This window comes from Emydura macquarii, unplaced genomic scaffold (assembly GCF_026122565.2).
Source record: "Emydura macquarii macquarii isolate MOO-44397 ecotype Brisbane River unplaced genomic scaffold, CSIRO-AGI_Emac_v2 contig_1027, whole genome shotgun sequence".
NCBI lineage: Eukaryota > Metazoa > Chordata > Testudines > Chelidae > Emydura > Emydura macquarii.
In genome coordinates, this window is record NW_027131164.1 from 7,899,574 (window position 1) to 8,043,752 (window position 144,179).

Sequence of the window (144,179 nt, forward strand, 5' to 3'; positions counted from 1 at the left end):
TCTGCATTATTCTTTTCATAACCATGTGTGATGGGGTATACAAATTGCACACTGGTGAAGCAAAGATTAAAGAGTTGCTCTAGACACAGGAAACCACACTCCACCACCTCCGCTTGGCATGGTCACAGTGGAGGCAGAACTCAAAAGGGAGCAGTTCAGCTCAGTCTAGGTGAACAAAGCAGGACAGCAGTTGGGCATTGCAGCCTTCTGCAGAGAAGCTGCTGAGGCTCCCAAAAGCCAGGACCAGGCCGTACAGTCAAGCTGCCGCAAACCCTTCAGCCACGGGGGCGGAGTTCTACACTGCAGATAGACGGATATCCTCTGGGGAGTGGCCTGAGAGAGCTCCAATGGGGACCCCAAGACAGACTGGTGGCACCAGCAGAGGATCTGAAGCTGGGGTAGGAAGTGGCCCAAGGAGCAGATGTAAGGGCACCCACCTCCTAGGCCATGCAATTTGAATGATTGTTTCATTGGACCCTGGGTTGGAATCCAATGGAGCAGGGAGGGCCCAGGTTCCCCTACCCCAGGCCACTGACTCGTGCCACTGGGCAACACAGCCACTGAACCCCACTGCTAGGCAAGGAAGTGCTGACTCTTGCCACTGAACGTTACCACAAGGCAAGGGGGCCACTGGCTCTTGCCATTGGGTGACACAGACACTGCATCCTGCCCCTAGGCAAGGCAACCACTGACTCTTGCCACAGTGTGACACAGTCCTGAGTAACACCACTAGGTGGTACTGCCGGCTTTAGACTCCACTCCTCTTCATACATACCCTTTATAGCATGGCCCCTAATTACGGTCAAGTGTTTATGGCTGCTGGCTGAAGCCACTCATATCCTCTGTGAATTGGTACATAAGAGGACCTATCACTCACACACACACACACACACACACCCACCAGTGAGTTATATTTAAAATTACTAAGAAGTAGATGATTTAAATAGCCCTAGTATTGGCACAATCTCAAATGAAGTCTCTAACCATAGAATCATAGAATCATAGAATATTAGAGTTGGAAGGGACCTCAGGTCGTCATCTAGTCCAACCCCCTGCTCAAAGCAGGACTAACCTCAGCTATATCATCCCAACCAGGACTTTGTCAAGCCTCAGCTTAAAAACCTCTAAGGATGGAGATTCCACCACCTCCCTAGGTAACCCATTCCAGTGCTTCACCACCGTCCTAGTAAAAAACTTTTTCCTAATGTCCAACCTAGACCTCCCGCCCTGCAACTTGAGACCGTTGCTCCTTGTTCTGTCATCTGCCACCACCGAGAACAGCCTAGCCCCATCCTCCCTGGAACCCCCTTTCAGGTAGTTAAAGGCCGCTATCAAATCCCCCCTCACTCTTCTCTTTTGCAGACTAAACAAGCCCAGTTCCCTCAGCCTCTCCTCATAAGTCCTGTGCTCCAGCCCCCTAATCATTTTGGTTGCCCTCCGCTGCACTCTCTCTAACTTGTCCACATCCTTTTTGTTGTAACCATGTTTTTATGTTATACTTTAATTTTCTATTAATCTTTGATTAAAAAAGGAAAAGATACTTTATTTTGAAGGTGTAAAATTTCTGGCTTTCAGGACATTTCCAGATAAAAAAGTCATTCATAGAAAAGTGTCTTCTCATATATCATCATGAGACTAAAACCATGTAAGGTGGAGTTAAACTTGTGTATCCTACTTGCTGTCAAATAAAATTGGAAAACAAAACATTTAGAGCTTGATTCTTCACTGCTTTGCACCTTGTGAAAAATGGGCATAAAGTGCTACTGAATCAGAACAGTAGCGGCTAACACCCATTCTGCACTCATTTTGCACAGACGGAGGGCCTTGATTCAGCAAAGCACTTTAGGACATGTGTGATGGACTCACAGCACTCACCGCCAGACTGGCACCTCCTGCTGGTGACCTGGGTAATAGCTTAAGGAGCCACTCTGTCCGTGGCCTGTGCTCCATCACTCTTCTCCGGTAGTCCTTCTAGCAGCCATCAGGACACACAGCATATTCTTGACTCAGCCCTCTGGCCGAGCCACAACCCGTGTTTCTCCCCTTCTGGAGGATTCAACAGTCCTGGCTCCGCCACTTACTTCAGTGGCTGCCGCAGTCCAACATCACTCCATTGGTGGTCTCGGGGAGTCAGGGAGGGACCTGGCCCACCCACTTCTCCAGGCCCCAGCCGAGGGGCCCTGTGTACAGCGACCTTGCACCATCTCTTCCCCCAATTCCTTAACAGACTTCCCTGTACCTCCCCACAGTCCCAGTACCTCTTCTGCACTTGTATCAGGGCCTCCAGCTCACACAGAGCCCCAGCAGTCAGCCACTGCTTTTTCCCAGGTGCTGACCTCCTTCCGCCTGCAGGGCAGCCAGCCTTTCCTCCCTGAGCTCCTGGGATTGACTGTCACTGTTCTGCTTGGCAGCTCCCTTTTATACTGGGCTCCCAAGCACTGATTGACTATCCTACAATTCCTTCCCACTGGCTGCTTCTCCAAGGGTCCTCTTAACCCCTTCTTGGCCAGTGCAGGGCAGATGCCCCACTACAATATGTTGAAGTCCCATGTTAAAGTAAAGCACGTGCTTTAAGTGTTTTGCTGAACAGGGGATCTAAATAACTACAGTGGGGGTAAGGAAGTGGAGAATCAATTCTCCATTTCTCAAGCCCTACTACCTTTTTAATAGTTTTAGAGAGTACAGTCCTGATCCTGCAAAGGTTGCTATCCCGTACATTACCCCCTATTTCTATGCAGGACTAGGACTTAAAATATTTTATTCCATACAGAACTACTCTCTTGTACTCTAGTAAACTCACCATTTCTATAGGCATCTTTTGTCATTCTATTCTTTAGAATGCATTATGTGGGTGTTTGCATTGTATACATAAAAACTACATCAAGAACTTTGCGAAGTCAAGCGCTAAAAACTACATGAAGATTGCAAAGTCAAGCATTCCAAAGTTAGGAAATGCTAGAAAGTAGGATGCCCATGCAACCTTAATTTTGTCTAGTGGGGCCTCCATCCTGTGCACTGAATGGAGTTCTATGGAAAAAACAGCATGCCATGTGATTTAAGCCCTTTTTCATAATGCGTCTACACATGTAGGGTCTAAATTCTGGTATTTCATAACTGTCAAGTGTGCAAACAAAATGTTAGTTTTCACTGCACACAAACAGAGAAGTTAGATAAAATCATGAAATATTCTTGCTGAAACATTGCAATGTAACACTTTATTTCTTATAATTTAGAACTCAAAATCAGAGAGAAGCAAAACAGGCTACTCCCTAAAACAGAGAGGCACAATTCACGTCATTTAGAGTGGCTATCAACAGACTGACTCTTGCTAGGCCCAGATTGCATGCTTCCCTACAGAGCCCCCTAGCTAGGAAGAATTTCAGGAAAACCCTCTGAAATTTTGAACACAACATTCAACACTAAAATCATTATTCTAATGCAGTTTTTTTATATAAATTGCATAGACTTTTTAAAAAAGGTAAAAACAAATTATTATGTATAAGTGTAACAACCTTCACATCGCCAGCAGGATTTGAACTGCAGTACAGACTTCAGCTACTTGAGATACAAGACTAACTGGCAGAATAAGACAGTTATCTAGAGTATGCTGGGTCTGGAGGGACCATTAGTGGGAGGCTGGCCCAGCTCTCTTCCCCTCCCAACATTGTTGATGCTTTGGCATCAGAATGTATGGGCCTGGATCTTTAGAACGTTCATATTTAATTATTATTCCATCATACTGCTGTAATTTTCATGCAGAAGACAAGCAAGAAAAGGAAATAGCAATTTTCATAAATCTATAAATCATTCAAACCTAACTAGAGCTCATGGAAAGTACATCTACCCAGAGATGTTCAAAAGCCTGCTGCAAACAATGAAGGCATTCAAGCATTTTTTTTTTTTTTTTTTTTAAATAATGTTTCAATAATCTTTCAAAATGGAAAATGTTAAGTCAACCAAAATATAGAAGTTTCTACCAATTCCCTGTATATAACATTTATAAAATATACACACAGAAACAAACTGGCAGGATATTTGCTGATAAAATTAGCCCTGGATGAAATTCATATCCAAATAATAGATTAAAAAAGGCCTATGTATCACTTAAGGCCTGTGATGTAGCAGAGACCGATTGAGTTAGTGTTTATAACTGGAGAGAGCAGGCACAGTGGGACTAATACATTTCCTTTCTAGCAATTGGGCAAGATAGCAATGCAGAGAGATGGGAAATGGGTAGAGCTTTAGCTCTGTCCCTCACCTCCAAAGTGCTGCCCAGCTAAGCTGTAACTGTGGTGTGGGGAAACGTACTGCACAATGGTCAGGGCTACAAATAAATTATTTCCCATCCCACGGAGCAAGGGAATGCAGAGGAGTAACTGTGACTTTGGTCACAGTTCCTTCTCAGGACACTACCAAGATGGCACATCTATGCAACACACAGGGCTGAGTGTAAATTCTCAATCAAGAATCAAGCCTTCGGTTTTTAGTGAGTAGGCATGTTGAGGAAAATGTATAATATACCTTTCTTTTAGAGTCCATAGATAGCTCTGAGCTATATAAGTCAGCCATTTTGAATGCTCATTACTCTAGCAGTAGCAGATTATTTGCATAAAATGAAAAGGCTAAATTGTTAGGAATCTAAAAATATACTGTTGCCGGGATACATCTTGCTAGATGCAAATGTAACTGTGTTTGTGCAGACCAGCTAAAAATAGTTTGGTACTTAGAAAAATTCTTATTAACATTATTAGTGTTAAGTGAAATGTTACATACCCAATGAGCTACTAAAATTCTGGCTATTCATTCTGAGGAATATGAAAAATAACTTTTGCATTAGTAACATTATTCAAGCAAAATGGAACTTTTTTTGTACAAGGTCATTATAATTCCATTAATAACCTTTTCCAGTGCAGGTGCCACTATAGAAGGATCTTACTGTAAGGATAAATATTCTATTTTAGCTTCTAGATGCACTTTCTTGTAGAATAGATTAGTCATTTATTAATGTTGGTTGCAAGGCAATATCCCCTCCCAAAACAGCAGCAGTTGCAACAACAAAAATTCAACTATCAATATATAGTAACACTACTCCTATATTGTCAATGCGTACATGTACATGCATCACAGCTGAGAAATAGTACACAGAAGTGCTTTCATAGGCTTTGATCCTGCACCTACTGGAGTCTATAACCAATTGTTTAATGTGCTATATCTACTTATGCCTGCTTGTCAAAGAAAATCAGGAGAAATAGAATTATTTTTATTGCAAACAATATTCTTTAGAATTATTAAATGATTACAAATTGAACATAAAACCCAATATAATTTAATTAACTATCATTTCCCTTGAGGAAATTGCTTAGTTTGTGTAAGATTGAGCAAGAGGAATGAGCTAGCTCCAAGTCACTGATAAGAGCAATTGGAAATTAATGTATAAAAACATACACATTGGTAGTGTGTGCTGTTTAAATTGCTTGCATGTGGACATTGAATAAATCTTGCCAAATGAATTAAATTTTGTCATTTTAAAAACTGATGTTTTTAATATTTCAGAAAGGATTAAACTGAACACGAATCTATTCACCAAAAATTGTAGTGCATTTACAGTGTTGAATAAAGAATAAAGAGCAAGTCTTCAATCTTACTTTGTCTCCTTTTTCTTTGTCAGTGATTTGAAATGATTGGTTAGCTATTTAGATTAAATTAATAAAGATGGTTAAAAAGAGATTATTGCCATGCCTTCCAAGTAGGCAGGAAAATATGGTCTTAGATTTTCAGCTGCATCCAGTTCTATGCCTATCCTGGCCCCAGCATACTTGAGGCTGCTATATCTTATACTGGCTGACTGAGGCCCCCAAGAGGCCATTGCCAACCCGGGACTGTCAGAACACACTCTGGCCTGGCCATGGCCCCTCCTCACATCCTACATTGGATACTTCAAAAGGAAGTGGCCTAGGAGTTCACTGTGCTAACTCTGTGCCCACTGGGAACAACCTCATGCTGAAGGAATCCCAAAGAATGGAGATTCAGGAGCTCTCGGCTCTCTTTGGGGAGCCAGAGCAGAGCTCAGGATTCATCTTTGTACTCAAGAAATTCGAGAGAAATTGATTTGATTCGAGAGAAAGGATTTGACAAAAAACACAGGAAAATGTATCCTTGAAACAGAAAAATGTGTTACAGTTTTGATAAAGGATATTAGACTCCAAAAGTCAATTGCTCCACATAATTGCTCCACAAAAGATGGACTCATCCCTCATATACAGTTCATTGGTTTTGCACTGTTATAGCCATTCATGGCTTCAGTGGAGTTACTCCTGATTTACATCACTGTAGCTGAGAAACGAATCAAGGCCCTCAACTCCAGAAAACAGCTCTGGTCCTGATTTTTTCAGAAAGGCTCAGCACCCACAATTCCATCTACAGTCAATGGGACAACCTCTCACAAGCACAAGGATTGGCAGGCTCAGGCTAGATATTAGTATAATTTATTTCATCACATTTATTAGCTTCATTTTAAGCTTTTAATTTTTCTCATTTTAACCAAAAAATTATGGTCCTCACAGACTGAGGGACTGATTAAGGGTCTGATTCAAAGGCCGTGAAGTTGATGAGAATCTTTACATTGACTTCAATAGTAATTGAATCAGGATCTAAATCTTGTTAAAGTGATATTACTTCTTTTGGCCTCCACAGAGAGGCAGAATGAGCATTAACCAGGTTGTCCTTTTATTCCATGTACTTCGTTTTGGATGTAATGTTCAAGAAAACTACTAGATAATCTATTAGTTCTAAAAGACAACCGCAACATCAAAAGCAAATAACTCAGTGTCCCATCTTTTCTGGGGCCATTGTTTGCACCCGAATGGCTGTTCGTGAATTTCTGCATTCCAAGATATTTCAACAATTGCAAGGCATCGTATCCTCCAGACAGAAAAGGCTATGCCAGGTGGGTAGTAATTTGCCATGTTTTCAAGACAATGTTATGATTGATTCATACTAAAGAATCATTAAAGAGTCTATATTACAGTAAATCACTAGATTTAAAAAAAATCATGTTTTAAGATTGTTTAACAAATGTATCCTTAAAATCTATTTATTGTTGGTCCCTTTCTACTTTCATCAAAATCAATGGATGTCAAAACTCATATTGACATCAGTAGGACGATGGTGCTGTGACAGGATTCACTCACTGGAAGAGTGTCGCCACCTGGAATGGCATGGTGTAGCAGCTTTCCTCCCATATGGCACCCACTGCTGATCATCACTCTATTACTGCAGTAGTTCACAGTACTCCCTCTTTGCAACTCAGTCCTCCTCATAGATCACTAAGTGGTTGCGCTTCTGGGATATCGAAGTCTCGCTGGGCCAGCTGTACAAATGGTTCCCCCAACAGCCCTGCACCAATTCTCAGTGGCACATAAGAAAACCCAGGCCCCATTTCTATGCTGGGTTCCAGCGCAGGGACCCTATGTCCAGCAACTATGGTCTACTTGCTCCCAGGACCCATCATTATTTCCCTGGACTCCTTTCTATTTTCCTTCTCTGTCTTACGGCCCCATCACCCTCTGGGTTTGGTGACTTAAACGCCTTCCTTCCAGGGAGCAAGTGTAGATTACCACACCTCTGACTTCTTGTCAAACTTGGTAGCCCCAAATAAATCTCCCTTCTCCCAGGGAGTGACTGCAGACTACTTCTCCTGCAGCCCCCTTCGTTTCTTTGCCATTTTATGGCACAGCAGCCTTAGCATGTGAGCCTATGACTCCCTCTATTGCAGTTTTCACATAAGCAAAATTCTATTTCCTCTCACCCAACATTTTATTAATGGTATCACACTTTCAGTGGTTTTTACTGGTTCACACCCAGTACTTTCAAAGCTTTCAGACTATATTCTTTCACCTTGAGGCATTTAGTTCTTCACAAAGAATCTATCTTTCTGTGTAATTCCCCCTGCATTGATACAGCAGATGCTCAACTGTTTCTTGGACTTTGCATGCATCGCACAACCAGTCTTTGTACTTGTTTAGTAAATATAAATTGCCATTCAGATCACAGTTACTTCGCTAAATTCAGTTTAGTAACTAAATACAGTTACTTCACTTATTCTATCATAGCTATTAAATATACCATTATCCTCAAATTTAGGACATATTTCAGAAAACTTTCAACCTTTTCTCTCTTTGGTCCATAGTTATTGTCATTGCTTCTTAATTTCCCTCTTAACCAAACTTTTGAAATCCTGTTTACTCAGAGATCTTTATATCAACCTCCTTATTTTTAAGTCACTTTTGCTGCTTCATTTCCCTTGTAATTAGCCAGTATCCGGATATGCCCCAGAATCCACACTATTACTACATGTATACCTAATTTTACTATCTATCTCCATAGTTTAGAACAATATTTCATTGATTATGTCATTCCCTGCTTTCTGAGGCTCTCTTTCTAATTGCCAGTATACCCAGTTTGGCTGTCATAATGGCCACAAGATTGGATAATCTCACAGATCTCTTCATTCCAAATTCAGGGATACAAAAATCCGTTCCCATCTATCTGTGTTGTCATCTCTAGAACTGACAGTCTAGATCTGACAATGTCCAAAAAGACAGTTATCATAAAATCTCTGTTCCTCATGGTTTTTTGTATTTGTTTCTAATCTAACAATATCATCAACTGTGCTTGTTCCATTCCTGAAACCACTTTGTGCAAAGTTTCCAAATATGTTACTAATTTCTCACTTTCCATAATTTTGCCCACACATCATTTGAGGAAAATAGGTCTATATGCATCAGGTCTTGTACATAATTTGCCAGTTTATCCTATTGGTATAACCACCGCTTGCTTCCATTATGATGGTAGTATTGCTTTTCTTCATATTATATTTTCAATTAAATTCTTAAACTCCCTTTGCCGTGGATTCTGGCATCAAGATTAAAATGCTAATATTGATTCTCTTGACTCTGCTCAAGTGAAAGGCTAGTTTATAGCCAGGAATTATACATTTTTCTATAGCTGTCAAGCAGCAATCCTCAGCTATCCTGAATTTGAAGAGTCCATCTTGATAAACATAGCTGTGTTCTGAGAAGATTCAAATAATCTGTATTTCCATCAGTTAACATGAACTTTCCAGTTTTCTTGTTTCAAATTCAGAAGTATACACATTTTTGCAATAAAGGACGTGGAGAACCTGTTTGGTGATAGCCACTTGACTTTCAATCGTCTGGAATTTCATTTGGTGACAACATCATCTGATGCCTTCTGTAATTACTGTATTCATAGATTGCCCACATACCACCAAGACCTTGAAATGAAGCTATTTTAGGGTTGTATCCTAGGAATGGATATTTAAGACTTCTGTAGTAAATTCAATTTTCTTCCTCTTGAAGCCTTCCTTTTCAAAGGCGGCTATGATTGGCTCAGAAAGCTCAACGTTTATAACATATAGAGATTTAAGGCTTGTTTGGAGAAGGCATCCCATTGCAGACAAATTAGGATAGGTTCCTTCTTCTTACACATACTGACTACCAGGGAAATCTTCTTTATTATATGCAATCCAGCTGCCACCCAAAATTTTTGAAGACCTTGTAGCAAATGAATCACCAATATAATTGGTGTTTTTCTCAAATATTTGGCTGTAATCTTTGAATTCTGGTTGTGAAAATAACTGGACTTTGAATTTTTTCTTTTGGCTATTGATGGTACCCACAACTATGGAATTAACTGAAGAGATCTTACAATTTGTGGCCCCCCACTCCTCAGGGCTGACATGTAGTCCTTTAACACGTATATACTGCTCTCCTGTAAAGTGCATTCATGGATTCACACTCCACTTAACACATTTATGGATTGTTACCTCAGCCATTCCAAGGATCTCTCAAATTGGATACATTCTTAAAACATTAATATTGGAACTTTTAGTTCCAAAGTATTTTTCACTGAACATCATCATATGGGGAATATGTGAAATCTCCTAGAATAGGTTATAGTGACTGGAGCTCTTCAGTGTAACCATGCCAATCTTTCCATTCCTGGTACATGCTTCTTCCAGCAAATACTGATGATCTGCAAACCTTGATTTCTTGTAAGAACCCAAAATCCTCCCAACATTTTTATGTACTCCACTGATGTAAATGGTAGTGTCTTCTTTTTTCATGATACTTCTCTTTGCTTTTCTTCTTCAGTAAGAGTGAGTATTTCTGGTTCCACTTTCATATATTTCCCTTTCAAGAGAGGGTTCTCATAAATGATTACCTTTGGCTCTTCAATGGATTCAACTTTGCAGCCACCCATTTTCAAGGGTCTGTCTCATAGATGTAATATATGCTTCCTCCTTCTCCCAAAACTAGGATATTCACTAGCCTCCAACATTAAAGGGACTCCCTGAAAACCAGGTTCTTCATAAATTAGCAAAATGCCCCAATGTACTCTTAGAGAACAAGTCTGCTGTGTTGTGCCAAATGTACATGTTTCCTCAGTGTCATCAAAAATGAAGTTACAATTTCTACCCATTCTGGTTCTGTATACAGGTCAGTCTGGCAGACCCTGTAATCCTTAATTGAACCAATTAATGTTTAATTGAACCAATCACTGCAGGCTTAGCAAATGTACATTAATCCTTTTCCTTCTGAAGTATTTTCACTGTAAAACATTAGTGAATTCCCATTCTCCTTCCTCCAGAGGAATAGAGGTCCTTCAAAATTTGGTTTCTTATACAGAATTCAGCTTTAACTAAAGTCACTGATGACAGCACCCAAGCGATGCAATCCAAAACATCATTAAAGACTTTTATATCATTTTTATGAGAGTTTGATTCACTATATATCACCATCTGGTCAGGTCTGGGTATGATTTTATTTTGGCTTTTTCCTGAAAATGCCTCCCCATCTAATAAACCAGCAGGGACATTTGGTTCCTATCCACTAGACTTTAATGAGCTTGAGAAATTTTTGTCAGTGTTTCCTTAGTATGGCACTTGTAAACTTAGTTCTTTTTCACATTATCTGTATGAAAATATTTTCCCATGTAACTTGGAACTTTTAAATCTTAAAGGGACTCAGACTTTTGAGGTATGTTGTATGGTCTGGCTGCATCAAATCCTAAAGCAGGCATCCCTGAGGAGTCAGTTGTAAAAGTTGTTGTGATGGTGTTACTGAGGTCACAGAGGGAATAAATACCTTTTCTTTAGTTATAAATATTAGCAAGCTTCAGAAGACAGTGCTATTTTCTAGATGGGACCTCTTAATTTCACCGTCTGTACTATCAGGAAATAAATGGAAAAGAGAACAAGGAATTTTCAGTGCAGGTTATTCAGTCATTTGAAAAGAATACTTTGTTCTATAGATACATGCTTGGATCTAACTCTGGCTTCAGCTTCTAGGCTTTGTATTTTAAGTTACAGGGCTGGTGCTAGATTTTGTGTTTTTTCTCTCTTTATTCCCAAACCAAACTAAATACACTGGGATTAAATACGTTCTTTAAATTGTTTTCATGAGTTGGAGGCATTGCAAAGTGGGGTGCCGGGGACTTTGGAAGCTTTGGCCTTTTCTTCTTCTAGGCTATACAAATTGAATTGTCTAGATTTTTGATAGTTCCAGTAACCTTTTTCATGTCAGATGCGGAATCAAAAATGTTCTCATCATTACTAGCAGAAACATTGCACGTGTTACTGGGGCTTTTCTGGACATTAACAATATTTTGCTCTAACGTCTGTATGTTTTCTAAATTGCTTTTGTTACACTGCATGTTTATAGGCATTGACTCTCCTGTTTTTTGCCTTTTTGCCTTCATTTTGTATTTGAAAAATCATATTGTGCTTTAATTCTGATTCTTTGGAAACTATATCAGATTTTAGGGAATATTTATCAACTTTACAAGGTGATACCATCTCTATGTTGACAACAGTATTTATTCTTCACTTTGGTGGGATTTTGAGCTTGTATTAATTGTTCTGTTAGCATTATCTTGGAAGATTTCATTTTGTTAGAGGGTTGTAAAGATGTTGTTTTAGGTGATAAACTCTCATTAATAGTGGTGGGTGTCTTAAAGAGCAAGCGCTAGCATCTGCATTGCTGGTGTGGCTAAACAAAGATCCCACAACCTTTTCTTTCTTAAGTTCTACTGCCTTTTGAAACTCCTTATTAACTGAAGTCCCTGCTTGAGAGCCTTCTTTAGATTTGATCTTTATTTCTGCTGAGCCTTCTTTCACCCATGTGACATTTTTCAGGTAACTTTTGCCTATTGTTTTGCTCATTCATTATTTTATCAGGTTGTTCATTTTCCTGTGGTTGTTTCAGCTTTGCTCTGCCAACAAACATATTTGATACAGTGCTATTTTTCAAAACAGAGACATCTTTGGGTTGCTGGCTCTGGTTAGTACGCTTATTTTCAAAAAAGGAAATTTTGTTGGCAATGCTTTTGTTAATTTTATTAACTGTTTTTCATGAGAATCTTGCTCACTTTCTAGGTCATCAAGACTTTTAGGAGTTTTATAATTCAATTCTACTGTCTGGGGTTTGGCTGGAATGCTAATTTTTGTTGTAACTGTCGATCTGGAAATGTCTAAACATAAATTTCTCAGCTCTGAGCTGTCTAAACCAGAATCTGTTTGTTTTTCAGTTGATTTGCCTATTTCTCCATTTTAGTCCCTTCAGTACACAAGACAGCTCTTCCATCAGAGCTATGTTTACATGTTTTGCTGTCGTGGATTCAGTTTTACTTTCTGAAAGTGATGATGATGTTCTCTGTATTATCAATAGAGGAAACTTGGTTTCACCAGAAGGTGCAGATACACCTCCTTTTTCCACTGAAGTATTTTTTTATTGTTGGGTTACCTTTTGTTGCTATCACAGGTTGGATAAACTGTCTTTTTGATAAAGAATCTTTTACCTGACACTTCACACTAGTAGGAGAAATAGGGACTGCATCAGACGAACTCTTTTTAAATGATCTTTTTCTGAATGGGAATGAAGTTGGGAGTTTGTTTATTGTTCATTTTTGTCAGATTCAGTTTTAGGTGGCCCCTTGTGATTTGGTCCAACTGTTAAGTCCTGATTACTCAAAATAGAAGAATTCCATTCAGGAGTCCGTTGAGATTTAATTTTTCTTTCTGAGTTAGTTATCTTTTCTGAAACCACATCAGAAGAAATGTCATCATCCAAAACAGGAATTTTTTTTTTTTTTTTGGGCAGTATTCTCACTCTGATTTCTTTCTCCACTTAGAGTGTCACTAAATGACTGAGATTTTCTTTCCAGATCTCTTATTAATAAGTTTTTTATCCACTGTGCCTGTGTCATCACAAACTTCTCCTGATAGAAAAGTCAAATTCATTAAAAAGTATTTTTTCTGTTTTACTAAGACAGGTAATCTTAGAACTCTAGCAGCATGTATGCATTCAGTTGATTTGGATTTCAAATTTATTTATTTTTGCATACTTGGGATGTGCAGACTCTTGCACACTCAATTATGGTTTAATATATTTTTTCTAGGTCTTCACTAGATAAATTATTCAAATGTCAAATGAAATCTAGAGTTGTGGAATTAGAAGTATCTAGAACAGGCTCTTTTCCCAGTTTCAGTGTCTTGAAAAAATACGTTCTCTGAAGGTGACCTAATGTGTTTCAGTGCTGCCATGCCAATCAGGTGACCACTTGCTATCAGAAGAGACTCTCTGGCTGCTCCATTCTGAAATATTCAAAAGTGTTATTTCCTTACTGAAATTATATTCTTGTGTTTCTGTAACAGCATTCCAACTTCTTGCCTCCTATCCTTGGGGAGTTTTACATTTTTTCCTTTAGGTTTTCATTATCTATTTATTTCAATGAGGCTGAATCCTTAGGTGGGAAAACTGACCTCCCATTTTTAATATTTGGACTTGAAGAGGATCCTAGTGAATTTGGCGTTTTTTCTCCTCCCTGAACTAAGCAAATTCCCAAACTTTTCCAAAACTTGTTTCTTTTTGTTCTTTTATTTGAAGGACTGTGGAGACTGAACTTTGGAATTAACAAAGTCAGGATTGGGGCCCAAATCATTATGGTATGGGCATGACCCTTTATGTGCAAAGGTGCAAACCTCCTCATCTTTAAACTTAATTGATTTGAACACCCAAACAAAATATTTTGTAACAGTAAAGGTTGCTCAAGTACAACCACCCAACCAGACATGAAAAATGAGGAAGTCCACATTTATGTCAAACAATACACACCACCCAATCCACAATTTATAGAAAGCCCTGGCTTTAATGTGTCATCCATCAAACTCATAAGCAAATACCCAACCAAAAAAACCTTAATTCTGTCCCTGTGATCCAGTCCCCTTCTGTATGCAGCTTCATCCCTTTATATAGGCCCAACCTGCTCCTTCCCAGCTGAACTTCATCTTCCATTAGGCTTTATTGAGCCCTGGCTGTCCTCCAGGTGTTATAAAAAATTAATAAAAATATTAATTGACCTAATGTAACCTACTCTGCTTTGTTTGGGGAGTAGAGGGAAATGGCACCACATCACAGGTGCCTATGATTTCCATAAAGTTTTAAGTGCAAGTTCAAATTGTTTAGGTGTTCCTAAGTCATGGGAGAACATTAAGCCAGGGGTAATAGCCAAGACCTACCTAAAATAATAAGCTTTGTACTATGCTCTGAAGGCCAGTGGAATGAGTTATTTTAGCAGCTATTGAATCAGTAAGGTTCCAAACCTGGTAGTTTCAATGTGAGCAGAGTTGAGCCCACTTGATGAAATGTGAATAAAAAGGAAAAATTGGTAAAATATCAATAATCAAGCCTGTGGACTAGATCCTCAACTGATGTAAATCAATATAACTCCATTTCCTACAAGGAACTATCCAGCTTTAAAATAAGCTGAGGACCTAACCCAAGAGCCAGATATTTAACTGGTGTAAATTAATGGAATTACAGCAAATTACATGATCTGAGAATCTGGCACATTAGACATTACATAAATGTGTGCTTGTATGAAAACACATTTGCATGTACAATATATTGGTAAATAATTGTCAATTATCACACTGGAAATTCATTAAAATGACAAAAGGGAAACATATTTCTCCTTCCCCATTAACAGGCCTATAATCAGAACTCTGTATACTAACAATATTTACTTGTTTTTCTTCAGTTTTCTTCTTTACTATTCTCTCTAATTTAATTCAATTTCAGATGTAAAGCAATATATATTTGTCTTCCATAATAACAGACCCAATATTATTGAGCATGTATATTTTATTCAGCCTTCTCAATAAAAGTGCATTCAATTTTAAAATATTTTCTTTATTCTTATAATGGCTCTAAAATATTACATTGTAAATGCAAATTGGTTTCACTAACTCTGGAACCACTTCTGAAGCATGAAGACTTAAATGGAAAACATACTTTCCATCACTGTATCAGATTTAAAATGTCCAGTATTAGGTGAGACACAAAAGGCCTGCCAGAGACAACTGGTCAGATTCAAAGTTCTTATTCTTTTCTAAAACTGATATTTTGTGTCTGTTGGTTGGCTAGCTCAGGTGGTTAGAGTGTTGTGCTAATAATGTCAAGGTCTTAAACTTAATACAGAAGAAGAATGGTCCAGTGGTTATGGCACTGGTCTAGGACTCGAGACACCAGGGTGTGACCTGTCCGTGCCTAGGGTAGCCACCTGAAAATGCCAAGGTCAGAGCAGTCTGCAAAAGGAGAGCAGATTCTCCCAGCACTAGTGGGTGACACTGAAATCAGACTTCCCAACCAGCCACAAACAGTGCTTCTCATTCCCCACACTGGTTATCAAGAAGCTAAAACAAAATATACACAGCCCCTTTTACTGCATTTCAGTCTCTGGCTCCCAAACAGCCACTAGATCCAGTAAAAGAGAAGTTATTTAAAATTTTATGCTCTTTACCAAAAAGGTTCTCCAGACCCCAAAGGATCAGCCACATTATCAGCTTAATAAATTTGGATCTTACCAAAAATACCACACTACCAGCCAATTTTTTAGCAACTAAAACTAAAGGCTTATTATAAAAGGAAAGAAAAATTATAAGAGAAATGTTAAATGATTAAAGCAATCAGATACATACAAATGTTTTGAAAGTCCATATATATCAAGTTTTCAGTAGATTTGTAGAGTTTGCAGACTTGTATAGCCCCTCTAGTGTACATCTAGTACCTGGATGGGTCTCAGTCCCTTGTTTCATAGCTTCAGTTGCAGATGAGTTGATCCAGAGGTAGGTGAAGACTGATAACTGAGGAAGACTGAAAACAAAATGTGGTGCAGCTGCCTTTTATGTCCTTTGGCCTTTGCCATGTTGCTTGTGGAGTCACAGAAATAAGATGGAGTCCAGGGTCACATGAATTGATCCTGGTGACTCATCAGGTGTAGCCCCTGGGTTCTTTCCCTGGGCTTATTGTACCTTTAAGTTCCCTTAATGGGCCATCAAGCAGCTAGTGTTGCAGCCATCCTGTCTGGGCTGTTGCGCAGAAACACAGCACAAGTTGAAATACTGATACATCAAATATATCCATAACTTCCAATGCAAATATGATACATACACATAAACAATATCATCATACTTAGCAAATAATAACCTTTCTAATGGTACCTGACATGGCTTATTTCATATGAATTATTGTAATTTTGACATATTGATGTTAAATAATATCATAAATGGTCCCCCTAATCCAGCCAGGGTCACACAAGGTTCAATTTTCTTGCTTTTTGTGTGACCTTGGCTTCCCTGTCAGTAAAATGTGGGTAACGGCTTTTTCGTACCTCACAAGGTTGTTGTGAGGACAAACACATTAAAGATTATAAGGGGCTTAGACACTATTGTGATGTGGACCATCTAAATCATACATATCCTCTTAGTAACTAATCCAATCTCCTCCATTCATCTCATGTATTCTAGTTAGATACTGGAGAAATCTGGATTTTAAAAGAAAAATTCACCTATGGCCATGAAGTGGCAGAAGCAAGTAGAGCTACAGTAGCTTCTGCAGATTTACCATACTGCCTTTATGTGGCTAACAGGCTAGCCTCCAGAGAATCCAGTTAGCAGCAGATCCTACCCTCCTGCCCCACAACCGCATACAGCCCCAGAAGATAGGCATCCCAAATCTTGTCCTCTCTTATCCATTAGAACTACTCCAGTTCCATCCATAAGTCTTGTCTTCATCACAGACTGTATTAGGTTAGAACATAACCCTGAAGTTTGTAAAGTCTGTGCAACAATTTAAGTATCTTGGGTTCAGCGTTGAGCGATGATGGAAATGTGCCTGTGGACGTTAGGAATCACATGAAGAGCCTTTGATGCAAATTAAGGAGGTTGATGGGAATCCTCTGCCATAAGAAAATGCAAAGTAAACTGAAAAACAGGGAGTATGCGCCTACGATTAGGCCAGCCATGATGTGTGGGCTGCAATGATGGCAATGAGGCAGAGAAGAACTGCTTCACGCTGCCAAAATGAGAACATGTGAGAAGAGAGCTGCCAAGCTATGCCATGAAATGTCCCCAGCCATGATGTGGGGAGCCCCCACTACAGACAAGCTGAGGGGCTATTGGCTGAGCAGGTTGGGTCAGTGCCTGGTTTGCTCCCCCACTTCCATTGGGACTGAGGGATCCCAGAGCCTTTCCCCACCTTACAGAGGATTGGTGGGTCCCAGTGCCTGTCCCCCCTTTACACTGGTGTTGGGGGATTCCCAGGGCCTCTCCCTCACACGGAGGTTGGGGGGATCCCAGGGCCTCCTTCCGCCCCCCCCATGCACTGGGGCGCGGGGGGGGGGGACGTGTGGCGGTGTCTGTTCCGCCCCCTTGCACTGGGGTTGGCCGGTCCCGACGCCCGTTAGCTCGGCGAGTGGGTAGAGGGTGAACCCGCTGCCCTGTCTGTCACGAGGGAGGAGGCGGGGCTGGGTGCGATGTGCCCGCCCATAGCGGGCTGGGCGCCTGTGATAGGTCACCTGGGGGAGAGGGCGGGGCACTGTGTGGCTGGGCGGGGACTGGGGCTGCTGTGACTGTCCTGTCGAGGCGCGCGGGCGGGGATCGGGGGAGGCGGTGGTGCGGGTACCTGGTAGAGGCACAGCCCAGCGCGCCGCAGGTAAGAAGCCAGGGGGCTGGGTTCGGCCGGGGTCCCTCCGTCCTGCGAGGGGCGGGGTGGCCCCGGCCCCGGCCCCGCGCGGCCGCTTGCGTTGCCCCGGGAAACCGTGCGGGTCGGCGCGGGGACATGTGGGCGCAGACCAGGGTACGGCCGCGCAGGGCGCGCTTTGCCCGCGAGCTGCCCGCGCCTCAGTGTCCACTGCCTAGCCTCCCCCGCCGGGGGGGTCCCGCTGCCTCCACAGCCCAGCCCCCACCCCCCATTCGCTGTGGAGGCGGATGGCAACCAGCGTCCAGGGCTGTTGATTCTTCCCCCTCCTCCCCCGCCACTGAGCTGGGATTGGGGTGGGGAGTGCGGGCTTAACCTGTATCTGCCCCTCCCCCGTTACATGCAGGGCGGGGCGGGGTCTGCTCCCCTTCTCCGCTTAGGCGGGGGTCGCAGGGCCCAGCCCAGTCTGCTCTCCTGGAGCACCTAGAGGGGCCCGTGAGCGGCCCCGCCAGCGCCGCACCGACGCCTAAGCAAATAGGTGGCCGGTCCCTGCCCCTAGAGCCGACACCTTTATTTCAAACGGTAGCAGGTGGATGAGACAAGCAGCAGGAGAGTGTGTGTATGTGTGAAAGCGAGAGAGCGAAGGCACACGGATCTAGGTGGTTGAAGGAGAGGATCTTTCATGTTCATTGGGCTCCTTGTTTGTGTCATTTTCCCCCCCTTTATTATAGTTATTGTTTATGCATCCAGCGCACTGCAAAATGTGTTTTATAAAGGCTTTGAATTCACCATTTGCCTATAATCAGGGGCAGGCAGCACCAAGCTGAGACTCAATTCACCCTCTTTTCTTTTAAAAGCAAATGTTACCTTGTTTGTGTTTTCCCCCAGTGAATCATTGAGAGTGCTCAGGCCTCATCAACACGGGAAAGTTTTGCCAGTCACACTGGTGTAGTTATATCTGTATACGCTCTGTGAGGACACTCCTATTCTGGTATTGTATAAGGATGTCTTTCTTTGGTTTAGCTTCTTTCCAAGTAACAAACTAAACCAAAAAAGTTCCAGGGGGTAGCCTCTGTTAGTCTGTATATGGCAAAAACAACGAGAGTCCTGTAGCACCTTAAAGACTAACAAATTTCTGTGGGCATAAGCTTCCTTGGGCTGCAACCCACTTCATCAGATGCATGAAGTGGAAATCACAGATAGGAGGTGTGTATATCCAAGGGTAAGGAACAACAATGGGGAGGGAGGTAGGTGTTAGCAAAGTCCATTCCGTTAGAGTAGATGAGGCCTATTCACAACCATTGATCAGAAGGTGAGAATGGGTGAACAGTGAATGTAATGAGAGAACCATTCCAAGTCCCTATTCAGACTTAGTCTGATTATGCCTGCAGAAATTTGTTAGTCTTTAAGGTGCTACAGGACTCTGGTTGTTTAAACCAAAAAATGCACTCTTGTACCAGAATGGAGTGTACAGCTGGTATAACTATATGGGTTTTAATTCATGTCTCGGGTTATATTGAAAAATCTTTCCTTTTAGCTGCTGGTGACATCTGAGTGTAAAGTGCCCCGAGAAGGCACTTCCTAGTCTAAACATCAGAATATTGAAATTAGATATGAGGATGGGTTGACTTTGTTAATACTGACTCCACCCTCCTAGTTGAATTACTAAACACCTCTCCATTTTGTGATGCATCTGATATTGAACTGATACTTCACTTGATTTTACTCATTATTTTCTAATTTAGCTCCAAGGCAGTCTTCCTTTTATTTTATTGGTCTGGCTTTCATTATGCTAAGCTCTCAGCATTCCTCTTTTATGTACTGGCATTGTGTGTATATGTTTCATAAAGCACTAGAAAGATTTTCACTTTGCACTTTTTTCCAGCGGCCTTACTCTTTTTCAGTCTCTACTAACTTTTAAGGGCATTTTCTATTTTCATGTTTTCCTTTCTGTTTTTTTATTTTTTCCTTCCCTCCTCCTCATCTGTTTAGTTAGAAATATATAATAATCTAAAAGTCATTTTTGCTGTGTGCTCCTAGCAGGAAGAACCATTTGTGACATAAGATTGCCTTTTGAGCAAAGAATTTTACCCCCTCAACACTTTAATATAAAAAAAAACCAAAAATCTCATGCCAGGTGAAGAGGAAAGAAAAGCTAATTCCTTGCCTGTTCTATAAGGCATGATGTTACTAAATTTTCCTTTTTGGTAAAATATAGAGAATTTTTGTACACCAGCAATTTGTCATTTTCCTCATAAGCATGATTTCTGTGTGACAGCAAAGTTTCTTTCCTAACTCCCCATATGTTCAGTTTAAATAAATAGAACTGTGAAGCCCTGTAGACCAGGAATTTCTTAACCCTCCTCTGAATATACTGTAATTTGTTTGTGGTTATAAAAGAAAATTACAGATTACAGGAGAGTAACATTAAGAGTTTGACTTAACTGTTAGTTTCCACTTTTGTGGGTTTAAGGCTAAAGTTCTTCCAAACACTACATATTGCATAACTACTGCAGCTCATCTGGTTTATAAGATGGTATTTCAGTGCAGCTAATTGCATCTAAGAGTTTCAGACTGCTTATTAATTTCTTTGTGTTCTGAGTACTTAATATTTTAGTGCACTCCCTTTGTAATTTCCTCTTGCACTATCCTTTTGTATCCTATGTGTAGTAACTTTTGAATTCCTGTTTCCTTCCACTCTCAATTTAAAAAAAAAAACACCACCACTCCATACATTAGAAGCCATTATAAAGTCAGTACTTGCCAGCCCACACCCCCCAAAAAGGGGTGGGAGTAATGCATAGGGGAAAACTGTAGTAATGTTGGATACCATTGCATAGGAACCATTGGCAAACATTGACACTGATGTTCATCAGAGTAGCTGTGATTGTCATAGTGCTGGGGAGATTCTTCACTGTCAGTGAGCTAAAGCTTAGCATGTCTTCACAATACTGCTTTTTATGCTCTGCTTTTGTCAGGCCAAAGCATCTCGTTCTCTATAGTGTTGTACTCTCACATAACTTATATGGATTTGGATATCTGAATATTATTATGTGGCCACTGATACTGAATTCCAGTGGCTTTAAATGTTTGTAAAGATTTATTTAATTTTGAACTTTAGAAATGGCCAAAGCTGGGCGTATTTTTATTAGTCATTGTGCTTGAAGTAGGGTGACCAAATATTTGGGACTTTGACTTGTATAGGCGCCTATTACCCTCACTCCTTGTCCTGATTTTTCACACTTGCTACCTGGTCACACTAGCCTGAAGTGAAGTACACTATAAATCTTTGCAGGATGGAGCCCTAGATGTTTGAGAGATTCTTTTTGTTTTGTGTAATTGTCTACAGTATGATTCTGCTAGCGCGATAGTTCTGGGTAGAATGGTCTATCAGCAATCTTGTTTGTTGTAGCACTTTATTATTGTCATAAATATTGATTCAGTTCTGTGTGAATGTATTCCTACTTTGATCTGGAGGCGTCTTGATGTGATAGGAGAATGATTGTATATTGGTTGTGGAGTGTGATTATCAGATTCCTGTGCTCTGTGGTGAGCTATCAATCAATGAGTAAAAGTTGGGCCTTAGATTTTGCGTTCATAAACTTTCCTACTCGGTTATACAGTTATGATGTTTCAGTATTTTGAAGGGGGATTGTAGGCATAATTGGCATTTTAGGACATGGACATGGTCCCTGATGCCTCATTTTGAAGCAAATTTATGTGTAATATGTGGTTGAGGTGTTTTTAGTTGAGGCTTTTCCTGGAAAACATTGAATGTTTTTTGTTTTTTCTCTCTAAATTACCTTGTAGGGGCCATGTGCTTCATTAAGTTTAAGTCAAGACTTGGCTGAAATATGACAGGATCATTTGTATGCCAACAGACTTTTTTTTCCCCCTTGAAACTGCTTAGTGAGAGCTCTGGTTAAAAGCATAGTTTGAGCAGTGTGATTCTATCATTGATGTATAGGCTGAACATGGCTGGATTAATACTATGGTCCTTTCTGCTACCATCTCACTTGAAGGCATCTGTTTGAACATGAAGATTTTTTTTTTTTTTGCTGATAGATTGGTACATATGCTAATTAATCTGCCATCATTTTCATTTTGCAGAAGCCCAAAGTTCAACCTGTCACACTGAAGAAGAGTTCTGTGTAAGCCCTAAAGCTTGTCTCTCTCACCAACAGAAGCTGGTTCAATGAAAAATATTACCTCACCCCCCTTGTGTGTCTCATATCTGGGGACTCACACAGCTACAACCACACTGAATCCATTGAATCAAAGACTTTTAGGGGGGAAAGAAGCTTGATATACACTTTTTAATTTTTTTTTAAAATGTATTTGCTGATTACTAGTCTGTAGTGCAAAGATGGGGAGAATCTGATTTGGGTTTTGTGTAGTGTGATACTGGCTAGTCTTTCGATAATACTAAAGTAACTTGAATGTCTTACTAATATTTCATCTAAAAGAGAGGAATCTGTTTTTGAGGGCTGATGCAGTCTCAGCATGGTGGTTAGCTCATATGATCCTGTCTCAGGTAAATGGCCTCCACAACTATGTTGGAATAGCTCCCGTAAGTCTTCTAGTTCTGCACAGTAAAAAGTTTGAATTGCTCTTTTGATGTATTATTTGGGATTTGTTGGATCTAATTTTCTGAGGATTTTCTTTGAATTAGTTGATTGCAATGGAAATGGCTGAGGATAGGTTTCATAGACTCCAAGGCCAGAAGGGATCATTGTGATCATCTAGTCTGATCTTCTGTGTAACATAGGCCATAGAATTTCCCTCAAATAATTCCTAGAGCATATCTTTTAGAAAAAAACTCTAATTTTGATTGAAAAATGGTCAGTGATGGAGAATCAACCATGACCTAGGTAAATTGTTTCAATGGTTAATTATACTTGCTATCAAATTTACACCTTATTTCTAGTCTGAATTTGTCTAGCTTGCAATTACCAGCCATTGGATTGCAGTATATCTTTCTCTGCTAGGCCGACCAGCCCATTATTATATATTTCTTCCTCAAGTAGTCTCTAATCAAGTTACTCGTTATCCTTCTCTTTGTTAAGCTAAATAGGTAAACTCATGGTGCTCAATCACTATAAGGCATGTCTTCTAATCCTTGAATCATTCTCTTGGCTCTTCTCTGAACCCTCTCCAATTTATCAACATCCTTCTTGAATTGTGGGCATCAGAGCTGCACACAGTATTCTAGCAGTGATTGCACCAGTGCCAAATATGTAAAATAATCTCTCTACCCCTACTCCAGATTCCCCTATTTATGCGTCCCAGGATGGCATTAGATCTTTTGGCCAGAGCATCATATTGGGAGCTCAGGTTCAGCATATTATCCTCCATGACCCTTAAATCTTTTTCAGGGTCACTACTTCCCAGGATAGACTCCCCTATTCTGTAAGTGTGGCCTACATTCTTTGTTATTGGATTCATACCTTTACATTTAGTCATATAAAAATGCATATTGTTTGCTTGTGCCCTGTTTACTTAGTGGTCTATATTGCTCTGAATCGGTGACCTGTCCTCCTCATTTATTACTCCCCCAACTTTTGTGTCATCTTCAAACTTATCAGTGATTTTGTGTTTTCTTCCAGGCCATTGATAAAAACATTAAATAGTGTAGGGCCAAGAACTGACCCTGTACAGGATGCCACTGAAAGCATTCCTTGTTTACAGTTTGTTTTTGAGACTTATCAGTTACCCAATTTTTAATCCATTTAATGTGTGCCATGTTAAATGTATATAATTCTGTTTTGAATCAAAATGTCGTCCAGTCCTAAGTCAAACATCTTTCACGAGTCTGAGTATATTATGTCAATACTATTAGCTTTATCAACCAAATTTGTAATCTCATTAAAAAATTATCACGTTAGTTTGGCAAGATCTTTATCCATAAACCTATGGTGATTTGCATTCATTTAATTGCTCTTCTTTAATTCTGATTAATTGAGTCCCATATAAAGTACTCCATTATCTTGCCTGTGATCAATGTCAGGCTGACAGGCCTATAATTACCCAGGTCGTCACATTTTACTCCTATAAAAATTGACACACTGTTAGCTTTCTTTCAGTCTTCTGGAACTTCCCCAGTGCTTCAAGGCTGATGAAAAATCAACATTAATCTTCCAGTGACTTCATTAGCTAACTTACATCCAATAATTTTAAAAAGAGTTATGTGGACTTGCTGATTTAAAAATATCTGCCTTTAGTAGCTTCTGTTTAATATCCTCCAGAAGTACTAATGGAATGGAAAAGAGTAGTATCATCACTGTATGATGAGACTACATTGTTTTTTTCCCCAAATACAGAACAGAAATATTTACTGACCACTTTTGCCTTTTCTGCATTATTATTGATAATTCTACTATGCGCATGTAGTTATGGCATCATACTATAGTTAGATTTCTCCTGTTCCAAAAATACTTTAAACATTCCTTTTCTTTGCCCTTAATTCTGCTGGCCATAGGTTTCTCCTTGTCACCCTTGGCTTCACTAATCAGTTTTCTGTAATTTCTAACTTCTGGTTTATATTTATTACTATTAACCTTCCCTTTCTTTCTTTCATTTGTTATATATAATTTTTAAAAAAAATTGTAGGTGTTTTCACTTCCCTTCTAAGCCAGGTCAGTTTTTTAACCAACATAGCTTTCCTTAATTGTTGGATTGTAGCTTTTTTGGCATCAGATAAGGTGTTCTTAAATGATTCCCAATTATTATTCACATTTTTGAGTCAGTTTTTCCTCTTATTTGTTTGACTCAGGATTGTTTTCAGCTTTGTGAAATTGGCCTTGTTAAAGCAACAAATATATATTACTGATCTGGACCTGTTCTGCTTGTATATTATAAATATGATCAAGTCATGATCACTTGGACCTAAGCTAACATTAATTTTTAATGTAATTCTGTGATCAGTTCCTTGTTATCTGTTAGGACAAGGTCTAAGCTAATAAAGATTTCCCCCATGTTGGCTGTAACATTTTTTAAGTTCTGTAGTGGAAACCAACGAATACCCTCTATTGTGCTTTATCTGTTAGAACATGGATCCATAACCATTCAAGATCATTTTCTTCTGAGATATCTGTGACTCTGAAACAGGGAGAGAAGGATTCTTTCATTATTATTAATGAGACAAACATTATTTGTTTAAATGTCTTGTTTCTAGGTTGGATCCTTTACATGCAGTCTGGAAATTGGGATTGCTAGGGTTGTTTCTCTTCTGGGTTATCATTAATTCCAGAAACTATTAGTGTCTAATGCTTCTTCTGTCTGATAACCTTTTCCCTCAATGTAATGTTAAAAAACATAGTAAGAGGTCCAAAAAAGTGCCACGTGGCTAAACAACAAAGAAAAAGAAGCCGTTAGAGGCAGAAAAGCCTCCTTTAAAAAGTGAAAGTTAAATCCTATCGAGGAAAATAGAAATGAGAATAAACCTTGGCAAGTGAAGTGTAAAAATATAATAAGAAAGGCCAAAAAAGAATTTGAAGAACAACTAGTCAAAGATTCAAAAAGTAACAGCATTTTTTTTAAAGTACGTCAGAAGCAGGAAGCTTTCTTAAATAATCCGTGGGGCCACTGGACGATCAAGATGCTAAAGGAGCACTCAAGGAAGGAGGCAGTTGCAGAGAAACTAAATTAATTCTTTGCATTGGTTTCAAAGCTGAGGATGTGATGGAGATTTTCAAACCTGAGCCATTCTTTTTAGATGACAAATCTGAGGAACTGTCCCAGATTGAGGTGTCATTAGAGGAGGTTTTGGAACAAATCAATAAATTGAACAGTAATAAGTCACCATGACCAGATGGTATTCACCGAAGAGTTCTGAAGGAACTCAGTTGTGAAATTGAGAACTACGATTGTACGTAACCTATCATTTAAATCAGCTTCTGTACCAGATGACTGGAGGATAGCTAATGTGATACCAATTTTAAAAAAAGGCTCCAGAGATGATCCCAGCTATTACAGGTCTAACTTCAGTACCAGGCAAATTGGTTGAAACTATAGTAAAGAACAGAATTATCAGACACATAGATGAATATGATTTGTTGGGGAAGAGTCAACATGGTTTTTGTAAGGGGAAATCATGCCTCAGCAATCTACTAGAATTCTTTGAGAGGGTCAACAAGCATGTGGACAAGGGTATCCGGTGGATATAGTGTACTTAAGTTTTCAGAAAGCCTTTGACCAAGTCCTTCACCAAAGGCTCTTAAGCAAAGTAAGAGGTCATGGATCAGTAACTGGTTAAAAAACAGGAAACAAGGATAGCAATAAATGGTCAGTTTTCACAATGAAGAGAGGTAAATAGTGGTGTCCCGCATGGGTCTGTACTGGGAAAAGTAATGTTCAACATATTCATAAGTGATCTGGAAAAAGGGGTAAACAGTGAGGTGGCAAAATTTGTAGATGATACAGAACTACTCAAGATGGTTAAATCCAAAACAGACTGTGAAGAGTTATAAAGGGATCTCATAACACTGGATGACTGGGCAACAAAATGGCAGATGAAATTCAATGTTGGTAAATGTAAAGTAATGCACATTGGAAAACATCCCAACTATACAAATAAAATTATGGGATCTAAATTAGCAGTTACCACTCATGAAAGAGTTCTTGGAATCATTGTGGATAGTTCTCTGAAAACATCCACTCAATGTGCAGCGGCAGTCAGAAAAGCTACCAGAATGTTGGCAATCATTAGGAAGGGGATAGATAATAAGATAGAAAACATAATATTGCCTCTTTATAAATCCATGGTATGCCCACATTTTGAATCCTGTGTGCAGATCTGGTTGCCCCATCACAAAGAAAGATATATTAGAATTGGAAAACGTACAGAAAAAGGCAACAAAAATTATTACGGTTATGGCACCGCTTCCATTGAGGAGAGATTATTAAGACTGGGGCTTTTCAACTTGGAAAAGAGATGACTAAGGGGGGATATGATAGTACATAAGGAAGGTGTTATGAGGAGTAAATTACAAAGAACTAGAGGTCACCAAATGAAATTAATAGGGAGTGGGTTTAAAACAAACACATATTTCTTCACATTACGCACAGTCAACCTGTGGAACTCTTTGCTGGAGGATGTTGTGAAGGCGAAGACTATAACAGGGTTAAAAAAAGAACTAGATAAGTTAATGGAGGATAGGTTCATCAATGGATATTAGCCAGAATGGACAGGGATGCAAAACCATGCTCTGAAGTGTCATTAGCCTTTGTTTGACAGAAACTGGGAATGGGTGACGGGGAATGGATCACTTGATGATTACCTGTTCTGTTCATTCCCTCTGAAGCATCTGGCACTGGCAATTGTCAGAAGACAGGATACTGGGCTAGATGGACCTTGGTCTGACCCATATAGCTGTTCTTACGTAATTTTAATCTTTTCTGTTCAAAGAAATCATGTAATTTTGTAGCTCTGCAATTATCAAACTGTGGTTTATAGACTGCTGGTGGTTTCCACAGAGGAGGTTCTATGTTGCTTGCTCATTGTTTTCAGATCTGAAGGGCTTGGGCATCTGTTTCTAGCTGCTTCTACAAGGGAGAGCCACCATAACTGCCTCCGGTAGAGGCTCCAGTTGCAAAGAAGAGGAAATGTGAGCTGTTCTATATTCATTTACACTACATCTTTAATATCAATGATGTAAGCTGTTGTGTAGACTATGCTTAGGCATTTTCAGCACTGTCAGAGTAGGATTTCTTGACATGGTACTGATAATGTCAGATCCAGTCTGACATCAGTGAAACTATATCAATGCTGGATAGTGGGTATGAAATTCTGTAGTGTAGACAAGGACTCGGGGACGGGATGTGTCATCCACCAATGAGAATGGAGCTATTAACTGCTTCAGAAGCTGCCAGCAAGACAAGAGCAACCTCTACCGAGCTCTTCCTGCACATAGTTCTGGGTGAGGCAGTCCAGCATTGCAAGGAAGTGGGACAAGAATCAATTAATTGGTAGAGAAATATTTGCAGGTAGCAAAGGAGGAAAGTGTGACTTCCCTTCCTCCAAAAAAGAACAAAATTTATAAAAATACAACAAACCTACAAAGCTGTGGCTGGGATGATTTAGTTGGGGTTGGTAGTGCTTTGAGCAGGCGGTTTGACCAGATGACCTCCAAGTCCCTTCCAACTTTAATAATCTATGATTCTATGATACCAAAGAGGGTAAACAATATTTAAATACTTTCCCAATGTTACATATCCATATAAACAGTTGTAATTGCCACAAGGACAGTTATTGATTACAGATGAGATCATGATTGGGATATTGGAATGCATGGTCTGAGACTCTCAAATGTAGTCCATGCTATGAATATTTGAGAACCCCTGTTTGTGTGATCAGTATTGTACTGATTAGTGCATGTCTTGAGTTTCTTCATCTTTTTCCTTTATCTTTTTGCATCAAATATTACCTTTCGTTTGTATTTTCCTTTGTATGCTTTTAAGCATTTATGTTGGTTGATTCCAGATCTTGAGATGACTTTGGGCTGTATTGTTTGATGAATTGATTAGTTAAATTTTCTACAAGTAGAGAGGCTTATGGTTTTAATGTTTTCCTTTTATCTGTATAGGTTTTGTGGACAGATTATGAAGGTTTTGAGTGTGTGGCTAGTTATTTGTCCATTAATATAATGGGTGTAAAACTAATTAGTTACATTTTGACAAGCATGGTTGGGATTTGACTATTTATACCTTTACTTTACTAATGTCTTGGTTCATTATGGCATACGTAGTCGCACATTGTCTTTCACTGAACTAAAAGTAAATCTACCTAACAAAAAAAAAAAACAAGCCTCCCCCCCCCTTTTTGTTCTGCTCCTGAAGAACACTGTGGCCTGCCAAGTCTTTGCAGTCTGAGTCACCACAATAGTAGTAAATGTTTGTATTTTGTGAACGCAGTTACATTCAGTATGATCTGTTTTATTTTTAAGTTAAAGGGTTACTGTCAGGTTAAAAATCATATTTAAGAAGCACATTCCTTGTGTATGTTTGAAATAATACATATTAAAACAAAGTTAAAAACACTTTACACTATTTATGCTGCTAAATGCAAAAAGCAAATCCTGTGAGAATAAAAATTGACTAGGACGTTTCTAACAAGCTTCACTTTCAGTTTCTCTCATGTACTAGCAATGATAGGCTTGCTAAAACCTCAAGAAATTTTTTTTGAACTGGTTACAAAACCCTGTATTTTGAATCATATTTGACCTGACTGTGTCCCTTGTTAAATTGGCATCACTTTCAGTTAGTTTTAAGGACCAAGACTCTGCTATTACAAATGCTTACACATGTACTTAACTTTAAGACTTTTCTTGTGATCTTACAAACACTTACACTTGGTTAACTTTATTGGTTTGGTGCAACAGTGCTCAAGAAAGCAGGGACAGCTTGGGTTACAGTATTAAGTGCAAATAGTTGAGTGACAACAGATGTATTGTGGATTTTGGTTCTGAGTCTGCAGTCCACCTCCTTTGGGGCTGGTGAGTAGATTGAACCTATAAGTAATCTGTATAAGCAGCTGTAGTGATGGCGAATGTGTGCATACCAGGAGCAACTTCATATGAGTTGGGCCAGCCTTCTCAATTATTGTATGAGTTACCGAGGCCCTAAACTGAATTTTATCTTGTTAATAAAGCATAACAACAAAGCTCCTTGAAGGCGTGCTACAAGAATGTTGAATGGCATTTACCCTTCTACAATTTGAAGTCTTAATAAGTTGACAATGTCTTCTAGAAGGCCAAAGTTTTGAACATTACATTATTGGTCTCTTTCCTGGTTCTGTTTTGTTGAGCTGCATTTGTTCAACAAAAGGATGTGGGTGAGAGACACCAAAACATCATAGAACACATATAGAAATGTAGAATAGTAAATACTGTATTACACAGTTTTGCATTTTAATTGTAGTTCTGAGTCATTGTCAGTACATCTGTTTCCAAAAGAGAGATTCATATACTAATGGTATGGCATTAATACAAGAAGGGAAAGTTAGGTAAGCAAATACAAATAAAATACATGTCTTGCATATTTAGTTCTTAATATCGTCTTTAGAGTGTAGCCCAATAACCATGAAATATTTTGTATTAAGTAACTTCATATATATTAGAGAAAATTGATTGATTCGTGGTCTATGTGTTTGTGCTTTCAGGGTATGCACTCTTTTTTTCACTGAGATGGGGGTGAGTGAGTAGTACAGCAGCTTACAATATCCTAATTCATGTGAGGTGCTGAAGAGAGTAGCCCTGATAGTGGTGCTGACTTCCTTCTGTTCTTTTGCCCATAAAAGGGGAAATATGCCGCTGCCGTATGACTTGCAGTGGATAGAATCACAAGGCAAAAATGCATGTTTTTAAAATTACTTTAGGAAGCTTATTCTGTTACATGACTTGCTGCATTTTATTTTGTGTCTAAATTGGTAAAAACATCTAAAGTAACTCAGATCTCAGGTCTCATTTTTTGCCTCTCCTCTTCCCCCGCAGAGTTTTGTATTTCTCAGTTCTTAACAGTTTTTTTTTTTTTTTTTTAAAAAGCCATATCACTGGTAAAGTGAAGAATAGCTTTATTTCATCCTGGGAATACTTGATAGTAACATCTTCAGGGAATATTTGCAGAACTGAAATATATTTTGTTGTTCTGATCAAATATATATATAGTTAAACAGCTTTAAACTAAGGGTCCAATTGTTTTTTCTTTCCCTTTGAGGAGAAGGAATTCTGATCGGGGGCTGAGTGTATAGTGGGTAGAAGATAAATACTTTACCAGCTCCTTAACCAAACCATTTCTAAACCTTGCAGAAACCTTTGTCCTGGGGTTGGGAGGAACAAATGTCCATAGCATTCTCTCATCCTGTCTTCGTGACTATGTACGCGCACAATCACTTGAGAATCACCTTGTATTTTACAGAGTACTATGCAGTTTTGTCAGTAACATTGCTGTTTTAAGGACTTTAAGATGAAATAGACTAGCAATTTGAAAATATGTAGTAAAAAACTGTGATTGTAGATATGCAGCTGTGAAAATCATTCCCTTGTTTGAATATTTTTATACTATAAAAAGATTGCACAGTCATTGTGCACTGAGGATCTAATTCTTTATTGTCTTGCAATCTTGTGTAATTACTTACACCTATGCAAAGTAGGAGTAAAACATACCTTTCTGACTAGACAGGCTTTTATACCCACTTTGTACCTTGTGTAGCCATTTATGTAAACTACTGGAAAATCACACCCTATTTATGGTGATTGAAGAGATCTTGCTTTATTTTTTTAATCAAAATCGAGGGGAGAACTATTAACTATGAAATTAAAATCTTAAAAATCTACACCTTGGTACCTTTTGCTTTAGAAAAAAAGTTGTTTAACAAATTGGTATTAACAAAATATAAGGGGGATTACGCTTTTAATTATCTAGTCTGAAGTAACTGCTATAATCTATATCTACTAATCCATTATGGAAATGAGTCAAAACATAAGTAAATGTGTTTCCCCCCATAATTCATAAACAGTAGCAAACATACGACCTCTTAAAAATTGCAATTTTATTTTACATTCTCATTAGCATCTCAAAAAACATCAAGTGTTCTCTCTAGATTCCCACATAACATCCAGCCAACCTAATGAGTGGAAATGGAGGGCCAGGCTGTCAGTTGCTCTATATCAGTATGCCTTCATTGATGCTGGTGGACCTATGCCAATTTACATCAGCTGACGATCTGGCCTGGAGTCTCTTTTCTGATACTGGAAGCAATCCAGGGTGATTAGAATGAAGGAGTCAGATGCTTAGATATCATAGAGTTGGGCAAACAAGGGTGTTTTTTTGTTGTTGTTGTTGTTGTTGTTAAACATAGAGATTGAGAATTCACAGGCTTTTTAGGGTAGAAGATACACTTAAATTCCAGTTATTCCCCACAATGCCAAAAATATACAGAGACAGTTGCCTTTGATCACTGCAAAACGTGGGCTGAGATACACTAGCTGAGGATCTGGACCTTTAACTTTTATTATCTAACAACATATAGCAAACCTGTAGTTTAAAAATGTGATATTACAAGTAGAGAGGAGCTGCTGAGTACCCCTCTGATATACCTGTAGGCTCAACAAAGGTACTGTCTGCTGTGTCCCTGGTTAATTTTCAGATTTGTTGCTTCTGGAAAGCAATGTCTCCAGAAATGGAATTGCAGCAGTCCTCAGTCAAGAATATTAAGAGAAATATCACTTTTCAGGATTGTGATTCATAAACTTCTCATTGATGCTGTGGCATAATCTATGACTGGCTTACCTTCAAACTTCTCAGCAGGCTGTAGGAGGGATTCTGGCTGCATTTAGGAAGTAAGTGATATCTGGAAACAACGTTAGTATTAAGTGTGACTGTTCATAGGGTTTCCCCTGCAGTCTCACCTGCATCTGGGGGATGCTTCTACCCCTTTTTTATACTAGATTGGCGCCAACTGGACAAATTTATCTAACCTCAAAGATTTGGCAAAAATACCTCTATTTCTTTAAGTAGAATTCAGACTATTGGTATCCAATTGACCTAACAGAAGACCCCTAACCAGAGGCACAAGATCTCTCCCTATGTCCCCTTATATGGTACATGACTGGTATGGAAAAATATTGAAACCATAAACCTATACTACTTCAACATACATTAAGAGTTTCTATCTTTTTGTTTTTCTGAAATCAAAATACAGAAAATGTAACTTCATTTTAGATATGGAACTTGGTACCTTAAGAAATGAAATTCTGAAATTTGAGTTAATCTTGTAGTGACCTTGTTTAGAATCTGGTGTTTTCCTTATATTACCCACTATCTTATTTAGCCATTCTGTTTTACCTGTGGTCTGCAACAGTCAATTTTTCAGTCCTGTGTTTAATTTACTTTGCTTAGCTCTATGTGTAAGTAGGATTCATTTTACATCTCAACTATTTATGCTGTATTGAATACTGATCATATGGCTTTCATTATTTCTTAAACAGCAGAAAACTTTCAAAGTAGCAGCTGTGTATTGTCTTAAGTTAAATTGGCTGCAGAGCAAGACTGCTCAAAAATCTCTGTGTACCAAGCTTTACTCCAAGCAGGTTCACTGAACCGTTGTGCTGAAGATACTGAATTGATTCTTCCTATGCTTCCTTTTCAAGTGTATTTTAACTTGCTAGGTCTCACCAAAACAATAACTAGACTGTGTGATGTTTGTCCTCTTTGAGTTATCTTTAATTTGGCATAATGCTTTTGCTAAATTTGAAAGTGTAGTGGTATTGTATGTTTGTTTGCTGTGCACTTCCATTGTACTGGCCTTAAAGTGAAAGAAACAATGAGAGAGGTTTCAAAGTCCTACATGAATCTGATCTGAAAGTTACTTATACATATCTTTGCTCTTTCCTACTTAGGACAGAATACTACTGAAAGGATAATAATTTTAACAAAATAGCATATTTTAACTATTTTCTTGTTTCTTTGGAATCTTTCTGGGACTCTAGTGCAGCCACTTTTAAATTATGTTGAAAGTTTATTTACAATTTTGTATGTAAAGCAAAAGTACTCCTTTAAAAGTATTGTTTTAAGTGACAACATAAGAAAATTTGAGGAAATAGTAAAGTTCTTTCAGTCCTTAGAGATGTATCTCTTCTCTCCCACTGTGCACAATATCCCACTGGCATTTGTCTCTCAAACAACCCGAATGTGTTTTGTCTCAAAAACCTTGGTCTTTCCACACATTTATTGCTTGCTGCATGAAAAGTATTTCCTGACATCTGTTTGCACTCTTCTTTAAATTTCCATTTGATGTCTCTGTGTAGATAATAGGACTGTTCTGACGGCACAATCTGTTTCACTGTCTCTGTATATGTTTTTATATGCTTTGTTTTAAGTTGCTACCTAATTCCTTTCTAGATATATAAACCTTTTCCAGATCATGCCTTGTATTCTGAAAATCCACCTCACACAATTTCTTATGGTATTTCTACACAGCCTCCCAGCCTGGGCTGACAGACTGGAGCTAGCAGAGCTTGTACTAGAACTCTAAAAATAGCTGTGTAGATAGTGCTTTGAAGTTGAGCTCAGGCTCTTGAAACCAAGGCATCTAGGCTTCAGAGCCTGAGCTCCAGCCTGAGCCTCTACTTCACACATGTTGGTTATTTCCTGTTGTACCTTTTTGAGCATCTTTTTAGTCCTCTGTTCTTAATAAATCTATTGCCTGTGATGTACCCTATTCCAATATCAATCATTTAGCAGCTGTTCTGTTTAATTCTTTATGCATTTTAGACTTGAGATTTTTTTCTTTGACTGAAATCAATTTAAAGATTTGCAGCAATGGCTTTATTAATTCTTGAATAGGACTCAAAAATGTATTTGACATCTACCACTCTAAGGCAGCTTGAAAATATACCTGCACCTTCATACAAATCTGTACCTCCTCAAAAACAAACATACCCTGAGCATTTTAAAAGAATAAGACAGTTTGAACTATACTTAATTATGACATTGTTAGCCCACTTTCAATTTAGTTGTAGTTTTAAGGCTTCATTTAATTTAACTTAAGTCTCTTTATGTTTTTGCACCTTTTTTCCCTCACTGACATCACTTTTCTGTTTTCTTTCATGTAATGTTGGGTTGCTATTAAGGCTGTAAGACTGATGATTGTGATTTCTGTAATTAAAGATTATAGTCTTTCATGTTGATCAGCTCTTCCTCAGCAAGAATCTGAAAAATTTAGCTGTATATGTGTCTGCTCTAGTAAGAAGTGTTTTTTTTTTTTTAAAGTTAGCTAAATAGCTAACAAGTTTTAAACATTTTTTCTATAAAACAATTTACATTCTCTCCCATGGCCAAATCATGACTTTCCTCATTTTCTGTAGCAAACAATTTAATATCTATATATTGTGTGCCAGAGTTCTTTTCTAAACTAAAATTTTGACTTTTTTTTTTTGCCATGACAACCAGCTATAATTGTGCCCTTTCTTTATTTGCATAGCTTTCTGTTTGTCCTCTCTTTTTTCACATGTCCTCCTACAAAGAGTTTTGAAAAAATCTCAGGTTCCTAATAATTGGAGGACTAAGTTTAAAAGGAGATGTTTCACTGTCCAGGGATAAGGCCTATGTGAGAATCCAATGTCCCCTTCCTTTGTCAACCACTGGGGAAAGGAAATGGTTTTAGGATTACTACCAGGTTCTGTCCCTGGAATTTGCTTGGGAGAGGGCTCCATTTTCATGTATTTTGACTTTTTTTAAGTGTCTGATGTAACTGAAACCTTTAGCCATCCTCTGGCTGCTGGAGGGGAGAAAGGACATTCTTCTTGTTCTCTTCCTCCCCCTCACTCTTCCTTCCCAAAGCCTCCTCACTGATGAGTACAAAATATGGTGGCAGCTGCTCTACTCCTCCTTCAGGGAAGTTTTTAGCCTTCTGGCTACTGCAAGAGGCAAATCTCCAATACTCTATCCATCCCATAACTCCACTTTTTCTGTTATCCTCATGAGTGGACAGCTTCAATGCTGCTGTTTGCAGCTTCTCATAGTATAATCAATGACAAACAGAGTAAAATTGCCCAGAGTTTTGTTAGTTTCACTTCTGCCTTCATGGTTCTCAGTAGCAGCAGTGGAAACTGACGTGACTCTAGTCAGCTTTAACTATGCTGTAGCTTGGCAAAGCTCTGTGTGAACTTTTATTCAGCATCTTTAAAAAACGCATTAGGAATAATCCACTTTCATGTTCAGAGATAACTGACCCTTTACCTGAGATGTAGGTTCTGTTATGATGAATGATCTTGCAAAACAGAGCTCATTACCAAGAAGTCTTGCTCTAATGTCTTGTAGGCATTTGGTCAAATTTTCTTGCTTTTTGTTAATAATAAAAGGATTTTTAAAAATATTTATTTATTTATTGGTAACCGTTATTTTAACCTGAACTTTATAGATGCTCCAAAGCCTTCTAGATATCTAGGCAGGGATTGCATTATATCTGTTTTAAAGAAGTAGGATTTAGCTCATGCCACAGAGGTGTTGCCTTTTCATATATCTCAGTTTTCCAGAAAATTGTGTCCACTATTCATTCTCAACGTCTCTGAAAAAATCTCCCATTGAGTGCTGTAACCTACTTATGACTTCAAAATTCTTATCGGCTGTGATATTCCAAGATCTTTTTTTGAAGCTTGTTTAGGAATGACAAATTAGAATGATAGTTTTCTCTCATGCAGTAAATTCTTGGATTCTGTTTCCTTTTGTCTAGTCAGGTTCATTATTCCTACCATAGGGCTTTGTTCTGATGTGCAGACAGACTTGGAGGCAGGACCATACCACTCCAGCATGGTTGTAGGAATTGGCCCCACTCCCTTATGAAACTCACTAATTCATGGCCCCCAGACTTCCCTCTCCCAGAAAGGATATTTCTCTGCTCTCCAGCAGCTTCTCTTCAGAAGATACTCTAAAAGGGTAGACAAGGCACTGAAGAAAAAACTACCAAGGCAGAAAGATCCTAACCAATTCTGCTTTGCATGGTGAGGCCATGGTGGCTTTTATCAATAAAGGTTCCTTCCCTTCCTCCATGTGGATTTGTTTTCAAGTGCTCTAATTAGGAGGCCTTTGATCCTACTTTGGAGCAAGGTGAATTGGTGGTTGCTTCTTGTCTTTAGTTAAATCCACAATGGCACTTTTTTCCTCCCAAACATTGCTGAACTGCCAGAATTTCTGCCCCAGAGATCCTCATCCTACCACTTGTCTGCAAGTCAGATTTCTTTCTTTCTTTTTCTCTTTCTTTCTTTAAATGCCTCAGAAATTCTTTGTTGTTGTAAGACAAAGTTGAACCTGGACTACTTTAGTGATTCTATTATTTGGGCAGCCAGTGTAGCTATCTCTTTCCTCCCTTCATCTCCAATAAGAAGTGATTAATAGCCTGATTAATTCTGAAGATTTGAGGCTCCTTTCTACCACTATGCCCTGTAGAGACCCTAAACTTGCTATTACTCAAGTGCTCTCCATTGCCTCAGAAACATAAACTGCTTCCATTAGTTCACTGTGGGCACAAAATATGGCAATACTACAGTTCAAATCTTTTCAGAGTTTTCCCCAACTTGGGCAGTTCCTCCAGCTTTCCTACCACTCATCTCTAAGCAAGCAGGAACTATTTAAGAAAAAAATTAAAGCATTTTCCCCTTCAGACTTTGAAAACAAAATTCACCTTCAGTCAGAGATCCACTATGAAAAATTACAGTGAGTGAAAACTTGTAACTGTTTCCAATTTAATCATTATAGATCCTACTTTAATTACAGCTATAGAAGTGCAACTCTGGGATTTCAAGAGCCAAGTTCCATCCCAGTAACTTACTTGCCTGATCACCTGTGCCTCTAAACTTGCACAGCAGAGGGAGTAGTGAACCTGGGTGCTCAGAGAAGAGACCTCTCTATTTCTTCTACCACCTTAGCAATATTGTGGTTGAGTGAAATGGCGTTTCAATTCCAAGCTTTTGATCAGTGGCTAGTCACTTTTTAAAAAATTTGATTTCATTTCCGTGCTGGGAACAAGCACGAGCCTCCAAAAGTAATTTCTTAAACAAAAAATCGGTGCAGCCAGCTATTCTTGAGTTTGAGTATGAATGAATGGTGGACTTTTAGCCATAAAAAAGAGATATTGTTACACTAAAAATAACCCTTGTGTTTTGTTTTTTTTGTTTCCCCCAAGAAAGATTTTTAAAGCTTTAACCTTCTGAAAGTAGGAGAGCCCGATCTCAGAAATCTCCCAATATGCAAAGGACTTTGGTAGAAGCAGTTCCAGTTTATGTAAATATTAATTTTAAATGAATATAGGTATTATGACAAGCAGCTGTATTTTACAAGGCATGTGTCTCACGCATTCCCATAATTTAGTTGAATTCTTAACATAATACACATTGCCACAGCTGCATGGAAACCACCTGCACCAATCATGGCAGCAATTCGTCAACTTAATCCTAACTAATTTGAGGCTGTTCAATAATAATTGAATATTTTCATGGATAAAAATCCCAATTAAATATTTTTAAAAATTCAGCTCTGCAACACCTTTAAAATTGTTCTAAGTCTGTTTTTGAAATGTTCCAAATTTCACTTTTTAAAGAACAAGTACAGACTTTCTTTCACATAACCCAACTTGTTTTCTTTTTAAGATAGGAAAATCTCATCTGCAAAAGTTGAAGGAAAGGAAAAGCATAGTGATTCTGGGTGTGATCCTGTGTTTTTTATGTGACCAGACTGCGTCTGTAACTCCATCATTCTAGATTGTTGAACCTGAACTGGAACTACTACGTTACTAGGTAAGAAATTGCCAGGTGTGTGTGTGTGTGTGTGTGTGTGTGTGTGTGTGTGTGTGTGTGTGTGTGTGTAATGTATATTCTGAAAAGTAGCATACTGTAGACTTGTAGAGTGTATATTTTTGTTAAATGGCTTGGCTTTATTTATTATTTATTGGCTTCTAAAATGACTGGCACAATGTCCCCACTGTCATGAGAGAGGCAACAGCTCTGCATGGAACAACTTGTTGAGTTGAAGCATTAGGGCATGTCTGTATGGAGAGTTAATGTGTGGCAAGCTGGGGTATAAATGTGCGGCACTGTACCTTGCCAGACACTGGCCATGTGGGCCATGTGTCTGCACCCTGGAAGTTCCCTGGTGTGCTTTGATGAACTGCCATTTGAAACAGTTGACCGTCAAAGTGAAATTTAAGTATTCAGCAGGCTAGAGTGCTGTAGATTCACACCCCATCTAGCCATGCAATAAGTTGTTTTATAGAAGAGCTGTTTGTCTCCCCTCCAAGAAAAGACTTCAGGCATCACAAATGAAAAAGAAGTCTGGTCTGTAAGATCCTCCAGATCCCATGGTAGTCTGATTGTCCTTGAGGATGACTTTCCCTTATCATGCATCTCTGTGGGCAGTCTTATTTGGCTACTGCTGCCCACCCCGGAAGGGAATAGAAAGTGAAGAGGGAAATTTAATACTCCTTTTAGCACTATTAACAATGTGCAAGTTCTTGATAAGACAAGTTCTGGATCTCCAGGGTTTCATGCCACAGACAATAGTTCTCACTAGCACTGACTCAGATAAGCTGCTCCTCACCAGTTCTTCTTAGCTTGTTTGAAAACTTTGACAGATGTTTGCGTTTGAAGCAGACTATCCCTCAGATGGTGACTCATCGTCAAATCCTAAAGGGAGGGACAGATTTTTTTTTTTAAGGCCAGAAGGGACTAAAATGGTCTAGTCTGACCTCTTTATAACACAGGCAATAGAATTTCACTCAGTAAGTCCTGCTGTAGAAGGAATTCTTTTTCTTTGAGTGCTTGCTCATGTCCATTCCATTATAGGTGTGTGCACACCTCCATGCACAGTTACTGGAACTTCTTTCCCCTTAGCAGATCCTGTAGGGCCGGCTTCAGTGCCCCCTGGAGCCCTGCGCACATGCCGCGGGTATATGAGGCGCTGCCAGCCCTATGCCCCCTTAGTTCTTTCTTTCTGCCTGTGACGGTTGCTGGAACTGCCTTTATTTGCATCGCAAGTGCTTAATTCCTCATTGTTTGAACTTTAATTGTTTGCATGAATAGTGGTAGTTAGATACTTATGGTAGTCCCAGCTGGGACTTTGCTGGGAGCAGGTTATGCCCCGGTCACTGGGATTCAAACCGTGTGCCTATTGTGGGAAGGCTTTCCCACTAAGTGACTCCCATGACAGCTGCCTGAAGTGCTTGGGGGAAGCCCATCGTAAGGAGAAGTGCAAAATCTGCAAGGCTTTCAAACCTAGGATTCAGAAAGACAGAGAAATCCACTTGAAAGCCTTACTTATGGAGGCAATGTTCTTGTCCGGCCTCTGAGCCAACCCGCTCCATCTCGGTACTGAACATGGCGTTGGTACAGAGTTCACCGTCAGCACCAGCCCCATCTCGGCCCCTTGCCGCATCTCCAGTGCAGAAGAAGTGGAAGCAACGCTCGGAAGGCGGTCACTCCCCCACACCGTCCAAGCAGGTGGGGTTGAGCACCAAACTGCACCGTGGTCGGACCACGGAGACCCACTCACCAGAGCCCAGCATCTCCGGTCAGGGAGCCACCCCCGACTTCTGCACCTACCAACGCCGTCGACGCTGGAGGCCTTTCAGGCAGCAAGAGTCTTACTGGCCTTGCCTATGCCGCCTTTGTCCTGACCTCCACCGAGAGAGAGAAGGGGCCGGTGTTGTAGGGGAAGCCCGCGCTGGGTCCTCCTGAATGGCTCAGGAGATCCCTGGTGCAGGGAGGAAGCTTTCCGGCAGGCCAGTCACCTAGGGTGGAGCAGAGCCGCTCCCCTAGAAGTCATTCCAGGTCATGGTCGTCGGATCAACCTGCATCGTGGCGGGAAACGAAGTCGCCCTCCTGACACTGATCTCGATCCCCGGCACCTGGAAAAGTCCACCTCTGGAGGCGGCACTGGTCGCAGTTGCCTGTGGAGTGCTGCTCCCCAGATGGAACTCGCCGTTCTTGCTCTCCAGCTCCGAAGAGTTCGCCCACACCGAGGTGGCACCGAACCCAGTTGCCGAAGTCTGACTCAGCACCAAGAGGCAAGCAGTGCTGCAAGTCCTTGGTACTGAGACGATGCTCCAGAATATCCACCTCTTCGGAGCACGATTCAGCACACCAGCACCGGTTGTGGTGCTGATGTCGGCCCTCGTCGGCATCAAGGTCATCGGCGTCAAGAGGACGCTCAACAGAATGATGGAGCACCCATGGATCAGGGCACCGCTTCCCTCTCTCCCCCGGCTTGGTACCGCACAATGGGAGCCTCCGAGACAGTCCCACCATGGTCTTCTGATGGTGCCTTGGTGTTCTCCCGGACCGCCTCAGCAGGTTGTTCTTACCTCACCACGATTGGTCGCTGCACCCAGAGGTGGTGTCTATGGTCTTCCGGACGTGGGGCTCTCCCCAGGTGGACCCGTTCGCATCACCGTGGAACAAGAAGTGCCCACAGTTCTGCTCTCTCTGTGGCCAAGAAGCCAGGTTAATCTCCGACGCTTTCCTCCTGCAGTGGTCAAGGAGCTTCATGTGCGTGTTCCTGCCCATTCCTCTCTTGCACAGAGTCCTGCTGAAGATCAAGAGGGACAAAGCAGACGTTATCTTGATCACTCCAGCGTGGCCGCACCAGCACTTGTTCAGCATGCTGCTGGAGCTGTCCATCGCCCTTCCTTTGGAGCTTCTGAGACAGCATGATCTCCTGTCCCAGGATCACGGTTGCCTGTTGCACCCAGACCTGGACTCCCTGCACCTCATGGCATGGAGGCTTTGTGGCTGAGCAAGAACTAGCGAGCCTGTTTGGCGCAAGTCCAGCAAATCCTGGTGGGTAGCAGGAAGCCTTCAACACAGGTTGTGTATCGGGCTAAGTGGAGACAGTTTACCTGCTGGGCGGAATCTTGGGGTATCCCGCCTAGTGTCTCACCAATACAGGCGATCCTGGAGTACTTGCTACAGCTAAAGCTCCAGGGACTGGCTGTGACCTCCCTGAAGGTCCACCTAGCAGCTACATTGGCCTTCCATCAGACGCTAGAGGATAGATGGTTGTTCTCCCACCTGAAAGAGGTGGAGAGGCTCTATCCGCAGGTCCGTGACCTCGTGCCTCCCTGGGATCTCAGTCTGGTTCTTTCACGACTCATGGGGCCCCCCTTTGAACCCATGGCTTCATGCCCTCTGCTCCTACTTTCCTGAAAGGTGGCCTTCCTTGTGGCTGTTACCTTGGCAAGGAAGGTCTCCGAGATTAGGGTGCTGACCTCTGAGCCCCCCATACTGTATATAAAGTTAAGGTACAGTTGATGCCGCTTCTGGCCTTCCTGCCCAAGGTGGTTTTCCAATTTCATTATAACCAAGATATGTTTCTCTCCGTGTTTTTTCCCAAACCACACGGTTCGGAGGAGGAGAGAAAGTGGCACTCGCTAGACGTAAGATGGGCCCTGGCTTTCTACATTGAGTGCACGAGACCATTACAGAGATCAAAGCAGCTCTTCGTCGGGGTGGCCATCCGGATGAAAGGCTCCCCTGTCTCCGCTCAGTGCATCTCCTCATGGATAATTTCCTGCATCAAGTTCTGCTATGAGAAGGCAAAGGTGCTGCTTCCAGGAACCATCACAGTGCACTGAACCAGCCTTCCTAGCTAGAATGTCCATACAGGACATCTGCAGAGCCTCCATCTCGTTTTCGGTGCATACATTCACGTCCCACTACCCATTGTCCAGCAGGTGTGGGAAGAGGCTTTGGCAGAGCGGTGCTGCAGGCAGCTCATTGGTAGGTATTGCTTTCTAGTCACCTATAATGAAATGGATATGAACAAGCACTCGAAGAAAAGATGGTTACTTACCAGCAACTGCTGTTCTTCAAGATGTGTTGGTCATGTCCATTCCATGACCCACTCTCCATCCCCGCTGCCAGAGTTGGTAGAAAAAAGGGACTCAGGGCATAGAGCCGGCACTACTTCATATACCGTGGCATGTGTGCGGAGCTCCAGGGGACGCCAAAGCCGGCCCTACGGAGTCTGCTAAGGGGAAAAAAGTTCCGGTAACCATGCACGGAATGGACATGAGCATCTCGGAGAACAGCAGTTACTGGTAACTATCTATCTTTTCTTCCCTATCATGTAAGATGATGCCATCAAATCTATAAGTAAACACACTGAGATGCAGTCAGTAATTAACTTAGATGCTTTGTGCACTTTAGCATTTGGGTCCACATTAGGGAGGTCCCTTATGAAAGAATCCTATAGAATTTAATAAATATTATATCAGTAGACTTCTACAGAATTGGCTTTTTAAGTATAAAAGGATATGTAAGTATAGAAAGGGTATAGAGAGGATATTGCTCTCAATTAACTTCTAGGGCTCATGCTTCTTTAAGTGAGAGAATGGGGACTGGACAGCAGAGCAGCCCATGTACTGCTGCTGCTTTCAGAGGCAGGAGCCGAAAACCAGGAAGCCACTGCTCTTAATCGAATGGGGAAGTTGAATGAGCCTGAATGAATGGCTGCAGGTGTAAGGGTGTATGTGTAGGATGGGACAAATGAGGAAGAGAATTAGCAGGGGATTCATTAACACACAGGACAGAAAAATCTTTGGGGGAAAGTGAGGCAAGGAGGAGAAGGAAGAGGACTAAGGAGAAAGTAATGTTGAAAGAGGAAAGGAGATGTGGTAGGGGATGGAAGAACAAAGAAAAAGAGGGACTAACACAGAAGAGTCTAATATACAATAACCAAAAGAAAGTGGAGTGAAACCAGGAAGGGGAAATAAGAAAGAATAAAAGCATATGATACAGTGAATGACAAGTTTTTTTTAAGTTTATTAAATAAAAAGTGAAACAGTGTTACAGTCAAATACAAAATACTGCTGTCTTTATTCATTTAAGTGTCACGGTTGTGACTTATAAGGGCTGTCATGGTACAGTTATTTTTTTTTTTACTTGAAATACTGGTGTTGTGGAAATTCTGCAATTCCTGATTATTTTTTCACTTGTCTCCAGTAAACTATATATCAAACACTTTAGTAGCTCATTACCAAATAATATAGAAGTGTGTATGTATGTAGTTTACATTTGCAGAAACTTGTTTTAAGTTCCAAATGAATTGCTGAATTTTTGGTTAGCTGAATCTTCATAGTTTATTCCAGCAAAAGACTGACAAAATATTGACTTCCATAAAATCATAGAAGTGTAGGACTGGAAGGGGGCCCTCAAGAGGTCTTCTAGTCTAGTCCCCTGGACTCAAGGCAGGACTTAGTATTATCTAGACCATCCCTGACAGATATTTGTCTAACCTGCTCTTAAAAATCTTCAATGATGGAGATTCCACAGCCTCACTAGGTTATTTATTCCAGTGTTTAACTACCCTGTCAGGAAGTTTTTCCTAAAGTCTAACTTAAACCGTCCTTGCTGCAATTTAAGCCGGTTGCTTCTTGTCCTATTCTCAGAGGTTAAAGAGAACAGTTTTGCCAATACTTGTGTATCTTATGTCACAACAGTTACTGAAAATTGAATCAAAATTAATCAGTGATGATTCTTAAAATGTGGGTGGAGCTGAATCTACATTCCCTACTTAGAACTGTGCTCATGAAACTTTGAAGACATTTGCCACTTCTATCAGTAGTTTAAAAAAAAAAAAAAGGAGGATTAGACTCTCCATCTGCTACCAAAGTAAGTTCCAGTAGAACTATTTGAAAAATAAAGAAAAAATGGCAAAAAAAAAAAATTTGAGAAGTTGTTTCCCGTTGGCAGGGTTTGAAAAGGACCTATTTTTTTTGGTTTTGTTTAAAAAAAATTGGCAAATGAAAATTTCCAGTAACTATTGTTACAAATCATTATGTGGAACTGATGACTCTTTGATATTGTTTCTTGCAATTTTTCTAAATGAGAAGTCTTCTTGTTGGAAAGTTTCAACTAGCTATAATTCTAGAAAACTAAGATTCTTAAAGAACTTGTGAGAGAACTAAGAGTTCAGTTTTTACCATCTGAGGCGTCCAAGCCTTCTGATCTAACACTTCAGCATGTTACCCAAGCGTTACAGCGGTATATTGGGAAAAAGACTAGCCTGGACAATGTTTGAGCCAAACTAGGATGAGTTGATAATGTGAAGACCAGCATGTTACCAACTGAACTGTGGTGCTCTTCTAAATTTATATTTGTTACCCACTAATATTATGGTGTTAGGCACATTCATAATGCATGGATGTCCCTTGACCAGTGGTTGAAATAGACCCCAAACTTTCACTAATCCTTTCCAAGTGGAAGGACCAAAATATAATGCGTTACTGCTTATAGCTTTTTTTTTTTTTTTTTTTTGTTAAGTTTGGTTAGGAAATAAACCCAGAAAATGTCTTGTAGAACAATCTATGTATCCAAATTCAGTGACAAAATGACACTACTGCACATGCTTACTAGGGCACTTCTGTTTTAAATATCATAAGTATTATATTGTGCGCATTACTGTAATATCTGAGTGCCATATACAGAAATAAGATTTGCATTGGAATGTCCATACTGGACTCAACAATCTCTTCAAAGCCATTGTACTAAGGTTATACTGATTCATACTTGACTGTTTGCATGACTGGATTTTTAGCAGTATGCTCGTGTCAGTGACCCTAGCGAGCACTCCCTGTCTAGGACCTCACTAGGCTGCTGTGAGGGAATCCAGGCCCTTTGCTGCTGTGGATTCCTGGGTGTTTTTAAGCCCCTGAGCCTGAACCAGAGTCTAGCCACTGCTCCAGTCCTGGGGTTCTTAGGCATGCTCTCAAGGTACAGACCTATCTGATACCCCTTTGTGAGAACTGGAACCTACCTCCAGCTGCCTGCCTACCTGTAAGTGCAGCAGGGATCAGATTCCTCCCTACTTAAACGCACACACTGTCCCAGATTCCACCTGAAAGGTATGAAGCTTCTGGTTTACAGTTTAACACTCTTAGGGGGTGCATAGTCATTGACAAGCCGCTCTCTTGTAGAAAGAGAGACTCAGATTCTTTGTACAAACGCATTTATGCTCTTTTACTTAATTTAAGGCACAGATCATAGACAACAGTAAACACTGCACCACGTCTCTGCGTTCCTCTCACTCCCAGACGTTCTTTGGCCTGTGGCAGGTTGTCCAGAGCACTTCTGCTTCCATGTCAGTGCATGGTTCATGGCTGGCACATGCTGGATTGCTATTTCTTCTGGACTGCAGAAAAATGGTCCCTTGTGCAGAACAGTTTCTGCCCTTTTAAAACCTTTTCTCCCCATCCCTCCCCATGTCAGCTGACACTCTTGTCAGTTTTGCCACATGAGAAACCCAGTCAGATGACTTTGTTGCCAAGATGATCTCCTGCTTGCTATGCCTATCCTTCTGAGCAGGATGATCAGTCTTCTGTCTAAAGTGAAGTGAATTTCCAGCAATTAGGTACTTAGTCAACTATCCTCTATTTTTCAGCCCGGTATCTCTGTGTTTTGGGGCTTTAGTCCAATGTAGAAGCAAAAAGGCAATAGAGACGGCAAAAGGCTGCACATTCAAAATGGAGTTTTGCAGCCTGATGCAGATACATAGCTCATATTTCATAAATTGTGCAGACAGAATCCCTAATTATCACAGCTTGATATTACATTTCTGTGATGCATCTTTCTCATGATTGCCTTGTGACTGGACCTTTCTGCTACATATTTACAATTGTATTGAATGAAGGAGTAAACTGGTGGTGCCAGGCTACTACTAATAAGCTTGAAACCTGTTAATTAAATTGGAAAATATATGCACTGTGTTCATATGATGATTTTTACTGTATTGCTATGGTTGAGTAAATAATGCCACTTAGTGGATAACTGCCATAACTACAGTCTCTTCTGAAGAATCAAATCACAGCAAGCTATAGCTCTTTATACTACCATTTTCTTTCATTTCTTGATTAAAATATGCTAAAAGCACCATTTCTTCTTCAAGTAGTGTACCCGTAAGTGCTCCACTTTAAGTGTTGGTGCGACGTCGATTGGACTAGCTGTGCTCGTCTGGGTTGCACATGCACCGTGGCTGTCTCGCAGTGCTGTTGGTGCTCTTTTTGGTGCGTGCGTGACCCAATCTCCTGAATTCCTTCTCAGCTGTCCGTGAGATGGAGACCCTAGCATTCCTCACAGCTCATCAGTTCTTTACAAATTGTTCTTGTAGATAGTTAGTCAGGTTTTTTCTGTTTCTCTCATAATTTAACTTGCTTGTTCTTATTAAAAAAAATATTTCTTCTAGACTTAGCTTAGAATACTTATTGTCTTTCCCTCAAACATGCCGGGTTCACCTGGTTTCAAAAGATGCGCATACTGCAGAGATGTAATGCTCGCATCTGACAGCCACTCAGTGTGCATTAAGTGCCTTGGAGAAGGACACATATCCTAAAAATGCTCACTGCAAAAATTTAAGTTCCAGAGCCAGATGTGACCGAGATCTACACCTAAAATTACTGTTAATGGAAAGGTCTCTTAGACCTGCCTCTGATCCGGGTCAAGAAAAACCGGTGTGTCAGGACAAGACCGTGAGAAAAAGGCACCTGACTGTCTGATATCGCTTAGAAAAAGAGGAAATCACCCACCTCTACAATTAAATGAATTTGTAGCAAAGAGGCTTCAGGTCCCTCAGGTACAGTGTCCGGCACAGGGATTAAACAGCCTTCTAACTCCGGTATGGAGCAACAGGGAAAACCGGGACACTCCCATTTGAGTACAGTACCAACAAAGTTAACAGTCTGTAAAACAGCAAAAGCTGTCATCACACCGGCACCGGTACAAGTCACGGTGCCGACTATGACCGTGGCACTGACAACAGCCGAGCCTCAAACTCCGGCACCACTGGCACCGATGACTGTCTCGGCACTGATCTGGTCTCTGCACTGGCACTGACATTGGCACCAACTGCTGCGCCAGCAGCACCGTCACTGAGAAAGTGTACTGAAAAGCACAGGCACCAGGAAAGAGAGGAGGAATTTCTAACATCCTCCCCCGTTTCCCCACTCTACGGCACTGACACTTCCCCACCCCAGTTCTCACAAGAGGGTCCTCTCTTCCGTATATCCTTTTCAAGCGAGGATGACTCCAAGGGCGAAGAGACCACATTTTCTCCACAGCAGCCTTCCCCCAAAGTGCTGGAGCATAAAAGACATCACCACTCTAACAGCCCACCCCATCCATGGTTTGCACCCCCATGGTTTGGCTCACCTGTGCCTTATCACATGCATTGGCCCAGATGGGATACATACTCGTCCTCCTACTCCACCCAATTCAGCAGACCATCTGCTTCCCAGGCCCACAGACCCAGGTCATCTCCCAAATCAGTCCCAACTGCCACGGAGACTGACACAATTGACAGCATGGAAGAGAACATACAACGGGACACAACATCACCCCCTCATAACTCTTCTTCATCCCCAGATGAGGTGATAAATCATCTGCCCCCTACCATGGCAGACAACGTTATACAATTCCAGGAACTTTTTAAGAGTAGCGGATAACCTGGAGATACCACTGCACGAAGTAACAGAATCACATCATAAACTATTGAAGATTCAGCAAACGTCATCTTCCTCAAGAATTGCCCTCCCCATGGGTGATGCCTGTTTAGAACCTGCCAATAACATCTGGCAGACACTTGCCACCATCCCTCCCACCTGCAAGAGGGCTGAAAAAAAATATGATAATCCTTCCAAAAACTCAGAATACCTTTTTACCCACCCACTACCTAACTCTCTGGAAGCAGCCAACTAGATGAATAAACAACATCATATATCCACACCTCATGATAAGGAGAATAAAAGATTGGATCTGTTGGGCAGAAAGGTATATGCTTCGGCGACCCTACAATTAAGAATGGCGAACTATGCTGCCCTACTGGCAAATATGACCACAATAATTATGCCAAATTATCTGAGTTTATTGATTCATACCAGAAAATAAAAAAGAACAGTTTCAATCAATCATAAAGGAGAGACAGTTGGTCGCCAAGACGGCACTCTAAGCCTCTCTTGACGTGGCCAACACCGCAGCCCGAAGCGTCGGAACTGCTGTCGTCATGCGGAAATCTTCATGGCTATACTCGATTGATTTTCCTAAACAGCTACAGACCACAGTTGAGGACCTTTCTTTTGACAAAAAGAAGCTGTTTGCTGAAAAAAACTGATAAAGTGATGCACACAGTGAAGGACTTTCATGCCACCCTCCACACACTCTGCATTTATACACCTGCCATGAGAAGAAGAAAATTCAGATACCAGCCTTTCGATTCCAGGTATCAATACCAGCCACAACATAGAAGACATGATCCACCATACAATAGACAGCTTCCACAGCACCGAAGACAATCCAACCAACAGTCTTCAACACCACAGGCTGCTCCCTCTAAGTCTTAATTTTGAGGGTTTGGTCAAGGGCCTGCCTGACCTCCCCCAGCTTCCAGAACCACAGACAAACACCACCACCTACAACCATTGGCTCCACCATTTTTACCACTTCTGGGCGAACATTACAACAGACAAGTGGATCTTCGAAATTACCAAATTGGGATACACCATCCCCTTTATATCCACATCCACTTCCCAAACCCCTTCCCCATCCCTCTTCAGGGACCCATCTCACGAACACCTTCTGCAACAAGAAGTCAAACATCTGCTGCAAATAGAGGCTATAGAACACCTTCCCCCTCAACACAATGGCAGAGGATTCTATTCCCTGTACTTCTTGACCCGGAAGAAAACAGGCGGTTGGAGACCAATCCTAGACCTCAGAAGGCTGAACAAATTTGTAAGAGCTCAAAAAATTCAGACTGGTCACTTTGTCTATTATAATTCCGGCTCTGGACCAGGGTGACTGGTTTGCAGCCCTCGACCTCCAGGATGCATATTTCCATGTTTCTATTCACCCCGTGCACAAGAGTTTCCTCAGATTTACCCTGGGAACCAGTCATTATCAATACACGGTGCTCCCCTTCGGCCTTTCCACTGTCCCGAGGGTCTTCTCCAAGGTTCTTTTCATTGTCGCAGCATGCCTACGCAGGAGGGGAATCATTATATTTCTGTACTTGGACAATTGCCTAATAAAGACACCCAACCAATCCAAAGCCAGTCAAGCAGTAAGATTCACAACCACGTTATTTGGGAAACTAGGGCTCATGATAAACGTTGAAAAATCGACCCTAGAACGGGTTCAGGAAATAGTTTATAGGGGCATACCTAGACTCTAGCTTAGCCAGAGCATTCCTACCGAGACAGATTCGAGACTATAGGAGAACTACTATCCAAAACATAGAACAGCCCCACCACAACTGTCCATACATGCCTCTGGATACAAGGACATGTGGCGACAATCACCTTTGTAGTGCAACATGCATTACTACACATGCGGGCTCTACATCTATGGCTCTTGAAAGTATATGGGCCTCACAGATGCCCATTATACAAAATAGTATCTGTGCCGAAAAGGCTCAAACAATCATAGAATTGTTGGACACAGCCCCAAAATCTACTGGTATCCCATTCATGCAAGAAACACCCTTGATCATGATGACTACTGATGCATCCCTTATTGGTTGGGGAGCTCACATACAGGAACATACAACCCAAGGGAAATGGTCAGCACACAAAACAACCCTGCACGTAAACCTATTAGAAGTGCGTACAGTTCTTAACGCCTGTTTTTACTTCCAATCTCTCATAGTGAACAGACATGTAACGATCATGACAGACAATATTGTGTGCATGTATTACATCAACCACCAGGGGGAGCGAAATCCAACTCCCTTTGCACGGAAGCCCTAAAATTATGGAACTGGTGTATAAGCCACAATCTCAGCGGCATATTTACCTGGGATCCAAAATACAACAGCAGTCTTGCTCAGCAGAATGTTCATCAACGACCATGAATGGGAGCTACACTCCAGTCTTCTGTAAAAGATTTTCCAACAGTGCGGTTATATCACTATAGACCTCTTTGCCACAATCGCAAATGCCCCCAGTTTTGCTCAAGAGTGGGTATAGGCAAGGGGTCAAAAGGGGATGTATTTCTCCACCCTTGGAGCTCGATCCTCCTCTATGCATTCCCACCAATCCCCCTGATAAACAAAACTTTACTCAAAATCCAACAGGAAAAGCGACCATGATAATGATAGCCCCAGCGTGGCCCAGACAACCATGGCTCACTTACCTGAAGCAGATGTCAGCCTGAATACCAATTCCTCTTCCACTCATAGAGGATCTTCTATCCCAGTACAAGAGTCGCATCATTCACTCAGACCCAAGCAAACCACACCTAACAGACTGGTTCCTAATTGGTTTTGACAGGTGGAACTACAGTGCTCAGAACCAGTAAAACAGGTACTACTAAACAGCAGAAAACCTTCCATGAGGAGGACTTACCTTCAAAATTGGCACAGATTAGTGCCTGATGTCAACAGAAGCACATTTCTCCAACATCCGCACTGATCCCAGCCATACTGGAGTATCTTCTTAACCTAAAGGACTGTCTGTTAATTCCATAAAGGTGCATTTAGCCTCTATCGCAACCTTCCACAACCACACAATACCGTTTTTACACATCCAATCGTGAAACGTTTTATGAAGGGTATACAAAACTTACATTGGGAGATTCATTCCCCTACACCACCTTGGGACCTGAACCTTATCCTAAAAACCATCACCAAATCACCATTTGAACCACTAGCGACTTGTTCCTTAGTGCATATGTCTAGGAAAGTATCATTCCTGCTTGCTATAACATGGGCAAGACATGTAGGTGAACTCGCAGTGCTTTTGGCACACCTACCTTATACAATATTTCATAAGGATAAAGTGACTTTGAGGCCCCATCCCAAATTTATCCCCAAGGTTACATCATCCTTCCACCTGAATCAACCTATTCATTTACCTACCTTTTGCCCAAAACTACCCGTTAATGCACAGGACGCACTCCTCCACACTCTAGATGTGAGACGTGCTTGATGTGCTTTAGCCTTTTACCTCAATAGAACTAAAGCATTTAGATCATTGCCTAAACTGTTTCTGTCCTCTGCAGATAGATGCAAAAGAGCGGCGATGTCCACAGAAAGGCTCTCAAACTGGATCTTAGGCTGCATACATTCATGTTACAAACAATCAGGGATTCCACCACTGCAGAAAATCAGGACACATTCCACAAGAGCAGTATCTACATCCACAGCCTTTCTAAAAAATGTACCGATTACAGAAATCTGCAAGGCAGGTACCTGGACCCCCACTCTCACTTTTATCAAACATTATGCCATTGACTAAGCATCGTGGGCGGATGTGCCAGTGTATCTCTCTGTATTCTCTTCCATACAGCCAATCAACTCCAAAGTCCCTTCAACCACCTAAGGATACTGCTTGAGTCACTTAAAGTGGAGTACTCACAGGGACACTGTTCGAGGAAGAAGAGAGGGTTACTCACCCTGTGCAGTAACTGAGGTTCCTCGAGATGTATGACCCTATGGGTGCTCCACTACCCATCTTCCTCCCCTCTACTTCAGAGTCAAATCTTTGGACTTCATGGTAGAGAAGGAACAGAGAAGGTCAGGTCGTGCACGTGCCGAAAGGAGCACCAACGGCGCTGCAAGACAGCCATGGCACATGCATGACATGGATGTGCACTGCTAGTAAAAATCTCCAATCGACGCAAGGACGTGCCGACACCTAAAGTGGAGCACCCACAGGAATACACATCTCGAAGAACCTCAGTTACTGCACAAGGTGAGTAACCCTCTCTTCTTCAAGTGGTGTTATGCAGGCCAAATATGCAGTGGTGTTCTTAGCCTATAAAGTGCTTAGATGAAGTGGAATGAAAAGTACACTGAATTACTCATTTCAGAATTTGAAACAATATATGTGTGTGAAACAGCTTAGAAAATCAAGGTTTTGTCAATAAGATGAAACATGCAAAATGTCTATTTTATATTGGTTGTCTTAATAAAACACAAACCTACAAAGTACCTGCTCAGAGTTAGTGTTTATGTAATGGCACCACTCTGTGTGTGAGGGTAACTCCATTTGTATTGTGGGAGGTAGTAAGAAAATTGAGAAATAGAGATCTTAAAGAGTGAATTTAAACTTCCTAACTCTAGCTAAATTTAGAATGCTTGGAACACCTGGACTTGCATAGTGAAGTCACTTTCAAACTCTATAATTGAAGGACTGGTGGCTGAACTCACAAGCAAACTATAGAACACAACAAATTGAGTTTCCCAGAACTGAAATGAAGTGAGAAAATCAAACCCAGCTTATTTTTTGACTTTGTGATAGAAAGGGGAGGATGGTATGAGTGGAAATAATTAGAGGGCTGGAAATAATTAGAATTTGAAAGAACTGAGTCCTAATTTAATTTAACATGAAATCTACAGAGGAATCTAGTCATTTTTTCTGAATACAGAATTGGGTGATTAGATGCCTTATTAGATCACTTGAGGGCAGCAATGATTGCTTCCTGAAGTATGTTCTCTAGTACTCTCCACTGCCCAACAGAGTAATAACCTATACCAGTGTATTTGAGCAAGCTATAGTACAAGATTTGGATGTGTCAAAAAAAATCAGATGAAAGTAATTAATAGATTAAGGCCAGTTTTGGGGGGAAAGTAGTAGGCAAGGAACAGTGTGGCTTTAGACCACATCACAGTTGCATCGATTAGATATTTATGCTCTAACAGTTTCAGAAGGAGAGAGGAAGGGCTTAGGGATATTTGCTTTTTTCATCAACTTGATGAAGGCATTTGATTCTGTTTGGAGAGATGCATTTTGGAATGTGGCAAAATCATATGGAGTTCCAGATAAGATAATTGCTGTTATAAAAGCTGTATATGAAGACTCCTGCAGTGCTGTAAGTATTGACGGAAGATTAAGCAACTGATTCAAGTCAAAGTTTGGTGTAAGACTAAGGGGGCATGGAATCACTATTGCTTTTTCATCATGGTTTTTAAACTAGATGTGAAAAATGTTAGATAAGTTGGAGGGTGTGATGTTAGATAATCTAAAGTTGAGCTTCTTAGCTTATGCAGATGACATTGTATAGCTGGCAGACATGTTTGAATTAATGATACTTTTCAGTACCTTAGAAAACTTGTGTACTTGTACGTACAATAAGCGCCAAGAAGATTAAGTGGTTGCATATAGGAAAAGACGCGTAGACAAAGTGTTCAAATGCAGCAGCGGTGAAGTCATAGATCAAATAAAATCTTGTGTCCCTAGGAAGCTTGATTAGTGCTAATGGCTCTATCATGGATGAGGTTATAAGGAGATGTGCATAGCTACAAGTGCTGCAAAAAAACTGACAAAATCATGGACTGATATAAACATTCACTTTGATTCCAAAGCTTACTATAGCATTACTCTGTGGTCTGGAAGCACAGAAATCAGAGATGAGAGATTTTGAAAGGTGGCTGGTGTAAAGTGAAATGATTTTAAGACAAATTGTTAGGAGCAGAGTAGGATGTGAAATCAGGGTATGGGATTGGCTATAATAAAAAAGATTACAATGGTGAGGAGAAGACAAACATGATAGGAGGTCAAAGAAAATAGCACAATTATGAGTGGCATGATGGCGGGACATCATATGCGTGGACACAACCACATGTGCTTAATGGAGGAACATGCTACAGCAAGAATGGATAGTGATGCTGTACTGCTCCCCTTGTCTGCAGAGATGCTCTGGGATGTAGGTGAAGCATTCTGCTTTTGGCCTTATGCATCAAAGTCACTTGAAGTACATCCTATCAGTGCATACCCTGATACGATTTGTACCATTAGAGCATGGCTTCTGAATTTTAAAGCCGAAGTCTTAGATGCCTAAATAAGTGGCCTGATTTTTCTGCAGTGCTGAGCGCTCAAAATCTCTCATTGCCTAGTAGTATCAAACTAAATTTGCAAAAACAAATAGCAGCAGGGCCTCCATGTAATGTATCCCTTCCACTGAAAAATGCTTCCTTGTAGAAGAAGAAAACAATACTCCTTTTCTCTACTGTCTTGAATATATTCATGTATGCTGGTGGGACTTTTAGCGTTGTCTGGACCCCTTTTCCCTAAAAACATTTCCACTGCTTCTCATGAGCCTGCTTGTTTTGTTCCCTCTTCCCCCACCCCCAGTGCAGTTTGTGGGTCAGTGACCATTTCTGTTGTTCTGGAGTACTACAAAGCCCCCAATTTAATTTTAAAAATATAAAGTGAATTTAAAGTGCCCAGAGCTGAAATAGTGGTTGGCTATAATGAAGGGAAGGAAAGGTGATAGTATTAAACTTTGCCATTTTCCAGGTGCCTCATTGGAGGGTGAATCTTTATAATAAGGATTGGAAAGGATGCTGCAGACTCTGGCTAGCTTTGTATAATATGTGTAAAGATAACTTTAAAAAAATCTTTATCTTCCCCCTTCTTTTTAATTAATACCTTGTCTTTGGTGTTTTGCCTAACATTATTAAATATTAATAGCAGAAGGACATATATCTTTTTCCTTCTTTATGTAGTTCAGAATAAACATTGGCTTTTGAAGAAACTGTATGCCAATAAAAGCTGTATTTCCATATCAGAGAGTAAAGCATCTTTTTGCTTTGAAATCCTCTATTATCACAATAAAGGACATTGCATGTAACTGTTTCAGGATAAAAAGTGAAGTGATTCAGTGAATTAACTTTTAGCTTTGGCAGGCTTTGTTCTATTGTGCCTCTTTGTTGTTGCTGCTGCTTTCTGCTTACAATAGCTGTGTACAAAAAATAATATTACTGGATATATCTGTTTGGTTCTGTAGTTTGGCCAAAAAATTTCCTGTGTTCCGATAACCGATGGAATATCAGATACCATTCTACAGTCCATAAAACATGCATCTATAGCTGGCTTCATTTTTTAGCATCTATTCAAAAAGTTTTCTGAATTAGTGATCTAGTAAGGAAGGTCTTTAGGGCAGGAACAGGTTTTTTTTCTCCCCTCTGTACAATGGGTCATGACTAGAGCTATTAGGCACTAGAAATATACAACTGGTGGTATGGTGCTAGAAATGATTCATATTTCTCCTCTCTAGAAGCAGAAATTGCTGTGTTATTGCTCTGGCTTTCTAAAGTAGTTTGCGTGTTCTGTCTCTATAAGAAGCCATATCCAGTTATTCTTCTGGGGAAAGTGTCTGTGATAAGAGGGTCTTTGATTTCACTTGATTCAGGTGAAAAAAACACCTAGTGAGGAAGAATTAAAAGGGTAATATTATATTTACATAAATAAATAGAAGAACAGTAACTGACAGTCTGTTCTGAAATAAATTGTTTGGAGGATAATAGCATCTTTGTTTTTTTTTTAAGCCTATTTAATACTTTGGTGAAATCATGAGCATAATTTTCCAAGCGTTACTATCATTACTGGGAAAATTCATAGTGCTGGTCTGAATATCTTAATGATTTACAAACATAGATTAAATTAATCTAAGTTTGCTGTCAGGGCGGTATAATACCTGTATTACAGATGAAATAGTTAAGGAAGAGAAGTTGTGACTATAGGAAAAGTTACATTCATCGTCCATGGCATGAGTGGGAGCAGAACCCAAGCCCCTGATGTGTAGTCTGTGCCTTAAATCATAAGAGCATTCTTCCTCTCAAACAGCTCTTCCTGCTACCCCTTGTGCAAATTCTGGTAAATGGAACCTAACAATCATGGTTTTAATTAGAAAAGGGATTTTAAATATCACCACTGTACATAATAGATCTGCTTGCTCTGTGAATGCAGTTACATCTGTGTAACTTACCAATAAAAAAATAAGTTTTATTTCTATTAGCTGCATTAATTCTGCATTGCTATGTGCTGCTTAATATTCTGGTTCCCACATAAACAGAATTGCTAAATGCAGATCCCTTTTCACCAATGGAAAGACTCCCATTGACTTCAGTGGGCTTTGGAACAGGTCCCTAGGTCTCAACTGCAGAATTTTTGATGCATCAACAAGAAATAATACAATTTGACTTACAAAATTGGGGATGAGTTACTGATTAAAGATTTCCCCCCCATAAACTGATCAAGATTGCTGTGGAAGTTACTCAGGCAAAAAGCATATAACTCCATATCATTTTTAGTCTCTTCAGCATGAGTTTTCACACTCTAAATCTTGTAGTTTGTTTGACAGTCGTAATACTGTAATAGTGTAGAATGTTTTGGATAATACAAAACACTTGAAACATGTCTCTTCCTTGTAGTTGCCTTTGCAAACAGCAGAGGGTACTATGTAATCAATAAATGTCTTCTTCCTAAGCTTGTTTTATCCCTTTTTCATGTGAAGCCATGTTGAATGAGCAAATGTCTATAGACTGGTCTGTGAGTTTTAAATGTCTCCTTCACAGGAAATCCACTGAGTAGCACTGCAGGGTTGTCAAAACAACTGCACAATGTCCACTTTTGTGCATGTGTTTAACTTTTTTCAAATCACTGAACAATACTCAGTTTTCTTTGTATAATGAAGCTTTATGGTCCATGTGCATCTTGTAATACGAAAGGAGTAAACTGAGAGTCATAAATGGGTTTATATGGTTAGTCACTATGCAAATTTGTGAATTGATCTAAAATAGTAGTGTATAACAAAGTTGAAGTTGAACATATGTGCTACTGTGTATCAGTCTTATTGTCTTAATAAAAATTACTGTGCGATTTTCATAGCTTAAAATAATAGTGGTTTCTGACAGTGATTTGAGTCAGTTAAGTCTGTCAACATATTTTAAAATTCCTTTAAGATTTTAACAAATCTAACTTTGAATTGCTAATTCTCATTGTGTTTTGTGAAAACAAGGTGCTTTGTATTTGATTGGTTGCTGGATGTTTTTTTTCCAGACCATCTGTTGTATTATTTAGCTGCCTTCTCCACATTGCAGATTTTTTTATTATGACTTCAGGAAGGAGGGGGGAAGATTGGTAGTTAGAGGCTCTTGAGTGTTCATGCTTTGTGGGGGGGCGAAGGGAGGAAGCTACCTTGTGAAGCTGATATTTTACATTCTACTTAAGTAAAGCAGATTGATGTCTCATCTCACCTATCTAAGATTTTTTTTATCTAGAATGCCTGCTTTTATAGTAGTTGGGTCTTTATTTTGTCCTTTAAGGAAGCTAATGTGGCTGGCAATTGGCAAAAGGTGATTAACAAGGATGGGAAAAATGACCGTGTGTGGTTTTTTTTGCTTTTTGATGCTCTGACCCCTCCTATCCTCCAGGTGAGTGCATGAGGAAATCAGTTTATGCTTAGACAGAATTTGAGCTTTCAGAGGGGAAGACTGAGAGTTACTGAAGTGACATCAGAAGAGTCAAGAAAATTAAACTTGAGCAATTGTAGGTAGGGTGGGGGTGGAGAGTTTTTAGTTAAACTGTCTAAAAATTTTGTATCTCGAGGTGCAGTGAAGGGGGCAGTTCTTACCTATTTAACTTGAATGGCTGGCTAACATCTTGGAGGAAGGAGGTCCTAAGGATTCAACATCCTGGTCTCTAGATTAAAGTGTGGTAGCTAATGAAATGCACCCTTTGAGACATCCAGCAGGTATTCCCCAGTAAAACTGGAGAATGATGCTTCTTATTTTTCTGAAGTAAAAAAGCAGAGGGTTTAAAAAAAAAAAAACTTTCAGGTTCTCTTTATAAATTGTCAACCAATAATGTCATTGCCAGCCATCCATCTAGCCTCCTTATGTTTATTATCCATATCTTAGTTTTTAAAAAATCAAACTGGCCTATGTTCTTTTTTTCTGCTTCCTTAATATCTCCCCTCTTCCCACTCTTTCCTAGTGCTAGTTATACTTACTGCTGCATATTGATTTAAATTAGGCTGTAAACTCTGGTGATGTCACAGAATTTCTTGTCAGAATACATTGCTTGCTTTGCATTATAATAACATTTGTTTTCTTCTGTCAGAGTGGGATACTTCAGATCTGTGCTCCATGGTTTACCTTATTCATAAATACTACAAATGGAGAAATAAAATGCACATTTTCACACTGGGGATAATACAAGCATTAGGTGCTTGGTGTTGAACATTTGAAGTGCACATCACCAATTACTGCAGGATTGTTATGGCCGGTTAGATTGAAGTTAGATTTGATATTTTGACGCATACATAACAATGGCGAAATAATATTTATTAATTTCTGTACAACTAAGGTAAGATTTCTCTCAGCCCTATTTGCTTTGAGTATAGTTCAGTATACACTGCAAAGCACCATCAAGAGCTTGAATAACTGTTAGATGAGTCAATCATTGATGGAGAAAAAGTAACATCTGTATTATTAAAGTACTGTGTGCAAGTCCTTCTGTTCCTAATTTCTTCTGTATTTGTACACCGTATGTGATCAGCAATGGTATTTCATTTTCAACCTCTGCATGTTCTTTAGGATAATTCTCCCAAAAAATCATCATTTCAAATACTCAAACAGTTAAACCTGCAAATTTCAGAGAGCACTTAATGAGATGGCTTCCCTCCTCTTTCAGTGTTGATCTTACTGGGGATTAAGTGGAGGAACTTCCTGTGGTATCTCCTGTAAGACTTCTCCCTGGGTGAAGAACAGCTGATCCAAACTCAACCCAGATAAACAATGTGGTTCTGATGTGAAGGGGGGAACATTTTGAATTAGCCAAAACTCTGTATTGCTTTTTCTATCACAGGCATCTGTCCCCTGTTTATCAAAGCTTTTGCAAAGCCTTGGCATTCTTCTCTGCTTTCCACTTAACCTAGGTGAGCAAATAACATTAATGATAATCTTAGGGGAAAGAACCTCTTCCAATTCCTGCCTGCTAGCATACTTTACCTTTTCTCCAGGATGAGCATCTAATTCTACACACTCAATCTATATGTCCTTCAAATTGAAACTAGATGACAGTGATTCCTGTACACGAAGCTGATTGTGGAAGCAATGAAGAACCTGTGCAGAATGTGTCCCATTCTGCCATCTCAGCTACAAGTACTTTAGTTTGGTGCTCCAGTCCCTCCACAGGTTTCCATTCCACTTCTGTTAACAGTGTGTAAAGGCTTGATCCTGACCTGCAAAGCCATCAGTGGATTCAGAATATAGATATCAGTGACTTCATCTCCATCCCATCAAGATAGCTCTTTCTGGGACACTGCAGTCTCCAAAGCCCAGGACGAAGTATATCGGAACTCAAGATAAAGCATACAGAGAGGGTTGTATGTGGTCGTAACACTGGACAAGGCTTCCAGTTCAGAGAAATTAAGGTATTATCTGAGGTCATCCCTTTTAGTTTATTATGTTGATTAAGAGGTACATTTGGAGTGTGTATTTCTGTCTGTGGGGTTGCAGGCTCTGACAGTGCTGGCCAGCTCTCTTGTATGAGGGGAACAGGGAAATTATTAATCATTGTGGACCATTTATTAAGCAGTGAAATTCTACAGATCTGAAGGGGTTAGCTTGCTTCCTATAGTTCTCTCTCTTGATTGTGTGCCAACAATTTGTGTGTGGATTCCAGACTTGGAGCATTAACTGCCATACTACAGAGCTAGAGAGATCTTTGCACTCTGAACTATTACTCTTATATTGGGTATTGTTTGCAACTTGCTTTTTAGCAATGATGTATATCTTGTTCCATTTTTACTCCCCATCTTATGGCCTAATCTTCTTTGTATAGATCACATAGCCCTGCTTTCCTTTTTTTTCATTTGTTATTTTGTGGTAATTCAGGTATGTTACACTCTGCTTACTCTGCGTGTGTAGGTAAATCTTTCCCAATTATTATTGGTTTCAATTTTTGTTATGAAGTTATTTGCAATTTTCTTTAGAAGGATATATTCATGGATCATACTGGGGCTGAAATGACTGTCTTCTTGAGAGATCAGTAATAGCGTTGCCTTTAGTGTGTAATCAGAATGATATGTGTTGGTGGGATATGTTTAGGTAATGTAGTATGAAAGTTCTCTTGTAACAGCCTCTAGCCCTGTCAGAAAAATGCATGCTGTTTATATACTGTTGGTATTAGTGCCAGTGATATTCTGATGCAATATTATGGCCATTCTTCTGTCTCTTAGAAGGTCAGCATCCTCTATATGTGTGTTTCTTCAGCTGTTATCAATAACTCTTAGTAATCAGCATAGCAGTGATCTGGCTGCTTTTAGGTCAAAAAAAAATCAATCTAGTCTTGAGGAGTATTTCCATCACACACACTGTATCCACTCCAGGTTTTGTCATTTGTGGTCTCTTTTTTTTTTTTTTTTTTGCACCTTAGTCATTTGAAGACAGAGTAAATCCAATATCCCCTGTTGGATTCTCTTCAAAATAAATTGAGAAATTCTACTTGGACTTAAGATTTAATAAAACAGTTTTAAGGGCAATAGGACTCTTTTTGTGACTTTTAAAGCATGAACCAGTTTCAGGCTTATAAAGACAACTCAGTTGCAACCTTAGCTGTTAACTGCAGTTTGTCATGTTGTTAGAGCAACACTTATGCACATTTCAACTTATTCCTTGATCACTAATCATTGTACCCCAGAACTACAGTTAATGCCAGATATCTGAGCTATTTGAGATGGGTCAGACTGGAAGGAAAAAAATGTGATAGTAGTCTTCCAAGTTCCGCCCACATAAGTCTAGGAAGGAAGAATTCAGGCCATACCTATAGAATGGGGGGGTATATACTGGGGTATAGCAATAGGGAGGTGATTTTACCTGTGTTTCTAGCATTGGTGAGATAAATACTGGGATGCTCAGTCCAATTCTGCTGTCAACATTTTTTAAAGGATTTTGAAAAATGGGAGATGGTACAGGAAAGACCCACGAAAATGTTTCAGGGATGTGGGAAAATGTCTTATGGTAAGAGACTTAAATTGCTCTGTTTGAGATGACTTGATTACAGTGTATAAGAACCTTAATGGGAACAACATACCAAGTACTAAAAGAATATTCAATCTAGCAGAGAAAGGTATACCAAGAACCAATGACCGAAAGTTAAAGCAAACAAATTCAAACTGGAAATTTGGGCACACATTTTTAACAGTGAGTGTTTAACCATTGGAAAAAGCTATTAAAGTAAGTGGTGGATTCTACATCCCTTGATGTCTTCAGATCAAGACTGGATGCCTTTCTGGACGATATGCTTTAGCTAAATACAAAATATTGGGCTCAATGCAGGGATAACTGGGTGAAATTCTGTGGACTGTGTTATACAGGAGGTCAGGATAGATGATCTAAAAGTTTGTTTTGGCCTAAAAATCCATGAATGTATAAATATTTGCTGATCAAAATATGATTTTGTGTGGTCTCTGAGCTCCTTGAGCTTAGCTTCCCTCAATGGGGCTTGAACATGTTTGTTTGTCTCCTTTTTGACTGACTGGTATGTGGGTGTTTGAAGCTTAGGCAAAAGCTATCTGCTTGTGCACCAGAATAGACAACACTTTCAGTAAATTGTGAAAATCTGATCCCTTCCCCCCATCATTCTTTACATGAGGCATGAAATAGTTATTGTTGACACTCACTGAGATGCATGAGGCAGTTCACAACTCTTGCAGCTATTATTCCTGGCCTAGATAGCGAATAGCTGGTCCTGGGTCAATAATAGGTTTTTAAATCTAATAGCTCACAGTTTATTAGGATTAGAATTGGAAGCCTTGGCTTATACCACTAAAAAGGAGGCATTTCCAATTTTTTAATAGGACACAGGTATCTAGGGCCACTCCTGCTGTTTTAAAATTGGTAATTATTAGACTGTTTTAATAAAATTAAATATTCTTCCAAGATCTACAGCAGCATGTATGGTGAATACAAGAGCCGGGAGGAATACAAAATAATCCCAATTGCATTTTAAAACTCTAACTAAAATTTCTAAAATAACTTTTATATAAAATAAGTAATACGTACAGAATAGATGTTGATGAGTTATACAAAGGCTTGTTGGTATGAGTTTGAGAATATCCTTACACAGGCTAGTATTGAGCTAGTGAGCTTAGAAGGATTGAACAAGTCTACACTTTTTTCCTCGTAAGCAATGGTTAAACTTTCAGCTAAATTGAAATTAGAGCTGAGAGGGAAAGAGTTTTCCCCACCCTGAAAAATTCCAAGATTTCAAAAAAATCTGTCACACCAGGATGAAACCAAGATCTTTCAGAATTTATTGAGGAAAACGGGGGGCAGAGAATGGCCAGTTTCCCTGTGGCTAGGACACTCACCTGGGGTGTGGGAAACGTAGGTTCAAGTCCCTCCAAATCAGATGGAACAGGGACTTGAACCCATGTGAGAATCCTAACCACTTGGACTATTGGCTATTCTGGGATCTCCTTCTCGATGGAACTTTTTGTTTAGAAACTGAAGTATTCCCACAAAAGTGGTGTTTTTGAGGTATCATCATTGTTCAATACAAAATAATTTTGTCGAAACATTTCAATCTGCTGTAACTGAATGAAAAAGGGAAAAATTATCTATGCTTTGGTGTGTTTTGGATTCTCAGAGCTCTAATAAGTGGACTTTTTTTTCAAATAGATCTTAAAAAAACAAACATTTGAATCATTTAATTTTTAGGTTGGGTGATGTAGTGATCTCCTTTTCCCTTCATTATTACATGTAGTACACTGGTATATTTTGCTACTGACATACTAAGTTGTTAAATTAGAAACATTGTTTTTTAATTTTTTTTAACACAATGTAAATAAAGTTAATTTTATGCCGTGCCCTGAAGGCAGCTGGACTTGTGAGAGCAAATTCTGAAGATTGGAGGCTCTCAGCTAAGACCTGAGTCCTGCAAAAGATTTACACACAAAACCATTAACTTGATTTCAGTGGGCCTAATCGTATATAAAGTAAAGCACATGATTCTTCTTCAAGTAGTGTCATCATGGGTGCTCCACTGTAGTTATGCTTGTGTCCCTGTGCTGTTGATCGGAGAACTTTTGTAGCAGTGTCCGTTAGGCCCACATATACACTGTCTGTCCTTGTACCCTGTACAAAGCTAGTCAGCGTGCTCAGGCTAACCTCTCTGTTCCTCCTGTTGCCCCTGGCTAGAGATGGAGATGTTCACAGTCCATTAAGAACATTGCTTTCAATTTTGCATCTCTGTAGTTAATCCCTTAGTACTTAATGTAGTTATCATTGTAGTTTTTTCCCTTTTCTTTATTTTTCTACTTAAAAAATGAGACTTTATTTTTTCCCCTGCTCTTTTTTTCTCGTTGGGGACCCTACCCCCAACAGGGTATACCCCGTTCACTGGGCTTCAAGAAGCGCCTCTCTTGCAAAGAGGTGATCTCTGTTACAGACAAGCACTCCCAGTGCATTCGCTGCCTTGGGGAACGCCATATTCAACAAAAGTGTGGTGTCTGCCAGCAACTCAGGCCCTGGTCTCCTAAGGATAGAGAGCTCAGATGGAAGATTATCTTCATTGAGGTTGCTCTCTAACCTTCTCCAGACCCGTGCCCCGAGTCACCAAGTAGACATGAGTCTTCCCAATAGCCCTCAATATCTAAAGGCTGTGGGTCGAAGAAACAAGTTGCTGACCTTTCTCACAAATTCTCAGAAAGAGAACGGGAAGTCTCCCCGGTGAGCCCCGAGATACCAACAAGTGCTCTCCAGTATGCTTGTTATCCTCTGTACTACTGGAAACAAAACTATCGTAGTGCAGTACCCATCACTCATGGAAGTCCACAGTCAACAGTATTGTGGACAAGCCTATGGACTCGATGGACACAGGCACTGAGTCAACAGTAATGAGGGACAAGGACAGGAGTAAATACTCTGCTAGAAAGGCATTGCCAGTACATGATTTTACATCGGTACTGTCATCAAAGCATCATCTGGCATCAGAGTGTATGGACAAGATTCCCGTCCCCCCAGTACCATCAATGACACAGAACTGCCGGAATTCCAACAATGTAGGGACTTCCATGTAGCTGACATACCATAGTCTCCTCTTCTCGGTGCCAAGACCTCTGCACAGAATCTTTGCCCAGCACAAGAGTCTTCCCTGCTGCCCTGCCATGCTCCCCTGCTCTCTAGTGAGGGCTCAGATAGTGAACTTGAGGTGGCATCATGGTACTGGTCCCAGGTTCCTTAAGGTGTCCCCAATATCAACAGGGCCCTTGAGCATACCCTCAGTTGGCTCCACTATCACCATCTTGGTATGGCCCTCTATGGGCACCACCACTGAGAACTATGCTATTTCCCCTCCAGTGGCCGTACTGCGACCCTTGGGCTGCATATCTCGAGCATGCCTCTTGGGCTTCTAGCCCCACTCGAGAACCCTTGAGGTGCACCCATTTGGCCATGGTGCCCAGAGGTTCAGAACCTCTAGAAGAAATTGTGGAGGAACAGGAGGGCAGTGCTGAGGAAGAAGTGACCCAGAGGACCATATTCTCCTCCTTCCCAGATGAGGTTGTCATGCCTCCCCCACCATCTCTGGCTGATGACTTTTGCCTCTTCCAGACCTAGCGAAGAGAATGGCGAACACTTTTCAAATACCGAGAGAAGCAGTCAAGGACACCTATTGTCATCTCCTTGACATACTCCACTCATCCTCATCTTCAAAGATTGCTCTACTTATTAATAAGGCCATTCTGCTCCACAACCTACTACCCTTCCTTCTACTTCGGAGTTCTTGTCAATGGCTCTGTGATAGAGAAGGAACTGAGGGGGGTTAGCCCACACATGCTGACTAGCATTGTGACCGGGCATAAGGAGAGACTGCACATGTCTGGGCCTAATGAACACTGCTACTGAAGTTCTCTGATCAGCAGTGCAGGGATGCAAAAGCATCTACAGTGGAGCACCCATAGGGACAAACATCTCAGAGAATCATTGTTAATGTACAAGGTGAGTAACTTCTTCTTCCTTGCATGTTGGGGGCCTACAATTGAGCTCCTGCTTCTGGTGCCAATTTTGCCACAAGAACCTCCAAGAGGATGTTAATTGCTGTGATAAGATACAGGCTGAGGGGCTAAGGGTCTGAAGGCTTGTCTGCACAGGGAAATTGATTGGCATAGCAGTTGTGGAATAACTGTTTTGGAGTTACTATTCCTGTATAATTTAGCTATTCTGGCAGAAAGATTTTTCCCCATTGATTTCAATGAATGTAGAGAGAGAAGGTGGATGAGGTGATATCTTTTATTGGACCAATTTCTGTTTGTAAAAGAGACAAGCTTTTGAGCTACACAGGGCTTTTATTCAGGTCTGAGCTCAGATGCTCCTAGGCTTTTGATACTGTCTCGCATGACCTTCTCATAAAGAAACTAGAGAAACAGAACCTAGATGGAGCTACCATGAGGTGAGTGCGTAACTGGTTGTAAACCCATTCCTAGAGAGTAGTTATCAGTGGTTAACAGTTAAGTTGGAAGGGCATATCGAGTGGGGTCCCACAGGGATGAATTCTGGATTTGGTTCTGTTCAGAAGCTTCATCAGTGATTTAAATAATGGCATGGAGAGTACACTTATAAAGTTTGTGGACACTATGAAGCTTGGAGGGGTTGCAAGTGCTTTGGAGGATAGGATTAAAATTCAAAATGATCTGGATAAACTGGAGAAATGGTCTGAAGAAAATAGGATAAAATTCAATAAGGACAAATGCAAAGTATTCTACTAGGAAGGAGCAGTCAGTTGCATACATACAAAATGTGAAATGACTCCACAGGGAAAAGTACTGCAGAAAGGCATCTGGGGGTCATGGTGGATCACAAGCTTAATATGTATCCACAGTGTAACACTGTATTGCCAAAAAAAAAAAAAAAAAAAATGCAAACCTTATTCTGGAATGTATTAGCAGGAGTGTTGTAAGCAAGACAGGAGAAATATTTCTTTCTCTCTAATCCATGTAGATTAGGCCTTCGCTGGAGTATTGTATCTAGTTCTGGGTGCCACATTTCAGGAAAGATGTGGACAAATTAGAGGAAGTCCTGAGAAGAACAATAAAAATGATTAAAGGTCTATAAAACATGGCCTGTGAGAGAAAATAGAAAAAATTGCGTTTGTTTAGTCTGGAGGAGAGAAGACTGCATTCAAGTACATAAAAGGTTTTTACAAGGAAAACGGAGAAAAATAGTTCTCTTTAACCACTGTGGATAGGACAAGAAGCAATGGGCTTAAATTGCAGGAAAGGCAGTTGAGGGTGGACATTAGGAAACATTTCCTAATTGTCAGGATAGTTAAACACTGGAACTAAATTGCCTAGGGAGGTTGTGGAATCTCCATCATTGGAGACTTTTAACAGCAGGTTAGACAAACACCTGTCAGGGATGGTCTAGATAATGTCTGGTCCTGCCATAAGTGTAGCGGACTGGACTAGATGACCTTGTGAGGTCCCTTCCAGTCCTATGATTCTATGAGCTGGGCCAGGATCATGCTGAATTTACTAACATTTAGTACAGCACTTCACCTTCCTCTTAATATCTTTGTCAATCCCTGGCCACCAAATATGACTCCAGGCTATGGCCTTCATCTGTACAAGGCCAAAATGACCTTAGTGAAGAGCTTCCAAAACCTGAGACTGAAGTGATTTTTAGAATGATCACTCCTATTCTCCATAAGATGCAACCATGATTCACAGAAAATTATTGTTGATATAACAAGAGTTGTGTAAACTGGGGATTCTTTTGACCCAACATTGTACCGTGTAGTATCATTCCCTTTACAAGAGAAAGCATGTCATCTTTAACAGTTTTGTTGCTGTCTGTGGAAGTTATGGACAACCTATCTATCAGACTGAGATAAAACACTTTGTCTAAAATTTTTTTGGGTTGACGAGAACTTGGGCATGACAGGTGTGTCCCTTCCAGTCCTATGAGTCCATGAAATAAGGCTATATAATGACAATTCCTCCTCAACCCTCCCTATTTTTTATTAAGACACTCTGGTTTTGGTTGCTTTTTTTTGGTATAGAACTTCAAATTTGGAGCACCTAAGGAATAAACTGGGATTTGATGCTGTTAGCTGGCCTGAAAGTTGATGTAATGAAATAGAAAAAATGTTTTTCTTACATTCGTATGTAAATTCATAACTAAATTTGAATGGTTTGGAAAGCAGAAGAAAACAAATATATTGCTGAGATTCTGATTCAGCACTTCATTGATTTTAAAGTATACCGCTGAAAGTTAAGTGGTTTGGAAACTAAACAGAACTTGGCACCCTGTTTAGGAGTGTTACAGTACATTCACTCCAGGTGAGCTGGAGTTCACCTTTTAAACTTAGTCCACAGTACCAGAGAGCAAATAGTTTCCAGGTTAGAGAAATGGAACGTTGTGCTCTTCAAAAACTAAACTAATGATTGCACATGATTTGCTAGTCTATCAGTTTTTCACTTGAGATTATTTACTTCATGTGATCGAGGAGACAAATTATATTCACATCCCTGAGCTGAAGGAAGTAATTGTTATTTTGTAGAGTTCACCACTACCACAAATTATTCATTATTAGGTTAAAGTTTACAAACAAATTGGTTTGACCTTCTATATCTTCCTTTTTTGCATTTGAGGTTTTCCCGTGGAAGTTTTGTGGAAATTCTGCATTGAAATATGGTAGAGCAGTTAACTACCCACACAAATGTATTTGTTTGATTGAGCTAGAATAATTGTGAAATACAAGATGAGTAGTTATTAACTGTAGACACTGCTGTTGACCCTATGCTAGCAACACATATGTTAAATATTTTTTTCCCCTCAGTAAGGTTCCTGGATAGGTCTTTCCTATACTAAAATGTTTCCACTGGTGAAAATAATGTTTAAAACTGTAGTATAATGTTGCTCAGACAGTTACAGGCATTTTTACCATTCTGTAGTCCAATATTATAAGCGCACACACATTTTTCAGTGGCATGAATTCAGAAAAGAAAGGAAGTCTCCTTCAGAAACTAAATGAAACCTGAGGGGGGAGGTTCAAGGTGAGGGGAGTCCTGCATTGTTTTTCTTTTCTGAAACACCTTCCACCCACACCTCCTTGTTCAGAGCCTTTCTATTCAGATCGCTGAAAATTGTGATAGAACCTTGCTTGCAGCAACCTTGCTTATAGCTAGTGTGATTTCATCCTTTGTGATATGATGGTCTCTCACTGTACCTCAAATACAAATTAATTTCAATAACTTATTGGCTGGATAGGCTTTGCAAGTGTTGCCAACAGATATACAATGTTTCTCATCCCTCAGATTTATGGGCTTCCTGATTAGGAGGAGCTATATTTATGTTTCAGGTTGGAATACCAGTATGGATAATGAAAAGATGCTAGTTTCTCAAACTGGTTGAAGGTGATTTTACCTTAGAGGTCTCTCTCTCCCAACCTCTCCAGAAGTAAACCAGTCTGCCTGAAATTTCACGTGTGTGAGATCTTAGCTCAACATAGACCTTTCTTCCTGTAAAGTCTGAAGCAAATCTTATATAGAGTTTAATGAATGTTCAAAAGTAAGGTAGTTTCACTATTTCAACATTATTCTAAAGTGTGTTTGGTTTCTCATAAGTCCAAACTAACTTGATATAGAGCAGTGGTTTTCAACCTGCTGCCTGCAGGCTGCTTGGGACCCAATCAGCACACAGCTGTGGTCCATGTCACATCCTTGGGGCCATACAGGTAGCATTGGATGTGGCCAACCCGGTAAATAGGTTGAGAATCACTGACTCCCAACTTGTTATTAATCTATTGCTTTTTGTGAGAACTTGTAGCTATGTTTAACTTTTGAGGATGATTGCGGGTAGAAATTTAGTTCTTTAAAAGTTTTCATGTATGTTAAGCTACTGTGGTATGTGCATGTGAATAGATAAAATATACATGTCTGTGTCTAAAAGCTGCTACCAAACAAATCTACTGATTCCATTTAGTTTACTATTCTCATAGCGGAAGAAGTGGAGAGCTACGTAGAAGGAAAGAATGGGGTCAATCTGGAGACTGGGAAATAGGATGTTTAATATTTAAAAAAAAAATAGGTGAAGTTGGATTTTCAACTGATTTCAGAAACAGAAATCCTTAAGAGGATGTTGAACATTGTATTCTAGCCTATAAGTACAGTAATTTGAGACAGGATTTTGTCTCAACCCCAAATCTGTTTTATTTTTATTGACCGTTGATTTTAGTACTACACAACAAGGAGCAGTGTTTTAGTAATCAGCTTCACTAAATCTTTTAGATACAGAAGCTGTTTTCATGTTGTTGTTTATGTAGCTCTGACACCAGAGAGAGGATGTTGAAATAGCAGCTTATAGAACATTAGAAGTGGCAGCATGACCATCAGCAATGATCGCTGTGAAACAAATACTTAATTAAACTGTCCTTGTTTGTAATGGGGACAGATGAAACTTGAGGTGAAAATAATTTAACTACCTGACTATTCCAAATGAGAGAATGAAAATAAATTAAAATGGAAGCTCAGGTATATGTAACTTAAGTCCAGGAAAATGTAATTGCATGAAATTTATTTAGAATTGTTCCCCTTAGCCGTGGAGTGCTGGACTACTACAGTGTATTCATAAATACCTAGGGTTAGAAATAGGAATTTTAGTCTGACTAGCATGTTTGTTTTTTGGCAAAGGGAACTGCTTTCTTGCTGTTTATAGCATGCTATCACCCAAGCCAGTCTTTGGATGTAGTGCTGACTTTGGAACTAGAAGAAATTGCTTCATCGGATGCTGTCTGAAGAGTGAGGTAAGACATGATTTAAAATGAGAGTTGGAAGTGAGGAATCCAAAGTGGGACTAATTGGGTCATGTTAACTGTTTTCTTAAAGCAAATGTTTTAAATATCAATGTATTGTTTCTTCCAAGATTATGAAGAGGAAATTGAGATCTGCATATTGTCTTATCCACATAATGGCAATAGCAATGTATTACTGTTAATTTATTGAAGAAATACATGATTTAGTATTGTATAAACTCATTTTGGTTCCATTTGCATTTTGCTCACTTTTGTTTTCCAATTGGAAAGTTTAACTCTGTATATATGATACAGACCTCGCTTTGAAAGTAAAAAAAAAAGAAAAAAGAAAAAAAAAAGTGGTGTTTCTGCATATAAACTGGTATAACTGTCTGAAAAACTGATTTTCATGTTTTAATATTTTGAATGCAAAATGTTTCTAACTGTAAAGGGCTTGACAGTCTGCTCATTATAGGTGTTCTGGAAAGGCAACTTCTGGATTGTTGAATTACATGAAAAAAATACAACCATTGAAAGCCTAATATAGCTTCCTAGGTCAAGTCAGACCATACCATTGACTGTTATTTCATAAAGTGTTAAAACTGAAATTAAGCAGGGCTGCTTTAAAATCATGGAAGAATTCCACTTCAAGGCTATTCCTGTTCTTGCTCGTCATGGAAACATCCTTGAAATGTGTAACAGGCAGGTGCCATACCTTTAAATGAAGAAAGGGAGGAAAGAGGTGAAACTGAAAAAGAGGTGACTATCAAGTGCCAATCCAAAGATCTATAGATGATAGGGTTTGGCAAATATATTTGCTGTGCTTAAATTGTCATGAATGTAATACCCCACTTCTGATACAGTACTTGGTACTTGTGTAGATGAAGATGAAGAAATATTGTGATTCTAAATGGCTGTGGGTATTGTCTAAACATGAAAGTTTTTCAGTGCAACTTACAGTTTAATACTTTCTGAGTATGTCTGTACTAACAGCAGCAAAGTCGACGCCGTCAGATAGACCTATCTGGATCGATTGAGCGGTCTGTGAAGACCCATTCAATCGATCCAGAAGTAGACACTGTTAATCCTCCCCCTCAAGTGGCATAGCGCTGCGTTGACGGGAACGCGGTTCCCCGTCAGCGCAGTGCAGTTAAGACAGCACACAGAAGGGAAGCACAGCAGTCGATGGGAGTTACGCAAGCTACTCTGTGTAGCTTGCATAACTCCCATCGGCTGCCGCCGAATCAGCATGTAAATGTAGACCAGGGCTTACTCTCTCCTAGTATAATTGTGCCTTTTTCAGTTTAGCTTGTGTCTTTTTCGGGAAGGGGGTTAAGCTAAACTGAAAAAAGTCTTTTTATACCCTGCCAGTATGGGTCTCCATGTGGAAAGATTATAGTGATATAACTGGTAAAACTTTCCAGCACAGACAAGGCCATACAGATGTCGTCTTTCATGTCTGCCAATAAGCCACTCACTTTTTCAAGAATTTCTGTTAATTTTTCCTCCGACATTCGGAAGTTTTTTAATTAAGATGGGATCTGGGTGTTTCTGACATAATTGAAAAGATGCATCTGAGGCTTAAGGGGTTTTCCATTTTAAAAAAAAATGTACTACAATGAAGCGGTGGGAGGATTTTTCAAATTTTTTGTAGTAGCACTTATGGTAATTATACCATTTAAATCTTCTTAACTTTAGAAACACATAGAACTGTAACTTTTTGGTTCTGTTCCTTAGACTAATGGATGGGTTTTTTCCCTGTAGATGATTTCTTGGGTTTCTATTTTTAAATATAAATCTGGGACTGAAGCCTTGTTTTTATTCTGGAATATTCCTGATTCAGCAATCTATGGCCCGCAGTCAGGAGGATTCACAAGTGTGAATGGGAACCATTCAGGGTTTGTCAGTTTTGCTAAGGGAAGTAACTCACATGTATCTTTGCCTAAACTAAAGGGTCAGTATAAATGCATCTACTCCACCCTGACTGTAGACTGTCAGTTTCTCAATCAGAGGTATTCCGAAGTATAGACAAGGCCTCACTCTCTCCACATTGGTATGTAAATAAATATCACACCATTAATAATCAACGTTTTCCGTAAGGTCCAGAACTTACATGAAATTTAATAAATGTTGCAGACTGTATTAAGCCTTTAATTTTAACTTTATAATTTTGCATATGTAACTATTTTATGGTCTTGTTTGCATTCACTAGGTTTGCTGGGATGGGTAATCTTCTTAAGGTCCTTACCAGGGATATTGAAAATTATCCACATTTTTTCCTGGATTTTGAAAGTAAGTTCAAAAAAATTACAAGAGATGTAAAAACATTTATTTATTTATTTTTTACTTAGAAATTGGTTCAGAGAACATTTTAATGATTGAATATAGTGGCAAGCTTTCAGCAGAATCAAAATATCCAAATCCATGTCTCCAAGATCATTCATTCACTCAGGATGCTTTTTCTCTTCCTTTTCTCTTTTTCAGTAACCAAATGTGAAAACTTTTAGAAGTACTCACTTGCACAGAACTTGATCAGGGCCAGATTTTTTCCTTGACTTTGAAAGTGAGCAAAGCTTCTTGCCTGGCTTACCATCTTTATTCCTAATAAATATTTCCTAATAAAGTATATGGATATATGCATCATACAATATTTCAAAAGGAATTTGCAAACAAATTGATTTACGCTTCTGTTTAATATTGAATAATGATAAATACTTGTAAAACATTTTACTGTAAAATTGCTAAAATCTTGTTGGGCAAAGAGAATAAATGTAAGTAAAGTTTCGTATTGACTTAGTTTCAAGACACGTTTTATTTACCCTAAAAGTAGATACAAATACTAATGTTTCTGATGAAAGGACTTAATTGCCTTTAACTTTCTTTAAGAATGTTTTTTAGAAAAACATATCTTTTCTTTTGTCACTTCATCATATGTGGTTTTTTTTAAAAACACCAAACATATTCATAACTACAACATAAATAGTTCAAATGACTTTTTTTTTTGCATTGTTCAATACTGATTTAACTGGGTTATTTTTAGAAATTCTAAAAACCAAAATGTGGTCAAGTATGTATGCTTTATTGAATCTTAATCACAAGCACACTAATTTTCTAACCAAATCTATACCTTGATGCAAGATAATTCATTTTTTGCTGGTTTGTTTTCCTGCATGTATTCATGACATTCTCTTGAAAACTGGCCATCAAATTTTTAAACATAGATTGAATCTCAATTCTGCTACTCTACATTAAATGCTTTTTTAAATGATACCAATGCAAATTGTCTTCACTTTTTTTCTTAGAGTACTTAAATACCTTTATTAAACAATGTTTCTGGCAGAAATAATTAAGGACTTCTATCAAGTTCTTTTGGAAGAATGACCAGGTCATTCTTCAGTCTTCATTTCAGTCTGTCCAAATTTGTACTTGTCTTAAAATACTCTGCTTGAGTATTTCTGCTTGAAAAAATTGATACCCACCTGTTTTCTAAAGTCATACTTTTAAAAGATTGGATCTACTTTAAAAAAATCTAGTCATTAGTTTTAACTCTTAACAGAAAAATAAATTGTGTTATTTACAGTTTCAAGTCAGCATTTCTTGAATAGGGACTAATTTAAGAAACCACTTGAACATACTTTCCTGAATTGGGGTTACAGCTTGGAAATAGTGTTATTTGGACATACAGTAATCTCCCCTCCCAGATCTTAATTTACTACATTATGAAAAATCATTTTGATACTACTTGTAGAGTTTAATCTGTTAGTTCCAATAAATAAATAGTGCAAGTAAAAATTTGAGTTTGTGAACCTTGCATCCTTCTCTCTTTTGTCCAAATACTGTGAATACTTTTTATTATAAGACTGGGGTGTCAAACCTTTGTCCCAAACATTGTAATCTGGTCTATAAACTTTTAGAGTTCTCTAATATAGCTCTGTGGCTGCCAACCCTTTACAAAGGCCTCTTGCTGCCTTGGGGATGCACTGTTTAATCAGTATCATCATGTCATGGATTTGAAAAAAAGTACTTCTGCCAGAACTTCAGACTTGGCAGGAGACTGGTGGTCTGGCTTTAGGAGGCTGGGAAGGAAAACATATCTATTTTAAAATCTTGGCACTGGAACTGGATTTTCCTGAAGTATGTTGCCAACAAGAAATAAAGTGGGGGTAATGCAGAGAACACCCACTCCCCAAAGACAGCGACAAGTAATTATTTTAGGCACATGCATACACTTGTCTGGCATTCCCAACTATGGAGGAGCAAAAGTGCCTACACATTTAAATTAGTTTGACACTGCTGATGAAAGGTTAAAAATGTTGTGGTTTTGTTATTACTTTAAAGGTACCACATGGTTGTTTGGGATCAAGTCTAAAATCCATAAAATAGATACACTAGAACAGCGGTTCTCAACCTTTTTTTCCCCGAGTACCACTCGGGTCAGGTACAGTCGGGTCAAGTGGTACTTGACCCGACTGTACCTGACCCGAGTACCACTCAGGAAAAAAAGGGGGGGGGACTTGCGGTGGCGGGGGGCGGGTTACATGGGGGGAACAATGCCCTCCGCCGAAACCCTTCCGTCGTTTGCCCCTTTTCGGCGGCAGGGTTTTGCAGGGGTGGGAGGGTGGGCACTTCCGGCGGTGGATTCGGCGGCGCGGTACGGCCCGCGTACCACCCAGCCTTCTTCGAAGTTTGAGAACTGCTGCATTAGAAGATTCCCTTAGCTGCATGCTTGGATGCACTTTACACTTACCCCATTATAGCTTGAAAAAGAGGCTCTTCACTAATATGCATACATAAGAATGTACTTGCATACTTGCTGGACTTCTTTTGTAGCTTCCTGTATACCTAAGGTTTCTAGTTTTATATTTAAGTTGATTAGAATTCCAGCAAAGCAGACACTTCAGGACGCTTTTCTAAAATACACATTAATCCCTTCCCTGCAACTTCTTTTTTCTTTTTTCTTTTTAGTGTTGAATTTTGTTTGAGGGGGTTAGCAGACTGTAAAGATCTCCCATGGTTACTGGAAACTCATCCACCATAATTCTGGATTTGGGAAGTGGCCAGTTTATTTTGATACACTATGAAGCAATACTTTGAACACAAATGAAACTGCCTTTATTGCGAGCCTCCTGACTTTAGAGATCACCCAAAAGTACTCTCAAACATATGCCCCAATCCTGCAAGCACTTATGCTCATACTCAAGTCTGAATAGTCCAGTCAGTTCTATGCAACTACTCATGTAGTGGTAAACATATGCATAAGTGTTCGAGAACTGGAGTTATATTGAGTATACTTCTGTTCCAGGTTCGTACACACACACACCTTTCTAACTTCTGTACCCCCATGCCTCCTAATTATTTGTATAAGGAATGGTATGGTACAAGTTTTCAATTGTATCTTTACATTTTATTAAAATATATATTACAGCTATTCTTCAATAGAATGTATTATTACATCTGAAAACAGTTGAGTTCAATCATCCTTCAGCTTCTCACAAAACTGACATGTTTATTTTATGACTGTCTCTCAGAACTCTTTCTACACTTGCTTGTGCGACACACACAGGCTTTGAGTCACAGACTTGCCTCTTTATCACAGGTGCACAATAGCCAAACAATGTTTCCAAATGGTTTGGAGATAGTGGATGTATACAGTGTATGTGGTATTCTTGTTTTTAGCTGTATAGCTCTTAGAGAGGTTATGTAGTAATTAACCAATAAAAACAATTTGCACCTCCAGTGCATGTATCTGGTATGTAACTTTAAAGTGCTGAAACTTCAAAGAATGTGACCATGTTCTACTGCTTTAGAAGTTACAGTGAGAACCAGTAGGGAAGGCTAATAAACATTAGATCTTGGAATTACTCTGTTACTTTAAATGTGTTCTTTGCATCTGTCTTCACAGTTGAGAATGTGAAGGAGATTCCCAAAGGGAGTCATTCTTTTTAGGTGACAAATCTGAGAATTGTCCCAGATTGAGGTGTCATTAGAGGAGGTTTTGGAACAAATTGATAAATTAAACAGTAATAAGTCACCATGACCAGATGGTATTCACCGAAGAGTTCTGAAGGAACTCAGATGTGAAATTGAGAACTGCTATTGTACGTAACCTGTCATTTAAATCAGCTTCTATACCAGATGACTGGAGAATAGCTAATAAGATGCCAATTTTTTAAAAAGCCTCCAGAGGTGATCCCAGCTATTACAGGCTGGTAAGTCTTACTTCAGTACCAAGCAAATTGATTGAAACTATAGTAAAGAACAGAATTATCAGACACGTAGATGAATATGATGTGTTGGGGAAGAGTCAATGTGTTTTTTGTAAAGAGATATCATGCCTCACCAGTCTACTAGAATTCTTTGAGAGGGTCAACAAGCATGTGGACATGGGTGATCCAGTGGTTATAGTGTACTTAAATTTTCAGAAAGCCTTTGACACAGTCCCTCACCAAAGGCTCTTAAGCAAAGTAAGCTGTCATGAAATAAAAGGGAAGAGCTTCTCCTGGATCTGTAACAGGTTAAAAAATAGGAAACAAAGAGTAGGAATATATGGTCAGTTTTCAGAATAGAGAGATAAATAATGGTTTCCCCTACAGGTCAGTACTGGGACTAGTATTGTTCAACATATTTATAAATGATCTGGAAAAAAGTGGTAAACAAGTGGCAAAATTTGCAGATGATACAAAACTATTCAAGATTGATAAATCCAAAGCAGACTGTGAAGAGTTACAAAGGGATCTCACAAAACTGGATGACTGGGCAAAAAAATGGCAGATGAAATTCAGTATTGATAAATGCATAATAATGCACATTGGGACTATACATATAAAATGATGGGATCTAAATTAGCTGTTGCCACTCAAGAAAGATCTTGGAGTCATTGTGGATAGTTCTCTGAAAACATCTACTCAGTATGCAGTGGCAGTCAAAAAAGCTAACAGTGTTGGGAATCAGGATATTTTCTATCTTATTATCTGTTCCTTTAATATGCCTCTTTATAAATCCCTGGTATGCCCATATTTTGAATACTGTGTGCAGAACTGGTTCCCCATCTCAAAAAAGATATATTGGAATTGGAAAATGTACAGAAAAGGGCAGTTAAAATGATTAGGGGTATGGAACTGCTTCCATATAAGGAGAAACTGGGACTTTTCAGCTTGGAAAAGACAACTAAGGTGGGATATGATTAAGGTTAAGATTTTGTCATGTTTATTTTTAGTAAAAAATAACCGACGTGTCATAGGCAATACACAAAAATTCATGGAAGCCCGTGACCTGTCTGTGACTTTTACTAAAAATAACGGGGCAGCAGATGGGAAATACCCAGGAGGGATGGAGGCATAGCAGCTGGGATCTTGGGGATGGGGCCTGCCACCTGCTCCAGGGTCCTCTTGCAGTGGCTTGGGGCTGCAGGGTCCCCCCACTGCCTGCCACAGCTGGGGTTCCTCCATCGCAACTGGGAGTTGCAGTTGAGAGCTCTGGGCCCTCTGCTGTCAGCCACAACAGGTGGTGGGGACACTGGAGCTCAGAGCCGCCGCAGGAAGTGGAGGAACCCTGCGGCTCTGATGTCCCCCTGCTGCCTGTGGCTCGGAGCTGTGGGGCCCATTGCCCAAACTGGCTATGGTCTCCAGGTTCAGGTGTCCCCTTGCAGTGCCTCAGCAGTGGGGTCCCTCCACTCCTGCACATGGCTAGGGGCAGCGGGGTTCCTCCGATGCCTACTGATGACTGCAGGGTCCACCTGCCATGGCTGGGAGCTCAGGGGTCTCCCCGTGGCAGCTGAGAGCTCCGGGGACATTCGCTGTCACCTGCTGCAGGTGATGGGGACCCTGGATCTCTCAGCCGCCATAGGTGGTGAGGGGACCTGGGGCTCTGAAGTCCCCCCATTGCCTGCAGCTCAGAGCTGCGAGGTCTCTGCGGCCACCGGCGGCAGCTCAAAGCCAGGGATTCCACCACCCAGCCTGGCGGACAGCAACTGGAATCTCTGCCACCTGTAGCGACTTAGAGCCTTCGGGTCTCTGCTGCCTGCACTGCCAAGGATCCCCGCCACTTGCTCTGACAAACAGCGGGCCCTGTAACCCGTGGTGGCTCAGAGCTGGTGGCTCAGCCATGGCTGAGAGCTGCTGTCCTCTTTTTTCCCCCCCTGAGCTCTGGGACTCTTTCTGCTATGGTGGCTGAGAGTTCCAGTCCCTGCAGCCCCCAGAAGCTGAAAAGTATTATTTTATGGAGGTCTCTGGCAGTCACGGAATCCGTGACCTCCATGCCAAAATCTTATCCTTAGCTATGATAGAAGTCTATAAAATCATGACTGGTATGGAGAAAGTAAATAAGGAAATGTTATTTACTCCTCAAAACACAGGAACAAAGGGTCACCAAATTAAACCTGCTGCCCATTAATTTCAAACGAACAAAAGTCAGTATTTCTTCACACAATGCACAGTCAACCCGTGGAACTCTTTGCCAGAGGATGTTGTGAAGGCCAAGACTATAATGGGATTCAAAAAAGAACTAGATAAGTTCATGGAGGATAGGTTCATCAATAGCTGTTAGCCAGATGGGCAGGGATTGCTATTTGCCAGAAGCTGGAAATGGCTGACAGGATGGATTACTTGATGATGATCTGTTCTGTTCATTCCCTCCGAACACCTGGCATTGGCCACTATGGAAGACAATGTACTGAGCTAGATAGACATTGGTCTGACCCAATATGGCCATTCTTATGTTCTTATGCATTCGAACAACATTAACTCTGTTGGTTAAGTTTTTTTTTTTTTTTTTTTTTTTTTTTTTTTTTTGACAACTTTCGAAGTACAAATACATTTCAGAAAATATGCACATATATCCAAGTAAATAAGGACAAGTTAGTTATTTATGTTAGTTTTCTCAGGACTGCAAAGATTCCTTTCTTGTGCAGCTAAACACTGGCCACAGAAAGCTTATTTCAATTATGTGACTATTTATATTTAAATCAGGTCAGCATTGGTAATCTCAGTTCATTCAGTATCAACTACAATGTATAAAATAGCACAAATTAGCTATAAACCTTAAACATTGTATAATCTTATCAGATTCATGAATGAATCTCAGATAAATGTAAAGGAAGGATTATTTTTGCAGCATAAATGTTGGTGTGCTTCATGTATGTATCCACAGGGATTTATTTCAGCCATATATCACCTCTTTGTTGTGGCAGCTTGATCTCTAAAAAGTGATACCTTCTGGTTAAAAGGGGCAGTTTTTTAGCTCAGTGCATTCCTTCTTTGGGTTCTGTTTTCCTGACCATGGCTAAAATGAAGTCCAACTGAGGCAAAAAAATGTCATTTCAGCCATTGCATGGAATAACTGCTGTTCAGTAGCTTTCTTGGGTGTGAAATTATTATGCAAACAAATATACAATATTGTGGTTTGGGAAGGCACTCTGGAGAATTACTTTTTTTTAAAATGGTGTTTTGGGACAGCAAATTCTGTTCTCTGCATTTTGAAACTTAGCAGGACAAGGTATGCCTTTTCTTCTTAACAGCATATTGAAATTTCAAAATCTAATATCTGTATCAACTCAGAAATATATATCTTTGTCACTTACCTCGCAATTCTTGACTAGCCCTTGGGATATGTCAACTGAAGAGTGGGTATGTGAGATAGTTATATTTACTTTAAAAAAAGATTGGTTTGCCAAAGAAAGCGTTTAGAGAATGCAACCCTGTGTGACTTTTGCATCCATGGCAGAAAGTGATATACTATGACCCATATGATTGCCCAACCCTCCCTCTTCCCACTTCTAAACAGAAGTTACATATACAAATATTGGTCAAAAGTGGTAAGGGATGTGAGTGGGAAGAGAAGCCAAAAATCAGCATGATTCTTTATTCTTCATGTAAACTGTCCATAGGTTTCAGGTAGCTGGTTGTAGGGATGAGCTCCACTAGCAAAAGTGGCATGTTATATGTTTATTGACTAGTGATTCTTCATACCTGTTACTTCTGGGTTGACCAATAACTCTATAATTTGATACAAATTAATAGCAGGACATCTTCACTTAAGGATTTGAAAAAACCTACTGTATAATTTCCATTTAACAATACATGAGACTCCAATCTACTTCCAATTGCTCTTCCTTATTATCAGTTGAAGAACCCTACTTTTGTCTCAAACATCTATCACCAGCCTGCTCTTTGCATCTTTTTGTCCTTAGTGTCTCAAACTCTTTTGACATAAAATTCTTGACTTTCTTACTAGGACTAATTAAAAAATGAGCTTGGGGACTCTTGAATATTTGTGACAAAATTCACATATAAACATACCTTTTTTTATTCAAAATCTGAAAAAATTTGACTAGCACAAGCTCTACAACTGGCTGAAAAATGGGGGAGAAGGATGGAAATCCTCCAAACATTTCCAAATTTTGAAATTTTATCAATTTCAAAAATGTTTACCAGCTCTATTTTCTTAAGTTTCATCTCTGGTGCTTAGGGATTTTGGGTACAGAAAAATCTTTTACTTCTCTGATAATTTTTTTTCATGTAACCATCTCTGTGTATCAGTTTAGTTTTTATTCTGATGTCAAGATAATGCAGGAAAACAATGAAGTATACTTCCAAGCTAGAGATGGGAATAGCAGATGAAGTAATACTTAAAAAATTTCCATGATACTTCTCTGTAATGTTGCCTTGCAAGCAAAGGGAGTTCTGCATACACAGGAGTAGTTTTCCTGAGTTGGACAGGTACTGTGGTGATGAGTGCATAAGAACCTAGACAAATAAAACCTTAGATAGGCAAAAATTAAAGCTGTTTATCACCGCACATAACTCAGTATAACACCTGAGTAGATACAGCAGTTTCCATAGTTGTCTTTCACTCGAGACATGAAAACAAATAGCAGTGCCCAAGACCATTTCTCCAGCAAGTGATAGCCCGCTTCAGGAATCAAGTCTTATCTCCTGTGAGTGGGGAAATAAGTCATTTCAATAGCCCTTCTTTAAGAGTAGGATGCAGACTAGATAAATGTAAGCTATATCACTTTGATAAAGGGTTACCAATATAGTCTTTCTTACTTCCAGCAATAAAACAAATGAGTATTCTTCTTGAAGCATGAGGCATTGGTGATGTGGGTATTCTCGTTCAAACAGATTTGGACTTCGATTGATCATACACCTCTTATACTTCGTTTCCTTACCCCACCAAATTTTGAGTTAATAGATTAAATGATACAGAGCCATAATCTTAATAATTCCATATTGATCATGTGAATCAGGTATCACAACTAATGAAGACTTTTATTAGCACTTGTGAATTCCACTCATGCGCATTTTGTTAATGCAAGAGATATTGTACTGTTTGGGCTTGACCATGTTTAAATTAATGGCTAGTAGATTGAATCCTGAGTACCTGAGGCTATTCTCAGCAGACTCTGAATTTTCTCCTTCTCATAAACGCTTTACTGCCAGAGTTTACTGCTGCCCATGGAGGCCCTTCTTCAGGGGTTACAAAGCAAGCCGGAAAAAAAATCTTGTTGGGAATTGTTAGGGAATGCTTGGGAGTTTCCTTAAAGCAACAAAAACAGTCAGTTTTGAACTTTGAAGGAGTTCTATTTTATAGCAGCCTTACAAGTTATTGAGGACATTTTTTCTTGAGCTAGTCCCTTCTTCCATGCACTGCTTCCCTCCCTCTCCTGCCAATAAAAAAAAATAACTTTCACTTTCTAAAAGCAGTGACACTTCCAAAACCACTTGGAACTGAATGTAACTTAACAGAGCCCTACAGAATCTGACATTCCGTTTTTTTATTAGTAGCCAATATTTGTACTCGTTTTTATTCAGGTGGCTTTCAGAAATTATGATGAACTTTGGAATGACAGACCAGAGAACTTGGAGCTGCTAGTACGAATAACCATTTTATTTCTAAAGGATCCTAAACCTAAGGCCAACAATTTCAAACCGGATTGTCTCAAATCTATATTTAGGCACCTAAGTAAGCAGCCTCCCTTCCCCCCCCCCCCCCCCCCCCCCATCAGCCAATTTTAGTTGTGGGTATTTAGCACCTGTGAAATTGAAACTGGCTGATTTGCTGCCTAAATGGGGATTTATGTACCTAATTAGAGAAACTAGAGACTGAAAATGTTGACCTTCCCTGAAACTCTTTCAAAAAAACAAAACTACTGATATGTTATTATCCAAGACACTTTTCATTCATATCCTGGTGAGGGCAGGATGAAAAAATAGTGGCGCTTCAATTCTTGTATATTAGAAAAGTTATTGGGTCTCAGTCAGTTAGATTGTCAGTTAATTACAGTTTGCGGATATAGTCATAAAAGTTTCCAAGGATCCCATCTTCAGTAAGGTTAGCGACTTCACTGTGAAACCAGATATCTGCACAGTTACTCAAAGCATTTGCAACTTCTGGATGCAGAATCAAGTTTCCTGTTAATAGAGGCAACAACGTAACACTGAAGAAGTAGATATCTGTAGTATGTCATGTTCTAACAACGCAAGACAATTGGAACATATGCTCCTTTTATTACCCTCACATCTCCACAATGAAGGCTTGAGAGCATGCAGATACTGAACAGGTTTGATGAGGCCCTTTGCCTAGGCATCCATTTTTGCAGCTTCATACAGAGGAATGCAGTTCTCTCATGAATCCTAGATTCTGTTGCTTTGCAAATGCACTGCATCCAGGAAGTAATGTGGGTTATGGGGTTGGCACTACCTTAATGGGCTTTTGGTTACTTCTGCTCAGTGGAAGTACCAGGACTACTTAAAGTTCAAGAAGTTGGCATACAGGTGATGTGGGCTTCCTAGATTCTGAAAAAACAGACATGTAATGTCCTTTAACATACATAAAAGTGCTTTTAAGTAGCTATAATTTCTCTCTTAAGTGTTCCTTCACCCTTTTTAAAAAAAAAAAAAAAAAAAAAAAACCTTCGCCAAAGGTGCATTGGTCCTTGCCAAGACCAACAAGTTTAGAATTCATAGGGAAAGCTGTTTTTGGAATTAGAGCCAAAAAAAAGTGAAACCACTACCTCTTACTCTAAACACATCCCAGAAATGCTTCAGTTGAAAAACATCCAGAAAAAATTTACCCTGGCACATGATCTCACACATGAAATTTCAGGTGGTTTGGTTTCATTTTGGCTAATTTAGAAGGTAAAAACTCAAAATCCAGTTTATAGGGAAAGCTGGTTTAAATCGTAACCCTGGAGAGGTTTTCATCTCTACCTAATACTTTTGGGGGGAAAAAAAATACATGACATTTAATGGTGTTTGGTGTCCTCTTAAGTGTAGTATTCACAGTAACAAGTAATGCTGGTGGTGGGAGATATTAAAGCTCATAAACTACCTTTTGTCTAATTACTTTTGATAAATGGGGGTGGGGAATCAATGTTGCTATGATCTTAAATTTTAAGACATGACTGTAGCATACATACAGTATCTTTCATCCGACACTGTTCTCTATATTGTCAGTGCTGGGTGATGAGCTATGTATTAGACCTATACAGCAGTGGGCAGTGTTGACAAGACAGACTCAAAGCAAAGCCTTCAAGGCATTATGCTCCATCCAGTGTTCAGGTCAGTCAAAGCCAGAGAGGTGTAATGCTTTTGGCAGATATGATGCCTCTCTCATTGAAGTATCAAGATTAGTCTGCTTTAAGAGGAGACATTTTCTGCTTCAAGAGGAGACATTTCAAGAGACAAGGTAGGAACCATCGAATTGTGGAAGTAAATGCATAGTTACTCTAGTGGTGTCGGAGAGAGGGCTTTGAATTCTTCAACCTTGGGATGTTCCAAGAAGGATTGTTCGGAAGAGATGGGATCCACCTAATGAAGATAGGGAAGAGCATCTTCGCAGACAGGCTTGCTAACCTAGTGAGGACAGATTTAAACTGGGTTCGCTGGGGGATGGAGACCTAAGCCCGGAGGTAAGTGGGGAAGTGGAATACCAGGAGGAAGCACAAAGAGGAGGGTGCAACAGGAGAGGTCTCCTGATTCATAATGAGAAAGTAGGGCAATCGGCTAGTTACCTTAGGTGCCTGTACACGAATGCAAGAACCCTGGAAAACAAGCAGGCAGAACTGGAAGTCCTGGCACAGTCAAGGAACTATGAAGTGATTGGAATAACAGAGACTTGGTGGGGTAACTCACATGACTGGAGCACTGTCATGGATGGGTATAAACTATTCAGGAAGGACAGGCAGGGGAGAAAAGGTGAAGGAGTTGCACTGTATGTAAGATAGCAATATGATTGCTCAGAACTCCAGTATGAAACTGGAGAAAAGCCTGTTGAGTCTCTGGATTTAGTTTAGAGGTGAGAGCAATAAGGCTGATATCATGGAGGCCAAGAGGATGAGGTAGATGAAGCTTTCTTCAGATAGCTAATGGAAGTTTCCAGATTACAGGTCCTGGTTCTCATCGGGGACTTCAGTGACCCTGACATCTGCTGGGAGAACAAATAGCAGTGCACAGACAATCCAGGAAGTTTTTGGAGTGTGGAACAAACCATCCCATTGTGCACAGGAACAAACCATCCCGATGTGTAGAAAGAAGCTTGGCTTCACAGAGAAATCTATGGTGAGCATAACAACAAAAAGGAAGCTTACAAGAAGTGGAAACTTGGACAGATGTCTAGGGAGGAGTATAAAGATATCGCTCGAGCATGCAGGGGTGAAATCAGGAAGGCCAAAGCACAATTGGAGTTTCAGCTAGCAAGGAACGTGAAGAGTAACAAGAAGGGTTTCTACAGGTATGTTAGCAACAAGAAGAAGGTTGGGTAAAGTGTGGGCCCTTTACAGAATGGGGGAAGCAACCTAGTAACATGATGTGGAAAAAAGCTGAAATATTCAATACTTTTTTTTTTTTTGTCTGTCTTCACAGACAAGATCAGATCCCTGACTGCTGCACTAGGCAGCACGGAATGGGGAGGAGGTGAGCAGTCTTCAGTGGTGAAAGAACAGATTCAGTAATATTTAGAAAAGCTGGACATGCACAAGTCAGATGGGGCCAGATGAAATGCATCTGCAGGTGCTGAGGGAGTTGGCTGATGTGATTGCAGAGCCACTGGCCATTATCTTTGAAAATTCATGGTGATCGGGGGAGGTCTCAGACAATTGTAAAAAGGCAAACATAGTGACCATCTTTAAAAAAGGGAAGAAGGAGAATCCAGGGACCAGTCAGCCTCACCTCAGTCCCCAGAAAAATCATGGAACAGGTCCTCAAGGAATCCATTTTGAAGCATTTGGAGGAGAGGAAGGTGATTTGGAACAGTCAGCATGGATTCACCAAGAGCAAGTCATGCTTCACCAACCTGATTGCCGTCTATGATGAAATGACTGGCTCTGTGGATGTGGTAGATATGATATACCTTGACTGTAGCAAGGCTTTTGATACTGTCTCCCACAGTATTTTTGTTAGCAAGTTAAAGAAGTATGGGTTGGATGAATGGACTAGAATGTGGATAGAAAGTTGAATGGACTGTAAAGTGGCTAGATCATCAGGCTCAATGGATAGTGATCAACAGCTTGATGTCTAGTTGGCAACCGGTATCAAGTGGAGTACCCCAGAGGTTGGTCTTGGGGCTGGTTTTGTTCAACATATTAATGATTTGGATGACGGAGTGGATTGCACCCTCAGCAAGGTCGTGGATGACACTAACCAGGGGGGAGTGATAGATACACTGGAGGTTGGGATAGGATACAGAATGACCTAAACAAATTGGAGGAGTGGGTCAAAACTAATTGGAAGAGGTTCAACAAGGACAAGTGCAGATTCCTGCAAGTAGGACAGAAGAATCCCATGCACTGATACAGACTGGGGGCCAACTGGCTAAGCAGCAGTTCTGCAGAAAAGGACCTGGAAGTTATAGTGGAGAAGAAGCTGGATGTGTGTCCTTGTTTCCAAGAAGGCTAACTATGTATTGGGCTGCATTATTTGGAGCATTGCCAGCAGATTGAGAGAAGTGATTATTTCCGTCTCTTCACTACTGGTGAAGCCACATCTGGAGTACAGTGTCCAGTTCTGAGCCCCCCACTACAGAAAGGATGTGGGCAAATTGGAGAGTCCAGTACAGGGCAACGAAAATGATTAAGGGGCTGGGGCATATGACTTAGGAGGAGAGGCTGGGGTTTAGTCTGCAGAAGATAAGGAGGGGGGTTGATAGCAGCCTACCTGAAGGGGGGTTCCAGAGAGGATGGAGATAGGGTGTTCTCAATGGTGGCAGATGACAGAACAAGGAGTAGTGGTCTCAAGTTGCAGTGGGAGAGGTCTAGGTTGGATATTAGGAAAAAGCTTTTCACTAGGAGGGTGGTGAAGCACTGGAATGGGTTACCTAGGGAGGTGGTGAAATCTTCATCCTCAGAGGTTTTTAAGACCTGGCTTGACCAAGCTCTGGCTGGGATGATTTAGTTAGGGTTGGTCCTGCTTTGAGCAGGGGGTTGGACTAGATGACCTCCTGAGGTCCCTTCCAACCCTAATCTTCTATTCTATGATTTTAACTTGCAGCTGGCTTCATTCTCAACTCCCTGGAGAGGCCACCCAAAGCCTCATGTTACCCCAGCCTCATTAACTTCAGTGCCTTTAGTCTGTCACAAATTCTTAGGGACAGCAGGATAGATTGATTGGCTTTATAGCCTTCTCATAGTGTATAATTTTAGTGATAGCCCAGGTATTTGCACCAGTTGCACCACAGAGACAATCCTTTGCATATTTCACTGATAGACAAAGCCCTGCCTGATAATGGCTTTGCACAGCTAATGTTGCATACTTAGCAGTTGCTGCACTTCCAGCAACCATGGTTTGAAGAAGTTCCTTTGAATCAGGGTTGTTAAACGGTGTGGAAAGTGAGAGCAAGTTTTGTTTCCCCTCTGTGGAGGAGGAGGAGGAGAGACAATGATTTCTTCCCAAGAACATCTGACTCCACTGTTAATGGGAAAATTGGTCTGGATCATCTCTTCTGCTTCAGAGACTGTTAGGACCCCATGACTGGCATTTTGAGGTGTACCTCAAAGAGATTGCTCTTACAGTTAGGGTAGATGATTATCACCGTCTTGTTCTTGACTAGTGGGTGTACGATGAATAGCAACATCCTTGCTTCTCCCTGGTTATCTTTAATGGGGTTGACACAAAGTATCTTCTCCCCAGGGATTACACCAATTATACTTTTGACCTACCTCTTGAGAGTTTGCTGGTGGAGGTTGCAAAAGGCAAAAGCCAACCTGGCCACTTTTGATGCTTTGATACAGGATTTACCAGTTGGTAGTGCTGGCAATTCATATTAAGCAAGCACCACTTGAAGCTAGTGAAAAAGGGCTCACTTTCTCGTCTATTTTAATGAGCATATGGGCAACCAAACTTCAGGTGCAGGTGTTTTAAGTGATGATGGTGATGTCACTGAGGGCAGTTGTATCTAGCATGGGTGCTTGTTAGCTCTCATGGCTGTGATCACCAGACTTTTATATAGAGATTCAGCAGCCACTCAAGGATCTGACATAATGGAAGCATCTTTTTTGGGAAAAGGTAGATGTGAGTTTTCACAAAGACTGAGGAAGAATAAAAGCACCCTAAGGTTTGCCATCCTATCGTCTACTTGCTTCATCCATAAAGAGCACCAAGGAAGATCACCTGCCAGAGGGTATGCCTATAATGTTAGGTGAGGATTCAAGGTTACCTGTTACTCCCAGAGTCAGAGCGCTGAGCTTCCTGTCCAGCAGAAATGAAGGCAATTTAAAGGCCAGAATCTCACTTCAGTGTAAAAAATTCACAAGAGGTATTTTTGTTTGTTTGTTTTTCATTTAAAAATGTATTTGTTGTTGGAGGAAAATGAAATATATTCTATGATATTGCGAAGAGTGATATCTGCAAGTAAATGCTATGTGTATCCAGGTAGCTCTTTAGTTTTGATAGTCATCCTCATGTTTAAATCCTTTAAGGAACATGGCTGTTATCTTACTTAATCAGCTATCTGTATAACAAGTATTCATACACCATATGTAAATAAGATGCATGATAGAAAATGTTAACTGAGTCTTCCTGTCTACCCTTATTCTAAAGATACATTTTCAGAAGATGCTTACCCTTTTTGAAAAATAAATGTAAGCTAAGCCTGCAGCTCTGTCCCCCTTAATTTGTCTCCAGATGCTGCACTCAACAGTGTATTATAGACAGCTAGGTTGATTTAATGAGTTTCTTAAAGCTCAGTTGGAAAGATTTAAAAGGAAAAGCTATGTCGGAAACTACTAAGATCCATACTTAAATCTGAAAGTGGCAAATTGCCTACAGAGCATGGATTTGTGGCTGGGTGGGAGGGATGGAGAAGGATGGGAAAGAAGCTACTTTTCAGAAAACTAAGTGTAAAAATAAAAAGTACAAAACTTCTGACTGGGATTCAGTGGTTCATTAATTGTTGCTTTTGGTGGTCTGAAGGTCTGAGTTCCATGGACCTGTGGCATTCACAAATGGAATAGTTAAATGTGTTCTCTTGTGTCCTAATACTAAACACCTTTTTAAAAATGTTCTGTTTATTAACATTAGATAAAGTAATTGCTACATATTTTAATAATTAATGGGTGGGTACTGCTTTCAACCCATCCAGCTATTTTCATGATCTGTCACTTTTTAACAAGTTGTCTGCTCTTTGCAGTAAGCTCAGAAATGTTCATTGTAATTTTAATTTCTTGTCCATGCAGAGGTCACAAATTCTTTACAGTGGGTACATCTGCCTGTTTGCATCTTGGGGCAAAACCGGCCTGTCAGTCACTGGCAGCAATGGAATACTTCACTTTTGGAGTTCCCTCCAATTTTATCTACCAATTTGCTGCTGGAGGCAGATAATTTCTGGCCAATAGTTCAGTTCAGTAATGTACATGATTCTTAGCCATCTCCCCAGGTTGCATTTGCTGTTTGGGGAGATTTTCCGCTCAGCTCCTCTTCTGCTTGTGAAACATTTGCAGTGGCTAGTACCTTTCCATTCTTTAATGATTGAGCTAGGCCAAGTAAAGCCAGAGGCAAAAGGAGTGGTCTCTGTCCCCTGCGTCACCTGTTATTGAGGGTCTCATTGGGGTGCTTGGTCAGCTCTGTGTGCACAGTACGGTTTCCCTCACAGTCCAGTCTGGGTCATGTCACCTCAGCCTCCACTGGGCAGGAAAAGAGCAAAGCAAGTATGGAGAGGCCAGCTCAGCTGGGCACCATCTCAGGGGCCTAGGCTGGGTGCAATCACCTCAGTCTCCTTCTTCCAGGCTGGAAAGGAGCCAGGAAGGATTGAAAAAATGGCATGTAGGGGACTAGAAGCTCTACTCTCTCCATCTCTGAGTAAAGTGACACCAGGTTAGTGCAAGGCTGAGGTACCAGGCCCTATAGCCCCCACCAACAATTACATCTCTTGCTGTGGAGTGCAGATTCCTCCTTCCCCTCCCCTCTGCTTCCCCCACAGGTTGTGAAAGGAAAACTCTGGACCCAGCATAGACACTGCCCAGTACTGGAGAGTATGGTGTGGGGCCCTTTAGGCCCTATTCCCTTCCCATGCTGTCACCTGTATGTCAGAGGTACCTATTAATATTCTAAGCTGGAGCCTCCAGAAAAAACATAAGCCCAGCAGGCACATGTGGATCCCGTGCAGTAGAAAGGGGTAGAACTTCAGATAAGTCCAACCTCAAACCCCAGGCCAGTGCCTTCCTTGAGAGACCTAGAAGAGGCCTATGTGGGAATGGAGAGAGAGTAAGCCCCGCTTATTTGAAGATAGGGAGATCACTTAAAATATTTTTGGAGCAATTTCTGAGCCCACTTTTACTCCACCCACACCCACCCTCCCTCTGAAACCAGATTATTGGGACAAACTTCCAATGGAAAATAATTTAAAATCAGCACTGTTTCCCCTGCTCACTTTCACAGAGTGCAGGATGGCAGGTCAAAATCAGAAAAGACCACACTTTTAAACAGTAGCTACCCTCAGTTGCCTCAGGACTATAAGCGTGACTCCCAACCAGCCATATCTGACTAGTGCAAAGCCCACAGTTAACTGCCATGGTAAACAAATGAAACATGGACTTGAGTTCCTTCATGAGGGGCATAATGTTGGTGTATAAGAGTGCCTAATCAAAAACTTCAATTTTCTGTAGTATGATGTTAATCAGCACATTCAAAGAAAGGAAGTTCTGTACAAATCCCACATTAAATGCTTCCTTGGGACAAGAACATTTATCCCAGTGTCATAGAGCACAACCTTGGAACCTCATTCTGCTCCATACAGTACTACTTAGATTGAACCCTTGCAGGAGGTGTCTTTCTACTTCATGTCTCTTTAAAGTAAATTTTCTGATAGTTACTTTCTCCAATTATATGAGTTGTGAAGTTGGGAGATTTCTCAGTGCTTTTAAATCAGACAGATAGTTCTCAGCTATCAGAACATTCATTCCCAAAGTAAATTTAAGAGAGATCCTTTCTTCTGTTAAACTTCGAAATCCAGTCCTTAGAAACACTTACAATCTTAAGGAAGAGACATCATGTGAGGTATGTTATGTATTGATCAAGTGGTCACCAAAATTAACCAAAATTCTACATATTGGTCATCCAGTCTTTAGCCAGTGCCATTTTTGGAAGAATTTTTCTCCATGTCTTAATGCCCAGGGAATTATAGAATCATAGATCTATAGGACTGGGAGGGACCTCAATAAGTCATCTAGTTCAGTCCTGTGCACGCAAGACAGGAGTGGAGAATATATAATACACACCTCATCTTGGATGTCCATATTCAAAGGATGATCCTGCTTCCTACGCTAAAGGCACTCTATTGTGAAAATGCCATTTTAATGAACCTTAGCATAAAAAATAGGAAAATTGATCTGTGCTTTTGAATTTCTTTTCTTCGAGTAATAAGGTCCACAAATCTGGCGCACCCTGGAGAGACACCACTGATCATCCAGAATAGAATTGGTGATCAACATCCAAAGATTTCTGTTTGTGTCAATAGGGGGGGAATTTCCAGGAAAAATTGTTGTGTTTTTTTCCCCTCAAAGTATATTTAATGTGATCTGTAATTTAGGAAAGTAGCATTGAATCTACTGGGCTTTGACAATTGTCTTAACTAGAGGGGATTTCAGGGATAGGGCTTTTTTTTTCTGCTGCCAGTGACTGACAGGTCTGGCTCTACCCCCAAACTGCAAGGAGACTGAAATAGCCATTGTAATGCATTTGTGGACCTTCTTACAAATTAAATTTTCAGTTAAGCATGGATAGATTGTCCTCGTTCCTAATTAATTTACTTCTAAAAAATGTGTCTAACTTTTTTGTATGCAGTATTGTTGTATCCATGTCGGTCCCAAGATGTTAGAGATAAGTTGGGTGAGGTAATATCTTTTATGGGACCAACTTCTGTTGGTGAGAGCAACAAGCTTTTGAGTTTACATAGAGCTCTTTTTCAGGTGTAAGCTCGAACGCTTATCTCTTTCACCAACAGATGTTCTAATAAAAGGTATTACCTCACACACCTTGTGTCTCTTTTGAGCATTTGAGTGTAGTGACGTGGGGGGAAAATTGAGCAAAGAGACACTATATCTGATCCAAAGCCCACCAAAATCAATGGGAATTGATCTGAATCAGCTTTGGATCAGAGCCTGATACTGATTTTTTCTTTGACGTGAAGGAATAACTTCTTTGAAGTTAATGGAGTCATACCAGAGTAAAATCACAATCAGTTATGAATGATCCAATTGGAGTTAACTCCATAAATGGAACTGAATTATGTTGACATTTATATTTCACTTCTAATGTGACATTGTTCATGTATTTGCTTTTTATGTTTCTTAGATGCACAGCCTACAGATGGAGAAAGGGAGGTATGGAATCAGATCAGTGCAGTTTTACAGGATTCTGAAAGCTTGCTCACCGACCTTCAGGCTTACAAAGGAGCTGGACAAGAAATAAGAGATGTATGATAATATAGCAATAATAATACTCTTGAAGAAAGATCAAGTAATAGCCTGCAGTATTTATTTCTACTTTGCATGCAAGACAGTTCATGAAATTATTTGTATTAAAAGTACTCAGTAAAACTGTACTTCAAAACTCATTCATGTAATATAATTCTAAATATCTTTAACTCTTTCAATGACAGCTACAGTAAATGAAACACAACAGACAGTATACATCTTACTATTAATACAATTAAATACTTTGCTTCTGGAAAAACACGTTATGTACCATTATGGGGAAAAATCAGCATCCATACTTAAAAATATATTTGAATATCATTAAGGCACTGTAAAGGAAGGAAAAATACAGAGTAGTTTCTGTTCTGTGTAGTCAAATGACACCATAAAAATACACTGTAATTACAATGTTAATGTGTTCCTCTAAGGAATAATTTCTGAAATACTACAGCTATCTGTTAAAATTCTGAATGCTGTGTCTGCTTTAGCTCTCACTTGACCTAGGTGTTTGCAAAGACAGATATCTCTGTTTCCCTGAGACAAGATCTTCACAATTGTTAGTAAGAGCAGTTGGTTACTTAACAGCCAAAACATGGTACTACTGAAGTAATGACAGAACTCCCATTCACTGCAAGAGACCAAGCTTTGAACCTGTAAACCTTTTTCAGTGTGAGTGTAGTGCAAATAGCCTTCCATAATGTGTCTGTTATGGATTCTTTGACCTAGAAGATGATTCTGAAGCATGTTTCTGTATGTGGGTGCTGCATTTTGAATAGAATCATAGAGTTGGAAGGGCCTCAGTAGGTCATCTAGTCCAACCCCCTGCTCAGAGCATGACTAACCTCAGCTAAATAATCCCAGCGAGGGTTTTGTCAAGCCGCAGCTTAAAAACCTCTAAAGATGGAGATTCCACCACCTCCCTAGGTATAGTTTTAAAATAGATCCCAGGACTGCATTAATTATTATTTTTCTCACTGCAGCTGAAACAGATGCCTTGACTCTATTTTGTTTTGCTTTCTTTTAAAAAGCTCTTAACCTTGTTTTGGCTTTTTTTCTTTCATACAACAACTTTTGTTTTTTTACAGTTGTTCTAGATTTTTTTCAAGAAATAATTTAAAAACTATCATACTGGAAATCTTGTATCTGTTCATACACAAGAGCCTGGTTCTTTACTCCGTTGTCATATAAATATCTACAGTAATACAGTAGAACCTCAGAGTTCCGAACATCTCAAGAGTGGATGTTGTTTGTAACTCTGAACAAAATGTTATTGTTGTTCTTTCAAAAGTTTACAACTGAACATTGACTTAATACAGCTTTGTAACTTTACTATGCAGAAAAAAATGCTGCTTTTAAGCATATTAATTGAATTGAAACAAGCACAAACAGTTTCCTTACCATGTAAAAAATTTTTAAAACTTTCCCTTTATTTTTTAGTAGTTTACATTTAACACACAGTACTTTACTGTACAGTATTTGCTTTTTTTTTTCTGCTGCCTGATTGCGTACTTCCGGTTCCAAATGATGTATGTATTTGACTTGTCAATTCGTAATTCTGGTGGTGTTTGTAACTCTGAGGTTCTACTGTATTGTCATTTTAGGCAATACAGAACCCAAATGATATCCAACTTCAGGAAAAAGCATGGAATTCAGTGTGCCCTCTGGTTGTGAGGCTGAAGCGGTTTTATGAGTTTTCACTCCGACTAGGTGAGCTCCTCTGTTTGTTTTAACAGATTCTTTCCATATACAGATATACCAAGCTTCCCTTTTATTCTGAAAGCTTAGAGAGTTGAGCAGTAAAACATGGTACCATTAATTTGACTACCGTGCCTAGACTTCTCTTTTCTGATAAATCTATGGTTTCTGTACAGATCTAAACATAACTTTATCCTGATTTAATTTTTGGAATTTATTAATAGCAGCATGAAACCATATGCTTTAATGTTTAGGATACTGGACGGCCCTTGAGTATGTTTTAGCTATCAGTACTGGTCAATTACCTGAGAGCCTGTAGAAAGAACTGGGAAGAGGGTCTGGGTTAGGAATCTTGATTGAAATGGGGACAACATTCAGGTTCACCTGGCTGATCTTACCCTTCCCAAAGCCTTTGTAGGAGATTATTCCTGCATCCTGTATTGCCAGATCCCTCACTTTGCATTTGTAATCCTTGTGTTGGATCCCCATGGCATCAGTGACTAAGGGTGGATTCTTTTTGGCAGAGCTCCCAGAAGTATCTTCGCATTGAAGAGGAAGTAAGGTGGATATAGAGTGTACTTTCTTTAGCATTTGTAGATGGCGGGCGGGGAGAGGGTCAAAGAATTAGGAATGTAGAAAGTCTCTCTTGTGAGAGGAGAGGGAAGAGCATGATAATGTGAAGAATTGGGAGTGATGGCAGAGAGTGAAGAACCAGGTTTTTCTGGCTCCCATCCCTTATTTTAGAATTGTAAGGACAAGTATACTTGTCTTTAGGGCTCCGCAGGTTAAAGACACCTTGACAAAAATCTTATTTCGAAATCAAGTGTATAGCTACTTTTGTAACAAACATATGGCATAAAGCATTAAGATAGAATTTGACATTGTGTCAAAAATGCAGAAGCCATGACTTACTACACAATTTTTGTTGTGCTTTTCATCTTCCTTAGAGAAAGCGCTACAGAGCTTATTGGAATCCTTGACCTGTCCACCCTATACTCCAACGCAACATCTGGAACGAGAACAGGCTCTAGCCAAGGAGTTTGCAGAAATTTTACATTTTACACTTCGCTTTGATGAACTTAAGGTTAGAGATATTTTTTTAAATATACACTGAAATGTTTCCTTACATTTTGAAGTGTGTTGAAAACTGATTCTTTTTATCAATTAAGATGAGAAACCCAGCCATTCAAAATGACTTCAGTTACTACAGACGGACAATAAATCGCAACAGAATAAACAACATGCATGTAAGTAAATGGAACTTGGACATTTTGTTTGCATTGTGGAGTTTATGGATGGGCATTCCTGCCACTGGTGGTAATGTTTTTGAATTGGTTGACAGGCTGCCTACAATAAAAAACAAATTTTCAACTCCTTACATTGGTGAGCAGTTAGACTAGTTTTATCGTTGACTGCAGTGTGACTACTCGTATTAATAACTACTCACCAGTGTGAATATGCACTTTATCTGTTTCTTACTGCTGGTACCATTTTGAAAGGAGTGTCATTTAACTAATTTTTCTTCATATTTTCATCAGATATCTATTGAGAATGAAGTAAATAATGAAATGGCCAACAGAATGTCTCTATTTTATGCAGAAGCCACACCAATGCTGAAAACACTCAGCAATGCCACAACACATTTTGTATCAGAAGTAAGTGACAGAAAAGAAAATAGTGCAAAAATTCTTAAAATTTAATTGTACAGATTGGTTTAATGATCATGGTTGTGTTTAACCTTTCTAGAACAAAACCCTACCAATTGAGAATACAACAGACTGTTTAAGTACTATGGCCAGTGTATGCAAAGTCATGTTGGAAACGCCGTAAGTTTTTATCAGTTCAATCATTTTTGGATCTGTTTAAATAGCCATCTGCCACGTTAGCAGTTTTTGCAAACTAAATCTAGTATATATGCCTTAAATTAAAATGTCTATCTAATACCTTAGATTTTTATATAGCAGCTAGCCTGGTTGTATATAAGCAGCCATGTCTCCTATCTTGACTAGTATGAATATTTTTCATGAATAAATTAACAGTTTTGCCTAGAGAGGTTTACAGCATAAGGCTGATTCAGCAAAGTGTTAGAACTGGTATGTAGACTTCAGTGAGGCGACTCACATCCATAAAGTTATGCACATGCTCTGTGCTTTGCTGGATTGGGGGTCTAATTTCTTAGACGGTTGACATACAATACAAATATGCGGTAATTGTCCTGTAGTTGATATCACAAAACGAGGTACTTCAGTCTCAGCTGTGCCATTTTTATAGACAAACTAGTAGGAACAAAGATAGTCCTTTTGGGGGTTTGTTAGGTATTTTGGTTTCTGAAAATACTGGCAGTTCTGGAGAACTAATATATATTTTATTTCTTGATCAGGAAACTTGTTTAAATGTAATCTCCATTTGACTGTAAACCAGTCAATGGAAGTCCATAGCCTGAGAGAGCTTTTATTCAGCTGTGATGCTTGGCCAATACTACCTTCACTGCAACTGTTTATATAAAATGTATCTAAATAGAGAAGGCAGATGGCACTGCAACAACAACAAAAAATGCTGAAATGCTCCTCTGCTTTGATGCCTACAAAAACTGCTATATTGTGACCATGGCTTAGCAAGGTTTTAAGAGTCATCTGTTACTTTGCGCGCCCCTCCCTATCTGTATCCATTTCCTACTCATGTTAAGTAAATTCTTTAAAGTAGAGACCATCTTTTTGTTATATGCTTGTACACAGTGCCTATTACAATGGTGTTCCGTCTTCTAGACACAATATAAACAAATAATATTTGTTCTCCCATTGTAGAAGATGGGTATAAATAACAGAATAACTGATGTCTTTCCAAGTACAGGACCCTATTGTACATTGGCAAGGGTTACATGTGTACGATGTTCTGCAAACATTCATTCAGTCCTCGCAATACAGCTGTGAGCTACTAGATCAGTATTTTCACATGGGGAAAGTGAGGCTGCAAAAGAAAATGTATAAAGCCATATAGGGAGTTGGTATCAGATCTGAGAATCTCTCTGCTCAATTTCAGTAGTCAGATGACAATAACACAGGGAGAGTATACTAAAATGACAAAAAGAATGTACGCTATATTGCCTTTGCTTTTAGCACAAATCTCCTTACTCCTATAGAAAGAGACTATTACATAATTTTACTGGATCCAAGGGATTTATTTAAATACAATAAGCTAAAGATTGTGTAATGAAGGAGCCAGTGTTGGAGCTTTTTTTAGTTGTAGTCGAGTTATTTTGTATAACCTCCCCCTATGAAAGGAATCCCTTCGTGTTTACTTATTGTTATGGCTTCTGCTGCAGCCTGTTAGCCCACTTTTAAAGTGTCCTGGCATGATGTTTCTAGACAGATGGTGGGAGGAGGGGAGACGATATTGAAGGTCAAGGAAGTAGTATCTCTCCAGTGAACTCTCCTTTTACTTACCTACCCTAACATTCCAGGAGCTATGACATACTAAAAATGACCATCATCCTAGGAATTCAATTAACAAAGCCTTGACTATGATAAAATGTCAGATACAATATTTTGTTCTTACCGATGGGGGAAAAAAATCTGGTGACCTTTTTAATTCATCCTCCCTCTACTCCATATTTCATATCTTAGTGACCCTTAATCATGGCTAAGGATTATTATTACCAAGGTTTGTGGTGGATTCACCATCACTGACTATTTTAAAATCATGATTGGATGTTTTTCCTAAAAGAGATGTTTTAGGAATTATAGTTAAACTTATTCTTTGGTCAGAAGAGAACTAGGAAAAGTGACTGAATTTGGGTAACTCAATTTTTTGGGTGCCCATCTTGACATCTAATAGGAAGCTGATTTTAATAAGTGTTGAACATCTGCCCCTTTAAGGTTTCTAAAGATGGATATGAAAAATTTGGTGCACTCAAAATAATCAATCAGTTTTCAAAATTTAGGCCCATGGGTTTAAGAAAAGGGGAATGTAAGGAATTAAAATAATTCAGATAGACTGGTTAATAGGTGTAATGTTATTCCAGATGAAAAGTTAAACAGGTGTTTTTGTGTTTGATGGCCACTCCGGGTCAGGAGCAGATCTTTTTACTGATAATATGCCTATCCCTGGACTGGCTACAGTTATTCTTTTTTTTTAAAAAAAAAAAAAACCCTGTATTACGTCCTGGTTCAACTCTTTTTTATTTAAAGACAATAAAATAAGGAATTGGATGTTTTCAAAATTGCACAGCTTTGTCCTGTTTGCTTCATGTAAGTTTTACCACTGACTTCAATGGAAGCAAATTTAGGCCAGTGCTAATGCTTTTGAAAATACCAACTGAAAACGTTTTTTAAAACATAATTTTAACATTGTTTTTTAAATTATAAAGGAAACATCTGAATAGTTATCAGACATTTTGAGACATAAGTGCTCATAGCCTATTTGTAGTTGCATGCTATTATTATTATTACTACATTATTTAAACAAGAGAAAATAGAGTTCAGGAACTCAAAGTAAAGGAAGTGAAGTAAAACTTCTGATTTTTGAAAATTAACAGATTTCATCATTGTCTTATTGGTGACTATCATTTGAGAAACCAGCAGAAAAGTAGTCAGTGAAAACAATAAACGAGTTAAACTGAACCTCTGATGTAGGAAGGTGGGTGAGAAATATAGCGCAGACTAGTCTCGGATCTCTTCACTGCTCAATTCATTTCTCATCTCCCTGATGATGATTTCAAGGAGTAACTGTTGTAGTGACTATTGTAACTTTGCCATCCACATAGTGAGTCTGCCATTTAAAAAGCAAATGAATAGAGCCCTGCGTGGATACAAAATTTTTGTTCACATTTGATCCACAAAAATGATCTGTGGATATAAAGCGGCTATCCACTGATTTGCAGACTCTACAAATGAAATCTTGATAGGAATGTTACCTGTTCACTACTCATATTTAACCAACAGGAGTAGCTTCTCTTTGAGTTCCTAATGTTTTGGTGTTCTAATAGTGAGTAATGAACATTGTCAATATGCGGATACCTCCAGTAAATGTCTAAAATGGTGGTTTGATGGAGGTGATAATCTGACCTTTGAAGGGGTAGTGGAAGATTTTACTATACCATCATTTGATTTCAGATTTTTCTCTCTTTAAATTGCCAAATTGCTTGATTCAAAGATCATTACTGGTATAGGTTTCCTTACAAGCTTATTGATTGACACTTTTAACACCGTTGTATCAGATTTGGGATTTCCTTGCACTAATATGCTAGTTTGAAAATAAAGCACTCATTTGAAACACATGAGAGAATAAAATTGTGCTGTGCAGAATCAGTCAAGATTTTTTTTGTTTTCCAGAGAATACAGAAGTCGGTTCACCAGTGAAAAGACTCTTATGTTCTGCATGAGAGTAATGGTGGGCGTTATTATTCTCTATGATCACGTTCATCCTGTGGGAGCTTTTTCTAAGACATCAAAGATTGATGTAAGAGTAATTTGCAAAGAAGATTTTTTTTTAATGCTGTGTACATTTGGAAAATACTTGTCTATAGATTTTTTTCCATAGAAGTTTAAGCGTTTATTTAAATCATTTTCTATTGTTTTTTAATCTTGTATTTGTCACTACAGCTAATGTGTCTTATGTTTAAGCCAGCTCTGTTGCTTTACCAGCTGCTCTATTACAGTAAAATAACTTGCACTATTGACTTTGTGGAATAAGTTTCTATTGTCACAATTTCTCTTTTACTAACCTTGTAATTTATCAGTTCTAAAACTCACCTTTTGGCAGTGTTTCTAATTTAAATAATCAGCTATTCAATGTGGTTACTATTTTGGCTGAGACTCAGACTAAGCCTAGAGTTTATCTTTAATGTTGACTTTGAGCCTTTAGCTTAAGATTTGGCAAGCATAGCCATTGAAGTGAAATCAAACTTCAGTGTCTTACATACATACGGAGAAAAATACCTACCTATTTACCCAAGGTGCTTTTGACAAATTTAAATCTACGATCAATTAAACAGCTAACCTTCAGCAAAACTAAACTGCAACTGACAAAAGGAAAGTCTTCCCTAACAACTTTCCCTCCTGCATATAAAATTTTTAAAAAAATGTTGTGCATCTGTTTTTAATAGTATTGATAGCTTTCATAGTATATTTTATCTGTGGGATCTCAAAGCATGTTACAAAGGCTCTTACACTGAGTCCATTTTACAGTGGGGAAATTGAGGTACATAGAGGTGAATTGACTTGTTCAAGGTCACAGAGCAGGTCAGTGGTAGAGGGGACACCAGGTTTCCTGATTCCAGTGTCTTACCCAATGGACCATACTGACACAGAAATAAAATATTTGAAATGATACCAAAAGCCCAGATGTATATATTAGCTTATCTAATGTACATGATGTTTGTGTCACAATGCTGTTATCAAATGATGAGGATCATATGCCTGGCACTTTATTATGTATTGTAATTCAGGTTTATAACAGTGTAGATAGCTAGATACAAAGTAAAAAGGAAATTGGCAGGCACAATATATGCAAGTCAGTTTGTTGAGTGTGCAGAGGGGACCCAGATCTTAATTTCAAGCGTAAGGGGCCTGTCCTTGCATGAATACTTCACCCTCCACCCTCACTGGGTCCCAGAGCTCAGGCTCTACACAGTGACTTTTCAGCCCCAGAGCCCAAGTTCAAGTCAGCTGACCTGAGCCAGCTGTAGCTTTTTAGCCCTGTATAGACATACCCAGAGTTCCCCATCTGCCAAGTAGGGATAGTACTGGTCTGTCTAGATTTGTAAGCACTATCTAGGTTGTAAGCTACAACCTAGCACAGTGGGGGCTTGATCTCAGTTTGTCTTTAGGTGCTAGTGTAATATAACTGCAATTACCTAATTTATAGATGCAAACTAAATCTGAATGGCCAAATCTGCACACTATGTGCAAGTACAAAACTGGAGGTCAGTATTTAATATCTGCCCTATAAGATAGACAAGGTGAGTGAGGTAATATCTTTTATTGGACTGACTTCTGTTGGTGTGAGCGACAAGCTTTCAAGCCACACAGGGCTGCTTATCTTCTGAAGGATGAGCTGTATGTGGCTCTTAAGTTTGTCTTTCATCAACAGAAGTAGAGTCCAGTACAAGATCTCACTTCACATACCTTGTTTCTTTAATATCCTGGGTCTCATATGGCTCCAGCTACATTGCATGTCCTGTAAGATGTCCCTTTGATTGCTGATCTATATGTTTTTACCGGTGTCACTTTTTTTTAGCTGAAGTCAAAATTGTTCTTAGCTCTTTTTTTGTTTGAGTTGTTTAACAACCGAAATAACATTTAACTTACATAAGCTTGATTTGTAATTTTAATAGCTACAATCATTTACTGTTTTAGCAGTAATTTTTCTCAAAAGTTAGTCCTTGCCTTAAAAAAACATTTTTGATTTGGTATAATGACATTTTACTATTCATGCCCACTTGCTGTATGAGACATACTTGGAAATAAAGCTGACCCGCGTTGGTTAGGTTTTTACCTGTTTTCAGACAGTGCATATTCTATATTGTTCAATAGTCATATGCTTCTGTTTCCAGATGAAGGGATTCATAAAAGTTTTAAAGGAACAGCCTCCTGAAACAGTAGAAGGCCTTCTGAATGCTCTCAGGTATGTACAAGAGTAGATAATTTTATTCTGCTTTATTAACAATCTCTTGATTTCCCCTCTCCCCTCTCTTCCCTCAGTTTAGGACATTTGAGATTGCTTCATGTAGTAAGAAAGTTCCCTACATTACAAAGGAAATCCTTCTTTTAATAAATTACTCCCCAGTCTGTGGGCACAGGCTTGTGAAATGCAGAGTGCCCTCATCTCCTGATGAATATAATGGGAATTGGGAACGACTTGCAGCCCAATGACTTCAGTATTTAAAATGTGCACAACACAATTTTGGATTGGTAGATAATGAAGATAAAAAACAGACAAGAGTGATGGTCTTGTGATTAAGGCATTGACTTGGGATTTAAAAGAACTGGACCCAGTTCCTGGCTTTGCCATAGACTTACTGTGTGATCTCAGACAAGTCACTTGGTCTCTGTCTGTTGAGACAGAGGATGAGGCAGTAGAATGAGGATAGCTGTGCTTCATCTGCTGTGTCTAGTTAGATTGAAAGCTCTTTGGGGCAGACACTGTTTCCTTCTGTGTGTTGGTTCAACACCTGGCATAAATGGGCCTTGGTATCTGTTGGGACTTTTAGGAGCTAACATAAATAAATTTAAAAAAAACCAAACAAGCTTATAATTCCTTGTTACACAAAAGTAACTATATCTGTAGAGACGATCCAGGGATTAGGGTGCCAGCATGGGATAGGGAGGCTAGGGTTCAGTTCTCTGCTATGTCACAGACTTCCTAGGTGACCTTGGGCAAGCTGCTAAGGTTACATCTACACTGCAATAAAAGACTGGTGTGGCCAGCCCTAGTCAGCTGACTTGGGCATGCAGGGCTTGGGCTGTGGGTCTTTAAAACTGCAGTGTAGACATTCATGCTTCGACTTGAGCCTAGGCTCTGAGACCAACCTCCCTTGCACTGTCTCAGAGCCTGGGCTCCAGCTTGAGCCTGAACATCTACACTGCAGTTTTATAGCCTCACAGCATGAGCCCTGGGATCCTGAGTTAACTGAGCTGGGCCAACTGTGGCTGCACCACACGTCTTTTACCGCTGTGTAGACGTATCCTTACAGTAAAATCCTAGCTTCTCCTGCATCAGTAGGAATGTTGCCACTGTCTTCACTGGGGAGGTGGGGAGGTCAGGATTTCAGCTTTACTTTCCCTGTGCCCTCAGTTTCCCATTTGTAAAGTAGAGGTAATAGTATATTAGACTGAATGCTCATGCTATATGGCAAGGGGGCAGGGAGGCATGCACATATCTAAGATAGATGTACTAAATGACAATTTCAAAAGAGCAGAATATATTTTGATGATTTCTAAGCAAAATTCATAGGATTTTTTTGAGAGATTTAAGATGAAATGGATGAATGGTAATGGGACCACTGGCTGTCTTCTGAGAAAATGTTAATATCAAACCATACAATTACACTATCCATTTTAGAGTTATATTCCCAGCAGATGATTTGTTTTCCGTAGGAAAGGTGAGGAAAGCATGTTTAATATACACAAACCTACTACATTCAGTAAAACTGCATATTAATTTGCAGACCAGCTAACAGAGCTTTGAGGATGTCCTATATCATGTTCATCTTCTATATATTTTTCACTTTGTATTTGATTCCTAGGTTCACTACAAAACACCTGAACGATGAATCTACTTCCAAGCAAATTCGAGCTATGCTTCAGTAGTCCTTTCTGAGACAACTGGATCTGTGTATTGATCACAGAAGATGTGTATGTTTACATAATTTAATGCAGACCGCTGTTAATACTTGTGTGTTTTTACATAACCCTGTTCTTCACATCACTGAAATCTATGAATCTTTATTCATAACATGATTGACTTTACATAGCATGACTTCCATTTACATGTCGGCCTTATCTTTTGACATGTACAAATATTTTTTTACCCAGATACTTCAGCTACATCTATAACAGTTTGTTGTTGTCTGAGTTTGTTTAATCCTTAAATGCCAGTTCTTTCATAGACGTAAGCAGTAATGAGGACAAAATGGAGGTGAAATAGACTAAATCCCAGGGGTGAAACCTTACAGGAGAAATTTAATATGAATTGAAATAAAAGTGAAATTGTCTCATTTCTTTTTTAGTATGCCAATTAATTTTATATAAAGTTCTCCATTGAATTTTTATGGAGTCAAGGTCATTTGAACGTTCAGCACCATTGCATGAGACGCAACATATTTCGTATTAGGCAGAAAGGAAAGTGGCCACCAACTGCTGATTCTTGCCTGGCTGATAAAGCAACACATTTTTCTTGCCAAAGAGGACATTTTCTCCCTTTGGTTTATTATGTAACCCTTACCAGTCCACAATTAAGAAATTGATATTCTGTTTCAGGTTCAATGTATTAAATGCAGTTCAAAACTATCGTCAGATTCAGACAAGCATGCATTAATGAAGAAGAAAAATGCTCTTAGACCTAATGCCTGAGGCTTGGAGAATAATGGGGGAGTACTAATGCCTTGTGTACACTAGAAAGGGGCAGTGTAGCTATACTGGTAAACTCGCCTAATGGAGAGACAGTTTATACTGGCTAAAGAGTTCTTTTGCTGGTATAGCTTGTGCCAGTTAGCCAAATGAAACCTAAGTGTACGTCTACAGTGAAATAAAACACCTGCAGCTGGCCCAGGTCAGCTGATATGGGCTCAAAGATCATGGGTGCAGGCTATAAAATTACAGTGTAGACATTGGGTGTTGGGCTGAAGCCCAGGCTTTCGGACCCTTTCCCGTCACAGGGTCCCAGAGCCTGGGTTCTAATCCAAGCCTGAATGTCTACACTGCAATTTTATAGCCCCACAACACGGGCCAGCCACAGGTTTATTATTGCAGTGTAGACATACCTTAAGTGGACAAAAAGACATTTTTTGTTGCTATAACTCTGTACTAGAGCTTTGTGCTGATTAAAATATATACAAATATATTGTAAAGACTCTCGTTCCTAACTGACAGTATTATACCAGCAAAAGTTTCTAGTGTAGACCTGGCCTCATTAGAACAGGAGTAATATAAAGAGGATTTGACTGTGTTTGGGAGTTGGGCTATTTGTAAACACCTTTACAGTCAAACTCATTTATAGTACTTTTTATTAACTCTCACCATGTGAAAACTCAGTTTCAGTTGCTTACTGTAGTCGTTTTCAAATGTGACATGCTTTAAAGAAGTTGAGTTCCTCACAGAATTACATTTGTTCTTAGTTTCTCCAATCTGAGGGCTTGTTCACACTTACCCGGAAATTTGGCGGCAGTCGACGGGAGTTACGCAAAGTACTCTGTGTAGTTGGCGTTACTCCCGTCGACTGCTTCTACGCGCTGTTCACATTGCGTTGAGCCGACGGGAAAAGCATTCCCATCGGCTCAGCGCTACACTAGTTGAGGAGGTGGACTTATTAAGTCGACTCCCTCATCGATTGAGCGGGTCTCATTGATCATGAAAGATTGATCTGGCGGCGGCGATTTTGCCGCTGCCAGTGTAAACATAGCCTAAGGAAGAGAGATTTTTTGCCAAAACCAGCAAAGTGCTCTTTTGAGTGTCTTAGTGACCTGCAGCAGCTGTGAATTTTCTAGCAGAGAGGATCACATTTTCAAAAACTTGCACTAAATTTTGCATGCTTGGCTTCCATGTATGCATGTAAACTCTAATGCGTGTGCACAAATACTGATTTGTGCATCCGTATACATATCAGGTTTGTGTGTAGTCACTGGAGTTTTTCATTCATATACTTCAGAAAATGTGTCCGTTTAATGTTTTGGAGGTGTAATACAGTGTGCTATAAACTGTATTACACTGCTACAAATGCTACTTCCATTCCTAGGCAGTATTTAGTTTGTAAGCTCTTTGGGGTAGGGATTGTCTTCTGTTATTTATTTGCACAGCACTTACTACTCTGAGGCCTCAATTCTGATTGGAGCCTCTAGAAGCTAATGTAATACAGATGATAATGCTTCTGACTATACTATACAGCTTCTACTGCTGCTGAGTAATCAAATGTCATCAGAAACAGAATCTGAAATTGGTGGTGGTTTGGTTTTTTCCAGACCTAATAGTCTCCCCAACATATTTAAGACCTATTGATATATAATATAGGGATATTGACCAAATGTACTTGAAAAAAGTACTTTCACCATTGCCACAATTAGGCAGAGCTAAATGAATCTTGCAGTGGATCTGGTAGATTCTTTATTTGCTAAATTTGCTAAAGTTAATACTTGCCTATCTAATTATAATGGTTAAACATTGAAGTATTTTAAGAACCAAAAGAGGAGAGCTGTGTAATAAAGTAAAATGTAAACCTGAAAGCATTCTTAAAGTTGTCATGTGCTGTTTGCAGATGTCACAGCACTTCTTTGCCTGGTATGATGGGATTTTTTTTGTACAGGAGTTGTTTGAAATAATAAAAAAGTTTGGTACATTCACATCATGTGGATTGTCTGTATTTATATGGTGAATAATAAGAGAGGATATTTAAAAGTTCCAGTCAATTTCACCAAATATACCCAATTTATAAAAATGTTACATTTTCTATACCAGTAATATTACAGATAATACAATAATTAGACACCTGAACAGCTCTGCTGGTTGAAAATATCCAATATAATGTACCTTTCCATATGGTGGGCATTACACAAGAAAAAGCCTCCAAACCTTACATTTTTAATTGCTTTTAGGCTGTTTGACATTTGATTACTACTATACTGTCCTATATTATAACACACTAAACACAGGCTACCATGAGCTGTGAGGCAATGTAGAGTCTTAAATACCTTGCCAAGGGAGGAGAAGGGTCAAATATTTAATTGAATCATTAGCATAATCATTTTTTATATAGTGCCCAGATGCAGAATCAGGGTCCATTGTGCTAGGCACTGTACACATGTGGCTTTAACTTTCCACCTCTGCCTATGGCAGGGTGTGGAGCATTCAGACTGCATGTTGATTCTATTTGGGTGACTAATCTTTTTGAGGAGGAACATTCATGATAGAAGGAAAAATTTACACATTACTGCATCTGTCTCCCATCTTTCCTTTGCCCTCAAACTGCTGTCCTGGGAACAAAATTCATTTTACCTTTCCAGACTCTACCCAAACTTAACTTTTTTTCAAAACCACATTTTGTATATGCCAATTAAATTAACTAAGATATATTTAAAGGATTTGGGATAGGATTTTCAAAAGAACTTCAGCAAATTGAGGATTCTGCTCCCATTGACTTTTACTTTGGAGTTGGACGTCTTAACTTTGAGGTTGTTTTGGAAGCATCATGCCCCTATTGGGCCAAGAAAGGTAGTAAATGGACACACCTGGATGTTAAAGTCCACTGTTTATCATAGAACAAGTGCAAGTACTTACATATTAGAGCAGGAACTGGAACCTCCATCTCCCAGGTGAGGGCGATAATCATTCTCTTGCTCTGTCTCTTGCCCAATAACTAAGTATTTCATACAAATATTAACAGTTTCAACAGGAGAGACCCATCCCATAATATCCTACAACTCAGTGGTGAAGGGATTCAGCTAGGAGACATGGATTCAAGTTGCAGCTCTCAGACAGAATAGGTACTTCCACCTTGCTCTCCCATATCATGGGCCAGTGTTCTAACCAATAACCTAAAAAGGGGTATCTACCCTCAGCTGTTTTGTGTGTGCCTGATCGATTAGGCAGCCATGCAGGACTGCTGCTCTCACTCTCTTGCTCCCACCAGGACTCCTTCTCTTCTGTTGATCCCAAACATTCTTGCCTCCCGTTGATAATGCTCCAACTCTCAGGTGCAGTGAATCTCAGAATCAGGCTAATGGGATCTCTTTTCACCCTTGCCATTGACTAGCTGGTGGAAACCATTCACCCACTTTCTCCCCCACTTTATAAATAAGCTGAGATAAAAGACCAACTTATTGCTGAATCTTTCTGAAGAGCTTCATTTGACCAATTTAGAATCCAGTTTCTAGTCCACATTTCAATGTTCAGGAGACCAAACTTCATGCCACAGGTGGAAACAAAGAAAGACCATGGTGCCACCAATGACAGTCCCCTAAGGTGGCAAGGAATTGATTAGATGACGTGCCCAGATAACCCTTGCAGGTGATCACTGCTCCATGTTGCAGAGAGAGGCTAAAAAGTCTCAAGACCCTTGCCAATCTGACCTTGGGGAAAATTCCTTCCTGACACCAAAATGGTTAATCAGTTTGAGCCTGAGCAAGGGAGCAAGTCACATCTGCTAAGCATCTGAGAAAGAGGATTCTCTGTTCCTCCTTGGAGCATTGGTCCATCTCAACCTGTGGCCTGACTCCAGCTGTGACCAATATCTGATGCTTCAGAGGAAGGTGGGGGGAAAAAACTCAGAATGCAGCTGAGCCATCTCACCACGCAGCCCATATCTGCTCCTCCTTTCTTGAGTGATGTGACAATGAAGATGAAGGAGAAATCTACTCCTCACACCGCTCTTCCCCCCTCCATTCATCTAACAGACCAGGTCCATCACACAAAGGGGCTATCCAAAGGCGTTTGAAACTCAGCTAGTATGGCCACTCATGGATGCTACCAATTACTTTCCGACTATAGTGGCCTCACTGAAACCCCTGGGTACCATATCCCCCACAAAATCACAAGCCTCCCAATCCACGCAGGTGAGGCCATGACATTCCTCTTCACCTTTGGTATTGGGACCCTCTGAGCCCCCAGAAGAGGCAGTTGAGGAAGTCAGATGAGGTTTCAGACCAGAAAGCTGCATCAGCAGCCAATTTCTCATCCTCTTCCCTGGATGAAACCATCATGCCCCCATCTCCCACTATAGGGGATGACTTTAAACAATTCCAGGAGCTCTTTAAGAGAGTGGCAGACTCGTTGAACATTTCACTAGAGGAAATGGCTGAATCCCAACATAAGCTACTAGATATTTTACATAATCAACCTCCTCCAAAATTGCTTTACCAGTTAATGATGCACTCATGGAACAGGCAAAAACTATCTGGCAGACCCTTGTAACAATCCCACCCACTTGCAAAAGGTCGGACAAAAAGTATTATGTGCTCTCTAAGGGTAATTCCTTTTCTCACAGCCCGCACCAAACTTTGTGGTGGTGGAGGCAGCAAATGCATTGACCAACATCACCATTCCAGAACAACCTGTCTGGGAGGGACGGGAAAAGACTAGAGCTCTTTGATCATACTCTTAGGCCTAATCTTCGGTGACCTTACAATTTAGGATCACCAACTACAAGACATTACTGTCCAAGTATGACTACACAAATTACTCAAAGCTGTCAGAATGTATTAAATTCCTGCAACTGTTGGGCCACATGTCTGCAACAACATTCATTGTCAAATACACAAGACTGCACATGCAGTGCCTGCAAGCCTGGCTCTGGACAGTCTATGTTCCTCACACACACCTCAGATGCACTAAGCAGAAAATTCTCCCAGGACCACGAGTGGGAAAGGGATCCCCTAGTACTATGGAATATATTCAAACAGTGTGCGTTCCCAACTATAGACCTCTTCATGACCACACAACATGTCAAATATCCACAATTCTGCTCCAAAGCAGGATTTAGTAGCCATTCCCTTGGTGACACCTTTCTCATCAAATGGGACATACCCCTACTGTATGTCTTGATAGCCTCCATGTGGCCCTGGCAAAAATGGTTTCCTTACCTTCCTACCACGCACTCTTCCTTTTCTACCTCATCTCCTCTCACAAGATGTGACAAACCTGACAAGACTCCACCTCAAGGCATGGCTACTCCATGGTTCTGAGAAGCCAAAATGACCTGCTCAGAGGAAGTAAGGTACATTTTGTTAAATAGTCATAGATCAACTACTTGATATACATACTTACACAAATGAAGACAATTCACTATATGATGCCTAAATAAACAAATCACAGCAATCTCTTCTCCTCTACCTCTAGTACTAGACTATATTTTTGAACTTAAGAAATTGGGTCTCTCCATGATCTCAATTAGAGTACATCTCTCAGCTATCACAGCATTCCACCAGAAGTTATCAATTTCTGAATTGATAAAATGGATGAGTTATCAATTTTCACACACCCAATCACCAAGTATTTTCTTAAGGGCCTTTGTAACACCTATCCCGAAACAGGAACCCCTACTCCATAATGGGATCTTAATTTAATGTTACAGAGCCTTACTCTACCACTATTTGAATCACTAGCAACATGCTTACTACTCCACCTTTCAATGAAGGTGGTCTTCCTCATCACCATCACATCCACCAGATGGGTGGGGAACTAGGGGCCCTCATAACTCACTTATCATACACAACATTCTACAACAATAAAGTTACTTTAAGACCACATCCCAAGTTCTTATCTAAGGTTGCCTCCTCATTTCATGTGAATCAGCCCATTTATCTCCCATCGAGAAGCAGCACTCCACACTCTGGACGTCCAAAGGGTGCTACCCTTTTACATCTAGAGAACAAAGACTTTTTGAAAGTCACCACCATTATTCTGCTCCATCACAGAATGCTCAAAATAAGACACCATATCGAAACAGAGACTGTCTAAATGGATCTCTGGATGCATTGACATTGCTATTGTTAACAACAGCTTCAACCCCCCAGAGCTCTATCTGCTTCAATAGCCTCCCTTAACAATGTACCCATTATGGACATCTGCAAAGCAGCAACCTGAACGTCAGCCCATACATTCACACAACCTTCTGCATTAGAGCATCATTCATCATCAGATGTTCTATTTGTACATTCCATTGTGTCATCCACCCTGATTACAGCTCTGAAGCCCTGTCCCCCCACTGAAGGGCACTGCTCTACAGACATCTAAAGCGGAGCACCCACAGGGACACACTACTCGATGAAGCAGAGAAGGTTACTCACCCTGTGCCGTAACTGAGGTTCTTTGAGATGTGTCCCCCTGTGGGTGCTCCACTACACTCCCTGCTACTTTGGAGTTTTCATGCTAGATATTCTGAGGTACGGAAGGAACCGAGGTGGGGTTGGTCGTATGGCGCTATATAACTGCCTGATGCAGCGCAAGACAAGGATAGTGCCTGTGCTACCCAACCAGGCACTGCCACTACAAATCTCCGATTACAAGCACAGGGGCGTGCAATCACCTAAAATGGAGTACCCACAGAGAAAACCATCTTGAAGATCCTCAGTTACTGCACAGGATGAGTACCGTCTCTTTCTTTGACTCCTTGGGTGAAAGCTAACCATGGGGTCTGTTCCCATCTTTTTATAGTCCAGTAAACCTTGGAAATGTATTCTTTGAAAAGTAAGCTCAGACAAAGTTTCTCCCTCCTACTGGGATGTAGAAGCCATGTTGTCTTATTTCCTGCTTGATAGCTTTGTTTACCTTATGTACCTTCATTGATTCTCATGACCAGACTGGTCAGACAAGCAAATACACATTCCTTTGTCTAGGGCAGACTGAGTTTATGCAGTGCTTGCCAAACACATTTAAAGAACATAATTCTAGCATCTATTTGTACACACCTTGTACATATACCACACAATCATTTTCAGGACTAGCACGTTACGAGTTTGTATAGGATACCTTTTTTGACACCTTTAAGTGCAAATTATGACAACAGTGTGTTAGGTGTGGTGAGTATGTCAGGCCTGCCCAGAGTTGCTGACACAGATTAGTGAACCACCAGTGAGTCTCTGTATCACAACTGTGTCTTCCTTTCCTCATTCAGACTCCCAGTGAAGGGGGTGCCATCCCCAGTGGGCTATCAGTAATGATATGGCTGAAGAAAGAGTTGCTGTCTGGTTTTCTCATGGGGTCAGGCAGGGCCAATGAAACTAAAGGAAAGAGGCTAGTTCTTCAGAACCTCTCATAGTTCAGTGACACCCCATTATTCAGGTGAATTGCTCTGAAGTGCTTTTGATCAAATCAATTGCTGTTTTTTTTCAGTAGAGCTGACCGAAAATTGAATTTCCATCTTAGGGCAGATCTGGTATTTTGACATTTGTAAAGTTGAAGTAATGAAATTTTTTGCAGAAGAAAATGTGTTGACTTGGGCCTATCAGAAATTGTGTTTCATGTTATTTTGGCATTCAACTACATCTGCTTTTGGTGTAGTAGTGCCTCAAAGTTGTAGTTTGGGTGTCTTTTACTGGCCAGACTACAACTCCCACAGTGCATCCACAGTCACTTGACTCTCATAATGCACCATGTAGTTCAGCAAAATCAAAGATTGGGCAGTGAAGGTGGCTAACCAATGGAACAATTTATGTATGGATGTGGTATTATTATCAATTGACATTTGTATTATGGTAGCAGCTAGAAGACAGGGCCTCACCGTGATTGGCACTGTACAAACATATAGCAAAGAGATGCCTGATCCCTGCCTAAGAGAGCTTACAATCATAAATTGTCCATCACTTGGAATCTTTAGTTCAAGCTTGTATGTCTATCTAAAAGATAGGCTCTAGTTCAACCACAAACTATTGAGCTATATGCAGGAATCCCTGGATTAAATCTATGACCTGCATCATGAACAAAGTCAGACTACATTGTGATAATGATCCTGCCTGACCTTAATAATTTATGAATCTATGAAGTTATAACTTTCAAAAATAACATATATACAAGGATGTAATAAATAGTTGTCCTCCCCTCATAATTGCAACCCCAAGCAACAATCTGGTCCTGACTCTGGTCTTTCACCAGTGTAAATCAGGGGTTACTCTGCTGTAAAACAGAAGTGAGAGCAGACTGAAGTCCTCTCCTGTTTGTATTTTTATGGGTGGATAAAGAATTATGATGATTTTTTTTTTAAATGAGGACTCTTCTCCCTCTCAGCTTTTAGTTTTGTCCTGGCATCTGGTGCTATCTTAAGTGGGTGACTGAAATAAATGGGACTAGTGTGACCTGTATGTGTAGGGTAGCCCACCTTAAAATGCCAAGTGAGGGCAGGCTGCAGAAAGGTGAGCAGATTCTCCCAAAACTGGTGGCTAACAGTGAAGTTAGATTCGCCAACCAGTCACAAGCAGTGCTCGTGATTCCCCACAGTGGTTATCAAGAAGCTACACACACTCCTTTATTGCATTTCAGCCTCTGGCTCCCAATAAGCAACTAGATCCAGTAAAGAGATAAGTTATTTAAAACTCTATTCCCTTTACCAGAATGTTCTGATTCCCAAAAGGTCAGCCATATTACTAGATCAATATTGGTTTGGAACATACCCAAAATACCACACTGCCAACCAATCCTTTAGTAACTAAAACTATAGATGTATTATAAAGAAAAGAAACAAATAAGAAGAAAGATGTTAAATGATAGAAGATACATACAAATGAGATTCATCAGTATTGGAGTTTGCAGGCTGTCACAGTTCCTCTGGAGTACATCCAGTATCTGGATGGGTCTCAGTCCTTTTTTTCCCCAGCTTCAGACGTAAAGTAATTGAGCCAGAGGGAGGAAGCAGGAATGAAGACAAGATGGAGATGGTGCAGCTGCTGTATATATCCTTTTGCCATGTGGCCAGTTTCAAATACAAGCCCACAGCACATTTGCATGGAAAAGCACTTGGGAGTTCCCTGATCACAGACATGTCTCTACATGTCCTGATGATTCATAGACATAGTCTCTGGCTTCTCCCCCTGGCCTATTGTATTGCTGATGGCCCTTGATTGACCCTCCATCAGGCCGGATAGTGCTGAGGCTAATTTGTTGGGGGTGTCAGCCAGTAGCACAGCACAAGTTTTAAATACAGAACTATTATACATATTCATAGCTTAGAATACAAAAATGATACATATAGATGAGCTTATCACATTCAGTAAATCATAACTTTTCCAGTGATACTTTACATGGCATATCTTGTATAAATTATTGCAATTTTGCAATATTGATATCAATAATATTAGAAATGATCATTCATATACCAGGCAGCATCACAACTATTATCCATGAACTATGGGAAATACACAACCCTGAGAATTCACCACCTGGATTAAAATTCCATGCCACAGTGGAATTGTTGGAGATCAATTAAACCTGTTCAGTGCTTTAGTAGCGAAACTATAATGACCTAAAGGTGCGTGCAATAAATTGGGCAATCTTGTGTGGTGTCATTCTTTCATTCCCTACCTGGATTTACCTATATAATACTTAACAGTGTCCATGTTTAAAGTACTTTACAAGCATAAATGAATAACCATACAACACCTATTTTAGTGTGGGTAAGTATTATTTTCAACCCTATTTTACAGATGGTGAAACTAGGGCTAGGAAGATGAGACATGCTCCATGCCAAAGTGTGAGATATTGTCAGAGCAAGGATTAGAGTTGAGGAATTCCCAAATTCTAAGCCTGTCACAAAACCACCTCTTGTCAGTGTTATAGTTGTGCATGCTGAAAGAGTTACGTATGTTCTTTGGCCAAGAGAATGCTCAAAAGCATATGATTCTATGGACATTGGAATTTGAAAAGCCAAGGAATATGAAGTCTTGCTTATAAAAGTGTACTTTGTAGGGGACTGAATATTGCAAGTTTTCTCTTCAGTTCTTCAGCAAGTGGGGCATAATTATCACCCATTGCCTCAGAAATTAGTCCTGGAATGGAGAAGAATTCCAGTGCCCATGGTTGTAATTACATGCAACACACAAAACAATATGGGAACCAATGGGCTGAAACAATTATAAGATTTGCACTTGCAAATAAGAGAAGGAAAACCATCTTGGTTGCTTTGAAATATAAATCCAGTTTTCATCAGAGATCATTAGCCAAAGAAATAGTTAACTCTAATGGTTCCTGTATAAACTAAATAAATTAATCTGTGACTGCCATATTATCAAAATTCCATAAACTCGATTCTCTCCTCACACCAGTTTTACACCAGTGTAACTCAGCTGATTCCAGGAGAGAGACTTCTAATTGATGCTAGTATAAATGCTACTCTTTGTGTTTTCTCAATCATAGCCTTCCTCTTCAGTTGCTTATTACTAGTAAAACTGAGGCTTCTGTTAGTGCAGATCAATGATATAATATGAAAATCTTGCAGAAGTCTTCTATTCTTGTCTGCTTATAAACTGAAACTAAAAGTTAACACTAGAGAAGATGATTCAGAAAAATCAATGAATAGATATCTAAAAAATCCTCTAGTGGCTACACTAAACTGATTCTGAGTTTAATGAAGATGATAATATTCTAGACTCTAAATTTCTAGACTCTAAATGTAGGGGCCAGTTGGTGTAAATTTGGGAAATCAGCTGGGACATGCTTTCTATACCCCACTTTGTAAATTGATAAGCAAGACGTAGGTTAAAAAATGTCCTGTTTTGTAATGTGGCTTGGACAAAAACTATGATTTTTTTGCCTTCTTAACACATTTCAAATCCTGGGGTTTTTTTTAGTATCTGTGTTATTTATGATTGGACAACAGTAGGATTACCATGTTAATGCACACTTTTATTTGGTTGGGTGCTAAATGCAGTAAGGGTTAATCTCCGTTCAACCAGAATGATTTTCTAATGGAATTGTTTGTCTGGGAACACCACATTCTCAATTTGGCACAGATGGATCATTTTACATTTTTGTAAAGTGGGTCACATGAAGAGAGTATAGCAGCTCAATACAGCAGATTGGAACCATTGTACTATATCTAGACTGAGGACCATGGATGAGATCCACAAAGGGAGTTAGGCATTGCAAGGCTGAGCATCAGAGCGTCTAACTTTTAGGCACCTAGAAAAATCGGAAGAACAACACTGTGCTCTCTAAAGCTAAATTAGGTGCCTAGGCTCCCTATATGACGAATGGGAGGAAATCGGGACCTGAGAATGCAATCTACAAAAGCCACCGTGCTAGGCGGGGAGTCACTTAATATAGCCAATTAGAGATGCCAACCGAAGGGGGGCAGGCTAAGCCCCACCCCTATCTTGGAAACAGGCACCTAAATCCTGACTGCAGGGAGATAGCTAGCCTTCTTAGTGATCCACAAATGGAACCAACTGCCTGGACTCACATGCCTAAGCCACTTCTTGAGGGGTGTGTTAGGAGCCTGCCTTGCTCCACCTGAAATGCCCAGAGGAGGTACCCACTTTATAACATTTACCTAGTGGTTAGTGTACTTGTCTAGGATGTGAGAGACCTAAGTTCAATTCCCCCTCTCTACCACAAGGGAACAAAGGATTGATCTGGGGTCTCCACCTCTCAGGAGAAGGTGCTAACCCTTGGACTAGAGAAGCATTCTCTTTCTTCCTTCAACAGGAGAGATTGGAGGAGCTTCTCATCAGAATATTTCAAATCCTTTCTCCCCCGCAGGCGGGGTACAACTGAACTTGTGTCTCCCATATCCCAGGTGGATGTTCTAGCCATTGGGCTAATGGTATAAGGCAGGCATCTCCTCTGGGTGAGTTTTTAATGAAACCTCTTCTGGTAAGTGGCCTCTGAGCACACCAACCGAATCAGACCCTACCTGAGACTTAGGCTACTGCAATCCTGTCTTCCCCTGGGCTGTGAATCGCCCTGGGGCTTAGGCAGGAGAGAGGCATCTAGACATCTAGAAGACGGCAGCAGTATCCATGCCCAAAGGCTGAAACATAGGGAACAAGGGACCTTTTACTTTGAGAATTTGGGCACTGAGAGAGTTTCGACACCTACATGGTTTGGCAGGAGTGTTATGGATTCCAGTGAAGCCAAAACTGTGACTTAGGATCATAGCCAGATCTTAGGCGCCTAAGTGTGGGGTATACATTCCTAAGTACCTTTGTGGCTCTGGGTTTGTGTGTGTGTTGAATCCCTGATGAAAGAACTGAGCCTGCACCTATTGTTGTAAACTCTAACATTCCCTTGACTTCACTGGGTACAGATCTGAGCCCTTAGACTGGTTAAAATTTTCCAATTAAACTTTATTTCTGTTGGAATATTTGGTTTTTTACTCACTGAAGAGTGTTGTTGAAAAGATCTGTTTTTCTCCATTGTTTTATTTGCAAACTGAAAAACACTTTTTTTTTTTTTTTTTAATTTTTAGTTAACGAATTATGTTTGCAGAAGGTTTTTGGCTGAAAATGTTTGGGTTTTGATTTCAGAAAATATTTCAGCAACTTTTCAAAAAGAGATGAGATTTTTCAAGTGAAACTTTTGATAAAACCGTTTTTGACTTTGTCAACATTTTCAGTATCGATGTGTGGATGAGGGGAAGGGGAGGAGGAATACATTTTTTGACCAGCTGTACCTAGTAAACTACCTGCTGCCCACTTTCCAGCCATCTCCATTTGCCACCTCTGCTAATATCTCCTGTCCACTAACTCTTCTCCTCTCTGCTGTGATGTCACCTTCACTTTTCACTCTATTTAGTTCATAATTTACCCACTTAGTTCTGCTATGATTTTTTCCACATCTGAATATTCCTGAACTATATGAACAGCACTTGGATTGGACTGTAACACTAGTCACCCATCCTTAGGCCAGACATAGGTTAAAACATATGTTTTATACCTCATTAACATTGTTTGTCCCCAACCAACACGAGCTGGAGAAAATTGTGTTACAACCCAGTTTGTTCAGACCTGAATCTAACTCATTTGTTTAATAGTGCGCACAGAGATACTAGTAGTTCCATTTAAATCAAGCATAAGTACCTTGCAGAATCAAAGTCTAAGAAATCATCCTCCCCAATAAAAGGATTTCTAGCACAGGATTCCTTAGAAGGGATTTGAACCAGGGTGTTAGCTGAGTTTTACAGAAACTAGTATATTTATGCTTTCTAATGTGATAGATGTCATGGTGAGGGCAGCCATTTAAATGCTTGTAAAATTAATAATTAATTGTGGGAAGAAATCTTTGCGACCCCAGATCAGCCTTATTAAGGCTTTACTTGGAATTCTTTATTATGTGTACTACAATAAATGTTCATATTCATTGTGCTGATTTTTTATTACACACATCTTGATTGAAATTTATTTTCACAATAATATCTTAATATTTATATCCTTAAAGACTATTTCCAGATACTAAGTCAGCCATTTCTGTGTAGCTATGTTTTAAAATTAGAAGGTAAATGCCACATTTTTTTAACTTAATCTGTCAGAATGACATTTATTTTATTAATTAACAAGTTTAATAAGATAATGAAGATTTCTTTGTTCAATGGTTTCGTGTTCACATTAAGGCTTATGTGATGTTCTGATGATGTCTTGCACAGCTCTAATTATTGTAATTAATTTAGTGGGATATGCATTTAAGCTTGAATAATTAATCTTTATTTTTATCACTTATGACATAATTTGTCAGCTCCTCAACTGGTGCAAATTGTTCTTGTGGCATTGAAGTGAATAGAGCTATTCCAATTTACACCAGATGACGTTTTGACCCTAATAATTTAAGCTGGTTTGAGGTCAAACAAGCTACCACGCGCCTTTTTTATTTTACAGTGACTATGTTTCAGATCAGAAAATCTAGGGATAATTAAATGTCAAGGATTTTACATTTGGTAATGAATATTAGATAGGAACCCAATAAAAAAATAAAGAGCTGCTCCCCTTTATAAGTGCATTGACCTTGTGGCTCTCCCTGATTTCCTGCTGTTCTCAATGGGTTTTTTATGGTACTAGCATTAAGATAATGCAGCCAAAGTTATGTAGAAAAAAGAAATTAATGATGTTAATAACTGACAATCTGCTCTGAAGAGTGGGAGTCTAGGATGTGTGGGGCCCAATTCTCTCACTTATATAGTGTAATTTCCTGGCCCCATGGAAATCAGTGGGCATTTTGCCATTGACATCAATGGTAATACTCACGATTTATACTCCTCTGAATGAGATCAGAATTAGACCTTATGGCTCTAGTTCTGAGGTGACTAATGATCTCCTTGTACTCATTTGCTTTGTAACGGATAATAAAATAATCTTATTTCCATTGTTTAGATTATATGATGTTTTTACAGCATTAGACTTTAGAATAACAAATATGGCTTGTGAGAAAGTGCTAAGCATTTTTGCCTTCAGTCGTTTTGTCAAGCTGTAATTGACTGGAACTTAATGAACAAGTCTGTGGATGAGGAACAAGAAGGAATAAAATCCAGCTCAATCTCTTGTATATGTGTTGGCTACAAAAAGTGACCAGGAATAAAACACAGTAAACATTTAGGGCATGCCTACATGCACATTTAGTTTGTGAATCTACCCCACACTAGCCAGAGGTGGACCAACTGATCACCTGCACCCTGCTGACACACAGCTCCTTAGAATGCTTTGATCTAGTCCTCTTTGATACAGGACTGGCTCAAAGCACTCTAACAACAGTTAACATGCATCAGCAGAAGGCACACAGACAATTAGTCCACAGAAGGCTAGTGTGGGGTAGATTCACATCCAGCTTACCATGAATTAATTGTTGGTGAAGACAAGCTATAGTGAGGTGTCCACTCCATGGACTCCAATCTTAATATGATAGGCTGCACTTGAGGAGAACCAGTGATTGAAAGACTGATGGAGCCCAGCTGAGGAGGAACAGGTTGGACTGGCATAAAGCCAGGAAGTTGGCAATAAAAAGAGGATACAGGGATGTAGTCTTCAGGAGAAAGGAGGTGTGTTTAGGGCTTTGGAATTGTGTAGTCTGTAATTACTCCTTGGGAGCAGGGAGTTAGGGTGGTAAACCCAGAGAGGGGAGAGCCAAAAGATGTAGGAAGGAGTCTGGAGAAAGCAGACCACAGTTGCTAGACATAGGATACTTAGACAAGAACTCAGAGTAGAGGGCTGGCCTAGGTTTTCTTCCCACTGGGGAAGTGGCACAGACTAGACTGTGGAGCAGAAGACTGCCTAGTATAGTCATTCACTAGGACTTTGCTACCCCAGAAAGGATGGACTGTGGGGACCTAGCTGGAGGGCCAAATCAAGAAGAGCAAACACCCTGAGCTGAGAGAAAGAGAGATGGCAGGGCATGTGAATGAGAAGTAGAAAGGACCATCAGACCTGGATGCAGCTCATTCCCAGAGCAGCCAGGAGGAGGCACCATATGACAATTTTGGTGAAGAATGTGGGTATGATGGTCACCCCTGATACCAGGGAACTGTGAGAGAATGTAGTTAATGGTTTGATACAAGACTAAGGTAGTGAAGGGGGAAGCAGACTGTCTTGTGGAAGGTAAGGCTATGAAGTTGGATCCCAGAGTTGTCACTCCCATCTAAGGGAGCTGAGAAACAAATAAAAGGGATCTAGGCACTGATTTAGTAGATCCTAGAGATCCAGCAGAGACAATGGGAAACGAAGTTATACCTGCAAGGTTATTTGGTGGTGCTGGTTGAACAGCAGCAACGTTTGATCGAGTGCTGAAGAGAGGAAAGCAAGACATGCCTGGGGGAAGAGGGGACACCTGAAGAGGAGTCCCAGCTGGCAGGAGTCCCAGCTGGCAGGAAAGGGGGATGCCTGTTTTTCCTGCTAGGAATTAGGACATGTGAAGAAACATTGCCTTCACAGGAAAAAGGAAACTAGCCAGGGCAGGGGGTCAGTAAATGACTAGACAGAAGTGTCAGAGGAGCAGAGCAGGTGCACAGGGGTCATAGAGGAGGCTGATGGGGCCATGAAAACAAAGTATGAGAAGCAACCGGTATGGAGAAAGATTCTTAAGGATAAGCCTTTGAAGGAGGCAGGGACAAATACTGCGACTAAGCAGAGTACAATGGGAATTTGGATCCTGGGAGAAAAGGTGCAGGGACAGTCTACGGAGCAAAGGCAAAAGCTACAAGAAAAGTTGCTAACCTGCAGTGCAGGCTTTACAAGTAACTATAGAGGACCTGCTGTTTCAAAGAACTTAAAGACAACATGGAAAAGAGGGGCAAACTGCTTCTTATTGTGGAAGACATAGAGCAGAAGCTGGATGACCTGTGGGCCCACTTCTGACAATTCCAGGGAGAAGGCATCCATATTCCTGAGACTTACAATCTTGAGGGGGAGGGTATGGGATGGTGTAGGCTAATTTAACTAGCTGCACACAAGGCAGAGCTAGTTAAATTAGGTTAAGTAACCTGATAGGCTGCACCTGGGGGAGAGCCGGTAATCGAAAGATTGAGTCATGATGGAGCCCAACTGAGGAGAAACAGGGAGGGCTGGTATAAAGCCAGGAAGTTGGCAGCAGAAAGAGGCTATAGGGAAGTAGTCTGTATTCACTCCGTATGAGAAGGGAGGTGTGTTTAGAGGCTACAGAGTTAAGTAGTCTGCAGTTACTGCCTCGGAGGAGGGAGTTTGGGTTGGTAAACCCAGAGAGAGAGAGAGAGCAAGCCAACAGATGTTCTTTCCCTGGACTCCTTCCTACAAGGTCTGGGAGAAAGCAGTCTACAGTTACTAGACATAGGGTGCCTGGGCCGGAACCTGGAATAGAGGGTGGGTCTGGGTTTTTCTACCAGCCACTGGGCAAGTGGCACAGACTTGGCAGTGGAGCAAAAAACTGCCTGGGACAGTTGTGCAATAAGACTTTTCTACCCTGGACAGGCAGGACTATAGTGATCTGGCTGGAGGGCCAAGCTATGAAGAGAAAACCCCTTGAGTCACAGCAAGAGAAAGAGAGGTAGCAGGGTATGCAGAAGGTGATGTGAGCCCCTCCCCCACCACACTCACCTCCAGAGCAGCCAGAAGGAGGTGCCCTAGCAGTGCGTGGATCCTGTGACACAAGACCTCATTCTAGTCACTACAGTCAGTAGCTATTCTGAATGAATTCAGTCTTGGTAGTATTTTCTGTGAAATTTATTAAACAAAACGGAAAAAAAATACAATTTTTAAGTAGCTTTCTGCTTTGATAATCAAAGAAAACAAAATTCAGTTTTGCTTTGTCAGCAAAAAATTTAAAGGAAATGAGAATTTCTGTGGGAAGTCACCTTTTTTGTGAGAAATGGAGAATTTTGAGTGTCCATATTTTATGGAAAATATTGCTTTTGAAGAAATTTTGGTTAAAAATTGGGCTACTTTTCTTTCAAAAAACTTCATCTAATACCAGTATTTATGTAGCTCACATTCATTCTGCAGAATCTAAGATGTCACTTTTTATAGGAGTGAAAGTTTCTAGTCCTCATGATTTTGATGATACAAACTTTCCAAGTGCTCTCCACCTGAGGTTTCAAGGGAGTCTGAAACAATGGCTTTGTGAGGGAACATATAAAATACAACCTCAGCTAGTCTGTGAAGCATCTTACCTTTCTCTTTCTTCCCCCCCCCCCCCCCAAATTCCTCCCCAAGAATCAATCACTTATGCTGCCTACAAGTAAACAGCCATCAAGTGATGATTAAGTTCAATGAAAGTTGCAGCTTTCTGTCTTGCATATCGTAATTGGAGAATAACAAGCAGACTAGAATATATGGAATTGGATACTCCTTAGATGTATAGGAGATGCTGTATTTAAACTAATTTAGATGAGGATTCTTTCATGTGAATTAGATTATGAGATTCAGTGTGAAACAAGAGTCTGTATTTTTATAGGACACAGCTCCCAATGAAATAGCAGTTTTTAACCTACTGCAGAAAGTCTCTTAAGACTCTTTGTGTGTGCCTGGGAAGTTCATTTTTCATGGGACTCTTGTTCCCTTGTATTACACACTATGGTAATAGTAACTACCTCTTGCTGAGTGTATTCCTTTGACACAGCTTTTATTGACTTCCCAGGTCAAGAAGCATAAAAATGAAAGATTGTGTTTTAACCCCTGTAGTGGTGGTCATTTACCTCCGTGATCTCTAAAGCAGTATGAAAATAATTCATGGTCAGAGTGCTGGTATTAGAGCAGTTAAAAAGACATTCTCTCAACTACTTTTTAATGGGCTTAAATATTATTTTTACTAGCCACTGCCTCCTCCCTTAAAGCCTTAAAATAAAATCTTTCCCTGACCTAATCTCTCCTTGCCCTGGAGCAGGGTGATTCTTCCCAAGCTCTGTTCTGCAGTATGGCCAATGGAACTGAAATTAACCCTTGGAAGCCTATTGTTCTGAATGCTGTAAGTAAAATCACACCACATACAGTATATTGCATCTGCCTCCCAGCACAAATGGGGGAACCCTAATTTCAGTTGTTCCCTGCTTTGTTTATACACCAGTATTACCACAACAATGTGATTCTAGGAATGCCCCCCTCCTCCTTCCCTAGCGCACTCAGAGGCGGGGAAGCTTTGTCTGGGTCAACATGGGAAAGAAAACCCCTGGCGTCTCTAAAGATTGCTTCCCTTCCCATTTCTCTTCCCCTCCTCATGGCTCCACCTCATGGCCCTAAAGAGAATGGCTTAGACTGATTGGTTTGCAGAAGGATTCAGCATAAGCCTATTGGCTCCTATGCATGCAAGGGGAGGGAGGGTTTATAAAATCTTTGCATCCTTGGGTTTAGAGTTGTGGTTTGTTTGTTTTTTGGTGGGGTGGGAGTTTACCTTTCTGTGGGCATCATGCTATTTGCCTTTTGGAGACTGGGAAGGGAATTTTTCCTTACTGACAGATTGGTCTGAGGTGGGGGGGTGGCTTTTTTTTGTCTTCAACTCAGCAGCCCAGAGACCTGGTAAGTAGTTAGGCTGTAATACTCATTTTGTTACAACTTGGCAAATACCCACTGCAGGTACTCATTTATTAGCAGGTTGGGATTAGAAGTGGATTAGAGGAAGACCTCTCCTAAAGAAGATGGGGATGGGGCTTGGAGTTCTTAATGTCTTATACAGTGAGGAGACAACACCTCTCCCCTTTAACCTTTGTATGAGGGCAGCAGTGGTACTGGGACCAGGTTAATGGAGTGAGGGACTGATGGCTGCCCCTCTACCAGGTGGAATGAATTACAAAGAAAGGCTGACGTGCACTGGGTGAGTTATTGCTGGATAGTTCCCAGATGCATTGCTTAATAACATTGCAGCCTAGTTAAACCATATTCCTGGTGTCCTGCCTGTCTTAAGGGTCCTATGATAACTGACATCTCCAGGCCAGCATAAGAAGCATATCAAGATGAGGGAGGATATGTCAAGGGAAGAGGAGCGCTCTGTTCCACTGTATTGATCCACTGGCATATGTTAGAACAGTCTCTAAAGTACTCCAGTTGATGCAGACTGGCCCATTGAATCAGGCAGCCATAACTAGCACCTTGGTGGCTCCTACCCTCTCCTCCATAATCTCTTCATAATAATCCCTCTATTCATTCAACCCCTTCCCCCCATGTGAGTGTCAATTGGAGACACTACCAAAAAAAAAAAAATCCCAATAATAAAAGGGGATTTCAGCTATCTCCCTATTGACTGGGAACATGTCACCTCATGATGGGAGGCAGAGAGAATATTTTAAACACCTTTTAATGCCTGCTTCTTGGAACATCTAGTTCTGGAATCCACAAGGAGAGAATCAATTCTTGATTTAGACCTTAATGGAGCCCAGGATCTGGTCCAAGAGATGAATATAGCTGAATCACCCAGTAATAATGTAATTAAATGAACATTTGGAGGGGAATACAAAAGAGACCCACCACAGTAGCATTTAACTTCAAAAAGGGGACTGATACAAAAATGAGGAAGCTAGTTTAATGAAAATTAAAAGGAATAGTCACATACATGAAATGATGCCTGCAAACTGCACAGAAGCTATTTAAAAGCTCCCTGATAGAGGTTCAAACTAAACATATGGCCAAAATAAAAAACAAAACAGTAAGAGGACCAAAAAAATGCCACCATGGCTAAACAGCTAAGTAAAAGATGATCTGAGCAAAAAAAGGTCCTTTTAAAAGTGGAAGTCAAATCCTAGTGGGGAAAAAAAGAAAGGAGAATAAACTCTTTGAAGTCAAGTGTAAAAGTATAATTAGGCAGGCCAAAAAGGAATTTGAAGAGCAACTACCAACAGATGCACAAACTAACAGCAATTTATTAAAAGTACTTCAGAAGCAGGGAGCCTGCCAAACAATCAGGGGGGCCACTGGATGATTGTAATGCTAAAGGAGCATTCAAGGAAGACAAGACCGTGATGTAGAAACTAAATTAATTCTTTGCATTGGGCTTCCTGGCAGAGGGTGTGGAAATTTCTCTCACATCTTCTCCGTTCTTTTTAGATTGAATCTGAAGAACTGTCCCAGACTGAGGTGTCAATGGAAGAAGTTTTGGAATAAATTGTTAAATTAAACAGTGATCAATCATCAGGACCAGATGCTATTCACTCAGGCTTCAGAGTCAATCCTGGCAATTACAAGCCAGTTAGCGTAAGATCAGTACCAGGCAAACTGGTTGAAATCTATAGTAAATTATCAGACAGGGAGATGAACACGATTTATTGGTGAAGAGTCAGTATGACTTTGTAAAGAGAAATCATGCCTCACCAATCTAATAGAATTCTTTGAGGGGGTTAATGAGCGTGGGGAGAAGGGTAATCCGCTTGATTCATGGTCCTACACTAAAGGCTCTTAAGCAAAACAAGCAGTCAGGGGATATGTGGGAAGGTCCTCTCATGGATCAGTAACTAGTTAACAGATAGGAAGCAAAGGGAAGGACTAAATAGTCAGTTTTCACAGTGGGGAATAGTTAATAGCAGGGTCCCCCAGGAGCTGCACTGGGAATTGCTCTGTTCAACATATTCATAAATGTTCTGGAAGAAAGGGTGAACAAGGAGGTAGCAAAGTTTGAACAAAATACAAAATTACTCAAGATAGTTAAGTCCAAAGCTGCTTGTGGAGAGCTACAAAGAGATCTCATTAAACTGGGGGACTAGGCATCAAAATGGCAGATGAATTTCAATGTTGATAAGTGCAAAGAAATACACATTAGAAACAATAATCCCAAGTATACATACAAAATGAGGGAGTTTGATGTAGCTATTACTACTCAAGAAAGAGATCCTGGAATTATCATGGCTAAATCTCTGCAAACTTCTGCTTAATGTGCAGCAGCAGTCAAAGTTAACAGAATGTTAGGAAACATTAGCAAAGAGAGAGACAATAAAACAGAAAATATCATACATGCACTATATAAATCCATAATATGCCCACACCCTGAATACTGTATGCAATTCTGGTTGCCCCATCTAAAAAAAGATGCATTAAACTTGGAAAAAGTACAGAGAAGGGCTACAAAAATGATTAGGGGTCTCAAACACCATCAGTACAAGACTGGGACTATTCAACTTCAAACAGACGACAAAGGAGGGATATGACGGGGGTCTATAAAATCATGAATGGTATCAAGGAAGTGAATAGGGAAAGTATTATTTACCCCTTCACATCACACAAAACCCAGGGATTACCCAATGAAATAAATAGGCAGCAGGTTTAAAACATCAGGAAATACTTCTTCACACAGTGCAATGTCAACCTGTGAATGTTGTGAAGGCCAAAAGTATAACTGGGTTCAAATAAATATAAGTTCATGAAGGAGAGGTCCATCAATGACTGGTACCCAAGATGGTCAGGGAAAAAACCCCATGCTGTTGATGTCCCTAAACCTCTGACTGCAAGAAGCTGGGACTCAACAACACGGGGTGGATCACGTGATAATTGCCCTGTTATGTTCATTCCCTCTGAAGCATCTGGTACTGGCCGCTATCAGAAGACAGGATATTGGACTAGATGGACCATTGGTTTGACCTAATATGGCCATTCTTATGTTCTTATGTTAATTATACTAGCTTTCTCAACTTATATTGACAATAAATAAATAAATAAGAGAGCCACTAAGATGTGTTGATGTGTAATAGGAATATCTGTATGATTGTAAAGCTGTCCCCTCTGTCTGTCCTTTCTCATGCCAGCTCCTCTCTTCTTGTCTGTTCTGTTCAGGATTTTATACCATCCTTATTATCATTGTTTTTGAGCACCTTCGTGAAGAGCATAAGTGATGTGACTACTATGCGTCACATGTGGCTCATTCCTCCCTGCAGAGGGAGAATTGTGTGCTCAGTGGAGTGTTTTTTATTTTGGTGAGGATATTTTGTTTCTTAGTTTTTAATGTACACGCTACTCTGCATGTATGTTAGGAAGGCAGGTCAAAGACATGCACCTTGGCCTTGCAGTGGAAAGTGAGGAGGATTGTAATCGGAGTTTATTTGAGATTTTGTTGCACAGTCTCAGGCCAGCCTCTAAGAAAGCTCTGTCTCCTGCACAGATGAGCTTTATCCTTATGACAGAAAGTCCCATTGTGCTCAGAGGAGCAGGGTCATCCCACTATGGTCTTTGTTCCAGAGCTTTAGGTTGATCTTTTAGATATGCTGGGCTCAGGCCACAGAGTGCCTTAAAATAAGGGCTGAGATCTTAAACTTGATTTGATATTCCAAAAGAAGCTAGTATAGATGGCAGAACACAAGTTTGATGTGCTGCTGGTAGCTTAAGTAGCTGAGGAGAAGTACTGCTGCATTCTGAGGCAGTTGGAGTTTGCTAAGGGCTGGCAGCTTCATGCCCAGATTGCATTGCTGTAATCCAGGTGCGAAGTGACACAGTTATGTATAATGTAGGATAGGATGGGGTCTCCTTTCCTAGCCAATCAGAGATGGTAGAAAACATTACCTGAAGATGCTGCTATGTGAGAACTTAGCATCTGTGAGGAATCCAGAGACACACTTAAACTACAGACTGAATTAACTGATTGTGGTTGTGCACTTTCAAAGGAAAAGGCACCATTCTTTCAAACTCACCTACGCTGGTCACTCACCCTGGTGTGTCTGAAACGTAGGCCCCTGTCCTGCAAGTTAATGCAAATGGATCGATCTTTATGAGTGCACCTGCCCCTCAATGGGACTCTATACAGGTGCAGAGATCTGCCACTGTCGGTCAACTTTCAAGATTGGGGCCTTTGACTGCAAGCTCCTTACTCTTAGACTTCTTACATCTTCTGCAAAGTTCCTCACATGCTGTGGGGTCCTTGAAAATAATAGTAATAATTTATTCACTTCTATGATGCCCACAAGAAGTGAGTCGTTATTAATACTAGTCAATTAAAAAGTCCTACTTATTTTTAGCTCTGTGCTTCCTGGAGTATTTTCTTTACTTTGTGTACATTGTGATGAGATCAGTGCTTAATCAACTGTACATAATAACAATGGCAGTATTTGGGGTGTGTGCACGTAGGACTGTGTGCCCTACCAGGCTGGGGTGTCTGCACCTAGTGAGGATCTGGGGCCTTCACATCTAAAGGCCCAATTGCCAAAGCAGAGGTACTTAGACCATAGTGCAAACAATGCAAAAGAAAACCACTGACCTGGCTCCCCAGTAGTCTTGAGTTGTTTACTTAGAACCTGATCTGAAGTCCCTTGAATTTTTGGATTGAGTGTGATAAGCACTTAAAAAGAAAAGTAAAAACCAGTTTTTTCAAGTTTAACATTTTTGCTTATTCCTTGTGTACTCTCTGGTAGCCACAAGCTACCTGACAGGCTGACCAGCAATGCTAATTTTCCAAAAGGGTTCAGCAGTTCATCCTTACTGGGTTACTTGGAACTGCTTTTCACTTACTCTCTCTGAGTCACTTTTCCATCTGTATCCACTTTGAACAGAGATCCTCTCCAATGCTATTATGTTTTAAGACATGGCATGTTCCATTTTTCACAGCAAAAGTTGTATATCCAGCCATAATTGTTTAGAGCTGACCAAAATATATATATATATATATATATATATATATATATATATATATATTTTATGCATGCCCAAATAGCAATCTGAACCTGAATTTGTACACTAATTATACATCATAATTTTAAGCATCAAAACATTTCTCTGATTTAATAAAAAGAAATAAAGATAGCAAATCAATTAAAATCTATTTTCCCCATCAGCAAAGAGAACCCATCATAGCAAACAGTCACGGAGCTATGTTTATATCTGATTTTTAAAAAATCACTACATCTATCACTACAGCATTCAAAAGAGCTGCAAATATTGAATAAAATGTTCTGAGAATATTTGTTTGAATTTTAAAATAAATTGGCTTTAGCCATTTTCATATCTCTTGTTGAGTATGCTTTTTTATCTTTCTAGCAAACAAGTTTACTGGTAGGAATGTCTCTGGGTATTGATATGAATTGTGTATGTTCTTAGAATATTCATAGAAAGTGAATTTAAATTTTTTAAATATGAGGAATTGCTCCAAAATTTTTTTTCCAAAAAAAAAAATTTTTGCTCATTCAGACAAGAAACAGGAAACACGTCATGCTGTCCACCTTGAAATATGAATTCGGACAATTTACAATGAAATGCTCATGAACAAGCTACAGTCGGATAATTATTTACAAAAAAAGTGGTAAATAATTTTGAATGATGAATTTTGAAGAAAACTATGATCCGTTGAAGGACAAATTGCTGGGAAATATTCAAAATTAATTGAGGATTTGATCCCAATCCAAACAAGGTCAAAGGAAAGACTCAAAGAGTCTTTAATTTCAGAGTGCTTTGGATCAGGCTCTGAATGATTTATTTCATCCAGCTGTGCTGTGAAGACTGAACAGAAAGCTAATATGAGTTTTCAATCTTAATAAGGCAAAGTTCCCATTAAAAGTTCATTTCAATGAGAATGTACTTGAGTAAGGAGTGTAAAATTGGGTCCATGCAGTCTAAATAAGGCATTTACCATACTGTTAACTTCCTTTCACTTGGTAACATTCTGTCCTGACTTAAGCCTGTCTCCTATAAACCTTTTCTTATTGTAAAATTCCTGCAACTCATGGGCCAAATTTTCTAATGGAATAATCCCACTGAACACCAGCAGAGAATTTGACCTGTTGACTAAACTATGTCAATAGTCCCATCAGCAAGGGGTTGGCAATGAGCTCTGTGCAAGTCATTCAGTATAGCACAGAAGAGAGCTGGGTAGAATTTGGTCCATTGTAGGAAAAGAAACGTTTGCTACAGATGCTACTGAATATTATACACTATAATCTATCAGTTTCACCTTTCTAAGCTTTTGATTTATCAGTTTTTCATTGAGTCAGTTTTCTCTTTTACTGCCAAGTGATATTCCCTGTCAACTCAAATTCTCTTCCTGCAGTTACATTTCTTAGAAGGGAAAAATAGCAAATCATAACTTTTCAGTAAGGAGTTTCTGCTTCTAGTCAGATCTGCTTTTGTCTTATGTAGAAAGAAAAAAAGAGGCCATTCTGTTATCTCATGTTTCAGCTCAGTCTAATGTAGATTTGCTTAGGGGGGAAAAAGGTTGAAGGAAAAAAGGAAAATGTCAAAAATGAATAATAAATGGTATATAAACAGAAGCAGATTTTCTGCAATACATTACCCCTGATAAACTTGATAATGTTTCCCAAATGTGTCGACTTGGTTCAAAGCCAAGTTGACTGGTCAGGTTTTATGTGCTATTTTTAATTTTACTGCTTAAAAAACTTGACATCATCCTGTAGGAATTCCCTCCTACTGCATAGCTGCATCTAGTTATTTGTATGTTAAAATTCATCTTAATATTGATTCATATAAAACATGTGTTACCAAAGAGGCAGCAAGAGGCAGAGCTGGGTGGGTAAAACAAGCAGGATTTGCAAGGAAACCATTTTTTTAAAATGAAATATGTTTTCATTTGAGGTCACTCCACTGTTTGATATTTTAGACCCAAAGGTCTTTCCATTCAGTAAACTTTCCTTGCCCTTTACGCAGTGAAATTGAAATGTGAAATGTGAATGCAAACAACTAAGGACAGGGGAACGCAGAGACGTTTTGGGTTTCACAAAAAGCCTCTATAGTTATACAATAAACTCAGGAGCCTTTGCAAAATAATTTAGCTCTTATTTAATATGTAGAAACAGATTTTCCTCCCCCACCAGGATTACACCAATAGAACTCTGTCAACCTGAGTAGTGTTACACCAGAGTAGTGTTACACCCTCAATGTAAGTGAGGGTAATCAGGCCCAAAGTGGAAAGAATCTTGTTCTGGCTCTTAGAAGAAAATATTAAAGGGCTACAAGATTTTAAAAGGCATTAAAATAGACTAAGGACACAAGAGAGTGATGCTAGTAGTAAGACACTGGTAATAGAAAAAAGTAGCACCATCAATAAAAAATATTGGTACACCAGTTGGTGATCATTCAGCTAGTTTTTGCTTTGCTCATTAGGCCTCAGCAAGTGGTAGATGTGTTGAAACAAATCCCCAAGAGTCTCTCAAGATATTGAGGGTTCAGTGCACTAGCTCATCATTGCAGAAGAAGAATCATATGGATAGATCCTGAGCCAGTGTCAATTGACTTCAATGGAGCTATGAATTTATACCAGCTTAGGACCCATAGAGTTTGATCTACTTTTATTTCTTCCACCAACAACCTTTCCAGGGAAAGAAGGGTTGTCAGCTGTCCAAGTGTCTTACTTTCTCAATACTCAGAATGGGAGCAGTATAATGAATCCCATCTCCAGAGGGGAGATCCTTTAGGAAGAGCTGCAAATCACATTATGTGGAGAGCTTTATTTTGCTTTCTGGTTCTGTCTGGGAATGTACAGGGGGACTATTTAATGATATTGTTTTACTGACTTTCTTGTACCTACTTTCTCTAAAGGCTGATCACACAATTGTCTGTCAGTAACATATGGGTGATGGTGGATACCACAACCCCTTTAAAATGTTAAAATGCCCAAACCCAAGGAATTAAATTTAGAGCTGGGTAGTTTACTTGCCAATGAATAGTTTATTTGCCAGAAATGCAGCTTTAGGGTGACCAAAACTATCTGTCAATTTGGGTCAAACTTGGCGACTAGCTTCAGCAAAAAATAAGAAAAACATGTTTCCAAAAAGTTGAAATGTTTTGTTTCAACGTTTTTTAAGTGAAACGTTACAACTTTAAGTTTCAAAATTGTGTTTCATTTTGAAATTTACCTAGAATTAATTTAAAAAGAATGGATAAAAACACCCCCAAAATAAAATGCAATGTTTAATTTTGGGTTGAACAACACTTTGTTTGACCTGAAATGAATTTTTTTTTGTTTTGTTTCAGTGACAAATCAAAAAAATTCTGTTTGAGGCTGACTGTTTTTCCTCTGACTTTTTGGTTTGGCCACTGAACTGAATAATTATTCATTCACCTCTAATTAAATTGCCTTTTGCAGTGTCCATCTAATAATGCACAGTCATTTATAGAAAAATCTCATTATGCTCCTCATTCCTGTTATTTTGGAAGAGATGGAAACTCACCAAAACTCCTGGCTGAGTGTTAATTTAATAGTGAGAAGAATGGAATATGGTTGGAGCAGGAGATGTGGTGGAGATGGAGGAGCAGTCATGAAAGATGAGGAGATTAGGATAGGAAGCAGCAGTGTAACAAAAGCATGTGTTACTATAGACAACAAACGTAGTAGAAAGATAAATCTTGGTGAGCCAAGTCTATATATCTGGGGGTGAAATTGTGGTCCCAGCAAAGTCAATGGGAAATTTGCCATTGACTTCAACAGGACCAGGATTTGACTCCTGGTCTTTCTTTTCCACAAGCACAGATCTCAACCTGAGCTGAAACAGATCTTCAAGTGCTGGTCCTAGTAGTCAATCCTTTATTCTTACTGTGAGCTACCCACTAGATGGCAACATTGACACACACAGTCACTGCAGTACAGTGACAAGGTTAGGAAGAATGGGGGTTTAGAGCTGCAGACCACTGAATTGGAAATTTGCTTCTGTTTTCTTCATCAAGTTGTTTCTGCTAAATTCATGCATGTCTTGAATTTTTACTCAAGTAAATTGTCCAAAATCAAAACACATGAATTAACATTTCCAGGCATCTACAGTATTTACTACTTTTGGTAAAGAAAATTATGTAAAAATGTGACTATTTATTTAATTTAATGAGACAAATCCAGAAGCTCAGTTTGACAAATAGATTGGCAAATGGAAAAAACCAAAACAAAATAAGGATCAAAACCTAACATCCCCACTCAAGTAACAATACTAGCTCAAAACACTGTGAAGGTGTAATGAAAGCAGCACAGCCTACAAAGGGGAAATATGCACCACTTCTTTTGGAAGACAAATCTCTTGATACTGTCTTTTTAAATGGTAGAGAGAAGGACCTCTGTCATTTTGATCTACCATATAGGTCAAGATAAAGACAAGACAATTTCTATAATCACGACTGAAAATAGAATAGCTGTAAACAGTTCATAAACCCACACAACTTTGCTACAGAGAAAAAAACATTATCATGGGAAGAATTTTATCCACTTTAAATTAAATCTAAATAAAAGGGATTCTATATGAAATGGGGAAAATTAAGGTAAAAGCATTAAAGGAAAAGTCAGACATTCATAGAGTGTAAGGCCAGAAGGAACCACCAATCATTTAGACTGACCTCTTGTATAGCTACTAAAAACCACCCTGCCACCCCACACCAAACCAGCAACCAGAATTTGATCAAAGTACTACAGCCCTTGAGAGACTATTGTGTGCCACAGGCAGACAACACCAATGTCCAAGGCCTCTGCAGTGGCAGGGAATCGATTTAATGAGTGATATGCAGATGACCCTAGCAAGTCACCTGTGCCCTACGCTGCAGAAGAAGGTGACCCGCCCTCCAAGATTCCTGCCAGTCTGTCCTGCGGGTAAAAATTCCCTCCTGACCCCAAATAAGTCTTCAATCAAATGTAAAGAAATCAAAATATGTCTTATGGAATTTGGAGGCACCCAAAAGTCTGGTTTCCTGGAGATGTTCCTCTCTGAGGATATCATCCTCTGGTAATGAAGAAAGAAACAAACTTACTTTTAGCAGAGCAAGAGACAACTAGCTATCTTCCTAGATGTTTGAGTGAAGGAAAACATGATTCCATTTGCCTTTTCCCTCAAATGAAAATACCTGATTAAAAATGGAAGGGTCCATCTGTTCTGATTGGGGCTTCTGGATGCTACTATAAATATTAAATAATACCTCAGAAGAGTTGAAATGGCACTGAAGGGATACAGAGGCCTTCCTCTAGCTTGTGAGATGAATATGGCCTTTTGTGCCCTAGTTTCCTCATCCATAATATGGGGATAATAATATTAGGCCTGACCAAGCTCGTCAGTGGTTTAAAGACACTAACAAATATGAAATGACCACAGGGATGAAATTTGGCCCACTTTCCTCATTTGTTTCACCTTCCTCATTCCTAGTTCCATGGGAGTTGTGCGCTACAAATGTTAATTATAATCACAATTAATATAATCTGGGGATGTTGTGAAGCTTAGTTAATGTTTGTAAAATACTATGGGATACCTATAAGACAAATCTATAATTTATGATTACCTATCAGTCAAACTAATCATTCCAAGAATAAAAGGAAATCCAGTAACTATAATGATGGATTTTGTATGTATGGATGCAGTATAGAAGCTAAATTATGTGAACAAATCTTTACTCTCACTGATGTTACCTGGAAAAAAATCCTTCCCTCTTTAGACTGTAAGTCATTGAGCACAAATATATTTGGAAGCAAACACTGAATCCAATATGAACAGCTTTCTATTTTCTGGGAATCTTTTTTTAATGTGCCTATAGAGTAAAAACAGGGCATGTGAGTTACTGCTGACACAGGCTAGACGCTAAACTACCACCCTCACCACCCTGTGGTTCGCTCAGCTGCCGGGGATATAAGGATCTATTTAGAGAAGCTGTGGGCCTTGCCTGGTGCTGATGTAATGATGCATTCCTGTGGCTTGCAGGCTGTTTTAGAAGAGAGATATGCTGTTCATGTGCTGAGGGGTGGGAGCCCAGGCTCTGCTACATCCTGCCCAGAGGCCAAAAAAGGAAACAAGACACAGCAGCAGTAAGGATAAAAAGAGAACAGACAGCATATAAGATTTGGAGGGGAAAAAAAAAAAAACATCTGAGTGACTTTGAATAGGGAACAATACAACTTTATACAAACCACACTCCATAAAGGATGATGTGAAGGCTCAGAGAAGCATTTTTCCCATCCACACCTCTATGTAAACACAGTTTAGGGGGCCTGATTCTCTTCTCTTCTCTTTCACAACAGTTAAATTCCATTGACTTCAATGCCATAAAAATTTAATACCCTAGAAACCCCCCCCCCCAATCTCCTACCAAAACAAAACACTCCACTGTACACACGTTGTCCCCTTCCCACCAGGATAGAATGAGACAAATATCTCATGTGATAGACATTCACCATGCCACTCACTGCACTGTTGGAAGGCACTCAGATACCCTGGTGATGAGGGAGGTCTAAGAGCCTGTGTAGAACAGACCACTGTTGATTTACTCCTTATTTAAGTATCAGGCTGGAATCTCTTTTCTGAACCAAATTATTAAATTTAACTTTTTTTTTAATACCATCTGGCACCTAAAGGAAAACCAGTGTCGTAGAACAAAATAACATGGACCCAGCCCTGAAGTCCTTAGTCACTATCTTGATCAACCTCCCACGATTTTCTGTGGGAATTTTGCCTGAGTAAGGATTAAGTACAAACTGAGCAAGGACCTTAGCATTTGGCTAATTACGAACATACAAAAAACTCTTCAAGTCAAAGACTGTTAACAACATCTGTTCAACTTCATACTTTTTTAACTGCAAAGGAAAATACACTAAAGAAAACAGGAGATAATAAATGAGACCTGTTTTCTAGGGTGCAAGCAGGCCCGCCGATGAGGGGCAAGAGGGAAAATTGCCCAGGGGCCTGGCAATATAAAAGGGACCGGATAGATGGGAGGATAGATACATATCCTCCTCTCTTCCACCCTCCCATTTTCCTGAGGCCCCTGCCACTCATGGTCTCCACTCCTCCCCTGAGCCAAGCTCAATTATTGTGCACCATGCAGGTTCCCAGGCAGCTGAGGAGGTATCTGCTACTCAGCTTCCCGGATTCATCAGTAATCTCCCTGTGGAGTTCGAGGGACCCAGAAAGCTGAGTAGCAGATGCTGCCTCCTCTGCCGCTCAGGAACATATATGGCACATAATAAATAAGCAAAAACATCTGGAGGAAGCCCACTCAGACTCCACCATCTCTTTCTAGAGGGGCCGTTGACTCTTCTGCCCTGGGGCCCAGAATTGCTGTTGGGCCTGGGTGCAAGGCTTACTATTAATATTATTTATTTATTGTGTTCTGGCCCAGGGCTTGGCACCTTCTCTAGAGGATTTATAATTTAGTTAGAGAGGTGAAACAGTTAGACACAAATATTACACAGACATAAGAGCAAAATGGTGCAGCAATCTGCTCAAAAGTTATCGTAGAAGCCAAGTGTGTTGTTAAAAGTAATCTCATCTTGAGGCCCAATTCATTGATGCCTACAAGAAGTGAATGTAGCAGTAATATTACATCATAGTAAAAGCCCGAGCTAAGATTTTGACATGTGCATTCAGTCTTCTGAATGGGTGTTTGAGAAATGTTGCACTGTGGGTAGGGAAGTTCTTTTTGTCTGTTCTGTACAGCAATGTGCAATTTTTGGCACTAAACACATTTTTAAAAGGAAAGGACTTTCTGGGCTAGGTAGTCAGAACCTGTACTCAGCCACACAGGGGAGTGAGAACGGAGTGAGGTCTCCCTTACTTCTTTGTTTCAACTTGCTCAGATTGTGACTCTGGCTGAGGGGTAGAGAACAAAAGCCACTCACTGGATGCCCCTCTTCACCCTTCCTTGACCAGGGAGTAAGGTACTTGGCTGAGCATATCAGGGTACTAAGCAGATGCATGAAAAGAGACAAAGTGGCTTCCACTTTATTTCCTTCAGCATGGGGAGCAGAGGATCGGCAGGAGAGTAATTGTGAGTCTCAGTTCGTTCTGTGTTCTCCTACGAGGGAGGTACAGTTAGGCACCGCACTCTACTCAGGGCACAGTGTACAGTTACAGACTAGCCCTATCATTTCCTTGTTATACACAGTATACTGTATTATGTACAGTTGCTAAAAGGAGGGATTCCCTCTGCCTCTCTTTGAAATCTGAGCTCACGCATCCTGACTGTCCACCCAGCCCAGATGTTGTCAGATATGCCAAGATTTCACACCGATGAATACTGTTCAGACAATGCACCTGTTTGGTGGTGCAGAGGATTCATGTACAAATAAAGATACGTTGGCTTCAGTCCAATATTTATAAACAGGAGCCCTGTATTTGAATGATTGCTCTACCTGTGGTCATGTGACTCGTTAACCTCTTTGTGTCAGTGTTTTGTACAATCCTGGAAAGTGTGTGTGTGTGGGAAAAAAGATTTAATTGAACGATGGATATTGTAAATCATGAGGGAAAAATTGCATATATTGTTCCTGCTTCCGCTCCTGTGGAAATCAATTGACTAAAATGGACACAATGTTGAGGTCTGTGTGCTTAAAATTATGAGAGTCATAGGCATGCATTCGGGGTGTGCCGGGTGTGCCCTAATGTCTCCAAAAAAAAGTGGCTTTGTATTTTTTAAGTAAAGTTTAGTTGTTAATTTAAAAAAAAAAAAGTTTAGTTAAGTTTTAGTTTCTTTAGTTTGTTTGATGAATAAAAATAATGTCCTTTATGCCTGAGTATTCAATAAATGTTCGCCTTTAAAAAAAAATAAAAAATAAAATTCCCTGAGTGCACATCCTAATGAAATGTCCTGCGCACACCTATGATGACAGTGACTAGTTTTTTTCATCTAAAAGACAATGTTAGAATTTTCAGGGGCCAAGGTGGTTCTACTGCTGGTACCAGTTTTAAAACATGGGGGAAGCAGAGTAAAAGGGTGGAAGGAGACTAGTACTTTCTGCAGCGCAAACTGTTGCATTTTTCACAATGGGCACTGGGTTCTGAAGAAGGAAAACAGTTTAATTTAAAGGGCTTTGTTGAGACTATTTGCTTATTTTTTTTCTTTAAAATACAGTATGCCTTTTACCTTAATTTTTCTTCCTATAAAGGAAATTCATTTTAGGAAACATGATCAAAAGTTACCCCCCAAAAACGACAAACTGGCATTTATGATTATTAAAGTAAGTAATTACAAAAAGGGAGACTTTTCATATTGTTTTCCAGTTGGAAGTATGAATGGATGCAAATTATACTATCATTCCTCTTATGAGCTCCTTGTGGGCTATTCTATTCTAGTCCTTGTACTGCTCTTATCATAGTATCTGAGCACTTGCCAGATCCTTGGTCCATGTGAAGTTCATTACAGGATTGGGGCCTATAAACCCAATCCTATTCCCACAGAAGTCAAGAGAAGTTTTGCCATTAACGCTAATGGAAGCAGGATCTGGATTTAGTTAAGTAATTTGTTTCCAAATACTTAAGGCCAGCAGGCTTTTACAGAATTTTAAATTACTTTTATAGGAATATAGAAACTGGCATAGCATCACACAGCAGTGGTGCATCTAAGTTAATATATCTAAGATGCTAATACCTGATGTTTCAAAGCAAAGCATAAAATCGCCATAATTTACTTAACTGTGTTATTCTGTATCATGGGAAAGTGCTGCCTAGCCTCTGCTTGTGAAAAGCTTTTGCCCTGAAATTTGATGGTGGATAGATCTAATAATATAATATTTATAAAATTTATCATAGCTAGTGTAACTACACAAGCTACCCTTATTCATTTAGATATTTTATCCTTTTTAATATCTTATTCAGCTACTTGCCTCAGCAGTATCCTATTGCAATGAGTTCCACAGGATAATTATATATGGCATTAGAGTAGTTTTCTATTATAAATTGTTTTCGTTTTAGTCTGGAGGTCCCTTTTGTTTCTGTAATATTAAAAATGGTATATCATTCATTATCTTACTACGTATACTTCTGTCATATCTTCTCCCTTTACCTGGACTCCTACTGCACTTGAATTAAGATGGCAGATTTGGGGCCTGGATTTCGATGGATAGATCAGTTATAACTAATGGATTCCATACATTTCATTGCATTGTATCAACATTTCATTTGACCAAAGGTCTCAAAACTTATTATTCATTATTTATGTCTCTATAGGCACCTAAATCCAACATTTAGATGCCATGGACAAACTACTGCTCAGCTGCCACCTACTGCCCCATGCGTGTCTAAATTTATGCTGGTGGTCATGTGCAAAGCCACCTAAGTCCTGAAGTAACTCCACAGCAAGCAAGCTCCTTGGAGCCTAGTTCATGCCTAAGCCTTGGTGGGATTCTCACACTGGTCATTTCCCCCCTCTCTCTCACCTGTAGGCCCTGATCTAGCAGCATGCTCAGAGCACACTTAACCTGTACAAAAGACAGCTGGGATGAGCAAATCAGAAATTTTGGGGGCTGTCTGGAGGGGATTGTCCCTCTGAAGATCCAATGGCTCAGGGCACTGATATGGTAGAGCAAGGTTTGAATCCTGATTTGGAACAGGAAGTTGTCAAGGTTTCCCACATCCCAGGGAAATGTCCTAAACACCAGGCTACAGGATATTGGGAAAGGGAAACTCTCTCAATCTCGTCTGTTAGAGCTGTTCCACTTAGTATAAACAATTAAATATTACTATGGCCACAAATTCCCAGCAGAAAATTCCATTGGCAAGAGGGAGGATTGGGCATATATGTGTATATGTATGTGTAACCCTTCTGCCAGACAGAGGTGGCAGCAGCAGCAAGGGCTGGGTTCTATATCCAGGGGTTCCTGTCAATGATGCAAAACCAAACCAGCTCGAGCCCCCACCCAGTCACCTGGGAAATCACACACTATCCCCTGGGCAGCCCAAAGGGCAATACTTCCCCTTTCTCAAGTACAGAGTGAGTGTAGAAAGTAAACCTTTTAATAACAGGAAGGAAGTAACAGTACCATTTTGGGAAACAGTGCAAACAGAATTCATGAACTCAATGAGCTGAACCCACCACAGAGTACATGGATGTGTCCTTCGCCTCTCCCTTCTTGCTTTCCCCTGTACTGACCATCATAGCTGTAGTGTCCACTTCTTGGTTGTGACTCAGCCAGTCCCCTTCTGCAGGCTCCTGCCAGACACAGGCTTGACCAGGCCCTCTCCGCTTCTGCCACCTGCCACCTCCAGGCATTGCCAAGTCCGTGCTGCTGGCTCCCATCATCTGCTGGCAATGACCTCTGCTGACTCCCACCATTGGCTGGCTCCTGCCATCCGCAGGCACCAGCTACTGCTAGCTCCTCTTTGCTGGTTGTCAGTCAGGATTTCCCACTTCCTCTACTGATTTCAGCTCTTAGTGAATTTCAGCTTTCAGATTATGGGAAAACCTTCTGCTGACACAGGAGCAATGTTCCTCTTTTTAACAAAACAAATGACTCCAAGAGGAATCATTAATTTTACCTTTTAACAGTAGAAGGAGACAGTCAATCCCTGCCTGAGGGTAGTCCTTTGCCAGGGGTAGTACACCTTTTCAGCAAAACACTTCTCAACCGCTCCCTCCCCTTACAGTGCTAGAGCATTCGTCCGCCACCCTTGTTGAGCTCTGTTTAGATGAGAGTGAATTTTTCATCAGAACAGGCTACACACAGGTCTGCTGCCATTTGTTCATCCAATCGAAGGACAACATTTCATTACCCGTGCAGTTAACCCAGAAGTGATTTGCAACCTGAAACCAGCCATACTGACCATTTCCCATCATGCTCAGCACTAGTTGTGCTTATCCATATACAGTGAAATTATGTTAAGTACTTAATTGTATGAAACTGGAAATAAGTCAGTTGAGAGTCTCTGGATTAAACTTAGAAGCAAGAACAATAAGGGTGATGTCGTGGTGGGTGTCTGTTATAGACCACCAGACCAGGAGGACGAGGTAGATGAGGCTTTCTTCAGTCAACTAGGGAAAGTTTCCAGTTCACAGGACCTGATTCTCATAGGGGACTTCAATCACCCAGACATCTGCTGGAAGAGCAATACAGCAGAGCACAAACAATCCAGGAAGTTTTTGGAGAGTGTTGCAGACAACTTCCTGGTGCAAGTGCTGGAGCAACCAACTAGGGGCCATGCTTCTCTTGACCTGCTGCTCACAAACAGAGAAGATTTGGTAGGGGAAATAGAAGTTGGTGGCAACCTAGGCAGCAGTGACCATGAGATGGTCGAGTTCAGGATTCTGACAAAAGGAAGAAAGGAGAACAGCAGGATACAGACCATGGACTTCAGAAAAGCGGACTTTGACTCCCTCAGGGAGCTGATGTGCAGGATCCCCTGGGAGGCTAATATGAGAGGGAAAGGAATCCAGGAGAACTGGCTGTATTTTAAAGAAACCTTATTGAGGGCACAGGAACAAACCATCCCGATGTGCAGAAAGAATAGCAAATATGGTAGGTGTCCAGCTTGGCTTAACAAAGAAGTCTTTGGTGAACTTAAACACAAAAAAGAAGCTTACAAGAAGTGGAAGCTTGGTCAGATGACTAGGGAGGATTATAAAAATGCTGCTCGAACATGCAGGAATGAAATCAGGAAGGCCAAAACACAATTAGAGTTGCAGCTAGCAAGGGACGTGAAGGGGAACAAGAAGGGTTTCTACAGGTATGTTACCAACCAGAGGAAGATTAGGGAAAGTGTGGGCCCCTTACAGAATGCGGGAGGCAACCTAGTGACAGAAGATGTGGAGAAAGCTGAGGTACTCAATGCCTTTTTTGCCTCTGTCTTCACAGACAAGGTCAGCTCCCGGACTGCTGCACTGGGCGGCACAGTATGGGAAGGAGGTGAACATCCCGCAGTGCTGAAGGAACAGGTCCAAGACTATTTAGAAAGATTGGACATACACAAGTCCATGGGGCCAGATGCAATGCACCCGAGGGTGCTGAGGGAGTTGGCTGATGTGATTTCAGAGCGATTGGCTATTATCTTTGAAAGCTCGTGTCAAGTGGGGGAGGTCCCTGAGGACTGGAAAAAAGGAAATATAGTGCCCTTCTTCAAGAAAGGGAGGAAAGAGGACCAAGGGAACTACAGACCGGTCAGCCTCACCTCAATCCCTGGAAAAATCATGGAGCAGGTCCTCAAGGAATCAATTTTAAGGCACTTGGAAGAGAGGAAGGTGATCAGGAACAGTCAACATGGATTCACCAAGGGAAAGTCATGCCTGACCAACCTGATTTCTTTCTATGAAGAGGTGACTGGCTCTGTGGATGTGGGGAAAGCTGGTGGATGTGATATACCTTGACTTTAGCAAAGCTTTTGATACGGTCTCTCACAGTATTCTTATCAGCAAGTTAAAGAAGTATGGGTTGGATGAATGGACTATAAAATGGATTGAGAACTGGCTAGACATAGGCTCAATGAGTAGTGATCAATGGCTCCATGTCTAGCTGGCAGCCAGTCACAAGTGGAGTGTCCCAGGGGTCGGTGCTGGGGCCGGTTTTGTTCAACATCTTCATTAATGATCTGGAAGATGGGGTAGATTGCACCCTCAGCAAGTTTGCAGATGACACTAAGGTGGGAGTGGTAGATACCCTGGAAGGTAGGGATGGGATACAGAAGGACCTAAACAAACTAGAGGATTGGGCCAAACGAAATCTGATGAGGTTCAACTAGGACAAGTGCAGAGTCCTGCACTTAGGACGGAAGAATCCGATGCACAGCTACAGACTGGGGACCGAAGAGCTAGGCAGCAGTTCTGCAGAAAAGGACTTGGGGGTAACAGTGGATAAAAAGCTGGATATGAGCCAGCAGTGTGCCCTGGTTGCCAAGAAGGCTAATAGCATATTGGGCTGCATTAGTAGGAACATTGCCAGCAGATCGCGGGAAGTGATTATTCCCCTCTATTTGGCATTGGTGAGGCCGCATTTGGAGTATTGTATCCAGTTTTGGGCCCCGCCACTACAAAAAGGATGTGGAGAAGTTGGAGAGAGTCCAGTGGAGGGCAACAAAAATGATTAGGGGGCTGGAGCACAAGACTTATGAGGAGAGGCTGAGGGAACTATGCTTGTTTAGCCTGCAGAAGAGAAGAATGAGGGGGGATTTGAAAGCAGCCTTTAACTACCTGAAAGGGGGTTCCAGGGAGGATGGAGCTAGGCTGTTCTCAGTGGTGGCAGACAACAGAACAAGGAGCAATGGTCTCAAGTTGCAGTGGGGGAGGTCTAGGTTGGACATTAGGAAAAATATTTTCACTAGGAGGGTGGTGAAGCACTGGAATGGGTTACCTAGTGAGGTGGTGGAATCTCCATCTTTATAGGTTTTTAAGCTGCAGCTTGACAAAACCCTCACTGGGATTATTTAACTGAGGTTAGTCCTGCTCTGAGCAGGGAGTTGGACTAGATGACCTCCTGAGGTCCCTTCCAACTCTATGATTCTATGTACTCACACAAATACAAAGCCCATGCAAATAAAGTGCCCCCCTTTCAGCTGACTGAGCAGGGGAGTGCCACTTAGACCTTGCTTACATCTGTGCTGGATCTGACTTATTTCCCCCACCCTGGGATATGGAGTGGAGAGAGTGAGGATGGAGCTCTGCCAATTCTCCACAGGCAGAGGACCCAGTAAGGTAGCAGTTTGGTCATCATTGGGGCCAGACCTCAGACTCAGAGTTGTAAGTAGCTTTCCTGATTTCCTCCCTCCCTTCAGTTCAGGGGGGAATCTGGCCACACCAGTACTAATCCTATCACTGCCACTGAATGTGTGTTGCCTGGGCCAAGCCATTAGGAGCCAAATTTTCATAAGCAACTGCTGATTGGGCTGCCTCCACTTCTCGGTGCCTGTAGGGCGGGTGGCTGTCCCTCCCTGTCAGTTTCGGAGGGAGGCCACACCCACTCCGTACCCTGCTCTGCTCTGGCAGGGATTGGCCCAGGCAGGGGTAGAGAAACAGTCTCTGGGCTCAGGCAGGAAAGCCCAAAGGCAATAGTCCAGCGCCCCAACGGACAGCAGACAGTACAGAGGCCCCAGGTGGTGCAGGAAATATGTCAACGCACCCCGACGGGACCGCACACACTTCAGAGACCCCCGGAGGGGCCACACACAGTTCAGAGACCCCCGGGTGGTTAGGGAAGGGGGAGGGGGACGCAGGCCCACCCGACTCCACTGCACCCCAGCCCAGGTCCCTAGCCGTGGCGGAGGGGTATGCCATGGAGTCAGCGGGGTTCCAACCACAACACGCTGACTCACTGTCCAGTCCCCCAGTCCCTGGACCAGGTGTCCCCTCCCCTGGGCTACTTACTGCCCCCTTTCCTTTGGGTACCTGGTGTGCCACAGTCCAGTCGGCCTCGTTGGGGTAGTCGCCCAGGGGCAGGTTGCAGAACCCCTCGATATCGTCGGGGGGTGATAGGTTGAGCAGCTTGTCAGGGAGGTCGGTGTGGGGCAGTTCCTCCAGGTCCGGCCCAGTCAGGGCCCTCGCCTCGTTGTCAGCCTCTGGCAACTCCTCCAAGGGCAACTCCTCCAAGTCTCCTCCTCGTATACGTCTGGCAACTCCTCCAGGTCCTGGCCCTTCTGAATCACTGGGTCCGGCGGGGTGTTCAGCTCCGAGGGTACCTGTGGGCTGCAGGCCACCCGCCGTTCATCCACCGGTGCCCAGACCCAGGCCCATGCTCACCCAGGTACCAGGCTGCAGGCACCTCTGGAGAGTGGTGAAGGACATCCTTCCCATCCGGGAGCTGGCCACCAACTGAGCTCCTGGGCCTCTCTTTTATACTTTCTGTCCCACCCCCTCGCTTCCTGGCAGGCGGGCAGACAGACAGTCTCTGGCTCTGCTCCCGCAGGCCCGGCCTGTTCCTCCCTGTCTGTTTCAGAGGGAGGCCACACCCCCTCACTACAGTGCCTAACTTGAGACACTTCATTGTAAGATTTTCAGAGGTGGTGAGGATTTACATTTCCTATTACATTTAGTGCAACTACTCAAGTGAGTAAAGGTTTGCAGAATCAGCTCCTCAATTGTTCCTCGTCATATTATACATTTTCCATCCTCTTTTTCATATAAGAATTTATAACCTATGACTCCAGTGGGCCCTGAGGAATGAATAATAATTACTTGCCACATTTTGTTTTAATGATGCTTAATGCAAGGCTAAGGTATATTTTTGGTCTGGCTGGAATGAACAATCTACACCATTTCCAGCTTAATGCACAAAGCTATCATATGGAATCAAACTGGGCGGGGGGAGGGGACCCATTG

General features: G+C 40.3%; 1 protein-coding gene and 3 pseudogenes across 5 annotated transcripts; 1 reads left to right on the top strand and 3 right to left on the bottom strand.

The window, feature by feature from the left end:
- Positions 1 to 8,882: 8,882 nt before the first annotated feature.
- On the bottom strand, positions 8,883 to 9,472 carry LOC137150699 (beta/gamma crystallin domain-containing protein 1-like; annotated as a pseudogene).
- A 1,565-nt stretch (positions 9,473 to 11,037) lies between these two features.
- Positions 11,038 to 11,781, bottom strand: LOC137150700 (beta/gamma crystallin domain-containing protein 1-like; annotated as a pseudogene).
- A 184-nt stretch (positions 11,782 to 11,965) lies between these two features.
- Positions 11,966 to 18,202, bottom strand: LOC137150701 (beta/gamma crystallin domain-containing protein 1-like; annotated as a pseudogene).
- CYRIA (CYFIP related Rac1 interactor A) lies at positions 17,972 to 105,761 on the top strand. 5 transcript variants are annotated; one of them, XM_067544741.1, is made up of 13 exons: positions 17,972 to 18,074; positions 38,201 to 38,347; positions 70,010 to 70,122; positions 72,323 to 72,402; positions 91,893 to 92,014; positions 93,616 to 93,721; positions 94,657 to 94,793; positions 94,879 to 94,956; positions 95,248 to 95,364; positions 95,456 to 95,535; positions 99,040 to 99,166; positions 101,262 to 101,332; positions 102,954 to 105,761. In XM_067544741.1, exons 4-13 carry the CDS (start codon positions 72,333 to 72,335, stop codon positions 103,015 to 103,017), a joined length of 972 nt encoding a protein of 323 aa, XP_067400842.1. In that variant the 5' UTR covers positions 17,972 to 18,074; positions 38,201 to 38,347; positions 70,010 to 70,122; positions 72,323 to 72,332; the 3' UTR covers positions 103,018 to 105,761. The 5 variants fall into 5 exon arrangements, with proteins under 5 accessions (XP_067400842.1, XP_067400845.1, XP_067400843.1 ...); XM_067544744.1 differs by lacking the exon at positions 70,010 to 70,122; XM_067544742.1 differs by lacking the exon at positions 38,201 to 38,347 and having other exon boundaries at positions 18,014 to 18,074.
- The last annotated feature ends 38,418 nt before the right edge of the window (positions 105,762 to 144,179 follow it).

Coding starts and splice junctions, on each gene's coding strand:
- CYRIA (XM_067544740.1), top strand. CDS start 70,832: ATGAAGAAAGGGAGGAAAGAGGTGAAACTGAAAAAGAG. Junction 95,365..95,455: donor CAACACATTTTGTATCAGAA/GTAAGTGACAGA, acceptor TAACCTTTCTAG/AACAAAACCCTACCAATTGA. Junction 95,536..99,039: donor AAAGTCATGTTGGAAACGCC/GTAAGTTTTTAT, acceptor TTTGTTTTCCAG/AGAATACAGAAGTCGGTTCA.